This window comes from Dunckerocampus dactyliophorus, chromosome 5 (genome assembly GCF_027744805.1).
Source record: "Dunckerocampus dactyliophorus isolate RoL2022-P2 chromosome 5, RoL_Ddac_1.1, whole genome shotgun sequence".
Lineage (NCBI taxonomy): Eukaryota > Metazoa > Chordata > Actinopteri > Syngnathiformes > Syngnathidae > Dunckerocampus > Dunckerocampus dactyliophorus.
Genome location: NC_072823.1, coordinates 23,591,270 through 23,734,964, shown reverse-complemented (window position 1 = coordinate 23,734,964; position 143,695 = coordinate 23,591,270). Strand labels below are relative to the sequence as shown.

At 42.2% G+C, this 143,695-nt stretch overlaps 4 protein-coding genes and 1 long non-coding RNA gene across 15 annotated transcripts in view; 4 read left to right on the top strand and 1 right to left on the bottom strand.

Annotated features, from left to right (window-relative positions):
- lrrk2 (leucine-rich repeat kinase 2) overlaps window positions 1-35,160 on the top strand; it is a 38,986-nt gene extending 3,826 nt beyond the window's left edge. The window contains exons 4-51 of one of the 7 annotated variants that reach the window (XM_054776261.1): window positions 745-833; window positions 2,795-2,929; window positions 3,004-3,138; window positions 7,770-7,901; window positions 10,579-10,698; window positions 11,597-11,757; window positions 11,850-11,929; window positions 12,730-12,836; window positions 12,951-13,205; window positions 13,504-13,631; window positions 14,374-14,518; window positions 14,606-14,745; window positions 15,841-15,972; window positions 16,062-16,232; window positions 16,298-16,562; window positions 16,635-16,820; window positions 16,896-16,999; window positions 17,187-17,250; window positions 17,334-17,530; window positions 17,616-17,866; window positions 18,470-18,618; window positions 18,987-19,080; window positions 19,146-19,332; window positions 19,409-19,590; window positions 19,661-19,893; window positions 19,972-20,099; window positions 20,179-20,397; window positions 20,508-20,709; window positions 20,985-21,073; window positions 21,203-21,390; window positions 22,124-22,278; window positions 22,405-22,551; window positions 24,121-24,312; window positions 24,381-24,527; window positions 24,675-24,787; window positions 24,850-25,040; window positions 25,113-25,273; window positions 25,453-25,623; window positions 27,308-27,408; window positions 27,473-27,685; window positions 27,753-27,946; window positions 31,875-31,947; window positions 32,022-32,212; window positions 32,311-32,463; window positions 32,560-32,774; window positions 32,849-32,917; window positions 32,997-33,129; window positions 33,538-35,160. In XM_054776261.1, coding sequence (XP_054632236.1) covers window positions 745-833; window positions 2,795-2,929; window positions 3,004-3,138; window positions 7,770-7,901; window positions 10,579-10,698; window positions 11,597-11,757; window positions 11,850-11,929; window positions 12,730-12,836; window positions 12,951-13,205; window positions 13,504-13,631; window positions 14,374-14,518; window positions 14,606-14,745; window positions 15,841-15,972; window positions 16,062-16,232; window positions 16,298-16,562; window positions 16,635-16,820; window positions 16,896-16,999; window positions 17,187-17,250; window positions 17,334-17,530; window positions 17,616-17,866; window positions 18,470-18,618; window positions 18,987-19,080; window positions 19,146-19,332; window positions 19,409-19,590; window positions 19,661-19,893; window positions 19,972-20,099; window positions 20,179-20,397; window positions 20,508-20,709; window positions 20,985-21,073; window positions 21,203-21,390; window positions 22,124-22,278; window positions 22,405-22,551; window positions 24,121-24,312; window positions 24,381-24,527; window positions 24,675-24,787; window positions 24,850-25,040; window positions 25,113-25,273; window positions 25,453-25,623; window positions 27,308-27,408; window positions 27,473-27,685; window positions 27,753-27,946; window positions 31,875-31,947; window positions 32,022-32,212; window positions 32,311-32,463; window positions 32,560-32,774; window positions 32,849-32,917; window positions 32,997-33,121 — 7,279 coding nt within the window. In that variant the 3' untranslated portion in view covers window positions 33,122-33,129; window positions 33,538-35,160. Of the gene's footprint in view, window positions 1-744; window positions 834-2,794; window positions 2,930-3,003; window positions 3,139-7,769; window positions 7,902-10,578; window positions 10,699-11,596; window positions 11,758-11,849; window positions 11,930-12,579; window positions 12,624-12,729; window positions 12,837-12,950; window positions 13,206-13,503; window positions 13,632-14,373; window positions 14,519-14,605; window positions 14,746-15,840; window positions 15,973-16,061; window positions 16,233-16,297; window positions 16,563-16,634; window positions 16,821-16,895; window positions 17,000-17,186; window positions 17,251-17,333; window positions 17,531-17,615; window positions 17,867-18,469; window positions 18,619-18,986; window positions 19,081-19,145; window positions 19,333-19,408; window positions 19,591-19,660; window positions 19,894-19,971; window positions 20,100-20,178; window positions 20,398-20,507; window positions 20,710-20,984; window positions 21,074-21,202; window positions 21,391-22,123; window positions 22,279-22,404; window positions 22,552-24,120; window positions 24,313-24,380; window positions 24,528-24,674; window positions 24,788-24,849; window positions 25,041-25,112; window positions 25,274-25,452; window positions 25,624-27,307; window positions 27,409-27,472; window positions 27,686-27,752; window positions 27,947-31,874; window positions 31,948-32,021; window positions 32,213-32,310; window positions 32,464-32,556; window positions 32,775-32,848; window positions 32,918-32,996; window positions 33,130-33,537 lie in introns of those variants that run through there. The other 6 variants (XM_054776259.1, XM_054776265.1, XM_054776264.1 and 3 more) reach the window with 6 other exon arrangements.
- Window positions 35,161-35,782: 622 nt separating this feature from the next.
- Window positions 35,783-68,240, bottom strand: slc6a15 (solute carrier family 6 member 15). 3 transcript variants are annotated; one of them, XM_054776025.1, is made up of 12 exons: window positions 67,968-68,240; window positions 66,542-66,663; window positions 65,983-66,450; window positions 56,052-56,209; window positions 53,811-54,188; window positions 41,541-41,651; window positions 40,596-40,837; window positions 40,291-40,489; window positions 39,841-40,033; window positions 39,601-39,760; window positions 38,587-38,749; window positions 35,783-38,510 (listed from the first exon to the last, which is right to left on the bottom strand). In XM_054776025.1, exons 3-12 carry the CDS (start codon window positions 66,281-66,283, stop codon window positions 38,118-38,120), a joined length of 2,298 nt encoding a protein of 765 aa, XP_054632000.1. In that variant the 5' UTR covers window positions 66,284-66,450; window positions 66,542-66,663; window positions 67,968-68,240; the 3' UTR covers window positions 35,783-38,117. The 3 variants fall into 3 exon arrangements, with proteins under 3 accessions (XP_054632000.1, XP_054632001.1, XP_054631999.1); XM_054776026.1 differs by lacking the exon at window positions 66,542-66,663 and having other exon boundaries at window positions 53,811-53,992; window positions 54,062-54,188; window positions 67,968-68,228; XM_054776024.1 differs by lacking the exon at window positions 66,542-66,663.
- Window positions 68,241-73,548: 5,308 nt separating this feature from the next.
- lrriq1 (leucine-rich repeats and IQ motif containing 1) lies at window positions 73,549-120,457 on the top strand. Of its 3 annotated transcripts, XM_054776022.1 has the most exons (26): window positions 83,186-83,438; window positions 83,824-83,920; window positions 84,230-84,309; window positions 84,469-84,562; window positions 84,760-84,932; window positions 85,983-86,057; window positions 86,192-88,054; window positions 88,117-88,269; window positions 89,852-90,002; window positions 90,535-90,728; window positions 91,554-91,681; window positions 91,950-92,023; window positions 92,691-92,784; window positions 95,881-96,063; window positions 100,029-100,367; window positions 100,458-100,611; window positions 101,904-102,029; window positions 102,168-102,257; window positions 103,133-103,257; window positions 103,727-103,795; window positions 103,864-103,940; window positions 104,677-104,787; window positions 114,265-114,355; window positions 114,479-114,539; window positions 115,692-115,815; window positions 117,590-120,457. In XM_054776022.1, exons 1-26 carry the CDS (start codon window positions 83,373-83,375, stop codon window positions 117,730-117,732), a joined length of 4,935 nt encoding a protein of 1,644 aa, XP_054631997.1. In that variant the 5' UTR covers window positions 83,186-83,372; the 3' UTR covers window positions 117,733-120,457. The 3 variants fall into 3 exon arrangements, 2 of the variants coding, with proteins under 2 accessions (XP_054631998.1, XP_054631997.1); XM_054776023.1 differs by lacking the exons at window positions 83,186-83,438; window positions 84,230-84,309 and adding an exon at window positions 73,549-73,673; XR_008570394.1 differs by lacking the exons at window positions 114,265-114,355; window positions 114,479-114,539; window positions 115,692-115,815; window positions 117,590-120,457 and having other exon boundaries at window positions 101,904-101,996; window positions 102,076-102,257; window positions 104,677-104,747.
- A 2,184-nt stretch (window positions 120,458-122,641) lies between these two features.
- Window positions 122,642-127,502, top strand: alx1 (ALX homeobox 1). Its single transcript, XM_054776784.1, has 4 exons — window positions 122,642-122,912; window positions 123,017-123,261; window positions 124,895-125,023; window positions 126,758-127,502. The coding sequence occupies exons 1-4, from the start codon at window positions 122,702-122,704 to the stop codon at window positions 127,085-127,087; spliced, it is 915 nt and encodes a 304-aa protein (XP_054632759.1). The 5' UTR covers window positions 122,642-122,701; the 3' UTR covers window positions 127,088-127,502.
- Window positions 127,503-133,852: 6,350 nt separating this feature from the next.
- LOC129181937 (uncharacterized) lies at window positions 133,853-143,347 on the top strand. The gene is made up of 3 exons (XR_008570527.1): window positions 133,853-133,891; window positions 138,555-138,667; window positions 143,165-143,347. It is a non-coding gene; the product is annotated as an uncharacterized LOC129181937 (long non-coding RNA).
- Window positions 143,348-143,695: the final 348 nt, after the last annotated feature.

Sequence of the window (143,695 nt, the reverse complement as noted above, 5' to 3'; positions counted from 1 at the left end):
AAATAATCATCAAACTTACTTATTTGTTCATGTGATGCACACAGAGTAATGAGCAACTTCATGCTCTGTCTCCCTTTTGCTCCGTTCTCCTTGTACTGTGAGGCGTTCAGGCACACTCTTAATTGTGTGTGTTAGGTACTAATTGTTTTTCGTCTTTATTCACGTACCCCCTATTACGCGTACCCCACTTTGGGAACCCAAGGCTTATATATATAGACCAACATTAGATTGGTTTTAGTGACTTTAATGCTGAAAACGTATCAATGTACCAACTCAGACGTGTGAAAACCATAGCTCTTGTGTTGACAAACAATCAATCAAACTACACGAGTTTGCTTTATACTGTAGGTTGAGGTTATCCATTGAAAGAGTGTGACTTTGTTCCTTGTAATGTATGATAATAGCATGCACTGAAAGGTCACTGCCACTTTAAGAAGTATCCCTGCACATTACTCACCTAAACGCCATGAAACTACCACTTTTATCACATACTTTCTCATGATGCATTCACTTTAGCAGCTGTCTTTCCCCTTTAAGTCACAGCTTCTCACTTCCCTAATGTTGCTGTCAAACATTTATTTGCAGTACTCAGAAGGTATGCTCCTACAAGTGCACCAGCAGTTTGTACATGTACAGTATCCAACTGAAAAAATGCACGAGTCAGTGAGTTTAATTTAAATCACATGTCACGTGCAAGGACAGGAGGTTGTGGGAGTCGGTATTGACTGTTTTATTGTTGTCCAGGCAGATTCTGAGGGTTCTCTCTCAGTACCGCTCAGACAGCAGGGTGACCATGATTGGACTGCGAGCTGTGGCCCTCCTCCTGCAGTCAGGTACTTTCCAAAAGGGCAGGAACTGGCTTCTTAAATAGTTTACTAATTGCACTTTGGATTGAAATGGTTTTACTTTCACAAAGATTTGACTTACCACCAGTCTTAACAAAGCAGAACTTGTGATAATTCTTAATAATTACTTTTTCTTCTTAATAATACTTATGATAATTACATTGGATCCCTGCACATTCACAAATTTTTGGTCTTTTTTTTTCCCTCAGAAAACACGTCATTCACACTCAGTCGATTAGAAATGTATCAATATGTGCTCATAAAGCAAAAAATAGCCTACATAGTACACATACAGTGGCGTGAAAAGGTGTTTGCCCCCTTTCTGATTTCTTATTTTTTTGTCACCCTTAAATGTTTCAGATCATCAAACAAATTTAAATATTAGTCAATGATAACACAACTGAACACAAAATGCAGATTTTAAATGAAACTTTTTATTTTTAAAGGGGAGCAAAAATCCAAACCTACATGGCCCTGTGTGAAAAAGTGATTGCCCCCTAAACCTAATAACTTGTTGGGCCACTCTTAGCAGCAACAACTCTAATCAAGCGTTTGCGATAACTTGCAATGAGTGTCTTACAGTGCTGTGGGGGAATTTTGGCCCACTCGTCTTTGCAGAATTGTTGTAATTCAGCCACATTGGATTGTTTTCAAGTATGAACTGCCTTTTTAAGGTCATGCCACAGCATCTCAATAGGATTCAGGTCAGGACTTTGACGAGGCCACTCCAAAGTCTTCATTTTGTTTTTCTTCAGCCATTCAGAGGTGGACTTGCTGGTGTGTTTTGGATCATTTTGCTGCTGCAGAACCCACGTTCATTTCAGCTTGAGGTCACCAACAGATGCCCGGGAATTCTGCTTCAGGTAGACAGAGGAAATTCATGGTTCCTTTTATCGCAGCCTTCCAGTCTTCCAGGTCTTGAAGCAGCAAAACAGCCCCAGACCACCATACTACCACCACCATATTTTACTGTTGGTATGATGTTCTTTTTCTGAAATGCGGCTTTACTTTTACGCCAAATGTAATGGGACCCACACCTTCCAAAAATTTCAGCTTTTGTCTCGTCAGAAAACAGAGTATTTTCTTAAAGGTCTTGAGGATCATCAAGATGTTTTCTGGCAAAATTGAGACAAGCCTTAGTGTTCTTTTTGTTCAGCAGTCTTTGTCTTGGAACTCTGCCATGTGGGCCGTTTTTGCCCAGTTTCTTTCTTATGGTGGAATCATGAACACTGACCTTAACTAAGGCGTGTCGTGGGGTCTTTTGTGACCTCTTGGATGAGTTGTCGCTGCGCTCTTGGGGTAATTTTGGTTGGCCGGCCACTCTTGGTTCACTCTTGGTTCACCACTGTTCTGTGTTTTCGCTGGCGTCCCAAAGCTTTAGAAATGCCAAACCTTTTCCATACTGATACAACTCAATTAATCTCAGTTGTTTTAACAGGGTGCAATTACTTTTTCACACAGGGCCATGTAGGTTTGGATTTTTTTCTCCCTTAATAATATCAAGTTTCATGTAAAAAATGCATTTTGTGTCCATTTGTGTTGTCACTGACTAATATTTAAATTTGATGATCTGAAACATTTAAGTGTGACAAACATAAAAAAACAAACCAAAAAAAAAATCAGGAAGCGGGCAAACACTTTTTCACACCACTGTATTTAGTGCATATTTAGGGATTTGTGACCTGGATTGTGCATTTAGTATTTGGCTTGATAGCTTCCGAATGAACAATAGCAGAGGGTTCTGAAGCTGAATCGAAGATCAGCACTATGTGTACATCATGCTTTAGAGACTAAATGAAAGAAAAAATGTTTGTTTTTTAAATCACTGATCCCCACTGCTGGTGATCTTGATTGGAAGGAAAGAAGAAATGATTAAGAGAAAAATGATTTCCTGCATTTGTTAATTCTAGACTTCTTCAAGAGGCATTGTAACATTCTTTGTAACGTAGATGCGATTGCTCTGCTGATGCTGGAGGAGGAGGACGACGTGTTCAGCCTGGTGGTGCATGCCATGAAAGCGTTCCCCTCTAGTGAGGAGGTGCAGCTCCAAGCCTGCCGAGCTCTGCGGGCGCTGCTGCAGCGAGGTGAGCTGTGATGCTTCTTCAGCTGAGCAGGAGATGAAGGGTCGTGCTCAATTTTTTTTGCTGTGTTTTTCCAGTGACTGACGACCACCTGGTGGAATTTGTGGACAATCAGGACCATGCTGTGGTCCTCGCGGCCTTGCAGAGGTTCCCCGACAACCCTGAGCTGCAGCTGCAGGCAATGAAAGTGCTTCTCCCTTTGGCTGGACCCAGTAAGACGCAACACCCTTATAATTACTGTATAACTACGATATTATGCTGACAGACTGAAGTTGCCATGTTTAATCTTTGCTGAAATTTTATGAAAGATCTCATGTGCAGTGAAAGTCTAGATACAGTACATAATATACACACACAATATGCTACTGCGTCTCGTGCGGGAAAAGCATTGAGCCCGCAAGGGTCCCCAGGCGTCTCCAGCTCGCTGTGAGCGGGGGGCCTCCTTCAGCGATAGGTCGGTCTTGGTCAACGACATTGGGAAAGCGGGTGCAATGTCGGCCGCGAGGATGTCTCCACTCGGGTGTGGATGGGACGGGGCAGTGGAGGACATATCCGAGCCAGTGAATATGGCTCTGGCCAAGGATATGGAGAATGTTGGGTTGGCTGTTTGGTTCTCTGATGGAGCTTGACATTGGGGATGTGGTCGTACCCCTGCACACCCTCAAAGGGCATTGGTCTCAAGGCAATCTCCAGCTTATTCTCATGACGGCAGCCAGTCTGTTCAAATCAGTCAGAATATCCCCAGCGTTGGTGACCTCAGAGGCCAGGTAAACAAACGAAAGATGAACTCAACGGACTCTGAGCCAAGAACTCAAGTAACGTAACGTGCATGAGATTGCATAAACTGGTCAAGTGTCGTCTCCTCATTGAACACTTGAAGTGCTCCCTCCAGTTAAGCGTACCAGCAGCAGAACAAAGTCTTGTCATTAGGGTAGTCCATGTCTGTTAGGTCATAGTCACCGATCTTGACTCCATGGAAGCAGGTGCACACTGGCATCAGATGGTGGATGATACAGTTAGACAAGTCTTGTGCAGCCATGCAACACTGGCAATGTAGAACCATTCAGTCTCGCTGTTGTTGACACACACTGTGTCTGTGGCGTCAAGAGCATCCTGGAGAGAATGATAAGCTTTAGCGGGAGGTTGAGGTTGCGGAGGATGTTCCACAACGTAGCTCGGTCAACTAACTCGAAGGCAGCCTTGACCAGAGGCAGTCCTTGTGGAACTGCCTTGATGAGGAGCCCGATTCAAGAGGATCTTGGTGAAGAGCTTGCGAGCCATGGAGAGGACAGTGATTCCTCGGTAGTTGTTTCACACGAGATGATCCCCCTTTCTCTTCTAGAACGGCAGAATGATGCCGTGTCACCAGTTATCCAAGAACTCTTCCATGTGGTGGTCAGCCAATTGATCATGCAGTCCCGGCCCTCCTTCAGGAACTTGGTAGTGATGCTGCAGATGCCAGGGGCCGTATTGTTCTTGAGCTTACGTAGAGCTGTGACGAGCTCATGTCAGATAAAGGGTTCGGTGCGGCATCGGCTGTTATGGTCCGTGGTAGTGTTGGCTGTGTGGACGAGGTCAGGTTTGGATGGTGGAGGAGGTCTTTGGAAGTAGTTGCCGAAATGTTGCGCTCATGTTGCAGACAGGCGCCCTAAGTTCTCAGGACGTAGCCTTCCCTTGACTTCACATGTGAGGGCCACTGCAGGTATCACGGAGCAGACGGTAGACTTCAACCTGATCATTGTGGGGGCGGGTTAACATGGTATTCTGTACATTGTAATTATATTATTGATATGCGTTTTCTGCGAGAGAAAATAGGCATGTTTTTTTGTTTTTTTTTTTACCAATTAATTCTGAATTGCGAATGTGCGAGGATCCACTCTATATGCATTTTTGCATGTGCCCAGACTTTAAAGACACCCTGTAACATACCTTCACATGCTTGTAAACATCTGAGGTTTAGTCACATGTTCAAAGCCAAATTTGACCCAACAAAACAAAGCAATGGTGCTAAAAAGTACATATGAATAAGTGCTATGCAAGACAAGACATTTTGGACAATTGTATGCTTCCAACCTTGTGGGAACACTTTGGGGAAGGCTCTTTCCTGTACCCAGTGCACAAAGTAAGCTCCATAAAACTTTTTGGTCTAACATCAGTGACCTCTGCATCACAAACAGACACAAAATACTGGAGAAGTTGTTCAATCGGCACATTTTCTTCCCTTTTCACTTTTATCCTTATGCCTCAGAGGTTCTTTATAACTTTGTTGTCTGTGTTAGTTTGGTATGCAAATGAGCCAGTGTGAAAATGTGATTGAATCCAACATGCACATTTTAGGACAATGTGCCCCCTCCCTCCTGACATAATAGTATCATTGCACAATGTGATCCAGCAGCAAGGCATTAAACCCTCAAATGGAAGCAAATTGTGTGTAACACTTAGTTGCTGTGCTGTTTGTTGGGTCAAGCTCAAGTGGAAAGCCCCTAATCTTCTGGTTTTCCTGGTGTCTTTCTGCGAAATTATAAAATATCGTAAACAACTATATGAAACTCATTTTTTGCAAAATTAAATTATTATTGCCGTTTCAAGGTTGACTATGCCCTATTAGTCAAAAAATATTGAAAGACAAGTTACATGTAGTATCCTGGTCACTCGGTGTCAGTAATGTTACATTGAGACATGACATTATATTACATTACTTTCACACTGCATGTAGTCAGCCGTGGTATGTCTGACATACAAGTGAAAAAAAGTTCTCCTCCCATTTCCTGTGGAAGTGGTAAATTTTGGCTTTTTACTTTGGCCTTCATGAGCACGTTGGCCAATACAGGAACAGCCTGGAGATCGGGAAGACCTGGGTTCGATTCTCCCCTGGGCATTTCTGTGTGGAGTTTGCATGTTCTCCCCGTGTGCGTGTGGGTTTTCTCTGGGTACTCCGGCTTCCTCCCACATTCCCAAAAACATGCATGTTAGGTTAATTGGCGACTCTAAATTGTCCATAGGTATGAATGTGAGTGTGAATGGTTGTTTGTCTATATGAGCCCTGCAATTGGCTGGCGACCAGTCCAGGGTGTACCCCGCCTGTCGCCCGAAGTCAGCTGGGATAGGCTCCAGCATGCCCCCGCGACCCTAATCAGGATGAAGCGGTATAGAAAATGGATGGATGGATGGACTTTGGCCTTCAAAATCACAACTACTAACGTTTGTTCATCTGGTAAAACTTCAGACAGCTAAAATTATGCATAAAGCAAAATATAACGAGCTACCCTGTAACTTAATACGATTCTTCTCATCAAGAGAAGAGGAATATGATGTTAGGAAAAAATTTGACTTGAAACACTTATACACCTGCACAACGCTAAAAACCTTCAGCACATCTGTATGTGGAAGCAAAGTATGGAACAGATTAAGTGAAGAACTCAAACAATGCACAAATATGACCGAATTAAAAAAAGACAGTACAAGCAGTTGATGTTTAGAAAATGTAAAAGAATCATCATCATGAACCACAGAGAAATACCATGCTAAGCCATATGACAACTGCACTTTGTGAAATTTGCAGCAGTTTGTCCATGCAGATTTACAAACCTCAACTTCATTGTAACACATTGTTATATTGCTTTACCATTTTCTCATGTTATTCAGAACTAGTAAAGGGACCACACTGAATGGGAAATGAACAAATTTATCAGCACTTGACGTGAACTGTATTAGTAATTGTGACATGTATTAGCTATTGGATGTAAAAGAAAGAGGGGTGGGATTGAATAAGCTCTGCTTCTTCCTGCTCCTTTTGGACATTTGGAATTATGATATGTGATATACTGTTATATACTGGGTGATTTACTGGTATACTGATGTCAAAGAATGTCAGGGAAAAAAAAAATAATGTTCATCCATCCATCGATCCATTTTCTATACCGCTTCTTCCTCTCCAGGGTCGCGGGGGCATGCTGGAGCCTATCCCAGCTGACTTCGGGCGACAGGCGTGATACACCCTGGACTGGTTGAAAGAATGTTCAAATAAATTAAATCATCTTCTCCACTCCATTTGAAACACTTTAAGTTTAGAATAAGTAAATTGGAGAGGCTAACTACTTGTAGTTAGCTTGGTGGCTTGCTATAGTGGCGGCAGTCTCTTGTATCCCTGCAGTGATCTCGCAACCTCCGCAATGTGGCGTAAACAAAGAATAATAGGCGTGTGAAGGTGATTATAAGGGTGTTATTTCACATCTACGGGGCTCTAATGTTAAAAAAACTTATTTAGGAAGTCATAAACGGGTTTTCTATGCTCCAACTACAAAAATATTCAGTTTATTAGCATTGAATCCTACGTCGCGGAAATTCACATATCGTGGTCTGATCTGAAACGATTCACCATGAGGGACAATAGTACATCAGAACTAAGTGATTCTGCATGGAGGCTCATATGAGCGTGAAGGTTAAAAAGGATGCACAAGAACAGTGTGTTGTGTTCACAGAACAGAGCTTGGGGTTTCCACACATGTTCAATTCTGCGCAGTCATGAATGGTTGGTTTCAAAGGGAGTTTTTTCGTTTGTGGGAAAACTTATCACTTCCTTCCCCTGTTCTGTTTTCTCATAATCCCTGCAGATAGATACTTTTAAATTAAAACAAAAATGTCCTTGTCAAGAAATGCACATTGCTTTCTTTCAGCTCCATGATAGCTGCCGTTTGAGTGTTTCTCAAAAACTCAAACGGCAACTTCCTACTTTTGTCGATATAGCACTACGTACTAAAATGTGTCAACCTACACTATGTTAAATAACATTAAGCCAGTTAGTATGTTTAAAGTCCTGAGCTAATGAGGGCTCTTTCTGCAGGCAGCAACGTGGAGATATTGATGTCCGGCGGCACTCGCTGCTACAGCACGCTCATCTCAGCCATGGACGCCTTCCCGGCGGAGGAGGAACTTCAAGAGACAGCATGCTGCCTGTTCAGGAGGTTCACGTCAGGTCAGAGCTAATAAAGACAATGATATTCAGTCATCAGCCTCATATGTTGGTCAGGCTACGTCATATTGTAACATTCAAAAAAATTGAAACATTAACTAAAACTAAGCACAGAAGTACAAAAGGGAAAACAAAAACTCACTTGTAGATGGTCATAGCGAACACACTACACAAAGCAAAAATGTAGCACCAACGCTAGGGAACTCAACACAAGCCACGATAGGCACAAAACACGATAAAGGATGAGCATAAACAAGATGCCTTGAGCTCATGGCAAGCAACACACCAAATGCTACTGTACTCTGGATCATCGAGAGAGAAGGTGGAGCTTGCCTTCTGCGTCTTTATCCCTGGCTCCACCTGACTGCTGATGAGCCACACCTGTGATGCAGTCTCTAGGTGTGCCACTACTCTGGAAACAAACAAAAAAAAATAAAACAATCAAGCACACTCAGAACAGTACGTAACATCAGCGTTTCAGTATGTCTTGTACAACTTACTAACAAGGAGCTTAGCGAGAAAATTCACAAAGATGTGTGATTCATGAATAGCAATAAGTGTCCTATTTTAGAATTTAGAATTGGTATTTAAACAGTCCCCCTCATCGTGTTGTTCACGTATTGCATCATGAGACCTGAAGCCTGTGCTATGAATCATGCATAACTTAATCAAGATGTCTTATTTGTTTTCCGGCTTAAACAGTGGGCGGGGCTTTTATAGGCTGTGGTCTCTCAGTGGGCTGTACTGTTTTTGGCTCTTATCTTGTATCTCAAAACCTAACCTGCCCATGAGCAGGCCAGCTCCGGCGTATGAGTTATCGTGGTGATGCGTCCCGCTACAAAGTGAACCAACTTTGTAGTGTGGCATATCCAGACTATCAAACTCATCCAGGATAAGGGGAAATCTTTAAGAGGGCAGCCAGAAGTCTATCTGTGAACTATGACATTGTTATTGTGAATGATAATAAACGTAATATGGAAGTGGCTGTGCGCGAGGCAGGACTGGAACCTCACATTAAGTGTTTAACATAAACCTTGCAATCCTACCTCCACTCGGCGTTCCCAGCGGCACTTGCTCACGACGTGGGACTGTTTTTGTTTTTTTTTTCTGTCTGAGTTTAACAGCTGCCACGGTGTTAATGGTCAAGCAGAAGCTGTAGTAATTTTACGTTTGATCAAAATTACTTAAGATTTGTCTGCTCAAAACACGGTTTCTGCATATTGCTTCTATCAAAACGTGATAAAGTCTAATTCGGAACTACTTCCTGGTACAGTACTCTAAGCATCATTGGAACTATAGTTCATGTAGCGTAAACGTAAAGCTAATCTACAGTAATCTGCAATGTATTGTACATGTGTCTTTACATAGCTACACATCAACAAATCATTAGTAGTAGCAGCTACGACTGCCGCCATTATTTTAACTTTTATAAGTTTTAGTTTTTGTTTCACATTGTGGAAAAAAGTTTAACAGTTTAAAGCATCATGCTTAGGTCATGCATACAAAGTTATTGTCATGTTCTGCAAGACAGGAGTGAGCGCCTCCTGTCCTTCGCTCTTATTTTGGCGGACTGTACTTCCTGCTGGGAGGAAGCGGCAGCCGCTTTATTCCTGGTTGCCGCACAACTGGCAACAATTGTCATTAGTGGCGGTTGAAAGGCCAACGTCGTCATACGTACGGCCCTGGTTCATTGTACTTCATCACCTCACATGGGCTGTAACCTGAAGAGAACACTTACCTGTCTCTACCAAACGTCCTGTTCCACAGAGCCTTTTTCCTCTGTCGCTTTTTGTTTTATTCTTGTTTCATTGTGAGTACCTGCACCTGTTCGTGCTTCATTAAAGTTATTCATCTTTCCGCAAGCCGCCGCCACGTCTCTGCACACCGGGGGTAAAGCACTTGACAGCCTCAACCCTAAACCTGACTGTTATACAACATTTCAAGATGTACCTGCATTGTTTTGTGACTCAGTTAAATAAAAAAAAGTCTGCTTGTCCAGCCCTATATTTTTTCACAGTTTTCTTAAAAGTAAGGTTAAAATAGTCTCATGCTCGTGACCCTAACATTGTACAGTGTATCGTCTTGTCTTGCAAGCTGGGTGTATCGTGACACCCCTACAGAAAGGCATTCTAATTTTTACAAATTATTTGCCGCCGAGTTCCTTGCTAGAGAACAGCAAATTGTCCAATAAGTACTGAAATATTACAGTTTTGACATGTGCATTCTAAAGTTTAGAGAAGGTCAAGTTAAGTTCACCTGTGTAGGTTATACTGCATAATAATAACTGGAATGGTTTTACAAACTTTAAGGAACTTGATGAGTTCAAGTGCAGCACAAAGCTGTATAGGATGCATGTTGGGATATTTAAAGCGTTTGCTTCTTATGGGTTTTACATATTTTTAATACTTTTTATTGGTCAAATTTTGTCGACTCATTGATCTTACAAAGTTCATAAAAAAAAAGATTAGCAGATTGCGTGTCTGTAAATTAATAACTTAGTCAGTGTAATGATAACGGTGTTTACCAAAGAGATCAGCTGTCTCTATTGGGACTTCTGTGTTTGGATGGCGTTCACTGTGATAATCTTCTGTGTTGACACACAGTTGGCGGGTGAAGATTAGCGAGGTCACTGTGAATGAGTCAGGCTTTTTTTATTTTCTATTTGTTTGTCGTCACACAGAGAGCTACTACAACATCCTGGTTCTCAATGGCGTAGCGAGGGTTGCGGTGAGAGCCTGTCGGACTTTCCCCCGCAATGCCGAGTTGCAAGCCGCCGCCCTCTCCTGCCTGTCAGACCTCAGTGAGGACACACACACACACACACACACACACATACACACACATAATTCATTTGAGCCAATAGCCATAAAAGTACAGTTAACACAAAACATGTTTTTATAGTTTTACAAATACTGTATAGTTTTACATGCAGAAAACACTTCACAATGTAAAATGATGAATGAAAGGGATAAATGAACATTTAACGTCACTTTTACCTTGATTGAAAACATGATTGTTGACAAAGACAGCAATGCGACAGCAAGATCCACACGGACACCACCATCATGTTTTGCTATGAGTTATTTCTTGAATTCAGTAGTGTTTCTCACCTACTTTATCAAAATGTTGGCCCTTGCAACTTTCTTTGCCAACATTGTGGGTTATTTTGCAGCTGTGATCAAAAGAAAAGCATAGACTTGTGGCTTAACTCTGTTAGTTAGCAAAGAACTACTCTGTCAACTGCTGATGACATCATAGGTGGGCGATGGAGCTGACTTCCTGTTCCTGTTTACGTGTATTAGCAAGCTAATGGGCTGTTAACAAGGACATTTTGTGATTAAAAATACATAAGGAACACAGTCAGACTCACGCAGTATGTAAAATAATATTTAACAACTTGCACATTTTCAACATTAACTGGAAAAACACGCTAACTGGGATGTACGCTAACCAAGGTTCAACTATATATGCTCTTTTTTTAGAGCACAGACAGTTGTCATGGGTCATATTAGTACATACATGAGCAAAATACGTCCTTAAACCCTTAAACGGCCTGTTTGTCTTTTTAATCCTGAAAAAAAGATACTCAAGCACATGCGGCAGCGTGTATGACAATTTTACAGCTATGTACATACAACGTATATCTATTATATAATAATCACACTGATGATAACAGCGTGCTTTGTGTCATGTGCTAGCGGCCACCATGGTCCATAGCAGGACCGTGGCTGAGCAGGGCCTGGAGGAAGGCGAGGAGGAGGAGAACAGGGGTTCAGAGCAAGTGGAGGACATGAACCTTGACTGGATGGAGGCCTGCTGCACAGCGCTGGATCTCCATGCTGCAGAACCAGCTGTTCAGGTCAGCCCAGATGGGAAGCCTAGACCACAATGTACAGCCAAGAGTTGACCTCATGAACATTCAAACACATCAAACTGTTTTAACATCTTCAGGAAGCTGCATGCTGGGCCATTCACAGTCTGATGGTGCATGGAGCTGGAAGCGCTCATCCAGGAGAGGAGCAAGATGACAGGTACAGTGAGTCTTTATTAAATAATATGCTATATGGACAAACATTCCACTTAAAAGGAGTGAAAAGTGAAGAAAATAACATCTTCTACTCTTTTGCTCATGTACTGTAGTGCAGGGGTATCCTAACTTTTTCCAGCGAGGGCCAGTGAAAAAAAGACAGGAAGCAAGGGACACTTTGATATTTTGCAAACCCACTTAAATGTGTCAGATCATCAAACAAATTTAAATATTTAGTCAATGACAAAACAACTGAACACAAAAAGTACTTTTTAAATGAAAATTTATTTACTAAGGGAGAAAAAAAAATCCAAACTTACATGGCCCTGTGTGAACAAGTGGGTAGGGCCATGTAGGTTTGGATTTGACAAACAAAAGATAAAAATAATAAAAATAAGAAATCAGGAAGGGTACAAACACTTCTTCACACCACTGTATATATATTTCAAGAAAAAAAAATTGCTTTTATGATATAGCTGAAAAAGCGTATTATTTCTTCTGAAATTTTCTTTTTGTAATATTATGACTTTATTCCCATAATATTATATTATAAGATTTTTCCCAACCTAATTTTCCCCAAATTACAACTTTGTTGTAATTCTTTCTCAAACATACTTATTTTTCCTTATGATACAGACAGAGCAAACAACTTCACGCTCCTTTCTGCTCCATTCAGGCGTTCAGGCGCACTTGTAATTGTGAGTGTCAGACACTAATTGTTTGGGAACCGAGGCTGTAGTGTCTCGCCACATTGGATTTGGGACAGAAGTGTCTCTTGATGGTCCAGATTGTGTGTCTTCTCAGGACTCCAGTTCATAGACAGATGATGGCGGCCATGCTGCTCCATTCCTCCTCCCCTGGTGTGTTTGAGGCCGCCACCAGCGCCATCGCCACACTGGTCACACGAAACGGTAAATAGGGTGATACTTCCTGGCAGCACTCGCACGATTATTTGCAAACATACTGCTAGCTTGTATGTCTGCACATAGATGCGCTCATCATATGTTGCTGTATTCCTCTCCTAGCTAAGATGCGCTCCATGCTGCTGGCCAGCGGCCTCCATGTCAACCTGGTGGAGATGATGAAGAAACACTCGGCCTCTGTGGAAGTCTCCATCAGCGCCTGCAGACTGCTCAGCCTCCTCTTCCAGGGGAGGACGGCCAGCCTGGATGAGCTCAACATGGCCATGAGTCAGATCATCAGCATCATGAAGATCCACAACTTCCAATCTGAGGTGCAGCTGGAGGCTCTGCAGGCCAGCCTGGTCTTCCTCTGTCCCGGTACTGTCTAGTCTAAAACTCTTTTTTTGTAGTTCTTAAAAGTATGTACAGTACGTTCACTATCACCTATTCGTTTCGTGTAATTACATTGAATCCAAGTGGTTGACATTGATGCACTTCTTGTGTTAGAAACATGCCAGTGCAGCATGTTAAACTTGTTAGTTCAGCCGAGTAGCCAAAAAAAAGGCTTGACTTGAATGTGCATCAAAATGTAATTAGCGTTTCCTGCTCCTCGGCTAATCACATTAATGTTTTATAACAGAGTATCTGGCTGTGTCTCTGTCTTTATGATTGCCAGACCGGAGCTTACGGGAGCACGGCCTCTCTGTGGCTGACCCCGACATGGCCGATGTGTCACTGAAGGTCCTGAAGAACCAGTGTGTGGTGGAAGGAGCGCACACCGTCTACCTGGAGGTTCTCAACAGGGTACAAACACCATACAGAGAGTCCCACTTTTTCATCACGAATGTCAACGCTGGGATTGCTGTAGAGGCAGTCCTCGTGTTCTGACTTTTTGTAGTTACGCACTATACGCACTCCCTTATATTAGTAATACTGTACAAAAAGGAAAAGAGAACTAGTTATGTGTGGAAGAATACATAGTTGCATGGTGCTCCACTGAGGAAGGACCATGTCCTTGTTCTTTTTTGTTAACTTTTTTCTCAGAAGCGTGAGGCCACATAGATCGCCGACGTAGGAATGTGAATCATGCATCCTGTAATTAAAAAAAAAAGTAGAGCATAAAAGCACTCTGCCGTTACTTGGAAGCCCCCAGTCACATTCAGCAGGCATGTAAAGTTATAAAGCGTTACATCATGAAAAAAAAAGACTTCATTCATTCTTTGCGTAAACAACTCAGTGGCATATTCAGTAAGGCCAACATCAGGATGATAAAATGGTCTTTCTTTGTCAGCTGATCTACTCTCACTAATGAAATGTGATTGCTTCTTCCACCCGCCCTCACAGATCAACATCGTCATGCTGTCCATTTTTAGAACAGTACTTCACACTTAGATTATTTATTCTTTTTTCCTTGTCATACACACACTATATTTAGTAGTGTTACTAATCAGTTTTTACATTCTTGCTGTGGTACCGATGCAGGAAATATGAATGGCCACACATGGAGGAGCGTTACATCGACAATATTTTGTGTATCTCCATATAGTTCATCAGTTGTCCAACCATCCAAGTGTGTGGCTTGAAAGTTCTCTTCGTCCTGGCTGACTGCTCTGGTGCAGTGGACCTGCTTTGCCAGCAGGGGGCGATCGACACAGTGCTACATACCTTGCAGATGTTCCCACAGGAGCGAGGTGTGACCTTCATGACCACATAATCACACCTTTATTGCTCTAATGCTGAGCAAATTGCTGATTAGTTTTATTCTAAACATCCTGAAGAGATACACTACTGGGGCCTGAGTTTACTCACCTACCTCGTATCCAAGAAGAAGCTGTCCAGGATGATTGTTCCAGTCCTGGCCTCGGTCCTGGTCACGTCACTGAGCCAGTACAAGGAGGATTATGACTTGCTGTTGAAGGTGACTAGCGTTAGAAAACCTCAAATATCAGTTGATTACTTGATGAAGTATGAACCCCAATGTTGCTTGTGAATTTACGGGCAGACTCACACGAAGCCATTTCTCTGACTTTGTCTTATTTCACGTCATTTTGATTTGTTCTTTTGCGTGCGGTGGCTGCTGTCATTAATTACTGGCAAGGAGAGACCGGATTTACTAAATGGCATGTTGTATTCTGCTGTAGTACTGCAATTTACATGATTTTGTGGAATATTTCCAGTCTTTTTTCAAGTCATTCTGATTAGAGATGGGCGATCGCGTTATTACATGACATGTTCTATTTTGCTGTATGACTGGGATTTCTCTGAATTTCTGGATTATTTACAATATTATTTCAAGTCACTCTAATTATTTGGTGCAAAGTGGCTGCTGTCATTAATGACTTGCAAGGGGGAGATTACATTAATTAAATGGCATGTTGTATTTTGTTGTTTCACTGAATTATATGACTTATTTCCAGTCTCTTTTTCAAGTTGTTCTGATTATTTATTTTGCGCAAAGTAGCGCTGAGCACGCAAATTAAAAGACATGTTTTCCTTTGCTTTATTACTGCAATTTTTATGACTTTGTGGAATTTGTCTGACTTGGGGCCGTTCTGATTTATTTGGTGCAAGGTTTCCATGATCATTCATTTTTGTGAGAGCAATGATTGCATGAATGACATAAAACATCTTTATTACACACACGAATGGAATTGCGTGTGAGCATCCATGCTAATGGTTTGACTTTTGGATAATTTTGAGTGTTTGTTTGTATTTTATTTCCATTATAAATTGTGTTGTTTATCATTTAGATTCTGCAACACAGTCATTCTATGACTCCGCTATGGTGTGTGTGTGTGTGTGTGTGTGCATGGAATCGTGCCGAGCCCTAGACCACGCCTGGGTGCGTTTCAGTGATTTAGTTAAGTGAAGTGGCCTAGTGCGAGTATGCCCTAACGTACATTTTGTACTGTGAGGGTAAATGCCCGGAGAGAACCAACAATGTAAAAATCCAACCTACAGTAGCACCTTCTTGCAGTGAGGCAGCATTGCTAACCACTCTTCGTCTGTGTAGTGTTTCCAGGTGGCGTTGAGGATGCTAGACGTCTGCTCAGAAGCGGCCATTGAGCTTCAGAGAGAAGACTTTGACAGGCAAATTTTCCTGCATCTCCGAGAGTCTGAGATTTCTGACCATGGCAGGAACCCAGTATGGGAGACCTCCTACACCACACTCCCCGAATCAGAGTGGCAGTTTTGACACTTAAATCCACTGCCTATGTCTGTGTGTGCCCTCAGCTGCGTAGATCTGTGTGCTTGGCTCTGTCCAAAATGTGCTCCAACCCCGAGCTGCACTACAGCATGCTGGAGAAGGCATGCGAGGATGGAGACACTGTGATGGCCGAGTGTCTTATCGAGCTTGGGGCCGACATCAACAAGAAGATCAAGACTGAGTCTCTCATTTACCAGGTTTGTAGACCAGGGAGGAATGTGCTTTTAAAGGTGTTTATTGGTAATGTTGACGTGTTTCTTAGGTGTGTGAAAAAGGAGGACCTCTGGAGCTGGTGGAGCTGCTGCTTAGTCAAGGCGCCCACGAGCAGCACCTTCGCCGGGCTCTGGTGGTGAGCGTGAAGCGGGGAGACGGGCCCACAGTCATCCAGCTGCTGGGTCGTCTGGGCCTGGACCTCAACAACAACGCCCTGTGCCTTGGGGGCTTCCGCTTGGGCCGCCTGGACGCTTCCTGGCTCTCCCCGCTACTGGTCGTGCGAGGCAGATCGCACAGTCTGCGTTACAGCAATAGTGAGGAGGATCGAACGTCTTCTCTTCAACAAACTACAGAGTGTTTCTTGATGTCATTTGTTTGTCTCCAAGGTAAAGGAACGAGCTTGGCCCGTTACATTCACTCTTTACAGAGCTCCAAGACCTCAGGTGGTCCTCTCAGGTCTTTGGGTGATCCCTTTGTGACGTCTGGCTACATTTCTGACGAGAGCGATGATTCAAGTTTCAGCTTCGTCTCCCTGGATGAAGGCCTCTTCCTTGACGAAATGGAGAGTGATGGTGGGGGTCATCTTCGGACACACGGCGCGATGTAAACTGGTAATGACTACCTCTTCTAAGTCTTTTCTTTTCTAGGGAGTGATTCACTGACGGGGGTACCCCGCAATTACTCCACAGAGGAACTGAGTGGGGGCTCCTTCAAAAGGAAGCAGGGACGTCACAGACATGCCAGTGCAGAGGTACCACCACTCCCTCTCCCTTTTCTAACTTTTTTATGAATTAGAGTAGATCCCACTATTCATGGGAGTTCCACTTCAAGACCACCTGTCAAATTTTTTGTTTGCGGAGACGTGAATGGCCAGTAGCGACTATGTGGGGAGGGGGTCACTGCGCATTACTGATGTGTTTTTAACATTTTATTTTCAGAGTGGTCCAACAGAGAGTGAGCACGCGGAGTCTGCACACAGGAGATGTAGAAGAAACCAAAGAAGTAAAGTTATCCCACTCATAAGCTACTCATGAGCTAACAAGTAAGAAAAGCTAACCTTTGGAGTGTCCCTCCTCCCTCTTCAGCTTTGGGGTCTCTGGAGAGCGCGTCTGTGCTGCCCACAGAGAAGGAGAGGATCCGCCTCCTGGACCTGTCGGGAAACGAGCTGGATTCTCTGTCTTGCCTGATGGACCATGGCTTGGTTCAGCAGCAGATAGCTCACCTGCAAAGACTGGATCTGAGCCACAATATCCTGCTGGAGTTTCCGTCTGTGCTGTGTCAGGTGTCAGACCTTCCTGAATATGTACCATCTCCCAAATATTCGCAGTTAGCATTGAATCTAATGTTTCAGCTCTTATTTGGTGCAGAGTTTGATCAGCTTGACCCGGCTGGACCTGCAAGGGAACCAGCTTCGGTCGGTGCCGGTGGAGCTGCTGGCTTTGCCCGAGCTCTCCACACTCAACATCTCACGCAACTGTGTCGGCCCACATCTCACTTTCGACCCCGCCGTAGCCTGCCCCTCGCTGCAGCAGTTCAACTTGTCCTTCAACAAGCTGACCACCTTCCCCCACGAGCTGGGCTGGGCCACTGAGAACCTGGAGGAGCTGCTCATGGAAGGGTAGGGCAGTGTATTAATAGTGTATATACCCAGTGCGTCAAGGAAAATGAAAGTGAAGTGGAGACAACTAATTACGTGCGCATGGCAGAAGAATACACAGGTGGAGAAAACGTGGTCGGAAAAATACGTTGTTGTCCATCGCTACACTGTTTTTCCGTATCTCTCCCATGCGTGAGACAGACTCTTCTGATAGCAGTACGTCAAAGAAAAGGAAAGTAAAAGCGAAAAGTAAAGAAAAGTGGAGAAATGCTGATGAACATTGGCTGCTTGCACGGTCTAAGCAGCTCATACACCGCAACCATCATGAAGGATAATTTGAAAGGATCGGTTCTTATCAAATGAATGAAAGGCACCCATCAAACTACTACTAACGAGCTGGGGTAGTTTGCTCATGACCAAAATACCTGTCGACATGTTCTCTTGAACCACAATTCAAAGCAATGTCTGATTTGCATTTGTTCATTTTTATCACTTTAGTCATTTTCTTACTTGTCTGATTCGTGTGGGTTTATCCTTCTTTGGCATAAATGTACCTGTTGCTGTCTTTATTAATTAGGGTGGACGGTATCTCTGATCTCTGCTGACTCTCATTGTGATCTTCAGAAACAGCATCACCGAGCTCTGCACGTCGCCGTATCTCCCTGAGATCAAACTGCTTGACGTGAGCAAGAATGCTGTGGTGAGCGTTTCTCCTGACTTCCTGACAGGCTGCCCCAAGCTGGAAGTCCTCAATGCCTCCTCCAACAAAATCTGTGAGTAATGCATTTTTTAAAAATGACTTAGTAGGGAAGGGGCCCTGTTCTGCTTGTAGAATTATATTGGATCCCAGTGGGAAACTATAGTTCTAACCGTAACCCCCTAACTCTAACCCTAACCCCACAATACTATATAAATTTACTTTTAGTAGTTCATTTTACTAAAATACTCCATAAATATCTCCATAAATATTCTTCTCCTCTTGTTTGAATTGCTTGGATTCTGCAGCCTCCTCCCCGAACCACGCCTAAACTGTTGCGATTGGTCAGGGGCTGAGGGTCGGATCCAAATGTATGATAGGGCCCCTTTTAAATGCAGCACACTTTGAGTGACCCAATCAGTTCTTACTTACTCGTTCCCCCAGGTTCTCTGTCAGAGCTACCGCCAAAGATCACCACGCTGAAACTGGCCAACAACAATTTCACTTGTGTTTCTGAGGCCATACTTGAGCTCCCAAAGTGAGTGTCCACTTTAAAAGTGTTCCGTTCTGCAATTGTGTGATAAAACCCTTCATTTTTAACAGCCTGAGATCTGTGGACATGAGGACCAACAGCATCGCAGTCCTGCCCGGCCCAGGCTTGTGGGCTTCCAGCAACCTAAGAGAGCTGATGTTCAGTCAGAACAACATCAGCGTTCTGGACTTAAGCGGACCGGTCCACAAATGGGCCAGACTTGAGAAACTTCACTTGAGCAACAACAAGCTGACTGAGGTGGGCTGAATGTTGAGCAGCACCGCAGCAAATGAAGCCGATCCAAATTCCGATGTTTGTTTGCATCGCTGGTCAGATCCCTGCACTGGTGGGTCTGTTGGAGGGTCTCACTTCCTTGGATGTGAGCCGGAACGCTGGCCTGCGCTCCTTGCCTGATGAGATGGGCAGGCTGGGCCGACTGTGGGACCTCCCGCTGGACGGCCTGCGACTCCAGCTGGACCTCAAACTGATCGGAACCAAGACCAAAGACATAGTCAGGTCAGGAGCGAAGAACCTGCTGCTTGTTTAAAGGAGTAGCTGAACGTAAGTAACTTCCTCCTCCTGGCAGGTTCCTGCAGCAGCGTCTGAAGAAGGCGGTGCCGTACTACCGCATGAAGCTCATCGTGGTGGGACACGCTGGCAGTGGGAAGACCAGCCTGATACAGCAGCTGATGAAGATGAAGCGTACGCAGACTGACTCCAAACGGGCTCTGGGGGGCATGGAAGTCCATGACTGGACCATCAGGGAACGGGACAAGAAGAAGATGGTGCTGAACGTGTGGGACTTCTCAAGTTGGTCAAGTACAAACTACAAAGGCGTGGTGATGTGACTTGTTCAACCAGTGGTCAACAGGTTTTTTTATTACTCCGCCCCCTCAGATGGCGAGGAGTTGTGTGGTTCGCAGCCTCACTTTCTGTCCTCCAGAGCGCTCTACCTGGTGGTGCATGACCTCAGCAAAGGAGCTGAGCAGGTGGACCAGCTCAAACCGTGGCTCTTCAACATCAAGGTGGATTTTTTTTTTAAAGCTTTATAGCAGATGTCTTTCTTGTGAATCTCGAATGTTTGAAATGTTTCTTTGTCTTCAGGCCGTTGCGCCGCTCTCGCCGGTCATCTTGGTGGGAACACACTTGGACATGAGTGAGGATTCGGCCTTCCAGGCTTGCCTCTGCAAGATCCGAGAGGAGCTGCTCAACCACCAGGGCTTCCCGACCATCCAGGACTACCACACCGTCTCGGCCTGCGAGGACTCAGACGCCATCAGCAGGCTGCGCAAGGCCATCGCCAAGGAGGTCACCAGCTTTAAGGTGGCTCAGCTGCAACATTCCTCCGCCCTTCCCACTTTCTAAAAGCTGCAACATTCCTCCGCCCTTCCCACTTTCTAAACCCAACTTCTCAACCTGTCTCCCTCCCGCAGATCCAGGGCCAGCCTGTGATGGGCCAGCTGATTCCAGACAGCTACGTGGAGCTGGAGCGCAGGCTTCTTCAGCAAAGGACCAGGGTTCCTCCAGAGTTCCCCGTCCTCAAACGGCAGCAGCTGCTGACACTGATCCAGGAGAGTCAGCTGCCACTAGAGGAGGCAGAACTTCCACACGCCATCCACTTCCTCAGTGAAGCAGGTCAGTTTACTTTTTTAGGCTGCTAATAAAACTGAACTTTGGCGTCCTCCAGCGGTAGGTTCTGACTCAACCAAATAAAATGGGTAAAAAAAAATAGAAAGTAACAGTCAAAATAACATTGAAAAAACAGTCAACGAAATTATAAAGGACACAACCTTTGACACCTTAGTGATCATTAATCAACGTAGCAAAACATTAAATATGTGACAAGTTTTTTTGGTTTCACGTGATAAAATATTTTTTTCCATTGTTGTTTCATTTGGTTGTGTCTACAGGGGTCCTACTGCACTTTGATGATCCCGCTCTCCACCTTCAGGAGCTCTACTTCATTGACCCACAGTGGCTGTGCAACGTTCTCTCGCAGGTTTTTGGCTAAAAACATAATTTTAACATATTCCTAATATAGACACGGTCTTAAGTTTTGCACAGGTAAATTAACTTTGTTTTATTTCAGTAATCTTTAGTCTTTAGTCAGTAAAGGTCTTCTTTGCAGAAAGTCATCCCGAAGGCTCCTGGCTCCTGGGAGCATCCTCAAGGCGTCGCTCAGCGCTGCATGGTGGAAAAGTGTCTTCTGGAGACCAAATGTTTCCCCGCAAGTCACATGAAACAATACTTCAAACTGCTGGAGAAGTTTCAGATAGCTCTGCCCCTTGGCAACGACCAGCTGCTCATCCCCGGCAGGTAGTCACTAAACACGGCACTAGACGATACATTAGGTACGGGGTCTGATGAGAAAAGTCCTGTTATTACAAAGATAATAATGCAAGAATTTAACCTTATGTTTGTTATTGTGGTTGTAGACGGCAGTGGTATACAACTGCTTTGTATTACATGAAATGTGTTTGGAATGGGACACATTGTGCTACACTATTATAGTAACTGTTGGACTACATTTAACTATTGGTTGATAAATATGTACATGTTACTTTTTCCTTTTTCCTTTATCTTATACTTTTTATAATTTTTTTTACCATTTTTACAGAAGTTATAAGAAGGGTTCATTACACATTAGACATTTTTACACAAAAAATCAATACATTTTTGATGACTTTTGATGATTTTAGGCCTAATGTGTTAATTCATGATGTCAAAATGAAAAAACATGTCAGGTTGGACTGGAAAAAAAATAAACCAATTGAAGCAATTTTTTTTAAGTAAAAAAAAATACCCAGGGTTAAAAAAATAGATAAAATAAAGTTGAAAAACGCTTCTTCCTACTCCTTTTTAGACATGTTAAACTATGTAGGGTAAGTGTAAAATTGTGATGTGATTGGATTTTATTCCAAATTTAGACAAGCATTGTGTTTTGCAAACATTTTAACATGTTCAAAATAAACCTCCAAAATCCAATCAAATCTAAATCCGAAGAGCTTGTTTTCATATTATGTGAAAAGGCTCATTTCCTTTTGTACAGTTTGCCGAAGCACAAGCCACACATTGTGCTGCCTCACTGTGAAAACTCTGAGTTGATTGTGCGTCTGTATGAGATGCCTTACTTCCCTATGGATTACTGGTCACGCCAGATCAGCCGCTTGCTGGAAGTTTCTGCTTACTTGCTCTACGGAAGAGGTGACACACACACACTCATCCATCATACTTCCATCATAATGCCACCTTCAACGGGTCTAGTAACCTTCTGTGTGTGTGTGTGTGTGTGTGTGTGTGTGTGTGTGTGTGTGTGTGTGTGTTTTCCAGAGAAAGCGTCTCAGCCTGAAAGAATGTGCTGGAGTCAAGGTGTGTACCTGAGCTGGTCGACGGAGGCTTACTGCCTGGTGGAGGCTTCCTCACAGCAGGAAGACACCTCCAGCGTGGTTAGGATCACTGTACCCTCTTCGAGTAAAGGTGAAAAATCACTTCTTCTATTTTTTTTTTTTTTTTTTAGGGATGTCTGATATTGGCTTTTTTGCCAATAACCGATATGCGGATATTGTCCAACTCTCAATTTCCAAGTCCAATATCAACCGATACCAATGTGTAACACATATCTTTTTCTTGAGTACAATTGTTCCAAAGTAACAATACTCTTAAATGAGTACAGTTGTTTTGTTGGCTACCCCACTCATCTCTGAGTAGATATTTAATGAATTACATATTCTATATACAAGAATGCATTTGTGTTTCTTGTGCCTTGAATTGTGTTATTTTTGGAAAGATTACATTTATTTTTAGTGAAAGGGGTATTGTTTAAAATACATGAATTTGCTGATTATTATTTTCATTGATGACTTTCATGTTCTTATTTTATATTCTTATTTCATTGCATTAAAACTACTCAATGGGATCAATAAAGTTCTTATCTTAGCCATCTGAGAAGATCAAATACATTGTTTTTGGTGCTTAACTGTATGTTAGTGTAAGTAAGTATATAAGTATATTAGTGCCCGTGTGAATGTATAAACGAAAGGCATTAGCTTAAATTTCTTTGTAAAAAGGTGTTTTATGAAAGTAAGTACATGTATTCGGATGGATGGATGGATGGATGGATGTCAATATCGGGCCGAAAATGATCGGTGGGCGATATTATCGAACAACCGTACTTTTTTTCATACTGTATACATTTTTCAGCATATTATTTACTTTTTCGATATGTTTTTTACATTGTTTTTTAGACCATATTTAAATTTTGTCATCATTATTCACATTTTTTATGCATTTTTAAGAATTGTTCAATACAGTATATCAATTTTTAATATTTCATCATTACTATTCACGTTTTCCATACATTGTTTGCATTAATGTTCCTAAATTTATTGACATTATTGACATTTTCTACACATTTTTGTCATTTTTTTCATATCGTGTATACATTTTTATCATTCCCATATTTTTTTTCCCATATTGTTTTTCATATTGAATATACTTTTTTTTCACCATAATTCACATTTTCTATATTTTTTTACATTATTTTTCATTTGGTGTATGCGTTCTTTAATCATTGCTATTTATTATTTTTCAATACATTTTTTCTTACTGTATATACTGTACATTTTTCATTTTTGCTCACATTATTTTTTATATTGTGAATATATATTTTTCATCATATGCGTTTTCTAGATTTTTTTTAAAAAGTTTTTCATATTGTATATAGTTCTACATTTCTACATCAGTTCTACATCATTGCTAGTCACATTTTCTATACATTTCTAAAGATTTTTCATACTGTTTATCCATTTTTAATAATTTTCCACATATCCTATACATCTTCACCTTATTTTTTTATATTGAATATAATTTTTTTTTAAATCATATGTAGATTTATTTTTTGAATTTTTGATATTGTATATAGGTTTTTATATTATTCACATTTTCTATGCATTTTTCATACCGTATTAATACAATGATGCAACGGGAACAAGATGGTTTGGATCTGGACAGCTCAGCTGCCGTCAATCTCTTTCCTCCCCTCCCTAGGGCGGGTTATGCTGGGTCAGGTGGTGGACCAGGTGGATTCCCTGCTGGAGGAGTGGTTTCCAGGCCTCCTGAACACAGATGTGCATGGCAGTGGGGAGGCTCTTCTGAAGAAGTGGGCTCTCTACAGCTTTGAGGATGGCCAGGAGTGGAGCAAGATGTTGCTGGAGGATCTTTTTACCTATTTTGACCAAGGTACAGTGCACATTAAAAACAACACAAACATGTCATAACATGAGCTAGTGAAACTCTTATCCCGTCAGATTTCCTGTTGGTCAACCCGGAGGACCCTCACTGCACGATTCCCATCTCTCAGATCGCTCCAGACCTGGTGCTCAGTGACCAGCCTTCTGGAACAATCCTGGACAGTGAGGAGCTGCATGTGGACCTCTCCAAAGCAAACCTACTGGGTGAGATGAAGTCCGTGCGTGACCCAATACCCAGTATCCATATTTATTCTGTTGCTCAAAATATTAGAAAGCTCCAGCTCTCATCCATTTGTACGGCCAGCGAGTGTATTTAATGTGCTATACTGTATGTATGACTTCTAATAACAGGTGATGGTGGCTTTGGGACAGTGTATCGAGGCATCTACAAAAATGAAGACGTTGCTGTGAAGTTATTCAACAAGCATGCGTCTGAACTTTACATCTACAGGCTCCTCAGACAGGTAAACCCAATGGAAACATGGAGTAGACAATGTAACAGCTCACACACCACATGCTCCTCCAGGAGCTGGTGGTTCTGGGTCGCCTCCGCCACCCTAGCCTGGTGGGCCTGCTAGCCGCCGGCTCAGCTCCGCATGTTCTGGTGATGGAACTGGCCATGCGAGGCTCCCTGGACTCACTTTTCCAACAGAAGAAGGGCAGCCTGAACAGGAAGCTCCAGCACAGGATCGCTCTGCATGTCGCTGATGGTCTTAGGTATACATTGGTCCAGTTCTGGTCTCACTTAGTTGTGACAAGGTTCTGAGAAGATATGCTCTCTTCAATCAGGTACCTTCACTCGGCCATGATCATCTACCGCGATCTGAAGCCTCACAATGTTCTACTGTTCAACCTGAAGACCGACTCTGAGATCATCGCCAAGATCACCGACTATGGTATCGCTCAGTACTGTTGCAGCATGGGGGTCCGCAGTTCTGAAGGCACGCCAGGTTAGATACCACCTGAACTTCACACCTCCCTCCATGACACTATGCTTTCACAATACAGTGGAACCCACTTAAGTTGGCCTTTATCATCATCCACTCGCCTCATGTCTCTGGGCAAAGTCTCAAGTCGACGTAAACTGCCTCCGCCGTATGAACAAAGCTGCTTCCTGCTGGTTGTGCAGGTTTCCGGGCACCAGAGGTCGCTAGAGGTAACGTCACCTACAACCAGCAAGCTGATGTCTTCTCCTTTGGACTTCTTCTCTATGACCTCCTGACCTGCGGTGAGCGCATCTCAGAGGGCATGAAGTTCCCCAGCGAGTTTGACGAGGTGGCCGTGCAGGGCAAGCTACCAGGTGAGCATCCACGTATGGTTCTTGTCCTTAAACTCGTCATTTGTCGTATTTTGTTTGATTGGTCCTAGTCTACCATGCCTCTCATGTCTCAACCTCTCAACAGATGGCCCAAGGTGCGGCCGAGGGGCCATTTGCGGTCCATGGAGGTTTTTTTATTGGTCCGTGGCACATTCTCAATATAAAATTTAACAAGAAAACTTAAAAAAAAAAAAAAAAAACAGCAAAAATTGAAAAATCTGAATAAATTCAAAATATTATGAAGAGAAATAATGTCATTTTACTAGCATAAAGTTGAAATATTAAAGAAATAGGACATTATTTCCTTTTTTAAAAGTTGTAATGTTATGGAAAAACAAACAAAGCATTGAGTAAAGTTGTAATTATTGGAAAATTAGGTTGCGTAAAAAGTTAGAACATTATGAGAATAAAGTCAAAATATTATGGAAATAAAGTCATAATTACGAAGAAAGAAAATTTAAATGAAAAAGTTGAAACAGTTGGAAAATGAAAAAAAAAAACAGATTTTACAAGAATAAACTAGAAAATATGAGGAAAAATAATGTCATTTTAGTAGCGTAGAGTTCAAATATTGAAGAAAAATGTTTTTTGTCATAATATTTTGAGACGCAAACAAAGCAAATTAAAGTTGTAATTTTTTGGACAACTATGTTGGGGGGGGGGGGGGGGGGGAAGAATCAAAATATGGAAAAAACCCAGCAAAAATGTAAAAAAAAAAAAAAAAGCGCAAAGACCGAAGTTCATAGTAATCATATATTTTTTCCACATATAGCACAAGACTGAAATGCATTTTTTTAAAATACAATATACAAGTATAACTTTTTAGCATATCCACATGGGTTGCTTTAAAAAAACATCAAAGTGGCCCCAAAGTGGCATCCTTTCATTTTTCAGTACGTGGCCCTCGCTGGAAAAAGTTTGGACACCCCTGCTCTAGAAGGTTCATGTTCCTCTGCCTTGTATCCTGGAACACATTGGATTCTTATGTTTTTTATTCACATTTGTGAGGAATTGAAATGTCAAAATATGCCAAATATCTTATTACACCAGGGGTGTCCAACGTGCAGCCTGGGGGCCATTTTTATACCCCAGCTCGATTTTTCATTAGCCCTCGGCATATTTGGGAAATAAAAAACATTCATTATTGATAAGATATATACTGTAACATACTTCTTAATTGTAAGCCGTTTCAGTGCAGGAAGTGCTGCTTTCAAAGTGAAACTAAACATGCAATGAAACGTGACACCACCTCCCTATTGGTAGAAAAAAAAAAAAGACAATCAATCAAAGCATGAACAGCCATTTGGTTGCAGAGGGAGACAGGGAACTGTGAGCCAACAGTGCCATCAAGTGGCCAAATGATGCAAAGACGTACATCATGGCTTTGAAAGACCAACTCACACATGACTTTTCCTCTCTGGATGGTTTGGATGGCATAAGTTTGTTCAATGTTCATTATTCTGGTTGGATGCAATACCGTCTAAAAAACAAAAAACATTTCTGTTAATTTCGTTTAATTGTCAATAAAATGAATATATATATATATATATATAATGATTGTTTATTATTTATTTAGTAAAATGAAACAATGTAAATGTATGATAAAATGACAAGTGTAAGAACATGCAATAAAGTGCATCTACTGAATGATGAATTTCATGAGCAGATCCGGTGAAACACCACGGCTGTTCTCCTTGGCCCGGCTTCCAGGCTCTGATGAAGGACTGCTTGAGACAAAACCCTCAGGATCGACCCACGTCTGCCCAGGTTTGGACCCCTAAAGAGCAGATTTAGGACCACGAAGGTTTGATGTTTGTGTGTTTGCTGGCAGGTGTTTGACAGGCTGAATTCAGGTGAGATGTTGTGTCTGATGAGGGAGCTGCTGCTTCCCAGAGCCATCAACGCCGAGTGCTTGACTCTTACTTCTCCTGGCTGTGACGGGCCGGTGAGCACCCGCACCGCCTGGCTGGGAGGAGGCAGCAGCACCCAGAGGACGGGCACCGTCACGGCCGTGGACCTGGACTCCAACATGGTCACCACGCAGGTACCTCACATACCTCATACACGCACCGTTACAACACTATAAGCACTACTTAACCTTTTCATGACAGGACGTCGACACCAGTCCCGTCCTGTGTCTCGTCACTGTCCAAATCCCCAGCGAGGCTTGTGATTGGCTGGTGGCCGGCACACAGTCCGGCTCGCTGGTGGTGATGAGTGCCCGAGATGCGTCCATGTGGTACTGCCTGCAGAGTGTCAGCGATGCCGTCACCTCGCTTTACTTCCACGTGTACCCCCCATGCCAGTAAGTCCATTTCAAAGCAGCCTTTTTCAAACTGTCACTCATTATCGTTCCATGTCGGTGCAAGAACCCTCTTGATTTTTAAAATCACCTCTCTTAACAGTTAGAGCCAGCATCTTGAAACTTTAAGAGGGATCATTGTTCACCAAAGATGAGGGTGTTTCTTCTCACTTTAAAGCAGCCTTCATCAAGCTGTCACTCACTATTGTTCTCTGTCGGTGCAACATTCCTATTGATTTTGAGGCCTAACTGACCAATGTCCTGAAGCTATCTGGGATCCAAGTTCTTCTTCTTAAAAGCTAAAGCCATCGTTTTCCGACTTTTAGGGAGATAATTATTTAGCTTTAAAGCGTCACTGACATGATTTATCAACTTTGCCAAAATATGTTCTGTATTGTTTGTAATTTTGTTGTATGTTGTTCGTTTTGTGAAAGTGAACGGTAAATTTGCAAACATTATATTTATTGTTCATGGCGGGAGCCGTGACGAACTCCAGTCGCGAAAAAGGGGCATTTCGCAAGTGAAGGTCAGCGAAAGCAGAGACCTCGTCAAGGATCACATAGAAGCTCCCCGTGAGGCTGATAGAGTTTTTAGAGCTTGCGGTGTCTCCTGATGTAGCACTTCCAGTTTGTCTTTCATTACAGCGTTCAAGGCGCCATATAATATAATATCCGTCTCATTCAACGGCATAGTTGGCCTGGTTTTTGATTGTGGACCCGGATTTCCAGGGCCGGTATCATTTAGCTAGTTCGCGTGGCACTGTTGCTAGGCAACCGTTTTGAATTTTAGCAGTTAGCCGGTTAGCTTGACTTGCTAGCGGCTCCCTGCACTTGTAACTTGTTTATTTCAAGGAATCCGTACCTCTCACCGGTCCGAGCTCAAGTCGAAGTCGTCAGCAAGCACTTCTGATCTTGTGATCCCGACATGTGGTCTGGAAAGCGTTGAAATGGATCCAAACTCTAGTAGCGACAGCAGAGCTCTTGCCATGAACCTTCTTTCCGGTCAACAACAGAAAGAAAAACAAAAACATTGCATTCAAACATTTAGGGAGATAATTGTTTAGCCTTATTGCAAGCAAGAAAGCTATTAATTTAGAACCATATCTGACACACGATTGCGGGTGTTGGCCAAGATGAGGACATGTTTCTCCTCACTTTAAAACAGTCTTCTTCAAGCTGTCACTAGCACTCAAAACCCACCTATTTAAAACTGTATTTAATGTTTAGCTTTTTATTTTTGCTTTGTTTTGTTTCTAGTTCTGTTTGTTGTATTTTAATATGCCTTTCTGTTCTGTTTGTTTTGTAGCTTTATAGTGCGTCTTTGAGTACCTTAAAAAGCGCTGTACAAATAAGATGTATTATTATTATTATTATTATTATTATTGCTCTGTTATTGCAAGAGCCCTATTGCGTTTGAGCACTAACTGAACAATGTCCTAAAAGAATCTGGTATCAAAGTTGCTGTCGCTATTTGTTTTTTTAATCACCTTTCTTCACAGTTCAAATCGTCGTCTTCAAACACTTAGGGGAATAATTGTTCAGCCTCAAAGCAAGAAACCTACAAATTTTTGACTAAATGTGGCCAAAGTGGTTTGTGTTAAAGGGATAGTTTGGATTTTTCGACATGAGGTTATAAGTCCAGTTCTGGTCAGATTTCCATGATGAAGAACGTAGTTCCGCTTAATTGCTGGGGACAATTAAGTCAAGACTTTGGCTTCTCAAAACAATTTGTTCAAACGATTAATACATTTGCATCCGAAAAATGCCTTCTCAAAAAAATCAGACCTCAAAAAACGCTTGGCGTCCTATATTTCTCTCCCTCCGGGTATTCCTGCGCACCATCGCCGGTGCGTTCATGTGTACAGACCCTTTCCAAAAAATTTTAATGTCATGGAAAAGTTGTTTAATTTCCATAATTCCATTCAAAAAGTTAAACTTTCATAGATTATAGATTCAGGGCCCACAATTTAAACGATTTCAAGTGTTTGTTTATTTTTACATAATTTGGGCTTCCAGCTCATAAAACCCACGAAAACAGGAATTCAAAAAATTAGAATACTGTGAAGAAATCAGCCCAAATTTTGCAGGGCATGAATGTTTTAAACTGAGTGTCACACACTAATCATCGACTAAAGTCAAATCACCTGCACAGGCTTCCCCAGGTGTCATTAAATTGCTTCAGTTTGGTTCAGTTGTCTCAGTTGGGTTCAATGTGGGGAAGACTGCAGACATGACAACTGGCCAGAAGACCATCATTGATACCCTCCATAGGATGGGTAAGCCACAAAAGTTCATAGCTAAGGAGGCTGGTTGTTCACAGAGTGCTGTGTCCAAGCATATCAATGGAAAGTCTAGAGGAAGGGCAAAATGTGGCAGGAGAAGATGCACCAGCAAAAGAGATGACCGTGGGCTTCAGCGGATTATCAAACAGGGAAGATTCAAGAATCTGGCAGAGATCCAGAAAGAGTGGAATGAGGCGGGAGTCACAGCTTCAAAAACCACCACATTCAGACGCATCCGGGAGATGGGCTACAACTGTCGGGTTCCTCGGGTCAAGCCACTTCTGAACCTGAGCCAACGTAGGAAGCGTCTCCTCTGGGCCAAGGAGAAGAAGGAGTGGACTGTTGGCCAGTGGTCCAAGGTCCTCTTTTCCCATGAAAGTAAAGTGTGCCTTTCATTTGGGAATCAAGGTCCAAGGGTTTGGAGGAAGACGGGTGAGGAACAGAACCCAAGCTACCTGAGGTCCAGTGTGAAATATCCACAGTCTGTCATGATTTGGGGTGCAATGTCCGGTGCAGGTGTTGGTAAACTCTGCTTTCTTAAATCCAAGGTCAGCGCAACAGTCTACCAGAATGTTTTAGAGGACTTCATGATTCCTTCTGCTGAGGATCTGTATGGAGATGCAGATTTCATCTTCCAGCAGGACCTGGCCCCTGCCCATACCGCCAGAAGCACCAAAACCTGGTTTGATGCCCATGCCATCACAGTGCTTGACTGGCCAGCCAACTCACCGGACATAAACCCCATTGAGAATCTATGGGGTATTCTCAAGAGGAAAATGAGGGGCACCAGACCCAACAACAAAGAAGAGCTGACAGCAAGCATCAAGGAAATCTGGGCTTCCATAACTCCCAGGCAATGCCACAGGCTGATTGCTTCAATGCCACGTCGCATCGAGGCAGTGATTAAGGCAAAGGGATTCCCAACCAAGTATTGAAGATTGACATATCGTTTTGAAAGTACTATATTTTGATTGATTTGATGCGATCCTAATTTCTTTCTTTTTTTTCCTGCAAAAACTGAGAAGTAAATGGTGATTTCTTCACAGTATTCAAATTTTTTGAATTCCTGTTTTCGTGGGTTTTATGAGCTGGAAGCCCAAATTACATAAAAATAAACAAATAAACACTTGAAATCGTTTAAATTGTGGGCCCTGAATCTATAATCTATGAAAGTTTAACTTTTTGAATGGAATTATGGAAATTAAACAACTTTTCCATGACATTCTAATTTTTTGGAATGGGTCTGTATATGACGAAGACGCTCGCATATACTTCCGCGACGGAGCGCCGCGGCCATCTTGTTTACGTATGTGTTCGTCACATTCACATGAGCGCACAGGCGACAGTGCGCTGGGATACGGCGGGAGACCGATATAACGCCAAGCGTTTTGTGAGGTTTGACTTTTGAGGATGTTCAAAGTCAAATGAGTACGCATTTCGTGTCGCCTCTCGACCAGCCAGAATGACAAGTTGGTTTCACCTGCAGTATTTTTAAGAATCCAATTGACGTTGAGCTGCCTGAGTTATGCCAAGTTTTCAGGATGGACCAGGATTTTGATGGCTTGTTGACATAAACAGCAGTCAGTTTCCACTGTAGTTTTGACATGAAATGAAAGGATGACTGTCTTGGTGTCCATGCTGTGTCCTCAGACAAAGACAGAATTATCTTCTGGTCGGGACAGCAGACGGCGTCCTGACGATTTACGACCAGTCTGCACTCAAGGTGAAGACCTCAACAAACCGGAGGTACAGTCCACGTCCTTCATCCATATGTCCTACAGTGTCTCTGTCCTCCAGCAGGAGCGAGGACAGCCGGTGAAAGTGTTGACATTGGGGAGCGTCAACACACCCGTCATGTGTCTGGGACAGTCGAGCTACCCTCTGGACAGCAGGTCGGTGTGGGCCGCCTGCGGGACCAAGATCCTTTCCTTCACGGCCAGCTATGACGTCTGCAAGACCCTGGACACCAGACCCGGCTTCCTCTTCCAGTGAGTCTACGTCCTCACTGTTCATCCTGAATGTCCGTCTGCGTCCTGGCCCACCGCACCAGCAGGGGACACCTGTGCTCACTGTGTGTGCTGTGCAGGCATCAGCGGTCGCTGGTCAGCGAGGCATGTGTATCACGCATGGCGGTGGACAAATACGTCTACCTGAGCAAGGCTGGCATGTCCACTGTGGAGGTCTGGGACAAGAGGAGTGAGAGGATGGTGGACTGCATTGACTGCGCCCAAATCATTAGGTACACACGCACGCCCTAGAAAGTACTCATTTGTGTATCTGATATTCATATTTCCACTCTACGTCACAACTCTCCTTGCAAACATGAATCCAGCAGCGGGGGGAGGAGGCGCGGCAGCGAAGCGGTTGTCCCCGACGAGGGGTCCCCGTCCTGGGCGAGGGTGAAGTCCTTGCTGGTGCAGGGCACGGCAACACTCTGGGTGGGCACTAGAGGGGGCTACCTGCTGGTCCTGGAGCTGTCCAAGCACGAGACGCTGCAGGTCATCACGCCGTGCTGCGATTCCATCCGCTGCATGGCCTCCGCCCTCATAGGTGAGTCCTCCCTCCCACCCCCGCCCCCACCCCCGGTGCGTGGTTTGGTCTTATCGTTGACATGTCTTCACCAGAAACTCTCGACTGGAATAACGTGGTGCTGGTTGTGGGCAGAAGACTCCCACAGGACAAGAATGAGTGGGGTGAGACCGCTGGGCTAAGTGTTGCTGTCGGCTCGCTGTTTGCTCCCGCCTCAAGGGTGCACTTGTTTTGCTCACTTAGGCGTCCAGTCGGTGCTGATGGTCTGGAGCAGCACGCTGTCCTCGGAGGTCAAAGACCTGAACAAACACTGCGAGAAGAGAGAACACATTGCTGCCAGAATGAGACAACAACTACACGACCACTGAGCGCACAGGTTGACTCCTCTGTCAACCTAACCGGTCTGCTGCCTAAACGGGCTGCTGGAGATATTTTATTGATAAGATTGTGGGAATATTTCATCCTTGACTATAATAAAAATAACACTTTTTTTTTTTATTTGCTTGTAAACATGAATTATTAGTCAAATTAATTCAAACTTAATCATGTTCAGTATTAATGCTTAATTAATAAAAATGAATTAAGCTTGTAAAATGAATATAAAAATAATGTAATTGATGCCATCTTTACGGATTAACATGTGAAGCTGTTTTGTATCAAAATCAAATATTGTAGAAAACAAACAAACTCCAAAGAAAACATAAATTACTCATTTAAAAAAAAAAAAGAATGACCAGCATAAACATACCATCATTCATATTTTACCCTGTTTTACTCTTTCCAGCTTGTTCATGGAGAGATCAACTCCTCTTCCCAGATGAGTGCGTCAGGAGAGCGGACGGAAGTGGAATGTTTACCTCAGCTGTCAACGAAGACTGTTTTTATTCTACTTCAGTGTTTTGTTTGTTTTTTTTTCTCTCACCTTTGCTGACAAATGTACTGTTATGAAATAATAAGCTACCTTCGAGTGTCAAGAAGACCGCGCTTGAATTGAGAGAGTGAGATGGTTTCAATTAAAGGGACACACGCTGACAAACAAAACGATTTGACGCACATTAGCTTAGCGTTAGCCGTGAAAGAAAAGCTAAAGGAGCCTTTTGGAGTTTTTATTCTCTTGACTGCCATTTGGGATTCTGGAGTCACGTTGCACAAAACGACCGAACAGCAACAACACTAAAGTAAAAAAATGTTTTTTAAACTGGAAACACACAGTTATCTGATCATTTGCTCTTTTGAATCTTCACTTTTTTGTATTTTGTTTTTCATCACGAGTCATGTGACCGCCGCTCTTGTCTGATTGGCTCAATAAACACCACCATGTTTTATTCACTGTTCTCCTCTTCAGCATTTCTTCACACTGGAGTCATGAGCGAGCGTCGAGTATTAAAAGGATATTTTGCACAATTTGAATTGTGGACCCTCCAAAATTGTTATTCTGTAATGGTGGTTGACTTTCAAATTGTTGTAATTCCAGAACACATTTTCTACAAATAACGAAAAGTGAATGGGATGTACAGGATTGGATCCACAAGAACAAAATGAGGCGAGATTTTAACATTAATTTGAGGATTAGCTGCACAGAAGATGGATGGATATAATAATAATGCAATAGTTCCTTTTAATATGTCATCTTTCACTCACTTTCTCAGAGGGTAAGTCGGAATGTCTGTCAAACTTTTGCAGCATTTCTTGAAATGCTGGCTTTTCAATAGGGGTGTCAGCATTAATAGTTCCAGCTTGTAGTTGAACAATGCCAGCTCTGTTTTTGTCTTACCTGCTTGTCTTTGTCTATTAATGTCAGGCATATCCAGCTGTTCTTTTGATATTTATAATTTTAAAAAACTATAATTAAAAAAAACCAAACATTATACATATATTTGAAGACAAATCCTTTGTGCTATTGTGTGTGATTAGTATCAACATTTTGGCTTTTTGTAGTTAGGTTTTGCTCCTTTTTTCCACTTGCTAGGTTTTTGTTTATTTTTATTTATATATTTTTATATTTACACTTTGGACACCTATGCGTGACACTGCACTTTTTATGGGTGCGTCCATTTTTTTGTCTTTTCACCATTTGTGGGGGTGTTAAGAGCGCTATCTTGCGGCCCACGCGAGTCCTGCAGCATAAGAGCGGCAATGTGTGTGGAAACGATGAATAATGGGAGCGTAAAGGTGACTACTGTACAGGTGTGTTATTTCATGTCTACAGGGCTCTAATAATGTTAAAAATCGTATTTAGGAAGTCATAAACTGTTTTTCTATGCTCTAACTATGAAAATATTCCATTTATTTAACACTGAATCTTGTATCGCGGAAATGAGTTATTGCGGTTGGGTCTGGAACCAATTAACCGCTATGAACGAGGGATGACATTCCGTTTTCTTTTCTATGGTTATCATTCTTCCTTTCAATTTGTTTGAAATTGACTTTGGAAGTTGCGCTACTGGTAATATCTTGACAGATCTGCACAAGTAGAAATAAAATAAAAGCTTGAATCCTGTTTTGGACCATTTTTTATGTTTAATTGGACAGAGGGAAGAAAAGACACTGCTGCATTTTGAAGCCATTTGATGGGGAAAAACAAGAACAAAGTATTTACAAGGAGAACACAAACACTTTAGTTAAAAAAAACAAGAAGACAAACTTATTAATAATAACGATAATGATGACTGGTAGTGCTCTTGAACCTTTAAAAAACATGGTGTTCTATTAAGATAAATATATATTATATTTACAGAATACCTTAACTATACAACAGAATGTATTCTATAAACATATTTCATGACGTAGGCACACGTTTGTCTCAGACCATCACTTCCTTCTTCAACCCCAAACAACTTTGACGACCTCCTTGCCGACTTATTGCTTACACTTTCTTTGTCTGCATTCTGCATTTGACCACCAGGCGGCAGCAAGGAGGCGCTGAGTTGGCCACGACATTAGGCACACCTGCACCGCCTCATAACATCCAATACAAGCGTATGAAAGCACAAGTAATAGGCGAGTAACTCCACCGATCATCAGAGATGTTCTCGAGTCTTTTTTTTTTTTTTTGCAAATCCAAACCAAGTCCCAAGTATTTGGTCATGAGTCCAAGTCAAGTCTCAAGTATTTGGTCACGAGTCCTAGGCAAGTCTCAAAAAAATAAATCTCTCATGTCTCTTCTTGCTTTAATGAGTTTTCTATCATTTGCTGCTATTTGGTTTCCCAGGATGAAAGCACAGCTACATCAAAGAAATTCAAAGCAACTACAGTATTATTATCCATCCTTTATCTATTAGCGTCAAGTATCAGTACTGATTAGTGATGTTATGTGATCACTTTAAACAGGGTGCTGCAATGCAATATGAAGAAAACAAACAACGACATCTTTTAAGTCTACGATACATTAAAACACGCCTCCATCCTCTCATTCAAACCCAGTGACATGGCAACCCGGTAAACATTAACGTTATGTGGCCAACAGTTACACCGATTTTTCTGTTTAACATTGGCCAGTTGATGGTGGCAGCGGAACGTAGATAAATAACGTTAGCCTATAAACGTCATGTTAACGGCGCTCCATGCTAATAAGTGTGACAAGCAAACTGTATTCAAATATTCGGTTACAAAGCTGACGACTTTTATCGCGGTCCGGCCGATGGAGTTTTGGCGCTTATCGCTCTATATTATTTTATTTCTATAGCCATATATAATATACTATATTATATTTGTAGCTAACCAGTCCAGGGTGACCCCGCCTGTCGCCCAAAGTCAGCTGGGATCGGCTCCAATGAGGAGAGGCGGCATAGAAAATGGATGGATGGATGGATATTTGTAGCTATATTTTTTATATTTATACTTCATTTTTCTGAATTTCTAGATAGTTGCACACCTAAGTCATACCAAATTCAAGCATCTAGTGGCTTATATCACACAGAATAAACATCTAGAACGCTTTGTAGCCACGAATAGAAAAAGATCTACATTAAGTACATTAAAATACACACAAACACAAAGATATAAACATTTGTCACTAACAAAATAGTTTTACGCAATATGTCTGTTTATTAGGACTACACAGTGTTCCCTCGTTTATTCGGGGGTGCAGGTTCCCAAAGTGAACTCCGCAAAGCAGCCAACTTCATTTTTTTTTTACTATTATATGTTTTAAGGCTGTAAAACCCCTCACCATACACTTTATACACTTTTCTCAGACAGGCAAAAACACTTTGTCACAATTCTCTCTTGTTTAAACACTTTTTTAAAAAAAAGTTCAAAACACTGTTTGAATTTTACAATCTACAGGTCGGACACAAAAAATTAAGTCACTCACGGGTGTTTCACTCACATGGCCGTGCCTTTTAATCCTGGTGCCATTCCGCTGTACTGTAGCGTTTTATATCCTCGTTAAAACACATTGCTGCAGTACTCATCCTTTGAACCGAAGATTCATTTACGCGCTAGCAAGCAAGCAAGCTAACGAGGACACAGGAGACATGGCAGGGCGGCACTTGGACATTGATTGACGATGGTCAGAAAACAATTGACGGTGCAGGAACAGCGTTCATACACCGTGATAGAGCGAGGGAACACTGTATACTGCATTTTCTTCATTGTGTTCAGCGGAGCTAAACATGTATGCTAACCGTCCATATGCGCTAATGTGACTGAGTTTTCAGGTGCCTGATAAAATTTGATATGGTTGATAATCTTGGTACGTTCTTTTGTTCGTTCTTTTGTTGGTGCCGTCTTGTTTGAAGTTTTTATAATCAATCGTAACTAGCGAAAGGTTACATCAGCAGCTGCGGGTGCGTTGGTTGCCATAGTTTCCCATCGCCATAGTGGGGCCCAGAGCCGCGCACCCCTTGGTTACCATGCCAAAAAGGAGGGAATGACAAGAAGCTTGTCAGACGTTTCAGAGTTTCCCTAATGTTAATACTGTACACTAAAAAAAGAAAACATAATGATTGTTTAAGAGTCCCAAAACAAGTCCGAGTCGAGTCTGAAGTCTTTTGAGCACGAGTCCACGTCAAGTCTGAAATCTCTCTGTGTGCGACTTAAGTGCCACTCCAGTCCGAGTCATAAACACGAGCCCCCATCTCTGTCGATGATGACACCAGGTATGGGTGGTCAACCTGTGGCTAGTGGGCCGTCTGAGGCCCGCCATGGAAAACCTCACGGGAACAGCTATTAAAAACCTGCAAAAAAATAAAATAAACATGTTTAGCGTGAAGGGATTCCTAATGAAGTGTCCTGCGACTTAAAGACGGCGAAGTTCCGAGACAAAGAAGAAGCGATAAGAGGAAATGAAATGACGCCAGGCTATCTACAAGGACCGTGCAGTAACATCGACACTTGACGACTAGCAACGAGCGCGTCGGTCTACAAGTCCGACTCGGGCATGTCCGGCACATCGGCGATCAGGTACCCGATACCGTAACGACCATTAGGCGCCGTGTCCGCCTGGGGACCTTCGCCTCCTGCCCCGGCGGCGCCGTGCTTGCGGTAGATGCTGTTAGCGGGCAGTGGCGAGGGCGCCTCGCTGGACATCTTGCCTCGAAGCAGGCTGGAGTCGTCGTCCTCGCCCGGGCTCGACTCCTCCTTGATGATGCGCCCCTTCTTGTAGGATACGGCCGAGATGCCACCGGCGCTGTCGTCGAGGACTTTGAAGTAGCGCAGGAAGAAGACGACCGGCACGGGCAGGATGGCCACCACCACCAGGGAGATGCACACCACGACGCCCCACGCCGGGAAGCCCAACTTCTGCTCTTTGGCCTGGGGGGAGGTAACGCTGTAGTTAGTAGTTCAGAGACGACAAACATCACCGAGCTTCCACAGGATGCTGTCTGACCTCTTCCTGTATCCAGGCGCTGTAGACGGGCGGTGCCATGGTGAGCTGGATGAAGCTGGAGCAGAGCAGCACCAGCAGCAGGATGGGCGTGATGAACTTCCACATGTAGTAGTAGAAGCGGTACGGCGTGAAGCCCAACATGTCCTTCAGGTCCTCAAAGAACCTTTGCGCGGCAGACACGCACAAGGTGAGCACAGGTTTGTTTGTTGGCTACAACGCATGACTTGATGCCCTTCATGGTTTATTTGTTTGGAAAATGTTTACACAAGTCAACATGTCCTTCCCCTAAAAATAACAATTCAAATGGATAAGTGAGTAATAAAATAAGAACAAATAGAAATGAATAGATCCGTAGAAAAGACGATAAATCTAACAGGTTAAATAAAAAAATGAGTTAAAAAATCAGGCTCTAGCTTGTGCAGTAATGAAAGCAAAATAGACAACATTTTTAAAAATGTGTTAAAAAAAATTGATTAAAAAATAAAAATAGATAAATGAACAATAAAATGAAAATGTAATGGATGTATAGGAAATAAGATATGTGGAACAGATTCAAGATAAATAAATATGAGTAAAAAACGGAGGATATCACTTGTGTAGGGATGATGGGAAAAATAAGAGTGCTTAAAATAAATGCAATAAAAATAGAAATAAAAATAGAAAAAAGATCAAGAACTAAAAGATAAATCAATAAGTTAATGAAATAAGTCAATGACAGGATACAGATTGCGCTCAAATGAATGAAAAAGAGAAGGAAAAAATTAATGATTGAATAATAAAATAAGAATAAATAAAAATGAACAGATAAATAGAAAATAAGGTCATTTAAAGAGCATAAAGATTAAATAAGTAAAAAAAAAACAGGAGGTATAGTTGGTGCAGTGATGAAGGAAAAAGACAGGAAAAAATGGTAGAAATAAAAACAAAAACGTACAAACGTAACAATAAATAAAAATGACTCCTCCAAGTGTTATTTGTCAGTGAGGTGCAAAGTATGCAAATGTTAGGACGTACTTGTCAATGCCATAGAACCAGGCGATGGCCATGTTCTCCAGGATGACCACGATGAGCAGCGGCAGCGTGGCCGAGTAGTCGTCGAACATGGTGACGAAGTAGTTCCCCGAGCGCTGGACGAACAGCAGGCCGATGGAGAAGGCCAGCACGCAGCATCCCACTGCACGCATCAAACCCTCATATGCAACAACCACACTAACTTAATAAGCTCTAATGCGTGCATGTTTGGATTCGTCTGACCTGTCAGGAGCTCCTTGCGCACTTTGAAGGTGTCAATGAGGGGGGTGAGGATGCCCTCGATGGTGCCAAACATGCTGCCCAGGCCCAGGTTCACCAGCATGAGGAAGAACATGACTGACCAGAAGGGCGAGGCGGGGAAGTGGGTCATGGCCTCTGTGAAGGCGATGAAGGCCAATCCTGTACCCTGGACCGCCTGGAGGGAGGGAGGGAGGGAGGGAGTGGGGAAGACCACACCAGGGAGATGTTGGCTTTTTTTTTACAAACAAAAATTAGTCATATTAGTCCCCCAAGTCAAAATAAAAATGTGTCATTTCATTATTGCTATTGCTTCTCCATAACTACTTTACTCCACACTTTTTTCATGTTGTCAGTTTGTGGAGCGTTTCCAATTTAGAGGAATTTTTTTATGTGAAAGTAAGTATAAGTAGCAAGTACGTGTAATTGATGTACCTTGTTGAGCTCGTCCTCGATGCTGCAGGAATCCAGGCCCAGTTGAGTGAACTGGTCCTCCTTCGCGTCCTTGATGATGTTTATCATCAGGTGGTAGTTGGCAGTGCTGATACTGTTGCTGTGACTGAGGTTGATGTGCTTGGGGATCACACTCTCTTCGATGCCGTTTCCCAGCAAGTCCACAATCTTTTTGCTGTTCCTTAAAAAAAAATAAAGAAGTCAACATGTAGCCCAGAGCGTCTGTGTGCCTTTACAAGGTGGGAATCAGCAGGTGCATTCAGGCTTCAAGATGGAAACACACTCACAGTGCCACACATTTACTAATCATGATGTTGGCCTTGAAGCCCAACACGGCAAAGACCACCAGGGTGGCCAGCACGGACGTGAAGAAGTTGATGAAGGACACCAGCACGGCGTCAAAGTGGCAGTTGTTGTCTCGCTTGTTGTAGCTGGAGAAGGCGATGACGCCGCCAAAGCCCAGGCCCAGCGCAAAGAACACCTGCGTGGCCGCCTCACGCCACACTTTGGCCTCCAACATGATCTCCAGCTAGAAGGACACACAGAGGACATGGCGACGTGAGGAACAGCGGCCTCTGCTGGCAAATGTTGTACGTAAAGCATACAAAAGCTTGGACACACGTTCTCTTGCTATTAAAGGAGAAAGTCTGTCCAAACTTTAGAATTTTTGACATTTCAACCACACACCTTTTAGCTAATTTAATTTTATTGATGCATTATTTTATTGCTTCTTTTGAGGACATAATGATCGAGGTGGGTGGATCAATCAAATGTCAATATTATCGATCTCTTCAGTTTATTTTTTTTACAAACATGTTGTATTGTTGTATTTTTCAATTATAGTGTATGTACATAAAATACATGAACCAGACTCCTCAGTCAAATATCTGCTTTGTTACATAAAATCTACATCCTGTTGCCGTGGCGACAGAAGCTGCTTCAGACATGGATACACACTGCAGAGACATTGGTGTGTTACTGTAACATGTCAGCCTATCACAGTCGAGACTTGTTTTGGAGTGCAGACGTTTTTTTTTTTTTTTATTTTCTCCCTCACAGACAAGATTTGATCATTCCACAGATGAATTATGCGTCAGACCTGTCTTCTTCTAAAATTCCAGAAAAAGCTGTGGCCTCCACTGTAACGCATGTGATGTTTTGAAGCATTTCCCCCACTTCAACTGTGAAAGAAACAGACATAGAAGCGCGATCAAAAGATGGCGGGGCAGTACCTTCGGCGTGAACATGTGGCGGATCCCATCCATGGAGCCCTCCAGGAGCAGAGAGCGAATCAGGAAGCAAATCAACACCACGTACGGGAACAAGGAGCTGAAGTACATCACCTGAACGCAAACACAACAACAACATGACGTGTGCAGACACTCTAAAGAGAATTAGGTAACCAATAATAACATTATCCCATAGAAAGTAATTCATTCATTCCAAGCTACAAAGGCAAGTATAAAGAGAAGTTAACCACATCATAATAAAACTAGTGCTTCAATACATTATGTACATCTGTATTACGCTGTTTAAGAAACTGACAAATTGGTTAGAAAAATTAGTGAACGTTCCATATTTATTGTCACACTTTTTCCTCTTCCTGTGATGACGTTACAAAACTGGGGCTGTCAATTGAGTAACATTTTTAGTCAAATTAATCACGCTTTTGAAATTAATTCATGATGATTAATCACCATTTGCAACTCTGTCTGAAATAGAAAGATAAATATCAGGACAGGATTATATACAGTGATGTGAAAAAGTGTTTGCTCCCTTCCTGATTTCTTATTTTTTTTGCATGTTTGTCACACTTAAATGTTTCAGATCATCAAACCAATTTAAATATTACTCAATGGCAACACAACTGAACACAAAATGCAGTTTTTAAGTGAAACTTTTTATTAGGGAAAAAAAAATCCAAACCTACATGGCCCTGTGTGAAAAAGTGATTGCCCCCTAAACCTAATAACTGGTTGGGCCACCCTTAGCAGCAACAACCGCAATCAAGCGACTCTCTTACAGCGCTGTGGAGGTATTTTGGCCCAGTCATCTTTGCAGAATTGTTGTAATTCAGCCACATTGGAGGGTTTTCCAACATGAACCGCCTTTGTAGGTTTGGATTTTTTTTCTCCCTTAATAATAAAATGTTTCATTTAAAATGGTAATGTAATGGTTTCCTTTATTTGAACATGCATACAAGTTACATTGGAACTGGAATACATGCCATAATTCAATTCACAGTTCCACATGTCCAAAAGAAGTAGGAAGAAGCAAAGCTTATTTAATCCTGCCCTGTTAAGGATGGATGATGGGCACAATTACAAAAAAAAGTGGAGTTTTCCTTTAAATCAAGCTAAAAGATAGCACACATCTGAAACTCTATTTGCCTAACACTAGTTTATTTAATAGCAGCAGAACATTTGAATCACACTTCAGCCGTTGTCACGCCCTGCTTCTGCCTGCGTGACAGTTGTGTTCATGCTCTTATTTTGTTATATTTACGGTTTTGTTCCACCTCGCACTCGGTCGCCTTTTCGTTCCTGATTTCACGCACCTGCCGCTCATTTTTGTTTTTGATTATTTAGTTCAGCCGACAGTGTCAGTCCTTGTCGTAGCATTGCATGTTTTGCAATGCTACGTTGCTTGATCCCGCTCTGCTCTGCTACATCTGTCAATTAAATGACTTTTACCTGCATTTGGGTCTCATCTCTGCATCCTGAGGTCGTTGCCACAACACCACGCCACACCTTGACAACTGTGTTAGGATGAGGGTTGTGTTCAAAAACACAACACCATATAAGCTGAAGTCACATGGGATTTCCGAGCATACTTACTGTAAATGCAGCAAATGATACTTCTGCATTAAGAGTTACAAAGTGAGTGATAAGAATATCCACTTGTTTTTCTTTTTATATCTGTTTATTTACACCACCCATACATGCATAATAAAGATGTTGTTGTGATGTTCGGAGTGCACAGTCGTCCAGTGACTTTTGAGGCGTATTTATGTGCTTATTACATGACCTTATGCCAATGGCGTATGCAATTCACTATACAATGTTTCAGCTATCTACAAACTATCTAAGCTATCGACAAACTCTATTAATACTAGGTGTGTCACAAGATTAAAACATGACAAAATTTCTTGTTCAGAAAAATTATGTCTGTGGACACTAGGTCTGGGACAATATTAAATCAATTAATTAATCACACAATAAATGAAAATTAACTTGATAATTTTGCCAGCCTAAATATATTGCCTTGTGCATGCGTGTCTGTTTTCCTCATCTCTCGCCTTCAAACAGGCATGACGAGAGCTCACCCACTTTCAGCAACTTGGCGCATTTGTTCCATAGAACAACAGCATGAACAGCGTGAGCCCTTTTGTCAGTCATACAGTCTTTTTGTCCCGGTGGGTAAAGGCGGGGCTGGTAGCATACAAACAGAATGCAGAATAGTGTAACGTAGTAGAAATTAAATCAGTAGATCGCAATATATTGTCATATACTTTTTCATTGTACTTTTCTTAAAAGTAATGTGAAAATCCCGTCTCGTCTCAGGACCCAAGCTCGTGCATCGCTTCGTCTCATGAACTCAGTGTCTCGTGACACCCCTCACTAATACGCATCTTTACCCTTTTCCTTTATTATGAAACAATTGTTAAAGTGGTACATACTGAACACAGGAAGTGAGTTCAGACGGCAGTAGCCCGTTTTGTTTTTGCAATAAAGACATTGTTGATCGACCACCTCCCTGTCATCCTTACAACATCCGTGTAGATGTTACAATATGTTGTTGTAATTGTGTTACAAAAAATAGACCTAGAGTAAGATACTGTATATGGACCTATTTTACCCTCGCCCAGGACACGGGTCACCGGGGCTCCCCTCTGGAGGTAGGACACGCGTCTGGTAGGGCCCAGCACGAAGAAGCAAAATGGGTCCCCCTCCAATGAACTCACCACTCATGGGAGGGGCCAAAGGGGTGCAAAGTGAGTTGGGTGGCAGCTGAAAGCAGGGACCTTGGTCCGATCCTCAGGTGCATAAGCTAGCTCTCGGTATGTGGAATGTCATCTCTCTGGTGGAGAGGGAGCCTCAGCTGGTGCGCAAGGTTATGGTTATGGTTTAATTTATTTCAAACATGCATACAGTTACACTGAATGCTTCATGTTAGAATTCCCAATTGCACGTGTCCAAAAATGAGTAAGAATAAGCAGAGCTTATTTAACCCTACCTATATGTTCACTTCCTGGATTGAACATACACAAATGCACTGTTTACTTACAGTATTCTTCCATACAATCAAAAGCGGTTAATATAATAATAATAATTATTATTATTGTTATTCATTTATTTAGCAAAAAAACAAAACAAACAAAAAGTTCTTCCATTCTCCCCCGTTGATGTCCAGATGCACTTCCTGCCCTCTTTTGTGTTACACTGTGAGGTGGAGAAGCTCCAGCTAGATATAGTCGGACTCAACTCAACGCACGGCAAGGGCTCTGGAACCAGTCCGCTCGAGAGGGGCTGGACTTTATTCCACTCTGGCGTTGAGAGACGTGAGAGACGACAGGTAACCCGAGAGGGTAGTTTACCTTCCATTTTGGGTAGAGGGAGAGGTTGTCTGCACTTATCCAAACAGCACTGCCAACGACCACCTGTTAATAATACCCACACTCTTTGGAGGCCCTAGAGCAGTGGTTCCCTTTTTGAAGCCAAGATCCCTGGTCTCAGATACCCCCCCCCCCCCAAAAGAAGCGAGATATATACATGCCGAATATATATACATATATATGTATACACACACAATACTGTATATGCTTTGTGTTATTATTGGTTATTATTGGTTGTTGGTTTCAATATTTGGTTGGTTTCAATATTTCAGCTATTTCTCATTGTACCTTTGCTGTATTTGTATCATTTTTGCTGCTTTTTCTTTCTGCAGTGATACAATGACAAATGAGCCATGGGCAGATGACCCCAGAGCCGCACGTTGGGCACCCTTACACTCCAATTTTTGCGGCTCTTGGTCCGGGCTGGGGTTGCGGCGTCGGCTTCGTGAGCAAACCACAACTATTTGGCTTGTTGGCTCAGTGTAGTGGACGAGCGATTGCAGATTGAGGAGAGAGGGGCTGGTCAAAGCGCTTTAACAGTCAGCCCTTAACGAGCGGCGTCATCGCAGCTCAAAGATTTTTTTGGAGGTGCACGCCTGTGGAGTTATATTTGTGCCTCAACTTTGAGGTAGCAAAGGCAGACTTTGAGCCCTATTAACGTGGAATGAATACTGTTGTGTGCGCAAGCACATCGTTACAGCGCTCGCGTCCTCACGCCTTCCTCTCTCGCTAAACCTTTTTGCTAGCGTGGGGGTGTGGGTGGGGTCGTGCACGAGGCAAGTCGGTGTACTCGTGTACCTCTGGCCGGGTTTTGGGGACTGGGATCTTTGCTGAGGCTCGCAGGTTTCTGCCTGGACAGCGGCGATTTTTTTTAAAATGTTCTTGTGATGGACCGGCAAAGTCCCAAAGATCGACTAGGACGAGTAGCTCACAATCGAGGGGTTGGTGACCCCTGCCCTGGAGGGAGTACTGTAGAGTGTTCCCTCGGGGGATTCCTAAAGTTCTGCTGGGGGACTTTGACGCTCACATTGGCAATGACAGTGAAACCTGGAGAGGCTTGATTGGGAGGAATGGCCCCCCTGATCTGAACCTGAGCGGTGCTTTGTTATTGGATTTATGTGCTTGTCACATATTGTCCATAATGAATACCATGTTCAAGCATAAGGTTGACCACATTTGCACTTGGCACCAAGACCCCCTGGGCAGCAGTTCGATCATCGACTTCATGGTCGTGTTGTCGGACTTGCGGCCATGTGATTTGGAAACTTCGGCGAAGAGAAAGGTGGAGCTGTCAACCGATCACCACCTGGTGGAGAGTTGGAGGATGCCTGTCAGACCTGGCAGGCACAAACATTTTGTGAGGGTCTGCTAGGAACGTCTGGCAGATTCCCCCTTCAGAAGGAGTTTCAACTCCCATCTCCAGGAGAGCTTTGCCCGTGTTCCGAGGAAGGCAGCGGACATTCAATCCCAGTGCCTAATGTTCCTTGCCTCCATCGTTGAGGCGGATGAGCGTAGCTGTGGCTGTAAGGTGGTCGGTGCCTGCTATGGCTGCAACCCAGAACCCGTTAGTGAACATCAGTGACAATGGATGCCGTCAAGCTGAAAAAGGAGTCCCTTTTTGGGCCATGGGACTCTGGAGGCAGCTGACAGGTACTGGCTGGCCACGTGGTTTACGGCTCTGGCAGTCGTAGAGGCCAAAACTCGGACGTGGGAGCTCGGCGAAGCCATGGAGAACAACATCCGGACAGCTTCAAAGAGATTCTGGACCACTATCCGCCGTCTCAGGAGTGGGAAGCAGTACACTGTCAACACCGTGTATGGTGGGGATGGTGTGCTGACGACCTCGACTTGAGATGTTGGAAGGAATACTTAGAAGACCTCCTCAATCCCACAGACACGTCTTCCAATGAGGAAGCAGTGCCTGGGCACTGGCTCTCCTATCTCTGGGTCTGAGGTTGCCGAGGTGGTCAAAAAGCTCCTTGCTGTCAGGGCCCCGGGGGTGGATGAGATCCTCCCGGAGTTCCTTAAGGCACTATATGCTGTGGGGGAGTCTTGGTTGACACGACTCTGCAGCATCTCTTGGACACCGGGGGCGGTGCCTCTGGAATGGCAGACCGGGGTGGTGGTCCCCTTCTTAGGGTGTGTTCCAACTATCGTGGGACCACGCTCCAAAGGTCAATTCAGGGGGTCTATCTCTCAACTGACCAGGGAACGCCAGGGAGCTGGACAAAGTAGCCGGGGAGAGGTAAGTCTGGGCTTCCCTACTTATGCTGCTGTCCCAAGCCACCCAACCTCGGATAACTGTAAGAAGATGGATGGATGGGTCCTTAATGATGGTTGAGAGTAGTGTGGCGTTAACTGCACATAGTGTATTCTTCCACTGTAACTAGTTCTTGAGCAAGTCTGGTGTTTACGGACTAAAATTAAGTTTTCAATTATTATGGGAGCGTGTATGTAACCATGAAATGCCAAAACTTGTAAGGCTGTAACCTCTGGACTACCTGTAAGATCAGAGACACACCACCAACAACATCCACCCATCCATCTTCTTCCACTTATCCGAGGTTGGGTCGCAGGGTCAGCAGCCTAAGACGAGCAGCCCGACTTCCGTCTCCCTGGCTGTTATGTCCATCCCATCCCAGGATCCTGAGGCATTCCCAGGCCAGTTGAGAAACACAATCTCTCCAACGTGTTCTGGGTCTTCCGTGAGGCCTTTATATTTCCATTAAGCTTTGTTGACAAAGATGATATGGGGATTACTATTATGACTATTAAGTATTAGTCTGGCCCTTGTTGTCTAATATTATTATTAACTAATATTTGCTGTGCTCAGCATCTGTCTGCTAATCTTACAGGAAGTCTTGTGAAAGTAATGCATCATGGCTGACAGTCAGAGGTCATGCTCAGTGGTTTCTTACCACAAAGTCATACTTCTCAAAAACAAGCTCAAATTCTTCTTCATCAACAAAAAGTCTACCTCCCTCTTTTCCTCCCCCCTTTCTTTTTGGCCACACTCATGACAATAAAGCCAAGCCAAAAAAAAAAAAAAAAGCGTGCATTGCCATGGCAACCTGTTCCTTTCACACCCACCCACGTTCACACACAGATATTCCAGGGAAAAAAAGGCTTTGTGCACACAAGAGGAGGAGAGGTTCCATTAATATTCTTTTGTGGTGCACGATGCTGGTTGTACTTCAAACACGCCTGTGGGGGCCCCTCCTCCAAACTTTGGAACCATTTCTACTTGCAAAAAACGACAGGTAGCTGGAGGACACTACACTGTTTATGTTACTAAACCTAAAACAGAATAGTGTCAGGGAAAGATAGCGCTGGACAAAGACTGTGGCTATCAGTGGCATTTCGCGCCGTAAAGGCTAAATAGGGATGTCTGGCACATCTCTTCAAGAGGCCCAGATTTAAGCACCTCCACTGTGGAGGGTATCCATCTTGTTGTGTCTCGGCCCGCCATGTTGGACGCCCCCAAGTTGAGATAAAAGCTGTTCTAACGTGAAGACGTTGAACATGCTTTCAGCTGCAGCTGAGAATACGCTTAGAAGATGCTATCGAGACCACATTTGAACTTGCCTGTTAAGACAGCAACCTACATGTTTTATTTACTTAGCTGTGATTTAGCTTGTTAGGGTTGTAACAGTACATGTGATTATTATAGGATATTATAGGATATAAACAAATACAGTGCAGTCCAGTCTTTGGCTAGCAGCAGCCATGGCTGGTGTTTCTAGCGGCCAGTGTTTCTCATACATCCATTTATTTGTGGCGAACCGCTCATGAACACATCACAGTATAATGAGACCATCTGTGAATGTAGCTTCTAATTACAAGTCTGTACAGCTGGTGGCAGAATGCATCGTCACTCCGCTTGTTAACACACCTGATACGCACCTGGTCTGCTAAGAAATAATAAGACGTAGCATGAGGGATCAGTGTTGTTGTTTAGTATTCAGACCCCTTTATAGACTCTTTTTCAAAAATACAACGAACATTGTTCTTCTCAACGAGCAGTGGGTGCTTCTGGAGGCCCCGGCATCGTCTAAAAGTACTCGTAGGCGGCTCCGTCTTGTTTGTGACATTTAAAAAAAAAAAGACAAAACGAAGCAACAGCAGAAAGTTCATTTGTATTTCAAAACCCATTGTTCTGCTTTTCATGTTTTTTTGACTCTTTGTCTCTCCTACAATGTTATTCCTCTCATACGGCATCCATTACAATTACATGAACATGTATAATCGACAATAATGCTAATTAAACCATGGCGTCACCTGAATACTTAACTTTCATTGATTAACAATAATCATTCACACTGTTTAAACTGCTACTGTTGTCTGTATTGTTGCACTTCCCTAAAAAGAAACCTTGTAAACTACTAGATATAATTTCATATGCAGTTTTTAAAATTTATTATTTGAGAATTTGATTAGTAGAGTAGATACCTGCTAGCAGTTTGCAGGTTGTTCTTCATTTCTTTATTAGCTTCACTCTTCACCCCCACATCCCCATCCCAGCCATCCTCTACTCCCCTCTCCATAACTGATGATCAGGTGAGAAGTCAGCTGAGGAAGATCAAGGCAAGGAAGGCCCCGGGACCGGACGGCATCAGCCCTAGAATCCTCAAGGACTGTGCTGACCAGCTCTGTGGAGTTCTCAGGCACTTGTTCAACCTCAGCCTGAGCCTGGAGAAAGTCCCGGCCCTGTGGAAGACCTCCTGTGTGGTCCCGATCCCAAAGACACCGCGTCCCAAGGAGCCTAACCACTTCAGGCCTGTTGCCTTGACCTCTCACTTGATGAAGACCATGGAGAGGATTATCCTGCAGCACCTGCGACCCCTGGTGGGCACTCAGCTGGACCCCCTGCAGTTTGCTTACCGGCCTCGGATCGGAGTGGACGACGCAGTGATCTACCTGCTGCACAGATCACTGCTACACCTGGAGGACAGCGGGAGCGCTGTGAGGGTCATGTTTTTTGACTTCTCCAGTGCCTTCAACACCATCCAGCCGGCACTACTCAGAGTGAAGATGGAGAGTGTGGGAGTAGACCAACACCTGACTGCATGGGTTATAGACTACCTCACCAACAGACCACAGTATGTGAGGCTCCGTCACTGTGTGTCTGACATGGTACTCTGCAGCACAGGTGCTCCTCAGGGTATGGTGCTCTCCCCTTTCCTCTTCACCCTCTACACCTCGGACTTCACACACAACTCCCCACAGTGTCACATCCAGAAGTTCTCCGACGACACAGCCATCGTTGGTTGTGTTTCAGAGGGGAATGACCTGGAATACAGGACGGTCATCAGGGACTTTGTCAGCTGGAGTGAGCTTAACCAGCTGCAGCTCAACACCAGCAAGACAAAGGAGATGATCATTAACTTCCAGAGGAAAACACCTCACTTTACACCGGTGAACATCCAGGGAGCGGACATAGAGTTGGTAGACAGCTACAAATTCCTGGGTGTTCACCTTAACAACAAGCTGGACTGGTCTGTCAACACCCACGCCCTCTACAAGAAGGGCCAGAGTCGCCTCCACCTGCTGAGGAGACTGAGGTCCTTTGGTGTGTGCAGGACTCTTTTACGGACCTTTTATGACTCTGTGGTGGCCTCAGCCATCTTCTATGCTGTGGGCTGCCAGAGAGGGGGCAGCACGGACAGGGACAGGAGCAGGATCAATAGACTGATCAGGAGAGCGAGCTCTGTCCTGGACGGTCCTCTGGACTCCGTGGAGGAAGTGGGGGAGAGAAGGATGTTGGCTAAGCTGACATCCATCATGAACAACACCTCTCACCCGCTACATGACACTGTTGTTTCCCTGAGCAGCTCCTTCAGCAGCAGACTGTTACACCCACGGTGTAAGAAGGAGAGGTTCCGCAGGTCCTTCATACCGACCGCTGTCAGGCTCTACAACACGTGCACCACCTGAACCATGTTGTAGACACTATGCTTTCTTTACACTGTTCTCTTTACTTGTCTTGCTTGCTTGCTGCTGTAACAAGTAAATTTCCCCGCTGTGGGATAAATAAAGTACATAAATACATACATACATACATTTGAAAAATCCTTGAAGCTGTTTACACAAATGCTAAGTAGTTTTCTCTTTTGCATTTTGCTCCCTTACTGTATCTAAACTGAACTAAAATGTGACCTTAAACCCGAGTGTCACGATCTATGAGTTAGCCCGCGTGACAGTTTAGTGTGTTTACACTTTTATGCCTTAGTTCCTGTTCTATGCTCTTATTTTGGTAGTACTTCCTGTTTTGCCTGGTTTGTGTCCGCCTGCTTTGCTTTCTTTATCTCTTGCACCTGTTGCTAATTTGAGTTGTCCTTCTATTTAGTTCAGGTGCGTGCATCTTTCTTGGTTGTTGCATTGTCGGTGTTGGTGTCTGTGTTTGTGTTGTGTAAGCCTGACACGCTACTGCAAAGCGTTGTGTTTTTTGAGTTCCTGCCGCTGCGCTGCAGCCATCATTAAAACATACGTTTTTCCTGCAACTAGTGCCTGCTTTCTGCATACTGGGGTCATCACCTCTATGCCAAGAACAAGACGTGACAGAATGCAACAACCAGAAGAAGATGACCTCGCAGAGAGTGATTTCTGGACCTGGCAGATCCTAAAGGCTATGGAAGAGGAGTGCACAATGTTCTCTCCAGAGGAGCTGGAGGACATGGTGTGGGGACCGGACGGCACGCTTATTCCTATGGCGTGGGTGTACCCGGGACCCACCAAAGGCACATCTGACCATCCGCGACGCCAAGGCATGTTTGGACCGGCTCCAGCGAGAGGTTCACGGCATAAAAGGGTGAAGCCACTCAACTCCTCCTTGCCACGCCAAGCAGAGGTGCAACTCCCTCTTTGCAATGTTGCTGAGTGCCGGCTGATGGCTCAGCCCATTACGGTCCCCGCTCAGCGTCAGCACAACGAGCTCTGGCTGCCCCCCTCCTCCGTTTCTCCGCTTCCCGCGTCCCGAAGCTCCGAGCTCCAACTGCCCTCTGTTGTTTCCAAGTTGCTTCCCAGGCAACGTCAAGAGGTCAGTTCTCCTCCCGCCCCTGCACCTCGGCTCAAGAAGTGTCAGACTCACCCTGTGCCCACTCCACGCGGTGTGAAGTCACAGACGCCGCTGGAGCCTACACCACACAGCGTCAAGCTTCAGTCCCTCCCGGTGTCCATGTCCCCCAGAGGCCACACCTGGCTGCCTCGAACCTCATAACCCCCCTGTGCCCACCCCACGGCATTTCAAGCCCGTACCAAGACCACGCCTGAGGCCACCTGCAGTTCCGTTCGGGAGGTCAGAGCGGGTGGAACTCCTGACCCACCTCCAAGCCCGCCTCCTCCCTTCCCTGGTTCCGCCGATGGCAGTGAACGGCGTCTGGGATCCGCCTTCGGAACGGGGGGCTAGTACTACCAGCGGTGCGTTGGACGCACATTCCGTCCCGCTTGTGGAAGAGGGGGATGTTGCCATTAGTTCTGCGTCTGAGGAACTCCAGTACGCTCCCTCACCTGCTAGTCAAGACGCAGGGCTCTCTGTAGCTGATCTGGAAGCACAGTCCACTTCTGCTCTTACAAGCCAAGACACACAGCTAGCTCCTGCCGCTGCAAGCCAAGACACTTCTCGCCCCTGTTCCTGCAACACTGGACGCAGGGCCCACTTCTCCGCATTCAAGCTTGAACGCAAAGATCATTCTTCTTCCACCTTCAAGTCAAGATGCAGGGCTGTCTGCGTTAAGAAAAGACTCACAGCCCACTCCGTCTGCTAGCCAAGACGCACAACTCGCTCCTGCTGCTGCTAGCCAAGACACACTGCTCGCTCCTGCTCCTGCAAGACTAAACGCAGGGCCCTCTTCCCCGCATGCAAGCTTGAAAGCAAAGATCATTCTTCCACCTGTAAGTCAAGATGCGGAGCTCACTGCATCAGGAAAAGACTCACAGCTTGTTCCTCCTGATAGCCAAAACGCACAGCTCAGTCCTCTACCTGGAAGTCAAGTTGCAGGGCTCGTGGCAGCAAGCCAAGAACAGCAGCCCGCTTCGCCTATTCCTCCTCCTTCTCGTCCAGTGGACGAGACTCCTGCATATGTTCCTGAGTTCCTGAGCATGAGTTCCTGCCGCTGCGCTGCAGCAATCATTAAAACATACGTTTTTCCTGCAACTAGTGCCTGCTTTCTGCATACTGGGGTCATCACCTCTATGCCAAGAACAAGACGTGACACCGAGGTCATTGTGGCATACTTTTACACCTCTAGAGATTGTCATTTTATTATTACTATTGAGTAGTGACCAGAGGAGTGAGAAGTTGAAATAATGGCTACATTATGATGGCTGACTGTGGTCGTGACGTAAGACAAGGGGATAATAGCAAACTCAACTGCCAAAAGAATCAAAGATTATTGCTGCAAGATTAAATAGTGTGCCCATTTTTCCAATTATCACCGGCTTGACTTTGACCTTGGAAGTGGCTAATGCTCGTCATATGACACGAGAAATGGCCACCCAGGAAAGCGGTGTGTGCAAACGACAATGGGCTAATCCTGCCGGATGCTAGTCACGCTACTGTCAGCTTTGATAGTCCAGGGTAACACAGGTAAAATGGAGTAATACAAAAATCACATGAGCTGCAGGATCACGCAGAGGAGCACGTCGGTTGGGGCATTTTGGGACAAGGCATCCACACAAACAGCCAGCGCTCGGTAAGCTCCTGCCTTAAAAGTGAGCTAATGAGCTGTGAGAGCATTTCCAAAACAAGAAAAAGTCTTTTGTTTGGGTCACTGTTCCAAACATCCAGGGTGCAAGTGCTATATTTAAACCGCTATGCAGGCCAAGCTGCAGTGTAGTAAGTAAGACCTTTCCTCCACTTGTACAAAAGCAAGAAGGGGTTCCTCCTTACCTTCCCAGAGGACTGGATTCCCTTAATCATGGCCAGGCACACCATGGACCAGGCGGCCAGAAGGCACAAAGTCATCTTCCAGTTGAGTCCTCCGCTCTCTGAAATGCTGTTGGAGATGTCCAGAGCCTCGCGGTACCAATAGAAGGTTGTGGCCGAGCTCTTCTCGCACTCTGGCACCACGTCTGCTCGTAGACAGTGGTTAATGTAAGCATAATTTACCGTATTTTGAGTCTTGTATGATTTGCTCTTACATGTGCTGTTCTTGTTCTTGACAAGTGGACACTCGTGCCATGGCAGAGGCTGCTGGAAGGACTGCGAGAAGTAGAAGAGACTCCAGCTGATGATGACATTGTAGTAGAGAGCCACGAAAAAGCACACCTATATGACAGACACAGAACATCATCAGCATGGACCAATGACATCAAATTGATTAAACTGCCAAAATCTGGAGCGCTATTAAAGATTAATGGTCTTAAAGGGAAACTGCACTTTTTTAGGAATTTCGCCCATCATCCACAATCCTTATGAGAGAAAGAAACATGTCTTTATCTTTTCTGTGCATTCTAAGGTTATAAAAAAGGTAAAAAAGGTATATTCATGATAACATGTAATACTTACTATTACTTACGAAGTATTTTGCCGTACGTTGGTCATTTTAAGCTTTACATGGGTGCATTGATTTCACAGAGCAACATAGAAACGAACGCTACACCTAGCGTTAACTTTTCCAAACTCAAAAATAAAAACACAGCGGCAGGTCCAATATGTAGCGTTAGCTTTCGGTAGTGGCCTAATGCATTGTGAGTGTGGCGGTGCTGACGTGCTGTGAACAAATGTGTGGTTAAGCTAGTCATAGTGTGGCTTCTAAAAACAATATGCGTTCAAAAGAGCGTCTTTGTCACATACTGTACACATGAACGCACAGGTGACAGAGCGCAGGAATACGACGGGGGACAAATATATAACGCCAAGCGCTTTGTGAGGTCTGATTTTTTTGAGAGGGCATTTTTGTGATTCAAATGTATTAATCTTTTGAACGCATATTATTTTGAGAAGCCAAAGTCTTTACTTAATTAGCACACTGCCTTTTTACCACACACGTCAAACAGCGATGTAATAATCTCTCTGGAAAAACTCCAGGCTTGAACTGGCGGATGGTGGGTCTGCATTCATTTTGTGCTTTTAATTTGATGTTAATCATGTCTTAGTTTTACACAATACATAATACATAAGATAAATTAGATCGCTATAATGTACGATCTCCTTGTCATGCCAGTAACGTTGGAAGCCATCTGGACCATCAAGGTTACATTTTTTCTCATCAGAGAATAAAACTTTTTTCCACCTTTCAATGTCCCGTGTTTGATGCTCCCTGGCAAAGTCTAAGCGGGCAGTTTTGTGACATTGAAGGAGACAAGGTCTTTGAATTAGTTTTTTGTTTTTTAAACCCTTTTTCCACAGATGCCATCTGATGGTTATTGCGCTGCAGTCGGCACCAGTAAGGGCCTTAATGTGGGTGGAAGACCGCCCTGTGTCTTGATGGACAGCCAATTGGATCCTCCGGCTCAGCGCAGGTGTGATTTTTTTGGGGTCTACTGCTTGACTTTTTTGTTCCATAATGCTCAGGATCTTTAAAAAAATGAAGAATGACTGATTTACTGCACCCAACCTCAGCAGCAATGGCACGCTGCGAGAGGCCTTGCTTATGCAGCTCAACAATCCGACCACGTTCAAAAAGAGAAAGCTTCTTAGCTTTAGCCATCAGGAGGGCATGACAGTGTGAATGCCTGACAGAAAATGACAGTTTTGAGCAGATTTTGGCCTTTATAGCCTGTGGTCTTCAACTTTTGATCAGCTGATAAACAGCCTTTTTCAGTTTAATTGTTGTTTTCAATAAATTACTTTTTCAAAATGCTTTTTGTCTCACTCCCTCTTCTTGTTTTTGCATATTGTAGCTCTACTTATAACCTTATTAAGATCCAAATGTGCAAAATGCAAATTCTAGCAGTTTTTCAACTGGTCTTAAGATTTTGATCAGGAGTGTATTTGAGGTGTGGTTTTAGCATTTATAGGTAGCATTGTCCAAAGAAGCTAGCAAACATGGCTGCCAGCTACACAAATTGTGACTAGCTGGGTAGCATACTTATGTTGATATGAAATGCAAATGTGTCCATATTATGGTCAAAATGCCGTTTCTAACTAAACATGTTACTTTCTAGCACTTATAAGTGTGTGACTCACCACGCAGCTAGCAAAGCCGATGCCCCCTAGGCGAGGGCTAATGTAATTCCACACCCCGATGCTGCCCCGCCGGATGCGCTGTCCCACAGCAAGTTCCAGAAAGAAGAGTGGGATGCCAATCAACACCAGCAGGATTAAGTAGGGCACCAGGTACGCCCCTAGTGGCCACAATAAGACAACCACTGAAGTTAGAACAGGAAGAGGAAACATTTTATATCTCATTTTACACAACCACTTCTTTAGCCTTTCAGTTCCATCAATGTGCAAACAATAATACAGTATAAAACAAAACTCATCCAGTTTGACTTTTGTTTAGGTTTAATTCTTGTTTGGAGTTTTTTTATTTTCTTGAATGAATTAGCAAGTTTCGCAGCGGCCATTATGTAACAATGTCCTAAAATTTTGAAATGTGTAATATCATGCCCGTAATCTCTCCAGTCAGATAAAGCACCAAAAGACCTTTAATTTGATACCTACTTCAGTATTAAAGAAGTTACGGTAACTTTTGTGGCGAGGTATTATGCTGTCGCTCCCTACTGTTTTACCAGTGAAATAAACTGTGGTCGAGAATGCAAATTTCTGTATCCTTCTAAGATTCTTCTTTATCTAAAATCAATTACATTTTCGACACTTGTAGATTTCAGCTTATGGAAAGTATGAGAGGCTTATTACCTCAATTGACTTGAAATACTTAAGCCAAAATAAAACGCCACAAGAAGATGTAGCAAGATGAAGATTTAACTGGCTTAGAGTGGCCAACGTATAGATGTGTGTGTTCGAGTTCAACAACACTGCAGTTTGTCTTCACTTGTCATCCTTTGTTTATCACGGTTAATTGGTTCCAGATCCGACAGTGATAAGTGTTATTTCTGCCAAGTAGGATTCCTTATTCATAAATGTAGTATTTTCGTATTTAAGAGCATGGAAAACCTGTTTACGACCTTCTAAATACGTTTTTTAACATTATTAGAGCCATGAAACAGCCACATGAAGTAACACCTCTAGTCAGTCACCTTTACCCTTGCATTACCGAATATATAGTAGACATAATAATAGTAAATTATAGGGATGTCCCAATCTGCTATTGATATCAGCGGAATCTCTCATCTCCGATATTGGCACTCTGATGAAAGCATTCCATTTCAGACAGCGACTGGATAGAGCGCATGTGATCACAACAACCGTGTTTGCTCGTCTGCTAACAAAGTGGTGAAGAGCGTGACTATGGCAGTAAAAAAACGTTGCAGCTGAGTGCAAAACCTGTCGCAAGTTTCCCGTGGTGGCACAGAACTGAGGAAGTTTAATATGATGAACCTCATCATGCATGTGAAATGGCATCACACTGGAAAACTCAGGCAAAAAAGTCATGAGCTATAACAGAAAAGAGCTCACCCCTGTGAGTAAGGTCGGGTTTAAACGCTTAATTGAACAGCTCAAACCTCGCTAAATTACGCCTAGCTGCCACTACATTGTGGATAAAACTATAACCCACATCCATAAAGAGGTAAATGGGTGACTTTTTCCTCATACGAACTGTTGTGGACTATTGTTCTATGTTTGAGTAATATCACTTGATCAAGCCTTTTCTAACATTCCACACTACAAAATAAGTAATAAAAGTATGCATGAGCCATGCTTTTCCAACATTACACGTTACATAATGAATAATAAAAGTATGTATGATTCATGTTTACATCGGATCAATATCGATATCGGTCGATATTGAAGGCTGCAATGCCGGTATCGTATCGGAAGTGAAAAAGTTGTATCAGGACACACCTAGTAAATAAGCCATTTACGACATAAATAAGACTTGTTCTCGTGTGTGTTGCTATAAATGTGTTCCCTAGGGGAGCAGAGTGAGTGTGGACAGGAAGTGATGTCGGGGCTTCAAAGTTGAGTTTCAACTTGCCGTGAGTTCCGGCCTCAACAGGAGGCTGTGTTCTTAGGGATTATTGTGCCTGTTGTGAGATAATTCAAACCTACCATAAAAACCTCTCGTTCTGGTTCCTACTGGTTCCTACTGGTTCCTACTACAAATCGTGGGACGTCACCATGTCACAGACCAATCCTACTCATAGTGTCAAAAGAACTACACACAGCAACGCAATAGGTGGATAAAAAGAGCCAAGACAGTGAGCTAAAATGCAAAGTTGCTGATATCTCCCAGGCAATTCCTACTGTTGGCTTTTCAAGCGCATTGAAAGGTTGCATTTGTTTTGCAATGTAGCGAGCGACAATGTGAACGCGCACCATTTTGCGATGTTTGATTTAATATTTACGCCGTCGATCAGACGCCTCAGTAAGCGTTGACTGTCGGGAAGAAGGCTTTACTTGACATCCACACCGGAACTGTGGCATTCGGCTTAGAAACGATTACTCTTGTGCCTTCATTCATAATCGTGTCTGCTAGCTAACTGCTCGCACTCCGTGTACGTAGCCCCCGCCTCCACTACTGGGACAAAGAGGCTTAATAGGCTATCTGAGAAGATGCTCGCACTCTTCTGTGTTTATTTCATATGGAGCCAAAATAAGATACATTACATCACTATAATGTACGAACCCCCCGGTCCGTGGGAGATTTGTGGGAACACAAGCCGGTCCGTAGGTCGAAAAAGGTTGGGGACCACTGCTGTAGAACACTACATATTTTCAATGTGTTTAGATGCGTCTTTTGAATGCCTTTCTTTGTATTTTAGTTCAATTAGCCACTCTTACGATTGAAAATTCTTAAATTAGCAAAAAAATTTAATATTTGCTTAAATATACATATTTTTGACTACTAATAGACCGTATTCAACCACAAAACAGCATGATTTATTGAATATATCTATTTAATATCCATCCATCCAATCATTTTCTATGCCGCTTATGCTAATTAGGGTCGCGGGGGTATGCTGGAGCCTATCCCAGCTGACTTCGGTACACCCTGGACTGGTCGCCAGCCAATTACAGGGCACATATAGACAAACAACCATTCACACTAATATATTTTTGAAAAAACGTGATAAGAGTGAAACCGAAAAATTCGAACCGCCAAGTGGTGACTGTACTTGGTGGATTTATTATTAAGATGTGGCAACATCTGACAAAGTTATGTATAGGTTTCACTTTCTTCTCATCGCATTTAACATAAAAAACGGGGCGTTCAAGTACCGCAGAACAAAGTGCGAAATCTTAATGCTTGACAAAAACATTATCAATGAAACAAAGACATAAATGTGAAAATTGTGGGCGTTCTAAGTCTGACATGAAAGCACGTATTGCTCTTCTCAACAAGCAGCAGATGTTGCTGTGAGCCTCTTCTCAAAGCACTCACAGGTGGCTCCGTCTTGTTTGTGACATTACAAAAAAACGACAAATTGTATTTTTTTGTAGTTGTCGTGTTTGTCCTCGTTTTTTGTCTCCCACGTTTTGCCTCTCTCCAACAGCGTCCATTACAACAACGGCACATGCACCATGGCAAATTATGCAACCCCCCCCCACTGCCACATATAGATCGCAGTCGTAAGAATATGCTCAGAGGACCATGGTCCACTTTCTAGACCGAAAAAAAAAAAGATAAAAATAAAGTCACCGTTTATCCATAAATTGTATGCCCTTTCATTCGTCAACTACACCAGATTGGGTTTAACATATTTAATAAAGGGGTAAAAGGTGAAGTGGCCCCCCTCTTTTCAAATTTTTCTGTATGTGGCCCTCTGGGAAAAAAAGGCTTGGGCACCCCTGATGTAATGTGTGTAATCAAATAATTGTGGTAAGCACTAAAGGTAGAGTGGAGTGTACAATTACAGATGCTGCACATTACAGACATGGTGCTCTTCTCTAGAATTAAAGTCTCTGGGGAGATGACAAAAACTAAAACAGTCTGTAATAGTGATGTAATAAATATAAAAAAAAGCTGGCAGGGAGGGTACGTCTTTAAGGACTCCTCCAACGTTTAGGCCTGAGATGGGAGAAATGAGCGGCACAAGTGTTAAAAAAATACTGCAAATATAACTTGAATTTTCTAGCTACGTGTCACAGCATTGCACAATCTGCCATGCATGTACTGTATTGCATTATGTTAGTTTACTCCTAAACTGTTTGTTTATGGTATGGACAGACAGGACGTTCGTTCCTGAGTCATGCCGCCCCTCCCGGGTGTAGTTCATTCCAGGCAGGACGTTGCTGTGTTAACAATTACATCATCTTATTTTAGTTCATTCTGGGGAGAGGCTTAGACATCAGTAGGCATCAAACTTCCACCATCTGTGGTCTCCATTGTCTTTACAAACAGCAGCAAAAGCAAACACTCTTCTATTTGTGCCTTTTATCTTTAGCAGAAATAGCCTGAAAGCGCAAGATCTTTCTTTGCCAGAAAAAAAACCCTCACCAAGTGGCTGTCAATTTCAAATTCCCCGTCTTAAATGTATTTTACAGTGTGACTGAGTGAAGCAAAAAGATACAATTTCAAGCGGCTGTCTTGGAAAAGAGAGGCGTCCCATCTACTCACGGCTACTTTCAAAATGTCTGCCCCCTTCCTGCTACAAAGGATAGTTATACAGTAATCAGTGAAGAAGATATCCCCATTCGTCTTGGGGTTATCATGTCAACACATTCTGTGCTGATTCATCCAGGTTCCATCGGGGGATTTTACGCTTGAACCTTGGTTAGCGCCCTTAATCCGTTCCAGAGGGTCTGACTCTTAACAAAATGTACTCTAACCAAACCAATTTTTCCGATAAAAAATCATGTAAATTGAATTGATCTGTTCAAAAAAGCCAAAAATGTGAGCAGCAAGATGTTTGTATAGTTTTACATGCAGAAAACAATTTGAAACATATAGCTGATGAATGAAAGGGATAAATGAACATATAAGGTTACTTTTACCTTCATTGAAGACGTGATTGTTGCCAAAGACACGATGTGGCAGCGAGATCAACACGGACACCACCTCCGTGTTTTGTCATGAGTTATTGCTTTAATTCTGTAGTGTTTCTCACCTCAAGTAACCCAAAATTGAGAAAAGTAAAAACAAGTAAGTGTCACCATTTTGATAAAAAAGGTGGCTCCCCGACCACTTCGTCCAGCTCCCCCCCGGCGGATCCCGAGGCGTTCCCAGGCCAGTTGAGAGACATAGTCTCTCCAATTATAAAACTATAAAAATGGGTTTTGTGTTAACATTTTTGAGACTTGTGCTGTAAATGTGTAGAAAAGAACTATAGAGCCAACCTCTGATGACGTCATAGACGGGCGACAGAGCTGACTTCCCGTTCCACGTATGCTAATAGGCTGCTAATAAATAAATCAATTAACCGCACTATAAATAAAAACAAACTCAATAACTTTGTCGGCCTCGATATATTGACATGTGCATGCGTATTTGTTTTCCTCCTCTCTCTCTAACAAAGAGGCTGGATGATCTAAACACCTGGGTGCGTGCGTTGGTTCTACAAGTATAGCGGAATGAACCGAGTGAGTGAACCCTCCAGTCGGTCATTCAGTCTCTTTGTCCCAGTGAGGAGAGGCGCGCTACGCGCTTGCAAGTGCACTACTTGCTACAGTAGCTGCATGTGTCGTGTGCTATACGATCAAATACTTTTGCGTGCCTGATCTGATGTCAATTTGCGCATCGTCATTTTGTGATATGAAAAAGCTTGTGACAAGGACAATTAAATAAGTAACACAAAACTGTGGAACTTATGTTTCAGTCATTTCCCAAGTACAAACACGTCATTGTGCACCAAACGCATTTTGCTGCATCCATGACCAAACTCCGACCAAACTTTACACCCCATTAAACATAAACAGCGTATTCCACACACAATGTTGCTAAAAGTGAATCAAGGACTGTATATGCAAATGAGCTGACATCAGCATTAACACATGACGTGAACTTCATTTTTTTGGTCAATATTCAGACAATAACAAAAGTGAAACTGATTCAAAATTAGAAATATTGTGATTGTGATTTGTATTTAAGTGCAATTTTTGCTTACAGAGACTCAGAGCCCATTTTATTTTCATTGTTTTTTTTTGTCTTTTTGTTTATTTACTTTATTATGTTGTTTGTTTTTTAATTTATTTCATTTAAAAGCTCTTGACATTCCAATTACAATGTTAAATACTCTTGGGAAATTAAAGTTTACTGCTTTTGATATGGTGTACTCACATTACTATGCCATATATTATCATTACATCGATGAAAAATGGTCTTAAAATAATGTTGATAATAATATAATTTATCTGTAATAATTTGTAGAGCAATTGCCATCCAGCAAAATGTGTTATCGTGACAGCTTGTAATAAGCTAATAGGCTGCTAACAAGGTTGTGATAAAAAAATACATTAAGAACACAGATGTACTCGCGCAGTGTATTAATAACACAACAAGACGCGCGTCATATTGTACGCTATCCGGAAAATGTCCACAAACAGAGGCAAAATTGTTAACTGAAAAACACGCTAACAGAGGTTCCGCTGTACCTCTTAGCATCCTACTGTGACGCTGACTGTATGTATGATTGTGTGTGATACTGTAAACCTGACCATTTACAACTATATCCTATGCTATAATATAATAGTTATATAATAGTTAGCATACAGCAATATGGTGATAAAAATTATATATATTCCTTTTATCAAGCGTTTGTGCATGCTAGCAAGGACGTGTCTATTTAGCATGCAAAGGACACCATAAAAGGAAATATGCCTTGATAGATGAAAGGTAATGATGTAAATATTACACAGGTTTCTGGTGTGGTCTAATAATGCATTAACACACACACACACACACACACACACACACACACACACACACACACACACACACACACACACACACACACACACACACACAGAGGGCCTGCTCAGGTTCCAGACGTGTCATTTTAATTCAATTACACTTGAACGCAGCAGCAGGCCCAGACACATTTAAAACAGACTCCATCCTGGCTCATGCAAGCAACATGACTCACTACATGGGTGTGTAAAGTACTGGAAATCCTACTGTACACTTCTATGAACACTGCACACTTGTAGAATATGAAGAAAAAAACCTTGCAGCCTTGCATCATTTCTAGGCCATCTTTTACCCACCATAGGCATGTTAAACCGCAGATGTGTCCTCAAAAGAACCCTCACCCAACACTAAAAATAACACGCAGGCTTAACACACACAAAAAATCAGTTTGCCCATCAAAACAGTTGAACTGTTGCTTACTTTAATGAATGTTTAATTGTGTATCAAGATTTAAAGGTGCTGTTAAATACAACCTATTATTAGTTTAAAAAAATGCATATTCATGCAAATTGTATGCATTTTTTGCCTAAATTAAGCATTTTCAAGCATACAAATGTGTGTAAATGACCTAAAACACAAATATAAGGCATTCAGAAGACACATTCAAAGATGTTGTGATGATATTGTAGTATTCTACACTGGTCACTAGATGTCAGTGATGTTACATTGATGAGACAATGGCCACTGCAATAAGTACTGTACAGAACAGGAAGTAAAACCAAAGAACAACAAAAAGGAACTCTATGTTAAAGTTGGCATGTTGGCCACACAGTCAAGAGATCGGGAAGACCTGGGTCCGAATCTCCGCTTGGGCATCTCTGTGTGAAGTTTGCATGTTCTCCCTCCGCATGCGGTTTCCTCCAACATTCCAAAAACATGCATGTTAGGTTAATTGGCCCTGTGATCGGCTGGCAACCAGTCCGGGGTGTACCCCGCCTCTCGCCCAAAGTCAGCTGGGATATGCTCCAGCATACCCCTGTGACCCTAGTGAGGATAAGCGGCATAGAAAGTGGATGGATGTCTTATTTTCTTTTATTATGTCCAATATGTTTTATTTTCTCTTATTCTATTATCTACTATATTGGTAATACGAGTGTAAAGGTGACTATAGGGGTGTTATTTAATGTCTGCAGGGCTCTAATAATGCTAAAAACTGTATTTAGAAGGTCACAAACAGATTTTATATGCTATAACTATGCAAATATTCGATTTGTAAATAAGGAATCCTACTTTGGGGATAAAGGCTTACCCAAATCGGGTCTGGAACCAATCAACGGCGATAAACAAGGGATTATTGTGCCTTTATATTCGCCATCCACAGGTTAGCAAACACCAAATACACATGTAAATCTACTGCATACTGTAGTAGATAGTAGAACTCTACTACACTACAGCTAAAGTAAACTACACTAATTCTCAAGTTCGGCACGCAACTTGGTATTCAAGTTCCTCAAGGTACTTTTTGTGTGTTTGTTTTAAATAATGAATGCAGAAAATCTATTTTAAGCAACAGGCAATATTAACTGACATAATAATGTCAGTGTGGCGCAGAAAAATAATGTTCCCAACATAAAGGTTTCAGCAAAATGAATATATTACAACTTTTTATCTTAAAAAATGTATTGGCGATAAAAGATGCTCAGCCTTAGTTTTTAAAGTGAAGGCACTCTGGGAAATGCAACTCGTCACATGACTGTCACTATAGAACTGATAATTGATTGTTACCTGATTCTACCTAAGGACGTCACTTTTGTTTTTTAGTTAATTTTTTCCTTTATTACGTCTCCTCTAAATGTGAGGCAGACTCTTCTAATGTGTCAAAGAAAAGAAAAGCAAAAAGTGAAGTGAAATTACATATAAAACTCATATGGAAAAGAAATTCAAAAAACTAAACCAAAACTAAACTAAAAATATCGATATCTTTTCCATATGGGAATGCTCAGAAAGTAGAGAAATTCCGATCAACATTGGCTGCATGCCCTGTCCAAGTCGCTCATCATCGAAGATAAAGACAGGGTTTCCGCTACATGTAATTGTTCGTGGCGGTCTGCCACTATAAAATAAAAGCCACCACACTTTAAAAATTAGTTGTTTTTTTTTTAACTTGAAAACAATTTTAATATATTGTATGAATGGATATATATGCTATATAGATACATATATAGTGTATTATTTACACATATTGATCACAATTAGTTTGAAAACTATTGAAAATATCATAAAAATGTTTCACTGTGCTTTATTTTGATAAGCATGCACCGGAATCGCCTGTCTGCCTCGCTGGCGCTTGCGCATGTCTGATTAGATACGCAACATGTCTTGTGTTGCCTTTCAATTTATTTCTTATTATCGGACGAATGAACAATAGAACAATGTGTAGTCAATTGACAACAGCTTGTCACATGGTGAGCCTATGCCAGCGTGTGTGATGGTTCATGTTTCACTCTCCTTCCACTTTCTGGCATTTTTGTTTACATGCCTGGCCCGCTACGAGCTACAAGCTACAAGCTACAATCATCATCACAACTTACTTTTTTAGAGTGTCAGTTAAAAATCTTGCTCTCTTGTTATCATTATAACACTTATGGCTTGTCTTCAAAACACTAGTTGTGTGTCGAAGTTGTGCAAAAAGAAACACGTAGTGTGTACGGCTTTAGACAGTGACGCTATCACAGGGGTCTCCAACAGGTAGCTCACAAGCTGATGTTGAGTAGCTCACCAAAGAATATTTGCGTCACCTCTTAGTATTATATGTAATGACAAATGAGCACACTGAGTGGAGATGTGCTTTGTAAATAAAGTGCAGTTTAAATGTTGGCAGTGCTCTCAGCAACTTTGCCATTAACACTCCTAATTAACGGCTCCTATGAAATGGACAGTGATAACTAGGCAATGTAGTGGTGTCATTACTGAGACTTTAATGGGAATTTAATTTCATAAGCTCAGGTAGTAATGCTAAATTTTTACTGACAGAGCTATTCATTGATATTTGTGCTTATAGCTGAGCTGTTTCTAATGCTAAGACTGAGTTCATTGAACGCCTTTCTGACAATGTCAACCAAGCACAAAGTCCAGTGGTTTCACCAAAAATTTAACCAACTAAATTCAAATGATTAAAGAATATCCAAAAAGGTGTGCTCTACTCACCTCCTCCGTTCTTCTGGCACAGGTAGGGGAACCTCCAGACGTTGCCAAGGCCTACAGAGAAGCCAACTTGGGCCAGGATGTACTGGAGCTTGCTGTTCCAGGCTGGGCGCTCCTCCTCCTCGCCGTCTGAGCCGCCTTCCTCCACGTCGCAATCCTTGCCCTCGCCGTCATGGTCGCCAACGATCAGCGAGCTCTTCTTGAAGGAATCGTCACAGGCGTCCTCGTTGGAAAGAAGGTCTCTGGCCGACTCTGTGACATCGTCGTCAAGCTCTCTCTTGACGGCCTTGCTGTTTTTTGGCATTTGATAAAGTAAACGGAGGCAAAGGGTGGAATGTCTTTTTTGCGTGGTCAGGACAGGTGAAAAGTCCTCCTTTGAACTTCGCAGTCTTTTGACAAAGAGTTTATTTGAGTCCGTAGAATATGGGTGAGTCTGAAGACGGTTTTAGTTCGTCATTATCACCAGCAGATCTGTGGAGCACAAGTGGCAATTGAAGTAGACTTAAAAGAGAGTAGTACAGGCCCCACGTGAAATTCACGTGATTATAAAGCTAGAAAAAACCTGAATAGTGATCTTTTCATTGGGGGGTCATTGCTGGGAAAACGAACGGCGTGGGAACATCAGTTGTTAACAGCTGAGTGGGAGAGCCTCATGCGCTGGGATGGACAGTATCATGTTTCCTCCTGAATAAATGATGGGGGACAACATTTGCATACAAACCCAAACACTCCTTGTCCTCACAGCTGTGTACATCCACATCTGATGTTAGCGCAGCTTCTAATGGACAACTTATTAGGCACACACACAAATAAAATAATGCTCACTTTTGATTGACACTGTCAGATACGTACAATAACCAAAGGCGAACATTCCTAAGGTCATGCAATTCAGAATTTGACCGACATTTTCAAGAAAAAAATGCACCTCAAAAGGATTAACACTGCTTTTTCTTTGTCTTTTTAGCTGCACTTCTTCCAAAAGAAGGATAACCATCAACAAGGGGTGTTAAGAGAACATTAGATTATTGTGGTTGTCATTTTTAGTGGTGTTTTATTGTTTTTACTTTGTACTAACACTGCATCACACTTTTTTACCCGTTTCATGATACCTATAGATTGACCCAGGAACAGATCATTTATATTTCCATTACTTCCTATGGGATTGTTTTAATTCGCAACAAAACTTAGGTTTCATACATACCAAGAGATGTTGAATTATCGCCATAAGACAGTAAAAACATCCAAAACAGTCCTAAGTGCGATGCAGTACAGCAAGCACAAGTGTCAATCAAAAGTGAGCATTTCTGTATTGGATGCCATTAGACGGTGTACCTAATGAAGTGGCTGGTGGTGAGTGGCGGAAAAGACCCAAGGGTGGGGACCGCACCACGCGGTAGGTAGTGGATAAATATGCGCACCATCTCCATCTTAACGCTATATATTTATTACAATTAATGTGCCAACCGGATCTGTGGTGCAGAACAGAACCACTCCCGCGCCTTGCTTAACATGAGGATTATGTGATTAGTAGATTTACATATTTACAGGTCACAGATTAGCCTGGTTAGTGCTGGGCAAAAGCAAAGTGGGGGCCAACGAGGATGCTGAGTAACCTTCACTGCGGCGTGGAAAAGGCAGCGATGACACGGTGGACTGGTTTATTACACAATAGCTAAATTGGAAAAAAAAACTGTATAAAGCATACACCACACCACGCTGCCGGCCCATATGAGGGCCTGCGCGCGCTTGTGTAAACCTGGATAAATAATAATGAATCAATCACATAAATAAATAAAATTGATATTTAAATCGAATGGGTTGTTGTAAGAGCACACAATTTTCCCTTTGAGAAAGAAATGAGCATCCTCCCTGCCTCCCAGGCTTCATGACGTCCATGTGATATTTCATCATTCTCATCCTCATCATCACACGCTCTGATATCACACTCTGTCTCCACACACACGGTTATGGGGATGCTGGGAACTCACCTGTGCGTCGAAAGCGATGATTGTGCTTGAGGTGATGCGTCTCAGGGAATGAAATTATGGGCCGTCATGCATGGGGGGGACATGTTCATAGCTGACACGGTGGTAGCCGGTGTGACTCTCTCCAGGCTCAAAGCCCTCACTTCTCCTGCCAGCCGCCCCGAACATTGCACCTATACGGGGGTGCTCCCGCTATCAAGCGGCGCCCAGCTGCCGTCTCTCCCCTCATTACACACACTTTCATCTCGCATTCATTGATGTAATATTTTACAATACGATTCTTGCTATTTAAGTGTCGTTTTACGGATCATTCGGAATTTTCTTTGTGTCTTGCTTTTGGTGAGCCACCTTCTATTTGTCCACTTGGTACGGTCCACTACTAGCTTGTCTTTACGGAAAGGGGCTGGCTCTGAGGAAAGCAATGTGCCTCTGTTTGTAAACCTACCCTGCATTGCACGTCTCCGAAATGATAGCCAATATGCTTTTAAAACACCAAGTGTTGGTCAATATGTCGATATTTTCTTTTTTTTCCAAGAATGTAGGTTGTCCACCATGTATACATTTATTGTTATCGTCATGACACTAATGTCAAACTGCTTATTCATACCGCATTAAAGAAATACAGTGACCGACAGGGGCAAACGCGAAGTGAAGTCCAAATGCTCTGAACCACAGCAGAAAACAGGTGAAACGGAAAATGCTGTAAATTAACTTTGCGGCTTCACTGTATCGCGGGTTTTCAAAAATATATAAATTAATAGATCCGGCTGCATTGTGGCTAAATATGGACCATTATTAGTCAATATGCATATTTAAGCAAATGTTACATATTTTTGACTACATTCAGCATTTTCAAGCATAAAAACTGTTAAATTGACTAAAATACAAATGTAATAAGTAAGGTATTCGATGTTACTGTGTCAGTAATGTTACTGCAATGTTCGGTGAGACACACAATCACCAGACTTGCTCACCGGAACAACAGGCATTTACTGCAGGTTTGAATTATCTTGCAACAGGCACAACGGCAAGTTGAAACTCATCTCTGAACCCCCAACGTCACTTCCTGTCCACCACTCACTAGGAAACACATTTATAGGAACATACACAAGCACAAGTCTTATTTATGTCTTAAATGGCTTATTTACCCTTATTATGTCTATTATATTGGGTAATACAAGTGTAAACGTGAGACTATAGTGGTGTTCATCTCTAGCGGGCCCTAATAATGTTGAAAACCCTATTTGGAAAGTTGCAAATAGGTTTTCTATGCTCTAATTACGAAACTATTCCATTCATAAATAAGGAACCCAACTTCACTTCAAATTCACTTATCCTGTCAAACTTGACAGCTTTTACTCATAGTGTGGCAAAGATGTTAATTATGCTACTAGCATTATGTAATGTATCTAGTTAAGACATACAGTATGTATTTATTTTCCCTGAAGAGTTCATTTCAAACTGGAAAGTCACTCAGTAGACCTGCGCCAAGGCCCAACAACTAGGGATGAGCAAGCACACCACTATCTGTATCTGTATCTGTATCTGTATCTGTATGTGTTCACCCATCTACTCGGAGTGGGCGGGACATAAACCGGAAGTGGGCCTGGTTTAACCGGTGATGGGTGGAACCTTAATCAGTACATTATTTTAAGTCTGAAATTGACATGGATTGATCAGAAGTTGGTGTATTTATTGCTTATTGTTCAGCTATATGTGTACTGTGTATGTGTGTAAGTGGTCTGTAAGACTTTATTATTTAATTCCTTTTTTAATGATCTGTGTGAAGTTGGTGATTTCTGCAAACATCCATTGGTTATGGTTATGGTTTAATTCATTTCGAAAATGCATACAGTATACAGTGAATGCTTCATGTCACAAGTCATTGATGACAAAGATGGAAATAATCTGTCAGCTTTGTTCACTGTATTTATCTCAAAAGCACCGTGTTCAGTACTAAGAGCAAAGTTTTACAACTTTATATCACCAGTCAAATTATAAGCAAGCAGACGAAAAAAAAAACCCGTCAGTGACTGACGCACGAGCCGTACAGTTGTCTTGTGAAATGCACCGTGTACATTACGGAACATGATTGCAACGTACATACTGCAACGTATTGAGAGGGGTGTAATATTTTACCACGCTTATGTACATAATGTATTATGATAGCCATACAGGCAGAATGTTACCAAGCAGAATGTTGTGGTCAGTTAATGCAGGTTACTGTTATCACTGTCTGTGTGCTGCCAACTGAAAATTAACAAAATGATTATATTGTCGGTAACATACCTGTTTTATGATGACCTCATGGACAAAAGACAAAAGAGACAAGACAACAATTATTTTCCAGGAAAGAAGCGGTCATGGTACCCCAATTCAGTTGCATAAGTGACTGACGCAGCACAAGCCTGTACAGCGCTGTCTTGTCAAATGCACCGCGTACTTTACGAAACAAGTTTTCCAAGTAACTTTAGAGACAAACTGAAATAGAGGCGAGCTGAGGAAAACCTAATAAAGTGGAGGCAGTGGGCAACGGCACACGAGTTGTTTTCAACTTGCCAATTTCCACTGAGTACGTGAATGAGGCACCGATTAACTCCTCTGTGGCTCCAGCCTGCACAGTGTGTCTCAGGAGGGGCAGTCGCTGTGTGTGACTGGCCCATCCCAGAGCGTGAAGAGTGAATTCATAATGAGGATTTTCTTTCATCACCATTACTGTTAACAAGGAGATGTATTTGTTTCATGCTCGTATTTGGCAAAAATGCATTATCCGTAACAGATACTCTTTATAAACGAGTATCCGGCGCATCCCTACCAACAACCATAAGTATATACAATCTTACAACGGAAAAATCCTAATGTGCCGGGCGGTATTGTTTCACTCCTACTGTGTAGGTGGCACTAATGTGCTTTACAAAGTGGGCAACAACTTTAGGAGACAGAGGCTGTGTTTCGGTACTTAAACTTTAATATGCGTACGTATGTGCACTGCGTATATTTTGACTATTTCTTGTTGTCCCAATTACTCTTGTTGTGCACTTACCGAAAATGACGATCTCAATATTTATCTGCTTCTTCTTCTCCGTCTTCTCTCCTTTTTAATTAAGGCAGTGGCTGTGCTGTGACTTCGATCCCAGCCTGTGCAATTTCTTTTGTGTAACTTTGCACTAAAAATAATTTTTTGAACAATTTGTTTCCCATGTACTTGTTTTACTCCAAAACATGCATCAAAATAAATTCAAGTTCAAGTCAAATAGTATAAAAATAGTTTTGAATGGGTCAGTTAGGTCCTAGAGAGCCGAGCGGCCTGGTTGACCCTGTGGACTGTGACACACAGTGGCTGTGAGGTGCATCAAGGACACCCTCACCAAAATCCCACAGCGGATGTCAAGAGGGCTTTGCAATGTGATGCTCACACAAATCCCATTACTTCCAGTTGGTAGCCCAAACTGCTGCTGATGTGCACCCCAGCTGACGGCTCAAGTTATTGCATGGGAAACTCCTGTCATGACACTAGCATGGCCTGCCCTCCTAACAAACGCCCTTCGATCTTAAAACGAGGTCAGATGACTTATTGATTGTTGCTAATAAGATGTCACACACTCAGAGAAAGAAAAGCAATATACGGTATGCTAATTATTCCTCATGTTGTTTGACTGATGACACTTCTCTGCTTGTATGAATTATTTAGATGCCTGCAACCAACAATAAATACTGCAATCATCTCACCACTGCGAACCAGAGAGATTTCAAGGTTGGCAGTTCTCTTACTGTCTTTATTTATGCTTGAATAATGCTTGAATAATACAGTGGTTTATACATTCATACATTAATATTAGGGGTTGGGGATTTTCAACAGTATTTCACATGGGGGGGGGGTGAAAATTGTTTTGACGGGCATGACAGGAAATAATTGAGAAGCAAAGCTCTATTGGATATGAATGAGATCCAATCAAACGTCATATTGGCAGCGCTATAGAAACTGCTAATCAGTAAGTGTGTTTATGACTACTTTCACTGTGTCAGAAAACAAGAATGTGCTGTCAAAGCAAGTTGTTCACATTTCAGGAGACAATGAAATCAAAAATGGAAGTTTTGGTGCTTGGTGAGAGATGTGTGGCACTGCGAGTCATTCAGGTTTTACAGTATGTGTTCCGGATGAGTGGTTGTTTCATGATTCATTTTTAAAGTAAAGGAACCATCACTAAAGGTCAAGCCTTGCCATTCATTTACTCTTGCTGGCTGATACCTTCTTTGTTACATTTGTTACATTTATCTACTTGAAAATCACACTCCAGTGAGATAAAAATCTGTATGTGTGGATGTGCAAACCTTAGAAGAGGCCATAACATCAGTGGTTGCATGTGAAAATATCTCTTCTTTTTAGAATACTAATCATAAGACAAACTGTACTTACACTAAACATGTGAGAAGTCTGAAAAGATCACTTTGCCTGGAGAAAGACGGGACGGAAACATTCATTCATTCTCAAAAAATCATGAATGGTAAGAGCGTAACGGTATGCCATAATGATGGATTTGTTTGTACATCCGTTTTAAGGTCACGTTGGGGTTCATTTAGGATATAGTAAGGGAACAAAATGCAAAACATAAAACTGTTCAGATTTATTACATAAAAAATAGAAACTGCTCGCAGGTAATTATCCAATAAATGCAATTCTCAACAATATATCTAACTAATAATGAATTCATTGTCATGGCATGGCATGGTGTTTTGTAGGCGATGACCCCAAGATGCAGAGACGGGACCCAAATGCAGATACAAGTCTTTAGTTCTTTTCAGCAGCTAAGCGGAAAAAGTAAACTAGCCAAAGGCATGTGTTATAATTGTGCACAAAACAAACTCGGAAGGCAATGAGCAAAAATATGCAACTAAACTGAAACAAGCATAATGATCCGACAACAAAAGAAGCTCACAGCTGAACTAAATAGACAGCATGGAAATTAGCGCCAGGCGTGCAAAAGCAGGAAAGTAAATGTGGCAGAGAAAAGCACAAAACAAAACAGGCGATATAACAAAACAGGAGCATGAAAAAATGGAACTAAACACATATAAGGAAAAATAAACAAACTGTCACACAGACATTCATTATATTCTTACAATATGCCGTGAGCCAATACAAATCAAGCTGGGCCCCCGGGGCCAAACTTTGGAAAGCTTTGCTTTACAGTGTTTATTTGTAGTAAAATGCAATGGTACAGTATTTTTAGTAAAGTAAAGTTCCTTATTGCTGGAAGTGCAGCATAGCTCTGTTTCCCATTTCTACGGAACAATGGCGGCACACTTTTGTCTTATCCACATGTCCGTTTACGTATTTCACCCGCACGGCCAAGTGTTTCCAAACAGGTAACTTTAACGACAGGAGAGGTTTGGCACTATTGCTAGCCATGATTCCTGCTAGGCAAAGGCTGGACTGTGTTAGGTTTCTGTTTTCATTTTGGTGTTGTCACCTTTTGACCTCTGTGTGCTTCTTTGTAGATCCCTTCACTCCCTGAGTGGGCGGCGCCACGAGGCACACCTGTAGCCACTTTGTCATCAAGGGCTCTTAAGCCACATGGCTGCAGGAGGAGGACGTGGGATTCTACTACTGGTTTGTTTGCTACTGTGCGCTCGGCCTTAAGACTGCTGTGTCTGTTTAAAAGTCTGTTCCACGTGCTCCTTGCCTCCTGTGACGCCGTCTGCTCATCAGTGAGTTTTTGCCTTTTTCCACGGTGCCTTTTGTTTTACTACCTTAGTTGCACCGTTCTACCTCTGTTTGGATGCTGGACTTTCTTTGATTCCTGTGTTGCTTGGTTCCTGCTCGACTAAATTAAAGATACTATTTTTGACCTGGATTGTGTCTGGCTCTGCATATTGGGATCTCCACCTGACTGTCTGTAACAGACTGTTTTGTATTTGTTTACAGAGTAGACGAGTGATGTGATAAACACATCCTGTCCTTCACTTTTGATGTTTACCGTGTGGGAACTTGGTACGCCTCTCAATGTTCCGTACTGATTACGAATCCATGTACCGTTACATCCCTGTTGGAGGCAGGTGTAACCGGATGTAGGAAAGTTGGCAATTACACACTGTTATTAGTCCTCTAATGAACTTTTAAAGGACAAATGCACAAGAATAAATGAAAGCAAAATATTAACAAGCAGACATTGAGGTCAATGAACAAATAAGCGGCAAAGACAGGAGACAGATGAGTATGAACTAAACAGAGTAGGTGACTGGTGTGTGTACCAACACGTTGTGAAGAACCTGCTGTTCTTCGTCTTGTGCTGGTGTTTTGATTGGTCCGTGACAAACACACAGCAGGTCACAGGTGGACTCATGCTTTGCGTACCTGTTGAATTGTTCATGGTCTGGCTGTGACTTAGTAACGTTAGACCATCTGGTCGTCAACAGCTCATCCCTCCCATGGAAAGTTAAGGCATACTCTATTTCCACGCTGTCACAGAGACGCTCTTGGCCAATGGCGATGAGATTTAATGAATGAGTGCATCAGTCACGTGATGCTGAGGAAGGATTACTTGGACACAGAAGATAATTGACTGACGAGCATCAGCCTCTTTCACACAGAGATCCTGCTTAATAGTTGCATCAGTGCTGCAACAGACGATCCATCAATGATCCGCCTTTGCCTTTTACACAGAGCATAGTGAAAGCTGGTTATTGCCACAATTGTGTGCGCTTCTTTTTTTCCACAACGAGCCTACATTTATTTGTCCTCAGGGTATTGCAGTAGTCAGGAAGTAGCAACTGCCAATGTGTCAGTGCTGTCTCTTGTTGAGATGTAGAAAATTTCACCTGTTTAAGTGGAATGTACATTTAAATGTCTAATTACTTGTCATATTTGGAGGTGTTTGAAATCCCCATTAAAAACTGCTAATGCTAATTGCTAGCCCGTATATTGGATTTCCAATGTAAATTAGCATCAAGCTAGCGCTTTAATGCATTTTGTTTATGATTTTTATGTTAGCCCCACTAATTGAGAAGCACTGCCTTAAAGACTTAAATATTGTGGAGTGCATCCATCAAAATACTACTTTTATACCACTCTGTACAGTTGTTAATATGTACACAAATAATGCATATGGTGCAGGGCAACAAAATGTAACAAAGGCAAGCATTATGTCTATCTTTTTTGGTGGAAAACCAATTTGTTTGTTCAACAATATTGTGAATAACATCACATGTAAATTGCTTGTGGATGAAAACATGCATATTGTATTTAAGACAAAATCAACTGTAACCACAATATGTAGATGTAAACATGGTCAATGTTTACTTCCAGACAACTTTCTATTCATTGCCAAGTGTCAACATCTTGCAGCAGTCCAGTGCTTTGATGCTTTAGATTATTTACAGTGTCATTGTCGTACAATAAACTTTGGGACCCGCCAGCCGGGAGAGAGCGCGATTGTGTGGCGTTCACCTGCGGAGAACAAGGTCTATTTCATGTGTCTTCTGGGACCTTCAAAACAGAAGGCTGTGAGCTGAGCGCTGCTCTGATAAAGCAAAAGAAAACAGAAGCGACACGTTGACGTTCAGACGCTTGAGTCGAAGTGAACATGTGAGGCCATGAGAAGTGCTGACGGTTGGAAACAAATATAGCAAAATGTAGACGGTGATAAATGCTATTTGCGTGTTGTGTCTTTTTTGGCCTTTCAAGGCTATTTATTGGGGTTTTTCACAGCTTGACTTTTCTTTTAGTAAGATAGGCTTTTGTAACTGATAACAAGTTAAAAGGCAATGTTTGCATGACCAAATACAAATGGGAACATTATCAACTATCCCCATTCACACAGACCTGAAAAAACAAAAGTGTGATGTGTATGTGTAAATTCAGTAGTTTACAACTTAATGTAAGGATTCCCAACCCCTGTTCCGCTGCACATTAGTGTGCTGTGAGAGATCATCAGGTGTGCTGTGAGAAATGATCCAATTTCACTTAATATGACCAAAATACATTACAGTGGTACCTTGGTTTTCATTACTGATTTGTTCCAAAAGTTCAGATGAAAACCAAATAAATTTTTCACATAGTAAATAATACAAATCTCAATCTGTTCAAGACATCCAAAAATATTAACAAAAATTGATTTTTATAGAGCGTTTTAAATACAGAATAAAATGTGACATAATTATAAATGACGAATGAAATGGACAAATAAATATTTAACACCATTTTTACCTATACTGAAGGAGAAGGAGGAGAGTAAGGGTTCTTTCTTGAATTCAATTGTGTTTCTCACCTTTTTTTATCAAATTGCTGGCACTGGCAACTTTCTTTGGCCCCATTGGCAGGTTATTTAGTCATCGTACTCAATAAAAACTGCAGAGACAATGAGTCAGCAATGCATACGATGCTTTGTTTGGGCACTCGATTCCGCCGAATGATACAGTACAGGGTAAATGGACTTGTTATGCACAATAATGTATGAAAACCAGAGGAAATTTTGACGAGAATTCTCGTCAAAAATCAAATCATACCAAAACTGGGGTGTTTGAAAACCGAGGTTTGACTGTACTTATGTACTACAAATATTGCATCTTTGTTTATTCATCTTTGTCAGCAACAGTGGTGCATCGTAAGATTGTTCTAATGTAAAATATGTGCCTTGGCTGAATAAAGGTTGGAACCCACTGGCTTAATGGACAGATATTGACAGATATACGTCTTACACTCACTGGTCCTATATGCACAGTTTGTGTGGTGTATGATTGTACACAAACCGTTGTATTTGTGCTCATACTGTATCTGACGAGTGACTGGAACAATGACCTCTGCTACTTTACATAATTCCTTTAATCTTTTCTTGTCTTTGCCTGAAAAGACTTTCATTGTTGAGTGTTTTAATATTTTTATCAATGCGTTATTTGTTGACGTTACATGATTCTATGAGGAAAAAAACTGTTGAATAGTCTGCCCTTGAACCCATGACCATACGCACACACTGGAGAGGCTGTTTCAAATAAGGGATTAAGAGATGCAGACCCCCACTACTTCTATTACTAGATGTCTGTTGACACAAGGTCTGCAATGAGTCATGGGACCTGCACAGTACAGTACATCCCAGCAAAGATACTCCTTTTATTTCTTGTATTTCTGCATTGTCGTTCCATTCACATCAACCAATTATATTCTAAAATCACCAAACCAAGCACTCTAATTGATAATATATTCACTAACGATTGTGATAACACAATAAGTGGTCTGCTAAATAATGATATCAGTGACCATCTTCCAGTGTTTACAACTTACCATGAAAACTACAGGAAGACGGAAGAGGAAGACGCAGGATAAAAAGACAAGACAACGCACAGAGAAAAGTAGTCATTTTAAGTAAGAAGGATCTGGAAGAATAAAGTTGGGAGTGTGTGTATTGTGAAAATGATGCGGATGAAGCATATGAGCGTTTACTAAATATTTACATGGAGCTGTACGGCAAGCACTGTGCATTAAGGGAATTGTCCAATAAGCAAAACAAGAGAAATCAGCCATGGATGACTTCAGAATGCTTTTAAGAAGAAAAACACATTATATAGGAGATCTATAATACAAAAAACTGAAGAAGCAGAAAATAAGTACAAGACATATAAAAACATGTTAACAAGCATTTTAAGTGTGTATGAAACAATATTATAGTCAATTATTAGACAGGAATAAAAACAATGTTAGAGCAACATTGGGCATCCTAAACAGTATCATTAGAAATAGTTCTAAGAAAGCAGATTACACTCAATATTTTACCAATGGATATGCCAAAAGTGATAATATGAACGAGGTAGTTGAAAGGTACAATAACTACTTTGTAAGTACTGTATTGGTCCAAGTCTGGAAGAAAAGATCCCAAATTCCTTGTCAGTGGAGGAAGGGAATGCAAATATAGACAGGAAAGCCCAACTCCATGTTCCTCACTAGTGTGACAAAAGAGGAGATAATTGAAATAGCAAACGTAAAGCAAAAACATCAACTGATTGCAATGGAATTGAAATGGAAACGATAAAAAAGGTAATTCATGAGATTGCAGAACCACTGACACATCAGACATCAGGCAATCACACTTTTTACATCAGACAATTACACATCAGTCATTTATCATTTCAGACTGGTATATTTCCAAACAAAATGAAAATAGCTAAAGTCGTACCAATCTTCAAAACTGGAGACAAACACTACTTGTTTCTTTATCGCTACAAGTTTCCAAACTCATTGAAAAACTTTTCAACAACAAGTTAGATAAACTTATAAATAAGAATGAATTGCCCGTGGACAGATAATATGGACACAGAGCAAATACTGTATTTCAACTTCCGTGGCACTAATCGAAAAAACCGAGGAAATTGCCAATGCTATGGATCGCAGAGAGGGCTCAGCCACAGTATTTATGGACAAACAAAAGCCTTTGCTACAATTAATCACAATATCTTCATTAACAAACTACAATGGTATGGAATCAGAGGGTCAGCTTTGAACTGGGTATAAAGCTACTTAGCAAACAGGAAACAATATGTGAAGCTAGGACAATATCTTGCGGTGTACCCCAGGGGTCAATACTGGGACTAAAACTGTTCAATGACATCTGTAAAGCCACAAAAACCCTGAACTGGTCGCCAGCCAATCGTAGGGCACATATAGTGTGTCGTATGGATATTTTATTATGCGTATATGTTACTGTAAGCAAGAGCCCTATTTATTTTATCTGACATGTAGTTGAGTACACCAGTTGAGCAATTTGTCACCTTTCCGCTTACCCAAAATGGTGAAAAATGCATTTTGGTCAGGCCTGCGATTTGGTCAGACTGTGATTTGCATATGCTTAAAGCAGGGGTCTCAAACTCGGTCATATTTTGCGGCCTGCTATAAAAAATATTTCTTTTTGATATGATTCCACTTTATAGCATTGACCTACTTGAGAGACATGAGATGTTGTGTTTTCTGAATGAGTTTAAAATAGCTTTACTGTTTTTCAGACACCGAAACTAAAATCCTGTTTACACTTATGTTGCTAAAACATCCTCATTATTTTTGTACCATTGCTGCTTGTAGTCTGGTTAAAATATGCTGCAAGAATTCCACCCCTTTTGTATCGCTTGTCTTCATTAGGGTCACGAGTAAGCTGGAGCCTATCCCAGCTGAATGCAACAAAATACAAACTATGAAATTTATTTTTTTTTTGTTTTACCCTATGACTGTATCGAGATATTATCATTATCGGGAGCAGTGCATCATGTATCATACCGTATTGTGGGGTACGCTGAGATTCCCAGCCCTTTTCCCAATACTTCATGCGGCCCAGCCACAACCAGACCCTATCTCCAACGGCCACCAGGTAAATTGGGTTTGGGACCCCTGGGTCCCAAAGGAAAAAAAAAAAAAAAAATATATATATATATATATATATATATATATATATATATATATATATATATATGTATATACTCTTACAATAGAAATTGAATGGCAGGGAGGCTTGTTTGTTATAATTTGAAGTAACATTAATTGGGCATTGCTTTACATTTGGAATCAATGTGAACTTTTCCATTTTATGAGTTTTATGAGTTCCTCATTTTAATATACTGTAATTTCCGGACTATAGATCGCGCCAGTATACAAGCCGCAGCCACTAAATCTAAACAGAAAAAAAGATTTGTACATACTGTATATTGGCCACTACGTAACATGGGATATTTAGGCCATGTCCACACGAATACAGATATTTTCCAAAATGCACATCTGCCCCTCTTCAGTGTCAAAAATATCTCCATGTAATGTTCCATGTCTGTCGCTCTGCTGCTGCCTGTCTGCCTGTCTTGTTGCAGTGCTGTCACTGTGCAATACGTACCTGGAAGGCAATCGGTTCAACTGGGTTCTACGCATGTGCAGAACGCGTCTACGTCCTGTCAGCCTATTTTTCGTCATTTCCCTACTTCCTGAAACTGAAACTGTCTAAGCATCATGGGAACTGTAGTTTTAGCCATAAATTGGCTGCAACACTGCACAAGCTGCAGAGTTTAAATGTGATAAAAAAGTAGCTACTGAAGGTACATTTTTGAAGGTAAATTTTTTGGGCTCCCCCTGGAGGCCTTAGCCCCTATAGCAGCTGGCTATGTTGCTAGCTAATGTCAGAGTTGTTGGGTTAACTTCCATTGTTAGTGGAGTTTTACCTGATTTTGAATATTGGGAGCAAGAAGCGATGTATTCTAACCAGCAAGTGAGAACTGCAGTGTCAGACTGCAATGTAAGACTGGATGTACTACTGAATGGTGTACTATGTACTAACTTCTAGGTTTAGATTATCATTCCTCCAACAAAATTGCTCATGGATTTTTTTTCTTGGTGCTGATAACCCTGCAGGGAAACACTCTTTGCATGTGACTACAACAAGGATGTGTGCTCATGTTCAGAATTCAGTAGTTTTTGTGTAATAGCAGAAAAGAAATAAGGCTAATTCTGTGACTGGCTGGCGACCAGTCCAGGGTGTACCCCGCCTCTCGTCCGAAGTCAGTTGGGATTGGCTCCAGCATACCCGCGACCCTAGTGAGGATAAGCGGCATAGAAACCAGATGGATGAAAATAAGGCTAATTGGAAAGAAATTCTGGACTCTGTGAACCGGGAAGCTGTCTGTCACACTTAGGAGGAATTCTGATTCCCCTAATCCCCGCGGCCATTTGGATCAGATTTACTGTACTTAGGTCACGCTGGCAACGTCGTGATTGAAACTGATTCACGTTCCACTGAGAGAGTACAGGTTAAGGCGGGTGCTGACCTGGCTGAACTGAACCATGCTGAAGAATGCAACATAGCGACCAAGAGGCCAGCAATGGCGTTTGCTTGGGATTAGCTGGTTTATATAGTATTTCCCCTTCACGTGCAGCTAATATGTATAAAGTAGCATCGGGTCTGCGTGGATGGGACTTTAATCTGCCCCAGAGCATTGACAAGAATCAGCCTGAGTTCAAGCTTGGGACACGTTCATTACTTCTGAATGTAGTTTCTTTTCAGTGAGGCAGTGGGCAGTGGGCAGTGTCCCATCACATCCAGCAGATGGCGCTGGATGTGGCCAACGTACAACTTAACGTACAACCAGGGCCTTCAGAGTCAGGAGTGCTGGCCCAGGTCATTTAAACACTTAAGGGAGCTGTTTTTTTAACCACTCAAATTTCAGATTGGCCTTACAGAGCCCCCGAGTGGGCATACAATAATGTTAGCATTGACCTCTGATTGGTTGATCAGAGAAAAACAAAGCAAAGTTCAGCAAATAATGCACACCAAAAGTTGCTTGCCAACTGGAAATAAACAACAGAGGAAGAAATTGACATTGGTGGTATGGGACGTTCTTAAAAATCCATTTTCAAGGTGGACTTTTCCAGAACACTAGTCACCATAAGGAGAGGTAGACCAACTCCGAAGTTAGCCAGGTTGTCTCAGCCTGGGAAAGGGTTTGTTCGCCACTTCCAAATTAGTGCTTACAAACTTCTGATGTTTTTGTTACTGATTCTGAACTGCTTCAGATGATGTTGTAGTGTAGAGGTTTGGAGTTGTTTATAAACAATGTCTTCCAAGATACAGGGTTAACGGTTCATGGTATCCATTCCCAACTCTGTAATGCCACACATTGTTAGATTGCATTTTTGTCTATTATTGATGGTTGTCTAATTTGCGAGGCGATAGGGGCGGTATTAAAAGGTGGATTAGGTCGCTGCACTGCCCGCCACTGCTCGCAACAAACGGCCATGCAAGTGAAGACGCTCTAAGCTCACGGGCTGCCAGGTCAGTGGCTACAGACGAGCAACAGAAAACTCTTGACAGTAAAAACAGGCAGCTGCTGCTGCTTTTGGGTTGGAGCCGCCATTGACAGCTGTAATCTGCAGTGTAAATCTGCAGCTTGGTGCTGTCTGGCCACTGTCTGGAGCGCCTGCACTTGGACAAAAGAGACGAACACCTTGCCCTAATTGAAGCGGACAAGGCTTGCTGATGGAGGCTTTTTGAGCAATTGAACGCACTCAATGGATCTTAGCGGGCCTAATGAAACATAAGGGACGGGCAGTTTGACTCCAACAACGGGACAGTGCCGAGCTGTCCTGTGTGGGGACGTCACGCTGAGGACTGAAGTTGTGCTTTGACCTGAGGTGGCCTTTACAGACTCTCTGATGGAGCACAAACAGAGTCTTCCCCGTGGTTCTTTGTCACCGTTGTCCCTTGAAGAAAAAGTCGGTTTGATGTGGCGCCGTTCCGTTGTTTTGTTTACCTCCTGGAATTTCACTCTGCGCTGAGCGTGGGACGTGCTGTTCCCCTTTTTGAAACTCTGAGGAAGGCGACTGGATTCCTTGTGGAAGGCCCTGGGGAATGCGGATGGGAAAAGCTGTGTAGGCCGCTGGAATCTCCTCAAAGAATCAGAATGCAGCACGAGTGCGGAGCCTTCGCCATGGGAGAGGGGAACCGGACTTTGTGATCTAGTGTGCATTGTTCGGTCTCCAACTTATGTTTTGTTGTCGTGGCCTTGTGATTCACCTACAGGCTCCAAAGCTCACTGACCCCCCAGCCCACTGCAGTGACCACACAAGACCAGCATTCTGCAGTGTAGCACAAAACCACCATGTCTCACATTTTCAGCCAATTGATGGTAATGTTTTGTCTTTTAATATTTCTGGATAATATTTAACTTTTACAGAATCAACATTTGTAGGCCGTTATAGTGAAAGGATTATTGACAACATGGGAACTACTAAAAAGTAATAGACCAATTGTTTTTTACACAACCAATCTGTGGAAAAAGTCATAATTACATTGTATTGAATTTCCTGCAGACAGCAGTAAAAATATACTTATCTTTTTACCTTTTATAATAAATTCTCAAATAACTAAATAAAGTAAAGGTGATGAAAGAAGACATGATAGTAAAAAAACACGGTGTCATGACTCTATAATATAAACGTAGTAAGTACTACTGCCCTCTAAAAGCCTTCATATATGCTAGTTATGCAATTATAGTATACCCCACCATAAAAACCTTAATATTGTTATACCATTACCTACAGTCTAACAAATATTGACGTAATATGCATTTCTAATGCAATACCAATTATAAAGGAAGAAAGAAATTGGTCACGCAAAAAAAATAATTTCCAATTGCCTTTTAAATAAATTGTCCCTTCTAATTTTCCGTAGCTACTCGCGTTTCTATGGTAACAGCAACTTGTCTTGGACGACGAAGCATTTGTTTGTTCGCAAAACTGACAAAACGCTCCAACCAACGATGTATCCAATGCGACGGCAGCTATAACAGTTTGCTAACATTTAGCGCTTGCGGCACAAGTTTAAATGTATTTTTCCCCCATGTAAATGAGTGTTAGCTTTAAGTGAAACTTAACGCTGACGCTGCACCGCCATGACGGAAGCAAATGACGATAACGTGCAGGAAGCTCTGCTCTCCGACACCGACGATGAAGATGAGGTGGGCAGCTTTTAAGGGGAAAAAAACTGTCATTTGGAGGGACAGCGCCTTTAATAATACTTTTTGTTTTAATTTAACTTGAGTTCTTGAGAAGAAAGTTCTTATGCAATAGGAAACTTGTTAACAATGCGGATTATTTACTGTGTTGCACTGTATAATAAAGGACACCCGTGCAGTTTGGTCCTCTTGCATTTTTCTGCATAGAATCAGTTTTTACTCGCATGTTTAACAGGTCTTTGTAATGTTTAGTTTTCTTTAACTAAATGCAACGAAAAAGATTGACAGTATTTTCATTCCAATTCCTGTGTGAAACACATCTCTTTAGGATAAACATTTTTTTTTAAAGTCTGGCTGTGATTAATTGAATAACCTTTTCTGACATTAGGCCTCAGATGAGATCCCAGCGTCACTGCTCAGCTACTTTGAGGCATCCAGAAGGCGACTGGAGGCTTGTGAGAAGCTCATTCTGGAAGATCTTGAAGGTATGGCTCATGCTAATCTGCTTTGCCTTGTTAAACAAGCTCCCTAATTTAGATTCATTTCATGTCTGGTGAAGAACCTTCAGTGTCAGACAGGTGCAAAAACTCCGCATTCAAAACCAAAAACACCCAGACACCATAACACAGATGCACTGGGAAAATACTGCATTTTTCTTTTGCATTTGGTTTTGATGTCGTTTTGGACTCTGCTTAACTTTTGCCCCATCACCACCAGAGGCAACACGTACAGTGACAAACAACAAATGAAGCTATGAAAGCGCAGATGGTGACCATTTATTTGCGTCCTCTCAGGTTTGACTGCGTCAGCACACAATGGGCAAACGACAAACCGAGCAAAGTTGGCTGTGGCTGACGAGGACATGAAGACATCAGTAACTGTCTTTCATTGCACTTCTGTTTGACTGAAAAATGCTAGAATGTTTTGTGTTAGTTCAGAATTTAACATTTAAACTTGCATATATATACTGTATCACTGTCACTACATGCAGAACATCTCCATGTGTTACATTTGTGTGTTTGTCCTGATGCAGGCTGAATTGTGTGGTGCTCAAAATGAGGAAGACAGCGCCTCCACTGACCCTGGCCTCCCTGCAGATGAAGATGTGTTTTCTACTGACAGCCAAGGTACAGCACTGCGCTACTGTTGTGACGGTTGAAGGCCACAAGGGGGCGCCACAACACACCCTTGGTCTCCTCAATGCACTGTCATCCTTTTAGGTCACCATGGTCCTATTTTTTGTTCTTGTACACCCAGAGCGCTCAAGAATGAATCCATCTTTACTCAGTGCAGGTCTCTCATGTTGCACTGGTCTGTATCACAGATGAAGGTGAAGCAGAAGAGTGCATGACCTCACTGGCGGACGAGGAGAGACAGAAAAAGTCAGATTATCAGGTGGATGGAGGAGAGAGGACACTCCAGATGGAAATCGAGCGAAGGACACGAGGAGAACAAGAATTTGAGGAGAAGCTGAAGAGGATTATGGAGGTTGAGAAGGTGAGTCTGAATGTGATAATTCCAACAATCACTTTTATTGCAAATGTTGAGCCAAAATTGGAGGAGAATGTCAACATCAAGGTAGCAGGAGTGTTTTGGAGGGTGAACCATGTGTCAAAAATAGACATTTTTATGGGTGTATCAATTACTCATGTTTTTTTGCTATTCTCTGGGGAAAAGTGGAGATCTCCTGTACTACTAAAATATTATTGATTGAGTGAACCATCAAATGCCTTATGTACTGTAATTTCCAGACTTGAATATAAGCTGCACCCACTAAAGAGAATAAAAGATTAGTTCATAAATAGGCCGCATCGGTCTCTAAGCCGCAGGTGTCAGTGTCCTAACATGGCATATTCAGTACACAGAACGATGTTACACAGAAGGATATTTGTTACTCTTTAATTAAATAAATGCAATTTGTCCTCGCTGTCTTTGCCATCTTCATCCGCTTCCTTCCGCACGAAAACCACTACAGTTGTCTTCTTCAGTGTCAGAACTCAACAGCCCCACTATTCCCTTGCCATACACTCCACCAGTCTGTCGCCCTCTTTTGTTGGCGTTCCCAGCGCCAGCCCCGGCTTGTCCACTGTCCTCCCCAGCACACAGCAGTCCAGCCCCCCAAAACCCGCCTGCAACAGTGAAACTCCCAACACCGCCCCACACTGCCAAGATCCACCGGCAGACCCGAGCAAAAGCCACTTGATGGATTGCCGTCAACCTGAAAACCGCATCACATGCACCGCTCCATGCATTCTCCAGAGGCCGAACGCACAAAGTGCAAAATGACTGCTCCGAAGCACACAAGATGTTGCAAGACCAGAACGCGACCACAAATTAGACGTAAGGTTCAAAGCGTGAGAAAAAAGTAGCGCCTTATACACGGGAAATTATGGTAATTTTAGTTTTGACAATTTTTGTTGTTTGTGATTCACATTGCTTCCATATTTTTATTATGATAAAAAGTTTTTCTTAAATTTAGAAAATCTAAATTGCGTATATAACTGAAGGAGGAGTATCTTCTATATTTTTCTTATTTTCCATGTCCAGCTGCGCCAGAAGGAAGTGGATTGGATGGAGAAGACTGCTCAGGAAAAGCTTGAGCAGGAATTCCAGCTTCAACAGGTTGGTCTGGACTTAGCCTTAAAGCAGTGAAATCATACACATTTTATGTTTATTCAGTTTGTATTTCTATTTCTATTTTATTTTGTATTTTTTTTAAGTGTTTTACATTTTAATTGTTTTTGTTCATCGGACAGGAGCTGGTCAGCGAGCTAAAGAGACAAGTGGAGGAAGAGGTGAAGACAAGGGAGGAGGAGCAGAAGAAGTTGTTTGAAAGAAAGAAAGAGGAGGAAGAAGGAAAGAGGAGGGAAGAGGAAAAGAGGAAGGAAGAAGAGATGAGGAAAGAGGAAGACAGGAAGCGAAGAGAGCAGAAAGAAAAGAGGATGCAGAGGGAGGAGAAAGAGAAGAGGAAAGAGGCAGAGGGAAAACTAAAGGAAGAAGTGAGGAGAGAACAGGAAGAGAGGAAACAAATAGATGAAGAAAAGAAGCGGATGAAGGAGGAAGAGGAAGACAGAAGTTGGATAGAAGAAGAAATGAGGAGGCAGAGGGAGGAAGAAGAGAAGAGGAAAGGGGCAGAGGGGAAACTGAAGGAAGAAGTAAGGAGGATGAGAGAAGCAGAGGAAAATGAGAGGGAAAGGAATGAAGGCGAGAGGAGGAAAGAGGAGAGGAAACGAGTTGAGGAGGAAGAAAAGCTGATGGGGGAAGAGACAAAGTGGATAGAAGAAAAGAGGATTAAGAGCGAAGAAGAAAATGAGAGGAGGAAAGCAAAAGAGAGCAAACAAGTTGAGGAGAGGAGGAGGAGGAAAGAGGCAGAGATGATGCAAATGGAGGAAGAGGTGGGGAAGAAGGTAGAAGACAGGAGCAGGAAAGAGGCAGCAAAGAAACTGAAGGAAGATGAGTTGATGAGGAAGAAGGAAAAAGATGACAGAAGGAAAGAGGCAGAGAAGAAGCAAACTGAGGAAGAAGAAAAGAAGAGCAAGATTGAGGAGGAAGAAGAGAGGCAGCAAAATGCAGAGAAGAAACTGAAGGAGGAAGATGAGAGGACGAGGAAAGAGGCACAGAGGATTCAAATGGAAGATGAGGTGATGAAAATGGATGAGGGGGAAGGCGAAGAGGGCAAAGATCTGAAGGAAGAGGAAAAGTGGAGGAAGAGGGATGATGAGGACGAGAAGATAGAGCAAGGCACTACTCTGAAGAATGAGGAAGATGAGGTGAGGAAAAGGGACATAGAGGAGAAGATGATGAAGGAGGAACTGGAAGTGGAAAGAATGAAGCAGGAAGATGAGAAGAGGACATGGGGGGAGAAAGAGGAGTTGGAAAAGGAGAGGAGAAACAACGCAAGCAGGATATGTGAAGAGAAGAAAGAGGAAGAAGACAAAGGAGAGACAGTGATCGAGGAAGAGGAACCACAGGAGAAGGCAGAGCAACCCAGGAAGGATGCATGGATGATTATGAGTGATGAAAAGATGAAAGAGCAAACAAGTCATGAGGAGAAAACCAGAAAGGAAGAGAACAATGAATGTAGACGGAGGGAAGAAGAGGATGGAGACACAGATGGACAGAAAAACAACAACGAGGGTGAAGAAGTGAGGAAGAGCAATGAAGTCGAGGATTTCTTCAAGATGAAAACACAACAAAACCCAGATGAAGAGGAAGGTGATGAAGCAGTGAGAAGAAAAGAAAGAGATGACAGAAGACATACCGAAGAGAGGACAAAGGTTGTGACCTCTGAACGTGAGGAGAAGCAAACTAAGAATGAGAGCGCTCCAACACATTTACATCCTCCAGCTTCACAGTCTCAACATGACCGCAACATCCAACAGAACTCCTCATGTCAAACTGCTACCACTTCCTCGATTTCCCAGGTCATGGAGCAAAGGAGGCTGTCCTGGATGAAGAGCTGTGTCTTCTGGTCACAACTCTCCCGGCAGAACAGAAGCAGGCCGAGAGGTTCTGTCGGAACCAGGAGAGAGTTCAGGAGATCCGCAGAGACCAGTGGGCTTCCTCCACTTTGTCCAAACATCCTGAAGCAGGTCTCAGGCAGGAGGTCCCTGCAGGAGGTAACCCTAAAGTCAGCAAATGATACAAATTGTAGTAAAACCCTTGCATCATCTCCCAATAGGTGACCACATTGGTTCTGGAGGACTTGCCAGGCTGCAGTTTGTCCACTCTGACCCAGTGTGCACGGCTCCAGTCTCTCACCCTCAGACGATGCGGCCTGAAGGTTCTTGACAGTATTAATGAGTTACCAGAACTCTGCTACGTCGACGTTCAGGTGAGTACTCACTTAACCTCCTGACGACCAGTAGTTCAAATTTGTCCTCTGTAGAGGACATTTGTAAACCTAAATATCTCCCACCCAGTGCATCCAATCGCATTAACTCCTTTCGTGCTCTATAGAGGACATTCAGAGCTTTCCAATGATACCAAATTTGTAGGGGTGGGGCTTTGTTACCTTGACTTACCCGTAGAAGAAAATGGCTTCCCTCAGTGCAAGCACTTTTTATGGGAAGAGGAAAAGTAAGTGTTGAATACTTTTTATCAAACACATTTTGTCTTGAAATGCTGTTGGCATTTTATTTATAAGACTCTTATGAACACGTTAAAGTGTTGTTTGAGTTATTTTAAGTGTATTTGAGCCTAGTATTAAAGTGTTTAAAAAATGTCCTCTGTAGTGGACATTTGAAGTTATTTCGTCCATTTTGCTCTTTTTTTCCCAAATGACAAGAAAGGGAGTCATTCTCAGAAGCACAGGGAATTTTACTGCGGATTGTTGATGGAAACTCAGACATTGAGTTATCTGATGAAGATGATCAAGATCCACTGTTTGAGGCAGAAGTAGAGGAAGATGATGTACACAAATCAGCGTGAAGTACTTGTGTCTGGAGCAACGTTAAATACCACACCTGAAGAACTGAAGACATTCTTTGGGAATTCTATTTACATGGGCTGTCTAGGATATCCAAACATTCAAATGTATTGGGCCTCAAGTACTAGAGTAAAAATTGTGGCGGAATCCATGACCAGAAATCGGTTTTACAAATTGAGAAACTCCATTAAGCTCGTCAACGACCTTGATGTTTCAGATGAAGAAAAAACAAGTGATCTCTTGTGGAGAATCAGGCCCCTCTTGAGCAAAGTAAGGCAAGGATGTCTGAGTCTGCCAAGAACAGGAAAATTGTGCATTGACGAGCAATTGGTTCCTTTTACTGGTCGATGCCCAGTGTGCCAGTATGTACCGGGCAAACCAAACCCAACTGGACTGAAGGTATTTGTCTCGGCTGCACCAACTGGTCTAGTTTTGGATTTTGTGGTCTACCAAGGGAAGACAACTTTCACAGCTACAGGAGGAAAGGGCATCGGGGATGGGATGGTGGATGAAACACATGCATCAAGGTGTCGCCAATCTGGCTGCAACAGTAAAACATATGTTATGTGCTCCAAGTGCAAGATTTTCCTTTGTGTTTCCAAGAAAGGGAATTGCTTTTTGAAGTATCATACCAAATAAGCATAATAGAAGCAAAAGTGAAACAAAAGAAAAGAGATGATGGACAGTTATGTTTATGTTGAACACTTTATCAAGTTGACTTTTTGATATTTTTGTTGGACTAACTGTTTCACAATGAAGTTCCGTTTCCCCTGTATTGGGTTCCGATGTCCACTGTAGAAGACACATCATAGCTTAAAAACAAAAATAAAAATTTCAAAAATTTCTTTTGCAGTATTCCAATTACTTCACATAGATTGGGGAATTTCAAAATAAATGTGATTGGACAACATTTTTTTTCCTGGTAGTCAGGAGGTTAATCCTTTTCATACTTTGCCCAAACAAATGCCTTCTTTTTGGTTTTCCACAGCAAAACCACATCTCCCGGTTGGACTGTGAGAATATGAGCAGTCTGAGAGTTCTTAAGCTAGGCTACAACAAGTTGGTGTCCATTCACGGTTTAAGTGGAGCAGAGAACCTGGACCTTCTAGAACTCTCACACAACTCCATTACACGTGTTGGTAATATATATTTTTGTTCTTTACGCCATAATGCATTATTTCACATCAAGGAAATGGTGATCCACCTTCATACATATGCTTCAAATTTGTCAGTTTCATGCATCATTCACTGTTGAAAGGAGCAAAATGTTACGCACTATTAACAAAGGGGAAATAAATATTGGATTAGCAATACCTTGGTCTGGATCAGCACCAAAATATAATCTTTCTTTGGCCATTCCCCAGCACACTATAACATTTATTAATAACTGCTTGCCTAGTTTTCTCCCCAAACCTTGTTGCCAAAAAAGATACAGTAAAGCAAACCTAACCTGTCTGGCATATACAGTATAATACCTTTCTGAACGTGTAAATCAAAGCTGAGCATTGTTTTTTATAAAGGCACACTTCTTATGAATCCCCACGAGAGGGCAGCATCACACCTATGTTTTGGCTCGCCACTAAGCTACCATTCTGTCACTTGAGGCCCTGAAGATGAACCTCAAGAATTTTATAATAATAACTATGTTGTGTTCCCCTCCCGTCTCCACAGCTGGTCTGGGTTCTTTAAGAAGACTCCAAAGGTTGTCTTTGGATCACAACCAGCTCATTAGCACCAAAGGGCTGAAGGACTTTTGCACCCTCCTTTACCTGGACTGCTCTCACAACCACTTGGCCAGCGTGGAGGGTCTGGAGGAGAACGTTCTGCTCAACACGCTGGACCTGACCTCCAACAACCTCACTGAGGTACAAAATACAGCAGCAGACCATTCCTGAAAGTTCACTGTCACTTTAAGACTTAGAACTTACTTTGGGGCAAATGTAATAAAAGAAGAGTATATTACACTGTTGAATTATGTTGAATGAAATGACACCATTCATACTATGTATACCCGCGGGCACCTGGTAGCCCCCCACGACCACATAAGGCGCTCGCAAGCCTGCTTTTTATTCAAGTTTTCATTTTAATAATGTGAGAACACTGGAAAGAAATGCATTCTGAAGTACAAAATGTGAGTTGTGTATATTTTGTTAATGTTCTGGTAAAACAAAAATATTCGGTTCGTTTGGGTTGAAATAAGCTATGAAAATAAATGTTACAAAAATGAGTAGCTCTTGGCCATTTTAATTTAGTAAAAGTGGCTTTCACAAGAACAAACGGTGGTGACCCCTGATCTATACCACATGTAACATAAGACTCATGAATGTTCAAAACTTACTGTACCTTGTGTGTGTGTATGTGTATATATATATGTGTGTGTGTATATATATATATATATATATATATATATATATATATATATATATATATATATATATATATATATGTATATGTATATGTATGTATGTATATAAAGGATTAAACAGGGAACAGTGATATCCCAAGCAAGCAATCAATGAAACAAACAAGAACAGATTAGTGGGATAATTACTTAAAAGGTGCTCCTCATCCAAGTTGGGTTGGCTGACATTGATAGATGAGCCCACTTAGCAGCTGAGGCCTAACGTTATTGTAACCCCTGAGTGGGACTGTCGTTAACTAACAATTCCACTGTTTGTCCTGTCCATCAGCCGCCTGCTCTGCACAACCATGTCCTCCTCACGGACCTTCATCTGGACGACAACAGCATCTCATCCCTGCAGGGCCTTGCCGCCTGCTGGCTGCCCCTCTTGCAAACGCTCACCGTGGCCCAAAACCGGTACTCGATGCATCTCCAAAAGCCTCTCCTTGGCCTTAAAAACACTGGAATCATTTAACGAGAACAGAAACACACACACTTATAGGCCTTTTCAATTAGGTACACAATCTAGTGAGATCCAGTAGAAAACATTTACTTTTACTAAGATAATATAGCTTATTTTTGATTAACATTGTCAAAGAGAGTACTGAACATTGCGGCTCGTGACGTTAAGTGTATGTGCGGTCTTTTTATTATAGTTTGAACATGCTTTACTTGTTTGTGCAAGGCTCACACACCTGCCTCCCATGTCTGCTGCTGTGTCCCTCTCTAAACTTGACCTGCGCTTCAACTGCCTTTCAGGTAATTGATCTCCATTACAAAGCAATGACAAGATAGGTGGATCCATACTTTATTGATCCCGAGAGAAATTTCAACACCCAGTAGCTGACATAGCTCTTTAACTCAAGCTAAAGGTAACTAAATTAAGAAATTTAAAATAAGATAAAGTAAATAAAAACCTGTACGCAGACTATACAGTCCTATGTAATAACCTCTAAATCTACATACAGTAATCCCTCGTTTATCATCAGATAAGTGAATTTCTGCAAAGTAGGGTTCCTTATTTATAAATCAAATATTTTGGTAGTTATAGCATAGAAAGCCTGTTTACGATCAAAATACAATTTTTAGAGCCCTCTAGACATGAGGTAACAAGCCTTTTTTTAAACTGTATTCAACCATGAAACAGCATGATTTATTAATTAATGTATGTTGGAAAAACCATGATAGATATATAGAAGTAGCGAAATTTAAACAGCGATGTGGCGAGGGTCGACTGGACTGTATGCAATAAGTGACACAGACTATGCGGGGTGATATAGTATTCAACAATGTACAGCTTTGACCTCAGCTACCTCCACTATGTTGAATGGGAAACCATTCAAAATGAATAGGATTGTTGCTTAGACACAGTACAATGTGTGTGAACTCTCATGACGGTCGCTAACAAGATTAAATTATTTCTAAGATGTGAAGAACGCGTGTGTCAGCCTGGAGGGATGTCATTCGCTGAAGGAGGTGCACCTCACAGGGAATCCTCTTCAGCAGGAGAGCAGTTGGAGGTGAGATGATGATTTCATGCCACCAACACTGACTTACAATGCAGCCCCAAAGACCAAAATGTCAGAGCAGCACATTCCCGGAATCTCCAGTATTTCCCTTTTGGGATCAATAGAGTATCTGGCATCATTCTCACAGGAAGTCCTCTGCTCACCGCTACTGCAGTGACTCTCTTTATCCCCAGATCATTCCACAAGCTCAAATAACTTCAACATTCCAGCAGAACACCTTCCTTGCTGTGCACTTCCTTGGTACTGTGATCCTCAGCCCTCGTTTAATTGCAGTGATGTACCAGTGATGTGTGTGTGTATGTAGAACATATGTTAGCGCTCACAAAGTAAACAATAATAACTCATTCTACAAAAATCTATTATTTTTCTCATGCTCAAAAAGCACACGAGTCATGAGTCATACAGGAAATATGCATGACATGACAGCGGGTGTGTCTTGATGACCAAAAAAAAAAAACAACAACTCATGACCATTTTTTAATAGCAGCAGATCCAAAACGAGTAAAACTACACTTGAACATCCTGCCAAAAAAGCCATTAATGGTTCACTTATGGATAATTGCATTACGGACTATCTCTATGCTCTAAGAGCAGACACGAGGGCGAAACATTTTGTTTGAGAGGAAGCAAACACAACCATAGATGTTTGGCTCAGTGATTCCGACTGTTTAGTATGATGTATTCACGTGCCAATAAACTCTGCGTAACCTGCAGTGTCTCAACTTTGTATTTCTAGCATGGTGCTTTCATCCCAAGCCAGCGATAACAGTGGCAAGTGTGGGGAATCTCTCTGCTACCCATCACCCCAGATATGAAAACACTGAACCCGGTAAATTTAGGACCACCTTAAGAGCCTGCTTTGGAGAGGAAGTCCTCACTCTGTGAAATATGGACTGGCTTATGAGCGAGGATGCAGATGATGATGTACAGTACTGCGCACAAGTCTTAGATTTGCTGTTTTAATAATGATATACTGACCATCTATAGTTACAATATAACGACACCTCCACCAAGGCCTGTTAAAAAAAAAATAGTGGTATTTGTGTTTGTCTACTGCTTCTTGCTTCATGGAGGATGATAAACAGACGGGCAGTAAGCGCTGACTGTCGAGCCAATTTTCACCAGTTGGGAAAACTGGACAGAATGGTTGTGTTTGAGGTGCACATGTAAACTGGTCGCATTCCCCTTCTTCGTCGCCGCTACTTTCCAACAAATGCGACATATCGGCTCGTCTGTGTTCATGGGCTCACCTTGTTGATTCTGTTTAAAACCCACACTCGGGCTGTGGCATTCGGCTAAGAAACCAAAGCTTTCATGCCGTTTATATTTGTTAAAATTATCGAGTTTTTTTTTATTTACCATGAGATTAATTGATTTATTGATTATCGTGACAGGGCTACCTACATCTCATCTCATTATTGTAGTCATATAATAATTTATCTGGTAACATTCAACATTTCAACTTTTTCATTGTACAACCTTTTATATACTGTATATTTTTTTCTTCTTTGTGTTAATTCTCCTTCATAATGTTTAATCTTATTTTTAGATTATGCTGCTGGCCAATATAAAAAGTGATGTGGCGGCTGCAAATGGCCCGCTGGGTGGATGATGAACACACGTACTCTACAAAGTTTTGGGGAAATTATTTTTGGTGTAATCCTGCTCAATACTGTTTACTCTCTTACTAGATCAACATGACTGCTTTAAAAAAGCAACTCAGGGCTGCGAATGACGTTTTTGGAGCTTCACTTAAACTGACTCTGACACAAGAGGTCCTATTTATTTAGCTTTGTACCTAATTTATAAAGGCCGCCAGGCAAAATGCCCGCAGGCGTGTAATATAATCCCAATCTGTGTCTAAGAGAACAGACATAAACACAGTCAAACTGTGTCAGACAACAGTGACATCGCTCATCTGCTAAAAACCATCACCATTGTATTTAATACTGTATAGCATGATTTGTTGTAGAAAGTTTTCTCGAAGGATGGTGTATTCAGTGTATCTACCAATTCCACCAGTGACTCACCTTGTGTTGATATTCATTGTTAATGAAAGTTTGAAGAGGATATTGACCAAAGCCAATATATCACTCTTTTGCACCGTATGTATGACACAAATAGGTCAATTTTAGCAAATATATACCGGTACATTAACAAAATTTTCACATTTTGAAGCCACCTCATGTTTTATCTTTATCATGCGACATACTGCGGGCAGCGCTTGAGATCATATGTTGCTCTGGGAATCCATTTTGAAGAAGTCTGTTGTTTATAAAGCTTTAAAAAAAGTTCCACTTTGTAGCCTGAGGGTGTGTTGTTTTTGCTGATTTTATTATTGATGTTCCCCAGTGTCCTGTCGTGTTTCCAGCTCCACATTTTCCCACTGAATGGATCACGTTTGGTCCAAGCTGGGCTGGTGGACGCTCTAGAGTCTGTTTCTCTGGCAGATACTTGGGATTCCTCCACTCGAACATCCTTAGCCTCAGGCTGAAGATTGAGCCCCCCCTCTCTAGACTCTGCCACTCATTGAGCTCTCCTCCCCTCAATAGGCCTGATACCCTGTCTTACATTTCCAACTTTTTAGACTTATGTATATGTTTAAAAACCCGAGGCAAAACCTCATTTCCAACCCATAGCATGAAATTTTGACCGTGACTTCAGATTTGTTGGTGCTGAGTTTCATCCCCGAAGCTTCCCACTCATCTGCGAACCGCCCCAATAAATGCCAAAGGCAAGATCCTCAACTAGACACCCAAACGAGGCCCACATACTAGACACCCATACTAGACACCCTTAACACCACCACCGGTGACAAACGCAGCCTTGGGGGAGGCCAATATTCATTGTTCCTACTCTAGTTGTACAAGGACTGACTGGCGTGTAGTAGTGTGATCACCCTATACGCGTAGCTGGAACACACTTAATAGGTAATCTTTCCAATTTCCACCCAATGTGACAGAGACGTGACAACCAAGACAGCCCCATAACATCCAATTATTATAATATTGCAAAAATATATACATAAACTTGACAAATAAATATAATTATAGCTATTCATGTCATCTTTTACCCACTTTTCATCAGATCAACACTACAGAGAGCTGTCTCTAGTCTGAGGACCATCGATAAGACGGATACTGACTTCCCCGTGATGGACTCTGCTGTTGCTCAGCAGATAAGCCCCGCCTCCGACATCTTCCTCAACTTCATCCAGGCACAGCTTCAGCAAACTCATGATTTAAGGCAGAAACACAGTGAACAACTCAGGTAAAGTAAACAAAATTATGTCGATGTTATGTTGGTGTGCGTGATCGCAGGGTGATGTAGTGCTAGTTTTACCGCCTTCACCAACACAGGGATTACACGGGGGCCATATCTGCCATTGTGGTCAAACAATGACCCAAGCATTACATACAAACTATTTGGTAAAATGGTGCCCTCTGTTGATTTGGAGGTCCAATTTGTCCAAAAGGTAGTGCTTCAAAGGTGGTTTCAGTGAATTTTAGTGCTCATGAATTAAATAACAGTATGAAAACAGAGTAGAACAGGGGTGTCCACCTATTCCCACCAAGGGCTGCATACTAAAAAATCAAGGGATTTGAGGGGCCATTTAATATTTTTAATTTTCTGAAAAGACTAATCCAATGTAGATATGCTGATAAATTATATATTAAACAGGCTACTGTATATGTCAGCTTCATGTTATAAGTGACAAAGCGTACTGGTATTATCATGACCTAACGACTGCATTACTGTATTCATATTTCTTTCCACTCCTTTGTAGAAAAGTGCGAGGTTAAATTTTAAGCTTCCATCACTTGTGTGGTTATCTGGTATGTGTTCAGTATGAAGTGGGCACGGCAGTTTTGCTTTTTGCTGCAAATCAAGTCGGTTCACTTTTTGCTGCGACAGTCCAATGGCATTGGTGCAAAGATCTAGGATGAGGGGACCATTTTAATATTTGTAATTTTTTACAAAGACTAAAACCAATCAGACGCTAAAAAGTAGGGATGCTCTGATCTGGGTTTTATGCTGCCGATAACGATCACCCATGAGTGAAATTGGTCGATACCGATACCGATCACATGTGAGCCTCGAAAACTCACCATACTCTGTCAAGTGTTTGTTCTTCCAATGCCGTATTAAATTAAAGCTTTTTAACGTGCTACCCCGGCAAGATATTTTTCGTGTGTGTTTTGCAGGAAAAAATGAAAAATGTATATCACTCTCACAAATGTCCGGTACGTTCCACACAGTACGTTCCACACTCTTATGAGCTATTTTTGTTGTCATTGTTATATTTGTCCAAACAAAGGTACGTTTTGTTGTATCAGGCATTAAAATTAACAAGAAACTGAAGAAACAAAGGTGGTCTCATCATTTTTTCCATGACTGTGTGTGTGTGTGTGTGTGTGGGTGGGCGTGTGCGTTTGCGTGTATGTGTGTGTGTGTGTGTGTATATATATATATATATACGTATGTATATATATATATATATATATATATATATATATATATATATATATGTGTGTGTGTGTGTGTATATGTGTGTGTGTGTATATATATATATATATATATATATATATATATATATATATATATATATATATATATATATATATATATTATCTTTTTGTCCTTTTTTATTTTTGCTGTTATTTTTTTGTAGTTTTAATTGTATTTTTAGAATGTGTCGCAGTTGGCCCCCAGGCTGCACTTTGGACACCCCCTGGTGTAGAAGTACCAGAGGCAAAAGTCAGAAATGGTCATGTTGCAGCTTTTATTATAAGTTGAAACAGTATAAATATAGTATGCCACTCTCTTCGTCGTGATTTTATTTGAGTTTGTCTTCTTTGTTTGTCTCGAGAGACATGTGGCAGCCAGGAATGTCAGCTATCTTCTTGTTATGTCTGATGCACAGGGTGTAGTGAGCCTTAAGACAACGTCCATCTATTTGCACAAGTCCTTCCCTGTCTTTGGCCCACAGTGCTTCTCCTACATGGGATGGACCACCAACATTTAAAACTGTGGTCAACTTTCTGCTTATCTCAGTGACCCTTCCAAATTACACCGCACAAAAGATGAAACGTGGCGTCGGCTACACGTACGGGTCACACCGAGGACTCCTATGGCTTGAGGGGGGAGTAGCGGCATAGGGCTCCCCTCACCTCCCCCCTCACCGTGTGCCCTCTACCCCCCTGGCCTCTGGACAATGAGCCAGTCTGTGGACTTTGTGAGGACCAGTGCCGCCATTTAACCCCTGGCCTGACCCAGTGTCAGACCGAGGCTTAGAGAAGGTGAGCAGTGTGCCACACGTCGGTCCAGTAAGGTGTGGAACCATGGGGTTTACCAGGGGTACGGTTTCACAACGTTTCTCTACAGGACACAGGATGAAAGGGCCACACTCTTGTAGACGATATCACTTTTACTAGGCAAAAAGTCAGAATCGGTGCACGCAAGACTGTCTCAAAGTGATCCAATATGTTGAGCAAATGAATGAAAAATACACTGAAGAAAGTGCACATAATAGAGGACCTGACCTGGAGCCTGAACACATCCCACATCATCAGAAGAGCTCAGCCAGAGGCTGTTCTTTCTGAGGGCACTGAAAAGGAACATGCTTCCCTAGAAACTTTTCGCCAGCTTCTATTGCTGCACATTTGAGAGCATCTTTACACACTGCTGTACTGGGTGATAAAGCTGCTGGGAAAAAAAGACCTACAGCTGTTGGTTAAGACTCACCACCCCCCTGCCAAACCTGGGCGACATCCACTCAAAGTGTCTCAACACACGGGCCAAATAAGACAGGATCATTCACACTCTGTGCACCCCCTCTTGACCACTCTATCCAATCCAATCTAATTGTGAAAAACCAGCATAAATGTGTCTAATTGACACATTTTATCGTTGTTAGAGTGTCACTGGCATCTTCAGTTGACCACTGTTTTACATTCTCATGGTGACCCTGGAGTGAACCAGCAGGTATAGCAGAAAAAGGAGCGGTGGGTTACCGGGGTCACAGTGCCTTCGGACCTCCAGACTCCTCTCCCTGTTGTCCCACTGTGAAGGAAGAGCCAGGTCTTTGTCAAGAAGGATCTGGACTACAGGTTACTGGCCGGCTACTCTTGTATCTCTTGACCCCCGAGGCTGAGGACGGGGAATCAGGGACATGCTGCTAATAGATGAATTAAGTGGCTTTGTAGTCTGTTTATCCCCTCAATGAAAGAGACATTATACTGTATGTTGTTAGGAGGCACACACACATCCTCACTGGAGATCACCTCAGAGGTTAAATATTTAAAATGGTAAAATACAGTCATGGAAGAAATGATTAGACCACCCTTGTTTGTTCAGTTTCTTGTTCATTTTAATGCCTGATACAACTAAAAGTAACTTTGGTTGGACAAATATAACAATGACAACAAAAATAGCTCATAACAGTTAATTTTTTTGGCAGTACAATGCTATAGCTATTCATGTAAGAACTTAAGTGATTTTGGTTATGATAAAAAAAAAACGTCAGCTCTTAAATTAAACTCTTATAAGCTATATTTGTTATCATTATATTTGTCCAAACAAATGTACCTTTAGTTGTACCAGGCATTAAAATGGATCAATAAACTGAAGAAACAAGGGTGGTCTAATCCTTTTTTCCATGACTGTATATATAGATAACTCAGCATTAATGAATGATAATGAAAGCTGATCGATAGAACAGATGGAATCACAGTCTAGCCTTTAGCCTCATCGTTCAGCCTGATCGATATTTAAAAGCTGCGACGGTCAAGATAGAAGTGCCCTACCAAAGCTTAAAATACTTAAATAATTTCTTGACTATAAATCCAGGCTTGTACAAGACGGCATCTGGGGCCAGACTTGGACTGCGCCCGCCAGTTAGTGGCCTGTGCACTATAGTCTTTCTACACTATGTCAAAGTGGTGTTTAAATGTTTTAAAAATGTAAGGTCAGTGTTGTCTGCATAGTTATTGACGTTAGATTTGCATAAGAAGGTGATATTCATGAATAAAACCAATCACAGTTATGGCAATATGTCTGTAAACTAGAATTTTTTCACTGAGGTGGTGTAGAATTAGAGAAAATCATACATCACAGTTCATTTTTATTAGCTTGGAAAACTTTGCTATACTAATGAATACATTAAAAATGCATGGTGACTAACTTCAGCTGATTTGTCTAATGCTTGCATTAACATGGCTTGTGTTTCTTCACAGCAAAGCCTTGCACCCACTGGACGCTGTGAAACTGACCTGCCAACACTTGACTGAAACCTTGCGGCTGGCTGAGGACCATCGTCATGCCCATGAGTGCACTGACATCAGCGACAAGCAAAAAGCCACTAGCCAATCAGTCGACATTATCAATGAGGCAGAGTTCAGTGACAAGGTTTCCCTAGTCACTTGCAACAAGCAGATTTGTTGTGACACTTTGCAGCTTTCACCAGAGCAAGAGGTGTCGCCGGTTTGTGACTTTCCAACCTCTGCAGCAAAAGGAAAAAGAACGGGTCTGCAAATGGCGGCAGTGTCACAACATCAAGACTTCTGCCACAATATGTAATTTTAAGGCGCAATGGCACCACGTACCATACCACGTGTCCTTCACTTTGTGTCTTTGTGTGCTTGTATGTCCCCTTTTGGGAGCAGCACTGACGCTGTGCTGGTTCAGCAGCTTGAAAGGAAACACAAACAGAAGTGGAACATCAGCACCTCTTTTACATCTGAGGATGGAGGAGGAAAAACAGAGTGTGGAGCTGCTGCTTCTATTGTTGCCCAACATCATGCAGCAACTGTTATTCAGGTAAAATGACAACCACTCTAATAAACACATTGTTAAATGACAACCCATATGAAGACAGAATTTCCATATACTGTACAAGAGGTCCTCGGTCTATGTACACGACACCAACATGTGAAGTTTTAGTGTAAGTCGGAACTTATACCTAAACGATACCTAAAAAAAAACACCTAAGTCACTCATACTGTACACAGAACACATGAACATATAAAGTATGAGTGGCTTGGATCCGGCATGCGGCCAGTATTGATCGTTTCTCCACTTTCAATTTTCTTTGCTTTGACACACTACCAACCTTGCGCTTGGTAGACATAATGAAGGAATTAAATATAACTAAGAAGAAATAAAAGTCCTTCCTCAGTGTAGCAATGCATGACTACATGCCTACATATTCTTCCGCCATGCGGACTTAACCAGTTCTCTTTTTATTTTTATACAGTATTAATAAATTATGGGAGCGTGTCATAACCACAAAACCTAACACGAAATGTAACAGGAGTATCACCTGTACAACTTTTGTATTGGCTCTTATTAGAGGTTTTCTATGGGTATTAACATGCATGTTAGGTTCATTGGAGACTAAATTGTCCATAGGTTTGAATGTGAGTGTGAATGGTTGTTTTTCCATATATGCCCTGCAATTGGCTAGTGATCAGTCCAGGGTGTACCCCGCCTCTCACCCATGGTCAGCTAGGCATACCCCCATAACCCTAGTAGGACAAGCGGTATAGAAGATGGATGGATGGATGGATGGATGGATGAATGGATGGATTGATGTACCTCATGGTGTGGTCAGTATATAAAGGTAAATAGAATAAACATGTTCCTCTGGTCATCCATCTTCACGCCTCATATGTGCCGTGTAGCCTTGTTGTGCTAATCCTCCACAAGGCTGCTGCTATTAAAAAAAAAATCATTCTGTTCAACACTTCCCAGATCCATCATTCAATGGGAGCTGTGTGCGTGTGTATTGGGGAGGTATAAAGTGATTTATCAGATTCCAAAGAAGTCTGCTAGTACGAGTTCTAAAATTCCTGTTTGCCTCAACTTAAAGTGAATGTGCCCCCCGCCCTTTTTCAACTCCCATGGGGAATTGTAGGATTTAGAGGCACAGTGGAGCTCCATTTGTCTTGGAGCAGCCTGAAGTCATGGAGAGTTCAACAACAATCGGCCATTAAAAAAAAAAGAAAAAATTGAGGTTAACATGTTTTATCTCAAATGGAACAGGACACAATATTTGAGGTTTGCACTGTGATTCATGGAGTGTTTTATATCTTTTGTGTGCTTCACATCAGGCACATTGGAGGGGCTTCACTTGGAGGAGGAGGCTGGCGTCCGCTCTTGCTGCCGTCACGTCGCTCGACACAGGCGAGGATGACATCTTTGAGGTGGTGGACCTGGACGATTTTGTCTTTGATGAGGTGTGCCTCGTGTTCATGTGATCTGCTTTCCTTTTTTGACTTTCAGAGTTCTGTAAAGCAAACCAAAACAACATTATTTACACAACAGCTCATTTCCTATCAAGGAATATTTGAGTTTAAACATTTTATTTTGAAAAGGCTACACTCGAGCAAGGCTGGACTGTGCCGCTATGTGACGAGCTTCCTGCCAGATGCTCGTCAGTGTCAAAGAAGCCATTGTTGCAGCAGGTAAGGCAGCAAACCACACTGTAGACCAGGGATGTCCAAACTTACAGAATATAGAAAAAGTGAAGAATGCGGAGGCCACATTGATACATTTTGTACATTGAAGATGCTAAAAGCAATCCAATGTAGGTCAATATACAGTACGCTAAGCTATCTGAACAAAACATCTCAGCTTTGCATTATAGTTGACAAAGCAAATTAGTTTTAATTATATTAACAGCATGCCGAGGGCCAATAAAAAAACGAGCTGCAGGTCGAAGTGGCCCCCAGGCTGCACTTCGGGCACCCCTGCTGTAAATGTTCCCCTAGGAAGCTGCATTTGAGACCCCAACTCACATCCAACATCAGTGACCTCTGGCGTCACAAATGGACACAATCCAAAAATATTTCTTCATTTCGAATTATATAGTGTGCAGTATAGTATATAGGCTTGTGTATCAGATGACAGTGTGTGAATTTTGGTCCTCGTCAGTAGAGTAATTTGCTATCCCTTTCTCATCATGCTTATCACTCCCCCAGGGACTCTTCTCCCTGTGCCTGATTGATCTTTGAATATATTTTCTGGAAAAACACAATTACTTTGGAGAGGCCTGAAGGTTGCTCAGCGCCGGCAGATGTCGTTTTTCATGGTGGTGGACTGTGTTTTTTCTGCCTTCATTTACCTCCTGTTGGATCTTTTCTTTGGCTCATTTGTAGCACTCTACATCATGGTAGCCAGTTTGGGGTGCAGCTGACGGCGTGCAGCTGCTGTCACGGCCAGCCTCGCTGTGAACAATTTAGCACCTTCGCCACGACGAGATGGAACCTTGACAGCACTTTATTATTTACACATGAGCGTGTCTCGTTGTATGAAGCAGTATGCTGTGTTTGTATTCTAGCTTCCTGGCTCCTACCATGAACATTCCCAGCATGTTCTGCCACCTCTGCCTGTATGGAGACCTACGCAGGCCTGGGGGGTCAAGGGCCAGGATTACTCTACCGGCAAGACCGCATCACCACATAGGTAGGACCTCCAACCGTCACTTGTATGCTCGGTCTGTGGAACATCATTAATTTCTTAAACATACGTGAAATAAGTATTTGATCCCCTGCTGATTTTGCAGGTTTACTCCCTTACAAACCTATGAACAGTACATCATTTTTTAGGAAGGTTTTTGGTTGCCATCACGGGCAAGACCCAAGAGCTGTCAAGGGACCTCAAGGACAAGATTGTAGACCTGCACAAGACGGGCCATGTTATTTCACTTAATCTAATACAAATACTTTTATAAATATATAAATTTCTTACATCCTGTCTTTCTCTGTTACAATAAACCTCCCTTAACAATTCTGGACTGTTCCAATCTTTGTAAAAGGGGAAACTCAAATACTTATTTTCAACATAATAAATTGCCTATGACAATTAAAAGGAATAAAATGGTATGCTGTAAGATAATATGTCATAGTGTAAAATTCTGTTCTTTTTATTATAGAAACAAATCTGCTTCAGTCTCGGTGGCGAGTGGCCTCTCTGAAAGATCAGAACAAATTCTGAAGGAATGGTAAATCATCTCATTGAGGTTGTCAGTGTGATGAGTCATAATGTCACTGTGCATACTTATTCCTTCAGGGGTTTCACTAATCCTCACACAGCTGAGCTGATGCTGAAAAGAGCCCAGAAGATGAAGTCGAAGAAAAAAACCTCAGGTGTGTGTATACCATTGGAAATGATGAACATGCAACATAAGCTTTATACTAAGTGTGCTTGTGCTTATTTTTCCAGGTGTTAGGCCTGTGAGTGGAATATACAAGTATTAGTAGTGATTAGTACACATTATTAGAAACTCTCATGCCAGAAACTCTGCAACTATATTTTATCCACAACGCTTCATTTTTCATTTCTAAATATATAGGACTGTACTTCCTAAAAGGGGAAAAAAAAAGGTTGCTTCGGCAGCATTGCTTTGACAGCAGTGCACCTTTCCAAGTGGTGTGAGGTAATGAGCCGTAACAGACAGCAGAAGCCAGACTCTGTCGCTTCTCATTGAGCTTTATTTGAGAACTGGAAACCAAAAAAAAAAGGAAAAATCCTGCCAAGAAACTTCCTGACAAGTCCCCTAGTCCTGACTTTCATTTCGTTGTTGTGGTTTCCAAGGTGACGTCAGCTCGGTGCTGCTCAGACAGTCGTCCAGTCCTGGTTAGCACACCGCTGCCATGTAGAGGCACACTGTTTTTTGATCACAACTGCAAAAGCATGCTTCCACTACTCGCAGTCTTGTCATTTTGCTCCAATGACCGCCAGGTCTTTGTCGAATCTAACTTGTCATGGCAGCGGCCTCACTAGAACCAGAGCAGCTCTGCCAGTTCCCAGAAGTCAGGCTGTGTTTCCCTGCGTCTGGTTTCAGGCCCGCCTTGTCCCTCTAACTTTCTGCTGCCCTCCTAGGTCCATCTGTGCATCTGGTGGCTTGTAGAAACTTTCCACTCACCACTTACCAGCTGGGTGCAGTAGAGGCTCCACGCAGGCTGAGACTACGTGGTAATGATGATACCAAAGGTAAGAAAGACTACTTCTTAGGCCAGAGGTGGACGTACTCAAAAAGCCCTTTACCATAAGAATTTGTGCCTACATGATGATCAGTGAAACACTTGAGCCAATGAAAACTGACCTGGGACCTGTTTTGGACCCATAACCTCATATTGGGAAAGGCTGGTCAAGTATGAACACACTGTTGCGTTCCCCCAGTGCAGCCTCACGTGTATGACTGTGCCATTATTTATTTTAAATTAATTTTTCTAAAATCACAAAAAATCTAAAACCAGAATCAGGAAAATTTGGATTTTGGGTCTGTGTGGAGCTTGCATGTTCTTCCTGTGCATGCGTGGGTTTTCTCTGTGTACTCCGGCTTCCTCCCACATCCCAAAAATTTAGTTTAACTGGAGACTGTAAATTGTCCATACGTATAAATGGGACTGTGAAAGGTTGTTTGTCTATATGTGCCCTGCGATTGGCTGGCGACCAGCCCAGGGTATACCCCACCTCTCGCCTGAAGTCAGCTGGGATAGGCTCCAACATACCCCTTCAACCCTAGTGAGGACAAGCGGCATAGAAAATGAATGAATGAAATGTCAAAGATTCTGTTTGTGCTGCAAAAATGCTAGTCAAATATTGTCCATATGACAAAAACACCATTCAAAGATCCTCTATATGAGAGAAACATCCTGCTGTCTTTAAGGACGTTTTGCAAGACTGTGTTGTGCGGAAGTTTGAGGTAAATTTCTCCCTCTAACTTTTCCTGCTGTGGCCTCCTGCCCTGCCCTGAGGTCGAGAGATGATTTGACATTGTGACATCCGCAGCCACACTTCAAAGAAGGGGAAGAGCTAGAGGGAGGATAATAGAGGTGGGGAGTATGGGCTTTTATCATGCGGGCCTGTCTCCATCTTTCCTCTGCCCCCTCCCTCGCCACCACCAGGGTCAAGGCCTCTGGTCTCTCTCAAGGTCATCCATGCAGAAAAGTGTTTGGTCCAAGTATAATGCTGATATTTGAACTGATAGTCTGCTGAAAACTGACTTTTAGGATGGATGGATTGAACTTTCGCCATCATAAGACCATCATTAACTGTACAGGCAATTTTTCAAGTGCTCATGATCCCAAAAAATGTTTGAAAAAAGCAATAAAAAGGCAGTAAAAAAATATTCACTTAGTAAAACGCTTTTGTCATACTGCTGTCATCTGCCATTAAACCTATAAAATATGAGTGAAATGAAGTTGTGATTATCAAACGCCCGCCGGCGAGTTTTGTGAACTGCCGCCATCTTGGCTGTGACATCATGCTGAGAACGCTTTCCGGCAAGAATACACTCTGTATCAAAACACAGCCACCGACGCAGAGAAAAGCGAAGAAAGAACATAACCATTACTGATATTGTGTTGCGATAGGTAGTTATTAGTACATTGTTACTACATACAAGTATACATAAGTTTTTGTCAAACTTTGAACCCCGTGGATTATACATCGGTGTGGCTAATTTATGGCTAAAAACTACATTTCCCATGATGCTTGGTGTGGTAATGTTCTAACCTTGTGACATCTCCTATACTTCAGAACTACTACTATTCCATTCTATTCCATTCCATTTTCCTCCGCTTATCCGGGTCCGGGTCGCGGGGGCAGCAGTCTAAGTAGGGAAGCCCAGACTTCCCGGTCCCCGACCACCTCCTCCAGCTCCACGGGAGGACACCAAGGCGTTCCCAGGCCAGCTGTGAGACATAATCCCTCCAGTGTGTCCTAGGTCTTCCCCGGGGCCTTCTCCCGGCTGGGCATGCCCGAAACACCTCACCAGGGAGGCGTCCGGGAGGCATCCGGACTAGATGCCCGAGCCACCTCAGCTGGCTCCTCTCGATGTGAAGGAGCAGCGGCTCTACTCTGAGCTCCTCCCGGATAACCGAGCTCCTCACCCTGTCTCTTAGGGTGGGTCCCGCTACCCTACGAAGAAAACTCAATTCAGCCGCTTGTATCCGCGATCTCGTTCTTTCGGTCATGACCCAAAGCTCACGACCATAGGTGAGGGTGGGAACATAGATCGAACGGCAAATTGAGAGCTTTGCCTTCCGGCTCAGCTCTCTCTTCACCACGACGGTCCGGTACAGCGACCGCATTACTGCAGACGCTGCGCCGATCCGCCTATCGACCTCACGTTCCAACCTTCCCTCACTCGTGAACAAGACCCCGAGATACTTGAACTCCTCCACCTGGGGCAGGACCTCATTCCCAACCCGGAGGGAGCAATCCACCCTTTTCCGACTGAGAACCATGGCCTCAAATTTGGAGGTGCTGAGTTTCATCCCAGAAGCTTCACACTCAGATGCAAACCGTCCCAGTAAACGCTGCAGGTCACAGCCCGATGAGGCCATCAGGACCACATCGTCTGCAAATAGCAGAGATGAGATCCTAGTGCCCCTGAACTGGACTCGCTCGACACCTTGGCTGCGCCTAGATATTCTGTCCATGAAAATTATAAACAGAATCGGTGACAAAGGGCAGCCTTGGCGGAGGCCAACGTTCACCGGAAACAGGCTTGACTTACTACTGGCAATGCGAACCAGGCTCCTGCTCCGGTTGTACAAGGACTGAATGGCACGTAGTAGCGTGCCACCAATCCCATACTCCCGGAGCACCCCCCACAGGACACCGCGAGGGACACGGTCGAATGCCTTTTCCAGGTCCACAAAGCACATGTAGACCGGTTGGGCAAACTCCCAAGTACCCTCCAGTACTCTTGCAAGGGGTAGAGCTGGTCCAGTGTTCTGCGACCAGGACGAAAACCACATTGCACCTCCTGTAGCCGAGGTTCGATTAACGGTCGTACCCTTCTCTCCAGCACCCTGGAATAGACTTTCCCAGGGAGGCTGAGGAGTGTGATCCCCCTATAGTTGGAACACACCCTCCGCTCCCCCTTCTTGAAAAGGGGGACCACCACCCCAGTCTGCCTATCCAGAGGTACTGTTCCCGACTTCCACGCAATGTTGAAGAGACATGTCAGCCAAGACAGTCCCGCAACATCCAGAACCTTGAAGAATTCAGGGCGAAACTCGTCCACCCCCGGAGTTTGCCACTGGGGAGCATTTTGACTACCCCAGATACCTCAGCCACGGTGATGGAACTGTCCGCGTTCGTGTCCTCAGTCTCTGCTTCCTCTATGGAAGGTATGTCAGTGGGATTGAGAAGGGCCTCAAAGTATTCCTTCCACCGCCCAACTATATCCTCAGTCGAGGTCAGCAGGCCCCCGTCCCCACTTTAAACAGTGTGGACCGGGCACTGCTTCCCCTTTCTGAGGCGCCGGACGGTTTGCCAGAACCTCTTCGAGGCCGACCGAAAGTCGTGTTCCATGGCCTCACCGAACTCCTCCCACACCCGAGTTTTTGCCTTGACCACCGCCGAAGCCGCGTGCCGCGTGCCGCTTGGCCTGCCGGTACCTGTCAACTGCTTCAGGAGTCCCACAAGCCATCCATGCTCGATAGGACTCCTTCTTCAGCTTGACGGCAGCCCTTACCTCTGGTGTCCACCATCGGGTTCGGGGCTTGCCGCCACCACTGGCACCGACCACCTTGCGGCCGCAGCTCCGATTGGCTGCCTCAGCAATGGAGGCACAGATTAGAGCCCATTCGGACTCGATATCCTCGTCCTCCCCCGGGATGCAGGAGAAGCTCTGCCGGAGGTGAGAGCTGAAGACTCGACGAACAGGAGACTCTGCCAAACGTTCCCAGCACACCCTCACTACACGTTTGGGTCTCCCGGGTCTGTCCGGCATCCTTCCCCGCCATCTAATCCAACTCATCACCAGGTGGTGATCAGTTGACAGCTCAGCCCCTCTCTTTACCCGTGTGTCCAAAACATGCGGACGGAGGTCTGATGATACGACTACAAAGTCGATCATAGACCTGCGGCCTAGGGTGTTCTGTTGCCATGTACACTTATGGACATCCTTATGTTGGAACATGGTGTTTGTGATGGACAAACTGTGGTTCGCACAGAAGTCCAACAACATCACACCACACGGGTTCAGATCGGGGAGGCCGTTCCTCCCAATCACGCCCCTCCAGGTCACACTGTCATTGCCCACATGGGCGTTGAAGTCTCCCAGTAAAACGACAGAGTCACCAGTTGGGGTGCTCTCCAGCACCCCTCTGATGGACTCCAGGAAGGCTGGGTACTCTGAACTGCCGTTTGACGTGTACGCACAAACAACAGTCAGGACCCTTTCCCCAACCTGAAGGCGTAGGGAAATGACCCTCTCGTTCACCGGGATGACTCCAACACAGAGGCACCGAGCCGGGGGGCTATTAATAAGCCCACACCAGCTCGCCGCCTCTCCCCTGCAGCAACTCCAGAGTAGAACAAGGTCCAGCCCCTCTCGAGGAGTTTGTATCCAGAACCCAAACTCTGGGTCTAGGTGAGTCCGACTAAATCTAGTCGGAATGTCTCAACCTCTCTCACAAGTTCGGGCTCCTTCCCCGCCAGAGAAGTGACGGTCCATGTCCCAAGAACCAGATTTGGCCACCGAAGACCAGGTCGCCTAGGTGCCCGCCCTCGACCGCCACCCAAAACGCAATGCACCGGACCCTTATGCTTGCCCCCACAGGTGGTGGGTCTACGGGGGGGAGATCCCGTGTGGCTTCTTCTGGCTGAGCCCGGCCGGGTCCCACGGGTGAAAGCCCGACCACCAGACGCTCGCCTGCGAGCCCCTCCCCCAGGCCTGGCTCCAGGGTGAGGCCCCGGTATCCCACTTCCGGGCGAGGTGCGGTCTCTCCTCGTGTGTTTGTTCATACGGGTCTTCTGAATCACTCTTGGTCTGGCCCGTCACCCAGGACCTGTTTGCCTTGGGAGACCCTACCAGGGACATATAGCCCCAGACAACATAGCTCCTAGGATCACTCGGGCACACAAACCCCTCCACCACGGTAAGGTGGTGATTCACGGAGGGGAGAACTACTACTAATCGTTTAAATATGTATAATGGGGGGGAGGAGTTCAGGAAACTAACAAAACATGCCAAGAAGCCACCATTCTCGGCATTTGCTAACCCTGTCGCTCTCATTGCACACATTTTAGTGCGCAACATTAAGCACAGTTTATACTAAAACCAAATGTATAACATTGTTGGATTTGGAATTATTCAATAAACACCATAAATATACCACCAAGATTGCAAAGCTTCTTATCCATACATCCATTTCCTATGCCGCTTATCCTCACTATGGTCGCGGGTGTGCCAGCTGACTTCGCGTATCGCAAGACTAGCAACCGGTTGACAGGCCGTCTCTTAAGCAACGCAAGAGCCTGGGCTGCGTGCAAAAGAGCTGTCGCGCATTCACCGTAGCTTACTGTGACTGAAGACGAGAATGGATGGATGAAAACAAAAAGAGGGGATGAGAATGGATGTCATTAGTGGCAATGCGTACATTCAAGCCATCTAATTATCATATATTATGTAGTGTGTAAAACTAAGACAGGAACAACATCTTAATTAAAAGCACTCATTGCATATAGAGCCACCATCCACCAGTGGAGTTGATTTTGCAGAGAGAGAATTATCACTGTTAGTATGAATTAACTTGAGGTTGTGCACAAATCCAGCAAACAAATATTCACGTTAGTCCTCAATAAGATCATCAAATCTTACATTTTTGCATTCCCACATAGTATCAGCATTTGGGACCAAATATGAGGTGAAAGAAAAAAGGGAAAAATACAGTATAGTCGTCTATCTGTGCACTGTGGAAGAAAGTTAGATGGCGCGTTCAAGGAGCATCAAACAAAATGGTAAATGGTCTTTCACTTGTATAGAGCTTTTCCACCTCCAAGGCACTCAAAGCACTTTGACACTGCTAGCACATTTACCTACTGATGACGCAGCATCAGGAGCAACTGGGGGTTCAGTATCTCGCCCAAGGATACTTCGACATGATCACAGGACGACGGAGGGTCGAGCCCGCAACCTTCATTTTTCTGCATTTTATTTTTGCCAGTGCCTTACAGCATGTTTGGGGATATGATGTACTCTTTTACACTTTAGAAAATACTGTAAGAATGCCAGTTTCTTTATTTTATAATGTAAGATTAATATCTACATCAACAAACAATTGAATTGTATTGAATCGCTCTGTTTTTAAAAAAATATCGTTTTTGAATTGTATCGTTCCCTCTGTATCTAGATTACAATCAAATTGCCTTTCACAAATACATTTACTAACTTTTCTCCCCTTTACGGCGTCCCTTGCCCACAGGTTGCACTCAACGGTCAAAATGGTGAGTGCGCAGTGCTGGACACGTACCGCCCTCAATAGTCGCCGTCTTGGTTACGTAGCAGAAGGGGAGGGACTACTAAACAAAAAGCTACGTCATAATTTCTGCCTCATTTGAAGCAGGGGTACACGCAAGCAAGATTGGTTGTACTGGTTGCTTGTACAATAGAGAAGTGTTGGGGGTGATCCAAATGTTGGTGATAATGCTTTGTCTAGTGGTTACAATTTACAATTAAAAATAGGAGAGAGGAATAAGATGCCGTCATTTATGGTGATGGATTTCAGATAGCACTGCACTGTCAAACGTTGCATACTCAGGACAGCGTTCAGTATACTGAACACATACTGGAGTGACTGAAGTGTACTGCCACAAGTATTCCATCTGAGACACAGCAGTTGTTTTAGATTGTGTCTGCATTGTGTGTCTCTGGACCGGTCACATTCCAATGATGATTACGTTACTGCAATGTCTTCTCAATATTCTTATCAGTCCTCCTCCACCCTGTGTACAATCAGTCAAACAGATTGATGCAGTCAAACGGATTCTGATGCAGAAGTAATGAAGATTCATCAGCTGATAAAGTGATGGCGACCATCATTGGGGTCTCCCTCCCTCCTTGTGGTTCCTGTAAAATACGTAACTCGAACCACCTCGCTTCTGGAGATGAAGCCTCCTGCTGCCTTTTTACTGGATGACTCTGGAGAGGCGTGCTGCTGGCGTGTCGGGAACTGGCTCCCATCGCTGTGATCCTAAATGGACCCATGGACCCGTGCCGAGCTTCCCCGGTGCACCCCTGGCCGTGACCTTTGGAAGGCCCCCCCTCAACACACACACGCACACACGGATCTCTCCCCTGTGCCCGGGGCCTACAGGCAGGCAGCTTGGGCCCGACAAGTTCTCCCCAACAGGGGTTAACGTTTCAGGGTTTTGAGTCAAGGCCCTTCTGGAGGTGATTAGCCCCGAAACCCATGACAGATTCTTTCCAAGATATCTGACGCGGTATGTTTATTTTATCCGGGCTCTTTGTGTGGATGTGCTGGACATGAGTAACCCACTTGAAATGGGTATCAACTTACATAGAGAGAGGGAGAGGATGGAGGGGAGCCGCAAGATGTTTTGTTGTGAAGGCAAAAAACATAGCAACACTCCTCACATGATTCCTATTGTCAAGTCTGTGAGAGTGAGCTGGTTCCACAACAACCACCTGAGCTCTAACACCTCTGCCCCAGGAGGGATGCACACGCTGTTTCCAGCATCTTCATTCAAACTGACATCTAACCTCCACAAATATCCGGCCTGATGGCAGAGGGAACGCACGGGTGTATGTGTTTGTTTTAGCTTGGAAGCACTGCCTCCCGACCACTTAACTAGATTTCACACTTCAGGTCTTCTACAAAGCCCAAGTGAAACGCAATCGTCTTGTTTAGCATCTCGGATCCAAAATAACTCGGTGTCAGTCTTTTTTACCGCCATTCATGTGCGTTCAATTTCTCGTCTGTGGTCTGGATCGCTCGACCTCGAGCTGAGGGAGGATGCGGGCATCGCTATGGCGCACGAGTCTGAGTCACGCTCACTAGGGCACACAAACAACTATAAACACTCGTTGCTGATGATTACATTCAAAGCTTCTTTTTCTTTGGCTTTGCACACAACTGACGGGGTTTCAATCTGCAACTATTGCCACCAATCCAACACTACAGCTGTATCAAAGATAACAATGCTCACTTTTCAGAGGTATTCATTTAACAATATGTTTATTATTGGGTTTGTAGCTTGGCCTGGTGTAGCTGTTTCTAATATTTTGGTTCCATAAAGGCGGTGAACATGAAACAGCCGTCTGCGATACAGTACAGTTGTACAAGCACAATAATAAACATATTGTATAATGAATACCTCTCTGACAGTGTCAATCAAAAGTGGGCATTATTATCTTTGTAAAGGCAGAAGACTGGGCACAGGAGCAAGGGAGTGGGGGGCAGGGGATGTGTTCCTGTGTATGTGTGTGTGGGGGGGGTGGGGGGGGTAGCAGCATGTCATTCCTTCAGCTTGTTTGCTTCAGGCCACCCTCTGTTTCTCCTCTCAACCTTCTGATATTCACTCCGTTCTCCCCTCCTCAGCAGAGACGAGCTGTACTTAATGTGCTTAAGAGCCCCTCTTAACAGGCGTGACTCCTACAGCACCCCCCCACTTCCCACCCCCGATATCCTGCAGGAGTACTGGAGGGGGTCTTGGGTGGCTTGGACGTGGCGGAGTAGGTTTAGAGCGGTAATAGTAGAGTGGACCGTGTCATGCTCTTGGGTTGGATGTTTTTCCCTGGTGCTCAAATGGTTAATTCAGAAACCAAGATTGTCCAAAATAATGATTTTCGAGGTCAATAATTGTTCCTCATTGGTCATAAAAATGTTTTTGTCAGCATTCCCACTGCATCAGCTTAATTGGTATTTTGAAAAGAGGTTTGAAAAAAAAGAAAAAAAGTTTGATGAAGTTGCTGCATTGGTAGTACTACAAAGTAATTCCCGACAGCCTCATCTTTCCCAGTATGGAAAAGAGAAGTGCGAGAAGCCACTTCCTGCCCCCCCTCCACTGAGGGGGAGCATTTATCACTTGACGTTTTTACTGGTCCTCGGCAATTAACCCATGAAAAGTGGAGCACTTGCCTTTCCTCGTTACAGCAAGCAAAGGGCTCCAATAAATGCATGATTAGTTCCAGCAATGACCTGTCAGAATCCATTATTAGCCCACACCCGCCTGTGGCAATGTTACTGTCAGCGCAACGCAAATGTTTACTCTAAGTTACGGCCTTATTATGGGATTTCAACACGCGGCATAAATCAGCGGCTGTTCAGATTTCTCTCCTCCCCGCAAAAAACTTTTGGAAGGCGGCTCGGACTGTACAACCACAAGCTGCCACAATAGTCAGGAGAGCTTCTTTCCGCAGCCTTAAATCTATTACAGCAAACACACAAAGCTCTTTAAACGTAATGTAAACACGGCAGCACACTGACCGCACACTCCTCTCACTTCAGTCTGCCTGTAGTGACTTAATTTTTACAATCAAATTTGGCAGTTGATGACACAGGTTAAGACTGTTAGCACTTTATTTGTTGAGCCTCACCACAGCTCCCTCACCACACGTTTTACAAATCTAATGACATTGTTTGACACTCATCTCAAAACAAATAGTCGCCTGTGACATTTATAGCTTGATTTCTTGTGGGGTTGCAGTTCTCCAAGCTGAGGAGTGCTTGGGGCGAGCCAAGCAGGACCGGACTCGGGAATGGCTCCGTAACCAGAACACTCTGAGGTGCTCGGAAAGGTGAGCAAATTCATGTTGTCACTAGATTTCACTAGATTACCTTTGACTGAGTATTACTGCATGTGGTAGGATCTCATAATAGACATAAAGCAAACGAAAGACATAATTTTCTCTTATCCACAGTGAGCATTTCTTACCAGACATCAGCGCTGATGCGTTGAGTGCCGGCCGTTCACAGCGTGTAGTGAGTACACCCTCTTTCACTTCCAGCTCACACAGTTACAAATACTAATTATCTGATCTCCTGCTGGTTTTGTAGTAAATACACCCTCACAAAGATATGAAGAGTCCAGAATTTATACGGTAGGTTTATGGTAACAGAGAGAGACCAAACAAAATAAATTACAAAAGGTTATTAATCCCTTTGTATTTGAGAGAATTTAGTATAATACAAAGTATTTAACCAACCAGCAAGTGTTCTGACCTCCACAAACCAATTATGTGTTCATGAAATACCCATTTATAAATTGTTACAGACTTAGGGTTAATAAGTTGTCTTTTGTGCAGGAAAAAAATGCCCTATTTTCAGAGGAAAAACAATTTAAAATCTAAAAACTAGATGTTTGACCAAAAATCTACACATTTTTGGGCTTGCGAATGCCAAATCTCAACTCATTATTTGGATAAAAGACACCTGTTACAGAAACAATCTCTTCCATTCAAACCCCTCCACAACCATGGGCAAGACCAAAGAGTTGTCAAAGCACCATTTGCATTGGGATCAAATATTTATTTCACTCAATCAAATACAAGTTACCGGTAATTTAAAACCTTTACTTGATTGTATTATTTCTGGGTTTTTTTTACATTCTGTCTTTCTGTTACAATAAACCAGTTGCTCTGTATTATTTTCTGTCATGCCCCCCTAGGGGACAGAAATTTTTTCTTCCCGATTTGAAATACTATTGAGAAATTGTTCATATTTATTTATCTGTAATCTACAGACTGAACTTGAAACTGAAAGCAGGAAAATACAAGCAGTGAAGCATACAAGCGTATTCAAGAGTCAAACTCCATGTTGAGTAAGATAGATGTGTACATGTTGGCAGGTCTGCACTAACATTGAAAGTACTCCCTGCCTTTCACACCCCGCCCCCCGACAGTTCTCACCCCTTCCCGCCACACAATTTAAGAAACATTGCGATAAACCTACCATGAAAGTTTTGCACGGTTCAAATCTTTGACAAAATCAGCAGGGGATCAAATACTTCTTATCCGCACTGTACTTCCTGCTTGAAAAGGTATTGCTAATTATGTTGATTGTTTTGCAGCATGCAAGACAGCTTGCGTGAGATGCATAATGTTGTCTGTTATGTATGTGTACATGTATGTTCAGGCAGAAACAGTGCAAACAGAACATCTGCATCACACGAGTGGAGTATGGGCCTACAACAGTTTATTACTCCAACCATGCAGAGAAAGCAAATGTGCACGCAACAACTCTCTAGGACCTGTGACAAGTAAGGCATTTATGTTATTGTTCAGATGCGCGCACGCAGACACACACACGTCACACACACACGTCAGTTGAGGTGTTCACATCCGAATGTATTGCATGCACTGCAAACACCATATTTTGCTAACATTTTCTGGATAGATTATTAATATTATCAATTAAATTATAAGAATTACTAAACAAAAAGAATGTCACACTTTTTATTTACTTGATAAAGTCAGCAGTGTTACGTTAAAGCAAGTCACACATCAACATTGACTTCTTTTTAGTGTTGTTGTTTTGTGATCAAACTTTAGAATTGTCATAGACCTTTTAAGGCGACTGCTAGGCGAGTGCATAGCAGGCTCAAGTTGGGGGAAGGGCCAGAAGGTCGGGCCGGGGACACGGTGTCGTGAATTTCTCTTCTGGCAGGAAACGAACAGCGAGAGAAGAGGGGGGAAAAAAAGGTAGAGAATGACTGGGCCTTCTGTGCGAGGACCAGGGACTCAGCAGCCGGCCTGACAAAGATGCCACTGACAGCAGATGAGCACATGAAACAAGCTCGGGAGGCGGCCTGAAGGAGAGCCCTGTCCCCGCTAACGAGGCCTAATTGGATTCTGATGATGATTTCAAAATGATATCCACGAGGTGCGCTGGCCCAGAGCAGAAAAGCGTGTTGTGCTGCCGAGACGCTCGCACACAAGCACATCTCAGCCAAAGCTGATGAAATGTCGTTTTTTATCAGCTTTCATCGTTAAGAGCTTGTCACAACTCACAAAACAGAACTTGAGGAGTTAAGTCAGGAACAACAAAGGAAAAATCAAAAGATGCGGGAGGCCACTTTGTTTTTATATATACAGTACTTTAATTATATTAGAGATGAACAATATATTTTTTTTTCAAACCGATACCTATGACTTTCTGCTTCCCAAGACCGATATGGTACTGATAACTACTACTTTTTTTATTTAGAACAGTAGTTTGTGCACACCAAGAGGTGGTGAAAGACTCGAGCAAATTTTGATTTGACCAACTGTACTTGTTGATTGGTCCGAATCAAATATCATGACATTACCACTACCGCATCATTGCTATCAGGAGAACCAGAGTATAGAGTGGAGGGAGCCACCTGCTGTAACCCAGCAAGGTGCACTGTACTTTTGCACTTTTCAAACGCCGCGACGCTGGCGTTTCAGGTGGCTGATAAGGTTTTTTGTGTGCTCAATGTTTTTTTTTTCCCCTCATCTCAGAGCATTTAGTACAGGAAATGTCTTTGTTGGAAAGTGAATGTTTGTCTACAAGTGAGCTCAGGGGAAGTTACGACAGGGCGTTAACATCAAAGGCAGGAGAAAAAAGGAGCGTTTGATTTGCTCACCCGCACAGTGCAGGTATTCTTGCCTCATTGGAGCATTTTTTAAAATTATCGGTTATCTGAGCTATTTTTAATGTTATCGGATTTATCAGTATGACATCAGAATTCCCTCATATCGACCTGATAATTATCATGCACCCCTAAATTATATATATATTTTTTGTTTTGTAAAAGCTAAAAAATAAAAAAACATTTGAAATAAATAAATCCAATATTATAATTAATATTTTATTTCACCATAATTGCTGCCGGCCAATAAAAAACAAACAAACCATGGGCTGCAAATGGCCCCCAATCCGCACTTTCAACACTGCTGCTCTAATCCAACCTCTGACTCATTCATTTATTTAACCTGTGTGTCCCAATACTTGTGTCTGTCTATCTATGTGGATTGATGTGTTGTGACACCATTGCGCTTTTCCTCTAGAACAAGATGTTCCACCTCCTAGTCAGGTTCCGTCTGCTGCACGCAGAAAGGAACGCATCTCCTTTCGGGACGAGACAGTCAGGTGGAGCGGCGGCTGGGGTGGAGGGAAGAAAAGAGACAAAGTAAAACACGCACATAACTGAAAAAAATAAACACTTCAATACACATCTCCTCTGCACCCAAACTCTCCAGAACCTTGGCTGATAGCGCTGTTATAATGCGATACCTTCATATTTTACGACATCTTATCTTGTCCTGTCCCCCTCACCTCCAACTGTTCTGGTGCAAACACCTTCAGGCGCTCACATCAAGTATGTAGTAACACATGACACACTTCAGATGATGACAGGAAATGGGAAACAGAACCTTCCACTGACAGTACCTGTGGCCTCATCTTTCTTGTGCTTGGAGCTTGTTCAAAGCCACGTTTTCACATAGTGGTTCACTCCAGTTCACTTCACCTCAGTACAATTTAGAAGTAAACAAAAGACAACAATGGAGGACATGTGGAAGACAAGTTCTGTGTCTCATATGAAATACTTCGGTCAGTACACTTACAGTACACAATAAGTATACTGTGTAAACTGTGACTAGCTGGAGTCGTTGCAATTCACGAGTAATAAGAGAAAAAGAAGAACTTCATTTCTGGCGCGCATGGATTTACGACTGCAGGTATTCACACTGTTATGATCTGTTGAAAGCAAAGGCCAAAAAGCTTTCAACAATTAATCCATCCATCCATCTTCTATGCCGCTCCCCTCCTGATTTGCTCTTGGTCCCCCGCGACATTTCAAGCCCCACACGGTAGTTATGTAGAAATGTATTGTTTAATGGCTTTGCTTCGCGTCATGAACTCCACTACAGAAATCAGTGTTTCCCACACGTCCACTTCTTCAACTATTCTGATCGAAAATGGAATATGTGTCCTTTGCTGAAACCTTTTTAATATGTTTCCTTGACTTTGCCTGCATTGTCTTTTGCATAATCATTTTCACTTCTTGCATATGGGTAATGTGTGATAGCAAATGCTAACTGGATGTAATACATGAACTGTGTGTACTAATGAATGTTATGTAGACATATTAGCGATACTCAGGTTGTGTACACAACTATTGAGGTGTAATTATATTTACTGGCATATTCTAATTATGATATCAACTACTTTGATTACCTGTAAACTTTGAAAATGTGAATGTGAAATACTAATCATTAATATTTACAGCATCATACATCTTTGGGACTTGGTCATTTTAAAAGTAGCTTGCAGGCTGAAAAAGTGTGAGCACCCCTGGTGTAGGTGGTATGGCACTAATCATTATTACAGTGCCTTTTCCTCCTGAATCTAAGTGTACTGCTTGGTGTAACATGGTCTTTAGAGTCTTCAGTGTGTACCGATGGATCTGGATCTCGGCACCAAGCACAAACATGTCAGCTGATGGGCTAATAGTCCGCTGCTCCGCCTGGAAACGATAACTTAATGAAAGTCAAAACAAATAGTTGGCCCTGGCGAGCGACTCCCTTTCAGGAAATGCGCCCCGTCTATTTATTTTGCCTCTTTGTGCTGCGTGTGTGCCTAGAGGTGGTGGCGGGTGTTTAGGTGGAAGCCAGTTAGTTGACTGTACGCTGATGGTGGAGTTTGGGCCAAAGATGTGGTGGTTCTACCGCCACAGGGACCGCAGAGAAACCAGAGATTAGCTGCCTCGTTCGGCAGGGGGGAGCTTCTTATCATTAAGGCCATGTGGGGAGCACATGGGGCATTGGTGCAGGAGACAGGGGACATGTCCAATATTTACTACTGTCCTTTATGACTCCACGCACTTAGTCCACATGCATTCATCTGCCAGTCAACTGATCTTCTTCACGTTCACAGATTATTTTTACAATGTCAGAACAATCACCCTCTTGATTTTGTATAATATCCAACATCCATCATCAGACTTTTACATATTATTGTTCTAGGTGATAGCAAGGACCCTATTGATTTTGAAACAAGACCAAAGATGCTTGAGGTTTCTGGGGCCATGCTACACATTTGAGTTAGCAGTGAGTATGCTAATAGCAGCAGGAAGATTATTTTTGGACAACAGCAATCCATGTACAGGTGTTCCACATTTTACATTGTTACGTTCCGTGGTGATGATGCACTCCCATAAATTAGTAATGCTGTACAAAAAGAAAAAGAGAATACGTATTTGCGCGTCGCTGCACTGAGAAAGGACAACGTTGCTTTTGTTCTTTTTAGTTAACGTCTTGAATTGAACCTCTATTATGTCTCCCAAGTGTGAGGCAAAAAGTAAGAAAGAAAAGGAAAGTGAAGTGAAATCAGACATTGTAAAATGCTCAAACAGAAATGCCGACCAACATTGGCTGTATGCCTGGTCCAAGCTGCTCAAACTTTGCGACCACCGTGAAAGATAACGATGGTATCCTTGAACATCTGAAAGCATTTGCTCCTATGAAATGGACAGTAATAACTGAGCAGAGCGGCGTAGTGGTTTCATTATTGGGACTTTCTCCTCCCAATAAGCCTGTCTCTCCCTCCCTTGCAACGCCCCTTTCAGTGTGCAAGAAGATAAATGTATGGAGGAGTTCTCTCTTTTTTTTTTTTTAATTAGTTCCATTTCATTCTTGTGTTTAATTTTTTTATTACTGTATTTTATGTCCTTCATGTGATCAGTGTACAGTGTGAGTGACTTTAGGTGTTTATGTAGATATAAGTTCCGACTTCCAATGAAACTCAACTTACATCGCCATCGCAGGAACAGAAGTTGTACGTATCTCAAGGACCCACTGTATTATAATGCAAAATAAAGACATTATATACAATATTACACACTATATTTACATCAATATAAATTTTCAGCACAAATGTAACTCAACCATTTGTCCTTTTCCATTGATAAATATCAATTTGAAAAATAATTTTCTCCTCTAATTAAATACATTGTATGTTAATACAACAAAACATTGTGTATAATATTCAGAGTCATTGATGATTCTGTCATCTGTATCATTATTATTGAAGTGCAAAGTACGAAAAGACTCTACTAAAACTGGCAGTGATTTTTCCAAAACAACTTTACTTAGGAAGAAAAATGGAAGCAAAGCAACGGGTCAGCTCCCGTTGGTCTGCGTCTTTCAGCCAACGTAAAGAAAAGTGGACCCAAACTCGAGGAATGTGCCAGTGGCCCTAGAAACCCGAACTGCACTGAGGGAATAACGTGGTCGCAAGCAGAAAGCATGGGCTAAATGTCAAAGCCATTTGGCGGAGCTAATACTGTAGTTTCATGTGAGCACGCCCTGGCTTGGTAGCAGGATGTTTTGCTACAAATTGAATTAAAAAAAGAATGTTAGCCCGGTTTCAGCTTGACGAGGAGGACTTGACTTTGCGAGACGTTAAAGAGCTCATGTTAGGTCTATTTTGGACAAAAGCCAATATTTGACCTTTACTTGTTTTTACATGTCTGCTAATAAAAAAACAACAAAAACAAAGTATAAATATTAAATATCATACAATTTATTTTGCAAAAGACGTCAAGACGGTTCCACAGGTCCTTCATACCGACCGCTGTCAGGCTCTACAACACCTGCACCACCTGAACCATGTTGTAGTCACTATGCTTTCTTTACACTGTTCTCTTTACTTGCGTATCTTGGCTGCTGCTGTACAACAAGTGAATTTCCCCGCTGTGGGATAAATAAAGTACAAATACAAATACAATACAAAAAAAAGGTTCTGTTGGCTTGGACTGCAGCAGTTAACGTATTATTAGAAATAGCACATCAATAAATACCCCAAATTAGGAAGTGCCAAAATTTTGTGTAAAATGCTGATAAAACTCTTGCGGCATTTGAGAATGTTAAAACTTGACTTAAAACTAAAAAGCTAAAATTGCCTTTACAGCTTCCTCGTTCAACTTCTTAACTGGCTGAATTAGGCTGGACCTTAGAGCTTCCACTGCATGCCAACGGTACACATGTGACCTTTTGGCCTGCCACTTCCTTGTGGTTCTGAGAGGAATAATACTGCAGGTCCACTCACCGACGCCGTAGTGTCTCAGGCATCATAGACATCTACTAAAAGCACGCTCAACTATTCACATTTTTTCCCTCAGTGTGTATCCACCTTAGAAGTCCAATAAGACACCCGCACCCCCCCACCGGTCCCCGGCACTGCTGTTTATTTAGACTTTTCCTTGCGTGGCACCGCACAGACCTGGTACCGCCGCACACTGAACTCAAAGCCCACCAGGATCACGCACGCCTCCCCATGTTGCTGCCATTTGACGGAAACATCAATGATCCACCTTGTTGAGTGTAAGTGTACAAAAATAAGTGTTTAAAAATGTAATAAGCGTAGTAAGTGTTTAAAAATGTATAAAACAAAAACTATATAGGCTACATATGTAATTTGTTTTAGATGATACAAATAAATAGAAATGTCATTTTTGCATAAACCACATTTTTAGTGTCACTGTCACTGCTAGCGAGAAATGTTATTTCTTTAAAAATATAATTCAATTTTAAATGAAGAATGTTCAGAATATTAAAAAAAAGAGGTCAAAATAGATTTTGCTTTACAATTTACAGCAATTGTGTGACATATTTACATTAATGTATCAAAATTGACTTTTTGTACAACAAAGCCCTGTTGAGACACAATTTTCTTCATAAACACATGCTGCTGGGATTTGCCATGGATATTACTAAATGCTATTTACATCATATGCTTTAATATATCCTATACAGATATATTAAATGTACTGTATTCATGTTAGAGTTTATACAGTACTAATTATATCAAATGTAATAATACACTCTCAAAAGGGAAAACATGTTTGCTCATAAATTGACAGTGAAATGAAATAAAATGTGTAAAAGAGTTGTTAGAGCTCCAGTGCAGAACAAAGTTTGATGATGTTGTTGCAAACCTGCAGAAGAAATCAGCTTTAGTTACATGTGTCAGCAGTACGGTTCTGCTGGGACTGGACCTGCAGTGGGAGGAGTTGTGGTTCTTCATGTTTCGGACAGCAGGGCCGGGTTGGGTTGGGGGGTGTCTTGGAGGACTTTTGAGGTCTATAAAGACTTGCTGCTGTGGTGACTGCCGCACTGATGCGGACGACGACGATGATGATGATGGACTTCATGGAGGACAAGTTCGGGCTGAAGAGTCAGGCCATGAAGGCCGTAGACTACTTCATGGAGCCGGTCATAGAGAGTTTGGACAGCGGGGTCTACTTCGCCAAGTCTCCCCCAAAATGTGCACAGGCCTTCGGACTGACGAGTGGCGAGCACCGCGCCTCGCCGCGCGGAGACTTGCACGGTAAGAAGTGCATAAAACCTGACTTTTATATTCACGAGTTTATTGTTATTATATTCACCTTGAAGAAATAGGCGCAAGTGACGTATTTCGACCGTACCTTGCAGGCACCTACGGCGCGGCCAAAACGGAGGACGAGGGCGGCGCGGCGCCGTCCTGCTGCGCAGTGGAGGACACGGCGGACAGGAGCGACAACAAGGTGACGAGCAGCAAGAAGCGTCGTCACAGGACCACCTTCTCCACCTCGCAGCTGGACGAGCTCGAGAAGGTGTTCCAGAAGACTCACTACCCGGATGTCTACGTGCGAGAGCAGCTGGCCACCAGGACGGAGCTGACCGAGGCCAGGGTGCAGGTAAAGAACACTGTTGATTTTTAGCATCCGATCACACAACTGATGGACTCTTCGCTGAACTCGGTGATTTCCTTCAAACACTGAAAGCATGTAACTTTACCTACGATTTTTTCTGTGTCTCATGGGGCCAGGTGGTTTCTAAAGTTATGATTATTGAAATAGTGCTGGAAGTAGCCTACTGGAGCCAAATGTTTGGCCTGCATGGTGTCCGCCGAACATTGTGAGAAAATCGTAATATAGGCAATTGCAATTACTTACACACGGACACGTGCATATTTATTATTAACATATTTGACCTGCAGTTAAAAACAAATGTCTTGAAATCTACACATTTTTTAAACATGTCAAAGACACTTTTTAGGATGACGTATTATTATTTGTATTATTATCATTGTCATTATTATATGCACACAAGGATTGTCCTCAATGTTACGTTCAAATTCAAATTTTAGCTCCGTGAATCTCAAAATGACAGCAATCGTTGTGTATATAAATTGTATTTGGATTTTTAATACTGGTTGAGTTATCAAGCCCATGCAAAGACAGTTTTTCTTAGTATTTCAGCCTGCCTCAAAGCGTTGATGAAATAGCTCGTTTATTATATAGATTTATGCATTATTCATGATTATATGTGATTACTTTTTTTATGATTATTGTCATTCTATGCTGTAGTTCAAAAGCAATGAATAGTGTTCCCATCATACAAGTAAAAAGTAGCTATTTATTTCCGAGTGACTTAAGCAAAGTAAATCCATTTTAGTCATTGCAGTGTACTAAGGAGTGTCAACGTACTTTGATATTTTCAAGACAAAGTCTGAGGTCATTTACTCTGATTTTCCATTCATCTATCATTACCATACTTATCAAGTTATTGGTTAAGTTATGCCTTGCATTTATGTCCACATTATACAATGTTGCTGTCACACTTTTACTTATTTCTTTCAATTTATCTTCTATTTGTTAATTGATCTATTATTTAACATGTCCAAATTATATTATGGGATAAGGAGAGGGGATATATGGAATTGTGTAAACTGATGTACTGTGATGTGACTTTGTTAAGTATGTTCCAATATTACCATTACCATTACATTACCAAGGTCATTTCTTATTGTTCATATTTCTTACAGAACAGGGTTATCAAACATTTGTGAATAGTCAAAGAAATCCTAAGAGTGTGTGGTGCAAGGTGTCGGTTTGTGTCTATGAAATAATGATCTTCTATTTAGTTTGTGTTTGACCTGATATTCAATTCAACTGATGCTGGTCATCAGTCATCTCTAAACTTGTAGATCAGGGGTGTCCGAAGTGCAGACTGGGGGCACTTTTCGGCCCACAGCTCATTTTTTAATTATCCCTCGACATACTGTAAAAATAAAGTAAGTTATTAATGAGATTTATTCTTAGATATTACACTAATTTGCTTGCATGACACAAAGTGATGATGTTTTATTCTATATTGACCTACACTGAATTGCTTCTAGCATGTTTAATGTACAAAATGTGTCATAGTGGACCCCTTATTCCCTTATTATTATTCAAAGCCTATTAGTGACAGGGGTGTGTGTGTGTGTGTGTGTGTGTGTGTGTGTGTGTGTGTGTGTGTGTGTGTGTGTGGTTGGTTGTGTGTCAGGTGTGGTTCCAGAACAGAAGAGCCAAGTGGAGGAAAAGAGAACGTTACGGACAAATCCAACAAGCCAAAAGTCACTTTGCAGCCACCTATGATCTGTCAGTGTTGCCTCGCACCGACAGCTACTCACAGGTACCACTGGCTATACACCTTGACATGTTCAACATTACAATAAGTATCAATCAGCTTTGATTAATCACCTTATATTACTTTACACGATCGCAGAAAAATTCATCTTTCACTACTCAGAGGAGACACAAAATATATGCAGTTGGGTGTATCTGTGTAACGGGGCGCCATCATCACGGTTCGTTACGTACCGCGATTTTTGAGGTCCCGGTACACTACAGTACGGTAAGAGAACAAAATGCAAAATGTAAAACTTGTTAGCTTTTGGATGAACAGGTTTAATGTCCTTAATACTGAGGTACGTACCAAACCGTGATGATGGCATACCGTTACACCCCGATATGCACAAAGTGTCAAGTAAAAGTATGTAAAAGAACAGGAGGACGGCATTTTATTGATTAGTGCTGCACCTAATCTATTGGATTTACTTTATGGGCTTTAATGACGTTTAAATGTTCACGTTTCAAGTTTCAGGAAGAGAATACTCTTCTTGGCCGTATCTGATTTATTCCAGTTTGAATTCTAGAAAATGTGCACTCATGCAGCCCCCTCCCTTTCTGTACCAAACAACAAAATGTCGTCATGTGATGAAAAAATTTGTTTTTTTTTCATTATTTCAAAAAACAAAAAAACAAAATCATTAAGTTGAAGACAGTGAGTCTAAAATTGAATAAATGTAATATATAATGTACATGTTCTTTTATTAAATTGAAATTTTAAACCCCCCCAAAAAACAGTTTAAATTGAGTTGTGTCTTTATATGAAAGAATTTCTCACCTGATGGCAAAATGATGATAATGCCAAGATGATTTTATTGATGATTTTATTATTTGCTGAACCACTTCTACTGACAGTGTTTTACAAACTCAAGTCAACATGAATATATATTTTATTTTACTTTTGTATATTTTTCATACATATTTTTCATATTTTTAAAATGCAAAAAACAACACACATTCCAATTTAAATGAATGTTTCTTATTTCCACTTTTGAAAGAACGAACGCTGTTGATTTTGAATGCTGTGAAGGTGGGTGCAGGTCGGAGAGGTAAAAATAAGGGACAATACAATACATAATAAAATTATTATGTATATGTTATTGTTTTATTACATTTAATTAATTTGTTCACTTACAGTGGGGGTGTCCATTTTCAGCTTGTTGTGTTTTTTATTGGCCCTTGCCATCCGTCCATCCATTTTCTCTGCCGCTTGTCTTTACTAGGGGGTATGCTGGAGCCTATCCCAGCTAACTTTAGGCGAGAGGCGGGGTACCCTAGACTGCTGGCCAGCCAATCGCAGGGCACCTATAGACAAACAACCAATCACACTCACATTCATACCTATGGACAATTTAGAGTCTCCAATTCAGCTAACATGCATGTTTTTGGAATGTGGGAGGAAACCGGAGTACACGCAGAAAAACCCACGCACGCACGGGGAGAACATGCAAACATGATATTCAAATGCGTATCACCCAGATCACCTGACTGTGGCCAACATGCTAACCACTCAGCCCAGCTCTTGCCACGTTGTAAAAATAAGAGCATTCATTATTATTGATTATATAGTAGTATTATAGATGTTACACTAATTTGCTCTATAACATAAAACAGATGTCTAATACTTTTGTATTGGTAATTGATGCATTTGTTATTAAAATGTAGTCTATTTATGATTCCGTTAAAGTACATTCATTAGTCCTGCCTGTGTGACTTAACTCGTTTCTTCTCCCTGCAGATCCCAAACAACCTGTGGTCCAGTCCACCTCCCACCGGTTCCGTGGTCTCGCCCTGCATGCTACCCCGAGGCTCCCCCCCCTGCGTGGCCTCCTACTCGCCCCGCTCAGCCTCCGGCGCCGCCGACCACAGTTACTTCCCCAACCAGCAGAGCCAATTCGGCCATGTCTCCCTCAACAACTTCTTCGGCGCAGACCCGCTTCTCACGCCGCCCTCAAACGGCCACCACGCCTTCGAGACCAAGCCCGAGTTGGAGAGGCGCTCGTCCAGCATCGCCGTGCTGCGCATGAAGGCCAAGGAGCACGCCGCCAACATCTCCTGGGCCATGTAAGCCTGGCTTCTAGAACTTTGGTGTGACTCCACTTAATAACGCTGCTCGTCTTTGGAGGGGGAACCGCCCACTGCTCCTGTCAATCAAAATAAGACCATCTGTGGCATCAGGAGCAAAATGTTCTGATCCAGGACGATGTTGGAGCGGAGATGAAGCTGTGGACTCTGTAGGCTCCAGTTAGTGGACAAGCCTGGAAGAAGTTCCACTGTCCTTCCATGTGGATCCACGATGATGGATCAGAACCACTGCAGTGTTTCTAAACACCGTGACTCGTCTTCCTCTTGGACACCAGTGACTTACTCACGTCTTTCTGTGCTTTGCAACCAAGTTCTGTCCTGGCAGGTCCACCAGTTCTGTGTCAGCACGAAGGACGATGTGTGATGTTCATGTTTCTGCCAAAGCCAAATAAATCACTTCATCCTCACATGTGTGCCATTGTTACCTCAGCCAAGGACTGTTTTCATCACAAACTACTACTACTACTACTACTATTACGACTACTAAAATGGGCCAAGAAAGGAATCCATTACATTTTGGTAAATGGCACATAATATGTGACTTTATTTACATTTTTACTGCAGCCCGTTTAGGCAGCAAATTTGTGAATAACTTGTGCCCTCTGCTGGTTGTGCCAAGTAGTGAAATCCTGTTGCTAATTAACTAAGCCATTAGGTTTTAGCAGACTTTTAAAATACAGTTCATTTCTCCATAGCAGGAATTCTCCTGATTGTGAATATCTGACACAAGAGGAATGCTACCACTTAAAACTGCCAACCTGTTTTTTTTCGTATTTCACACTTTTTACCGTTTTTACGTTTTGTGTTTACCTTTTAAATTTCAACTTAAAGCATGTTTCCTTGGTTGGATTTTTTGCCATGGTCTATTAACGCATTGCGCCGAAAATCAACTAAAAATACAGATTTTTAAAAAAATGTATTATGAAAATATCTAGCATGCGTAATGAACCGTCATCATAACTTAGAATTCAAATATAAAATGTGTAGTTCGGAACCTCATACAAAATTAGCAAACAATAATAAATGTAGTGAAATATTCGAATTATTTATCTTCACAGGCAGATACAACTATGTACACAACAAATAATGCATCCCATTCCAAAAAAATGTGTTTTTATCCACCTGAAGAAAGCTGAATCATGATCATCTACAGGGTGTATCAAAAACAAGTAGACTCTCAAAAAAGTAACCACTAAAGCTACAATTAAATATTTTCATGAAATGTCTTTATTTGCATATGTTTGGTATGGACATCATCCTTCCGTCCATACCAACATTTATTGCATAATTGCATGCATGACTGAACACAGGCCCTTTCCTCCAAAAAATGAAGGTTAAAATTTAAGGAAAAGTCTTCAACTGTGATGCAAAATGAGAATTTTGGTTCATCTACGCTGCAATACCCAACCCTTTCACGTTATTTACACTGGGGTCATGGATGTAAGTATTTGCCAACTCAGTCCTCAACATGGCCTCCATTTCTTCGGATGCACAGTTGCGCTCTCCTCCGCATGTCCCGCACTGCTCGCCTGATCACTCCCCGGTCCCTCCGGACGATGTTAACTTCAGGTCTGATTTGCTCTTCAATGTCGTGGAGGTCATGTGGTGGTGTCACATACACTTTTGATTTGACATGGCCCCACAGAAGAAAAGTCCAGCGGTATCAAATCAGGTGACCTTGGGGGGCCATTCCACTGGGCGCTTCAAAGCAATAACATGGTAACAAAAACCTCTGTCAGCCGATCAGTTACAGTTCTCCTCCGGTGTGGTGGAGCACCATCTTGGGCCCACCGAGCACGTGCCAACCGACCATTACCTTGAAGAAGAAAAAAAGGCAATCCTCTGAGAGTACGAACGACGTGCTCATTCAACATTCGGAGATAATCGACACCGTTGATGTTGCTGAGGAAAAAGCACAGTCCAACAATGAAACCATTTCCGACAAGACCAATCTTGTCAGAATAATCTGGGTATTGCAGTGTAGAAGAACAAAAATTCTCATTTTGCATTTTCCTTAAATTTGAACCCTTTAAGTTTCTGGAGGAACTTTTTTTTTTTCCTCACCGCAAAACGGGCCTGTGTTCGGTCATGCATGCAAATATGCAATACATTTTGGTATGGACCGAAGGGTGACGTTCATACCAACGTACGCAAAGACTTTCAAAGCCATGATGTGCGTCTTTGCTTCATTTCGCCACTTCATGGCACTGTTGGCTCACCCGCCACCCCCGCCCATCGCCTGTTTACTTTTGCAATGAAAAAATGAGACATAATAAGAAACTCATGGTAAACATTGATCATAAATCTGGTTTACCTTGACCCATCTACACGGCTTCAAGTCTGGTAGTTTGAAGTCTGCACTTTTTCCGTGTTGTCTGTGTTGTGGCTGCGTCGTCATGCACGCTGTGCCAACTACTGTGCCGCAACTGCATCTTCCGCGTCCAGCAGGTCAAAGACTCTTAAGAGTTTACATTCAGGGTCAGCGGTTAAATCATGTCACCTCTCGGCCGCTCGACTGATTCAACGTCTTTCAACTGATCTGCTCCAGGTTTCTTCCTCAGAGGGAGTTTATCCCTTGCCTACTGGTTTTGAAGATAGTTGCTGAGATCAGAGGTACTTTTTCATGTGAGAATTATTCAAGCATTGACATGGGCAACCACACCGCAACGAGACGTGATGGGTGAAAACTGAGTACAGTGCTACTTCATGTTGTGGCCCTCCACGTCCAGCAGAGGGCGCTGCACCTACAGGAGTGACATAAAAGCCTCGAGTGTGCATGTTTAGGATTGTTGGGCCTTTTTAACATTTAGGTTAACTTTACGGCACATCATTTCAATTTGTTGCAGGATATAGTACAGGAAGATGTACTGACGTCATCAGTGATGTTACGTCCACTCGGTGTGACGCAACAGGTGCTGTCATGATCACGAGCAGAGGTGATTGGGTTAACGCTAATACACTTGTAGGCCGCTAGATGGCAGCATAGTAGTTAATACACATACACACGTGATATAGTGTGTGTACACTGTCACTTTTACAGTAATTATTATTTTATATGCTCTTTAAAAGACTTTGTATATATGAAATGCAGTTTTTATCCACTTTTACTTTTAGATAACAAAATTGTGCATCTCCTCAACTATCAGTACTATCTATGTCCAGTGTTTTAACCCCATTACATAAATGTCTGACTAGTTAATAGTTGTAACTCTAGGTTTCTTTTTGCTTGTCTTTGTGTGAAATAAAATCAAGAAAGACTGTGAAGAGAAAGTTGACTTTGTCGCCCTCTGCTGGCTGAAAGACGCTTAGCATCGAGTAACCTGAGAAGTTGTTTTTGAAATGAATTTTATTACTCTGTTCATTATTGTATCTACTTTCATCCAACACATACTGCTGGAAATGATCCGCGTCGAAGTTTATGTAATCAAGCTGTAACTAACGCAAATAAGTTGACGGTAATTGGAAATACATGAGCACATGAGCACAATTATATTAAATGGGTTGTGGGTTGGTGATTAGAATAACAAAGACAGTATCTTATCAAACATAGATGAAAGTAGATTTCACCAATGAGCTACGATGTGTGAAATAATACTACTCTACACAATGTACAGTACCTCCTTTCTCATTTCTGCATATGCGTTTACATCTTTTCATGGGACAACACTTTGAAGGAATAAAAAGTATTCAGTGCACAGCTTTGATAATAGTGTAAATATACTGCCCCCTCAAAATAACACACAGCCATTAGTGTCTAAACCACTGGAAACAAACGCAAGTACATCATAGTGAGAATTGCCTGTGGCTCGTTCACATTCATATACATTGGCGTGAACTCAGCTGACATACATTACCAGCGTATTTATCGTCATCTGAGCGATGAATAATAATAATACCACCCAAGGTGCGCTCAACCAACATAAAGTGGCGTCTTGAGATGATGTGCGTCATTCCGCGTGTGTCTCTTCCGAGGAACGTTTTCCTGGAGTGGCTTTCAAAGGCACTTGAGCGGCGATGAGGGTGGACAGGGCACATCCGTCATCAGCGACGACGGACGGCGCCATCACCGCGGGCCACTTGGCCAGCGACACCGAAGCATCGAATCTGTTGGGTCGACGCACAAAAACACTGAAGAAAAATAGACTCTACACAGGAGCATCATCACGTAACGGAGACATTTACAGTAAATTCATATTATTCAGAGTGGGCATATACATAAATGATGTACATATCTTATACAAAAAGGTTAATTAAAAAGGTTAATTATTTCTATGTAGTAAATACAGTAAATGGTACATTAAATAACATTTTAAAGTATACAAATATATACTAGTATAATAAAATAACAAATATTTATTAAAATGATTAAATCAAATTAAAAATACACTTTTTATTTATATTTATCAGGTAAGTTAATTAAATTCAATTCAAAGTGTTAAATATAGATTTTTTATATTAGGCATTTTTTGTGTCCAGACTTTTGCACCCTACTAAACATTACTTCAAAAAATATTTTTTTGTTAGCTTCCATTTTTTTGCGTCTGAAAAGCACATGAATAAATCAGGATAATACAATTCATTTTGAAAATTACCTTTCATATTTAAAATCTTCATTTAGTCCAGTGTGGAGTGCCTCACAGTCCTGTCTTGGAAGCCGTCTCAAACATAAAAACGTGGTCATTCATCGGGAAGACTGGGAAGACCTGGGTTTGAATCTCCGCTTGGGCATCTCTGTGTGGAGTTTGCATGTTCTCCGCGTGTGTGGGTGGGTTTTCTCCGGGTACTCCGGTTTCCTCCCACATTCCAAAAACATGCATGTTATGTTAATTGGAGACTCTAAATTGTCCATAGGTATGAATGTGAGTGTGAATGATTGTTTGTCTATATGTGCCCTGCGATTGGCTGTCCCCGCCTCTCGCCTGAAGTCAGCTGGGATAGGCTCCAGCATACCCCCGCGACCTTAATGGGGATAAGCGGCACAGAAGATGGATGGATGGATGTCAGGCTTAGTTTTTTACACCGGATGCCCTCCCACGTTTATTCGGACATTTTTTATGTAGCAATCACCCCCCCAATACATCTTTATTCAGTTACATTTTTTTTGGTCATAAAATTACATCTTTTCAATAAAAAAAAGCTTTCTACTCAAAAGACCGATTTTTTTGTGTACTATTACGACTTATTTATGATAATCATAACATTTTTCTTGTAGTTTTACAACTTTATTCTCTTGAGATTGCAACTTTGTTCTTGAAAAACTATAATATATTTTCTCTTGCAACATTGTCACTTTCCCAAGGTTACAAGTTTTTATGGCCATAAAATTACAACTTTTTGTAAAAAAAAATTATTTGATTTTTACAGTAGCAAAGGAGTTGTCATGTATGTTTAAGTTAGGGATGTGAAGACTGGGGCCCTTTTTTTGGCCCACCGCTCTTTTTTTTTTATTAGCCCTTTGCATATTGTAAAACTAAAAATAATTAATTATTAAGATAACATTTTTATGTATTACCGGGCCCTCACTAGAAAAGTTCTGGACACCCCTGAAGTATGTAGAGTAGCGCAAGGTGAAGGTAAGCTGGTGTAAGTAAGACATCATCAGAGCAAGATGATATGGGTGAAAATGATTACATAAGACACAAAAGCTCCAAGAAGGTGACAAACATCATGGCGTAGAGGAGATTATTTACGCTGTCAATTGGTATTATTCGTTTCTGTGTGGCTGCTTTGGTGTTTTTGATGAGTCATCCTTTTAGAGTTTGTGCGTGAGCACAACATGGATGAGGCAGGAGAACAACATGCACCACAAAAACAACAAAGCTGAGTGAAATAGAGAAAGAAGTGGCTCAAAAGTTGAATAAATCAACTTTATGAGGACAGAAGTTCATAGAAAGGCAATAAAGCCAACATGAAAGTCCTGAGACAAGCGACGACATGCGTGTTTACAAGCTGTTGGAGGGTCTCAGCTGCACTGGTGGTCTCCAGAGGAGTGTCCTCACCATGTCTCCATGTTGTGTTTGGGGGCATCACGTAAACGAGCACATTAACATTCATCAGGACACTCACAGCCTCCTTCTCCATTGGCGTTATTGATCATTACCCATGCACTTGTAAGACACGTGTGGGGGCACACGTGAGCGCAAGACGCCCAAGACATTTTTTTTCTCTTTTTTCTCTTTATTATGTTTACTGAAACTGAACTGGGAATTGAACTCAAGATAAAAGATAGCACAGATGTATGACAATCTATTTGCCTAACACTAGTCTCTTTACTAGTAGCATAATATATGAATCACACTTTAACCACGTTATTATGAGTCACTAAGAGTTGCATTCAAAGACACCAAGTAATTTAAGTGGAATTCACGTTTTGAGTGTGGATGTATTTTCGGGGATTTCCGAACATACTTAAATGCATCAAATTGTACTTCTGCAGTAAGAGTTACGTTAGTGAATGATAAGAATATCCACTTATTGTTTTTCTTTGTCTTTCTGTTTATTTAGACACAGTGGCGATGCTCCGTGGTGGCCATCATTGGTCACTCGATTCGGCTACCCCACTGGCCATCTAGACATTTCAGGTATCAACCTACTGCCACCACTATGTAAGTAATGGCCTCACCTAGCCTACCCCAATGAAAAATTTCTGGCTCCGCCACTGTTTAGACCACACACATGCGCATAATTAACATATTAGTGTGATTTTCGGAGTGTCCATGAATGCATCTCGCGGCCGTCTGGTGCCAATGGCGAAGTGTCGTTCCGAGGAGGACCAGAGACGTGTTTTGTGAGTTGGATGTTGTTGGAACTACACTGCTGTTGATGTCTTCAGGTCAGAATAAACTTATAAAAAAGCGACAGACTTTGTGTAGCTGCTATGCTTCCCTCTGCTGTCATAACAGAGGTATGGCTTGACATGATGCACATGCGTTAATTACGCTAAATGAAATAAACGAGTTACAGCCGCTAACGCTTTATTTTTGACAGTCCCAGTTTATAACTGTCAGATGTTGAATCATAATTCAATAAATATACAGGTCAAATTACATAAAAAGATACATGTCCAATATACAATTTCTTTTTAACTACATATACTGCACTTTTTTTCTCTCAAAATTTCAGGACCAATTTCTATATTTCATAACCTAAATTATTCATCCACGTAATCTTCCATGCTGTTTTATGAAATAAGTGCTTAGTGTCCCTAAAGTTTGGACATGTGATACACATATATAACAATACATCCATTATACAAAAAACATTACATAATTTAATAATAATTTATAGGTAATACAATAAAAAATACATGAAATAACTAAAAATTAGAATGTTAAAAATATATATATATATGGAAATGAATACATGAAATTCAAAATAAGACAATACTTCTATTCTATTTTATTCTGTTACACATTTTAAACATTTTTAAAAATTGTACAATATATGCATCTATATTTTTACCCATGTGTCCAGATAAACAGATTCAAAATATTTATTTTAAAATCTGTTTTCATATAATGAACTGGACAATTGTATAAATTATTTCACATTTTACCTAATTAATTCACATTTAAATGGTCAATTTCTATTGATTTAATCTAAAAAAAAGTGTAATACTTATAATTCTTTTTCTGTGGTGACACATAACATTTTCTCACTTGCCCTTTCACCCTAATCTACCTTCATTATATCATTCCAAATCAATAGGATCCTTGTTTTCCAGCATAACGCAATAACGTCACAAAGTATTTCTCCTAGTAGAACGTCTGACCTTTGACCCCCAATTTCCCATGCTAGTTAGACTAGCTTGCGTTGTCCATTGTGTTATATAATTCCCGCATAGGATGATGACAATACTAACCTGAGCTTTGACCTGGCAGACTATCTTGTAATGATGTTATTTGCCAATACTGCACTTAGCAGGCAAGTGTTGCATTCAATGACTGCAGCTTGCGTGGGAGCTCTTAGCTTAAAGAGAGAATTCCCGCTAGCAAAACAGCAGCTGGCACAAAATGACACTTTTTTTGCCATAATATTCTTGGTAAAAATAAGTTTTGCTTGTTGTTTTACTTTATGGTATTTTTTTTAGTTTGTTTAAGTGAGTTTTAGTGGTCAGTCACCATGCTAGCTAGCTATCTAGCGCTGGAGGATGGTGGCACATGACAAAGCGGCGTTGTAGTCTGTGGGGACGTGAGGATGTGATGGATGTGAGAGCAGCCGTCAAAACACAATTAGGCCGCGCTCACAGAAGGTTAATGGCGACGCACGGCAAGGAGGTAGCCCCCCAAAGAGCGTGCCTCACTAAAGGTCAAACGCATTCATTGCTGCTTCTGAAAATGTCCTCACTTGAGAGACAAACCTGATGACTTTCTGACTCAAAGCGACAAAAAGCAGTGTGTGGATAGGGTTCTTCTTCTGACACGATTTGAGAATTTAGTTTTTTACCTTTGTTTCTTTGGCAGCTTGTGTCTGAAAGCATGTAAAACCACTGATACTGGATACAGTCCCTCGCGGTTCGAACAGCGCTCCCTCCGTTTTTCAAAGTTAATTAATTAATTAATGATCGCTGTTTCCGTTTAGTGGTTGAATACGGCCTATTATTCATTTTAGCAAATTGTACATATTCCTGACATAAATTAAGCAATTTCAAGCATAGTAAAGTGCAAAGTGGCTAATATTCTACCGGTAACTAAATGAACTAAAATACGAATACAAGTCAGAAGAAGCAAATTAGAATGCTTCTTGTGCCTTGTGTTTGTATTTTAGTGTCAGCAATTGTTGGGTGTGTCACTACGCAACCCGTATCGGAAACACGATCGGGTTCTGCGCATGCACGAGCCCTACGTCACTTCCTCCTTTCGCAAATGTTTACGACAGCACTTCTGCGACGTCATACGCTGTGGCATTGATGATTATTTTTTAAATGTATGAACATAAATGGTCAATAACCATACTTTATATATGTAATATATCGTGGGGTTGTTTTATTAGTGACTCTTATTAAAAGTCTTCGTTAGCATGCAGATGATTCTATCGTCTTTATTCACCAAGAATGAGCAATGGAAAAACTTACGCAATGCACGTAGCGCATGCGCCAATGCGCCGCAGACGTAAACGTCATATCCGGTCACGTATAATGTACATGAATAAATACAAACACAACAAACCATATAAAACAAAAGATAAAGTACAGTGATAATTGAATGTAAACAACCATAATCAGAGTGCAGTGTTGGATGAATGTAGAGGATTCAGCTATTTTTGTTTTCTAAACAGAACATATCCGGCTATTAAATGCGTTTGTCTGTACTGGCGAAAAATACATGAAAATAATTTATGGAACCAACCTTATAATTTATCCACCTGGACCATGGATATGATAAAAGAAAAAAAAAACATCAATTATGTTATTATATTATTATATTATTTTTTTCAATCTTAATAACTTTTTTTGGGACTTACAGTATATTGCGCATGTGTAGTAGAAATCCGGTTGCCTGACGTTTACGCTCTGTAAGTGCTGTAAAATAGATCGACGGATTACGTAGATTACACATGCAGAGTACAAATCGGCTTGCCTAAAATGTGTCGGCCGAAAACTCGGCCGACCGGATTTAGACGCGTTCTGCACGTGTGGAACCGATTGCGTTATCGGTACGGATTGCGTCGTGACAGGGTGAGACAGGCACTAGGCTCATTACTAAGGTTCCCCAGGGAAAACATTTACCGTGACGCTGCTCGAGCAGGAGTTTTATTTACGTCTTAAATGGCTTATTTACTCTTATTTTGTCTTCTATGTTGGGTAATACTATTCCATTCATTAACATTCAATCCTACTTTGCGGAAATTCACTTATTGCAGGTAATTTGTGACTAAAATGACCGTGACTAAAATACATTTTTTTTAAACGTAGTTATCGCTGCCTCAGTGTCAAAAGCAATGGACTTCTTGCATAGATATAAAATAAAACTCCCTTTATGGTCGTCGCTCGCCGCTTAATGCTTTGACATTTTTATGGCTTCACTCGATCATGGTTTTTCAAAATATATGGATTGAAAAAAATCCTTGCTTTTTTGTGGTTGAATTGGGCCTATTATTAGTCCAAAATATTCATATTTAAGCAAATTGTATGTGTTTTTATGTTGGAAAATGTATTTTTATGTGCTGTAATGATATGTAGTATTCTACACTGGCCACTAGATGTGAGTAATGTTGCATAGATGATATAATAGCCACTGCAGGACGTACTTGGTGATCATGTGACTCTCCCAATGCTAGCATGTGTGAGGCTATATTATGTGTAATATCTGTCGTATTTTCACTTTACATTATGTCTATGTAAAATGAGTATAAAGGTTACAATAGGGGTGTTATTTCATGTCAACACCACATTTAGAAAATTCTAAACAGGTTTTCTATGGTCTAACTATGAAAATATTCCATTTATAAATAAGGAATCCTACTTTGTAGACACTTAATACGATCGGATCTGGGACCAATTAACCGCGATAAACGAGGGATTACTGTGTGATGTTTTTTGAAACATGTTTTCTGTGTGTTGTCAGTAAATTGTAGGAATGTTTCATGAGGCCACGTGAACATAAACAGGTGAGGAGCTTGCTAGCCGAGAGCATTTGTTGCTGAGCTCTTGTCAAGGAGCAGGCAGCGCCTTCAACTTAATTGCTCTACACACACACACACACACACACACACACACACACGCACACACACACACACACATGCGCACGCCTCCATAAATGAAGTGTTAAGTTGTATAGTGTGCCGGCGTTGATCCTGCAGCATGTGATGCTTTTCTCCAAACAAAAGGATGGCTTAGTAGCTTGTATGTTCCGTAAAACATTTCAATACTGAACAAATCCACCAAGCGCTTTAACGGCAACATGCACTTCCTTTTAATTCATGCAGAGCATCGTCCTTCTTGCATACTTCACATTTTCCTCACTAATTATTATCTCTTCTCATTATCTTTGTGCTTGATGACAAAGATTATTTGTGACAGATTGATGATTTACACCCAATATGACTTCAGAAGCTGCGGTGAAAAGTCAACACAAAGACATTTATTCGTAGTAATCTTACAGGTTTGTCTTAGTTCAAACATCTCCACAAAACAGGGTCAGAGTGATGGTTCTGTCTGTTGAGACAAACGTAGGAGACATGATGCTGTCCTCCTACAGATACAGAATATGTTTGCATGTTAAACAGCACATTCAGGACGACGACGCCCACCGATCTTCTCATGTAAATTTACTTTCAAAAACTGGCAGTTTCTCACTTGCATTGTAAGAAACTGCTGCAAATTCATTTGCATGATTTCATTCAAAAGCACACAAACAAGCAGTATAAACATAACAACAGCTATGTGACGTATACACACGAAAAAGTCAACATTATTATCCGTTTGCTTTTGTATTGGGATCTCATTACAGGTGTACCTAATGTTGTGGCCGCAGAGGTGCTCGAGGACAGACCCCTGGGGGACGCCGCCTCTTCCGCCGCACTGGATGGAAGATGTCCGCTCTAATAGGAGCAGCGAGAGGAGGTGAGTTGTGTGTTGGCACACGTCAGCCTCATTGCGCGGCACAGATGTGTGCGTTATGCAAAGGGCCGGCGCTAATTGGTGCTAATTGCTCACTAATTGTGGGCTGAATGACGGAAACACTCGCAGTCATTATGGAATCATTTTCAGTGTGTGTAATGACTCAAGGGCTGGTGATTGACTGGACATATATATGTGTACATATATATACCACATTAATTCAAATCATGCATATTTCATCTGCAATGGAAATACAAATAGTTTGTTCCAGGGTCAAACTGGGGCCAACATAAAAGCGTTGTTAAGCGTACAATAATCCTTCATTTATCACCGTTAATTGGTTCCAGACCGACCTTATTTATAAATTGAATTTTTTTGTAGATAGAACATACAGAACCGGTTTACGACCTTCTGAATATGTTTGTTTTTTTTTTAATTATTAGAGCCCTCTAGACATGAAATAACACCCCCATTGTAACCTTCATACTCATTTTACTCAATATAGTAGACATAATAAGAGAAAATACGACAGAAATTATGAAGTAACACCTTTATAGTTACCTTTACACTCCTACTACTCAATATAGTACACATACTAAGAGAAAACAAGCCATTTAAGAGGCCAGCAAGTGATTTTGGGTGTTCTTTGGGGGTTTTTAGCTTGGTTTATGACCGGAGCAGTAGCTCATGTTTTTGTTTATTTCAGTTTATTGTGCTGGTTGTGGGCCGCACGGTGCCCGGGTGGTTAGCATGTTGACCACACAGTCAGGAGATCGGGAAGACCTGGGTTTGAATCTCCGCTTGGGCATCTCTGTGTGGAGTTTGCATGTTCTCCCCGTGTGTGCGTGGGTTTTCTCCGGGTACTCCGGTTTCCTCCCACATTCCAAAAACATGCGTGTTAGGTTAATTGGTGACTCTAAATTGTCCATAGGTATGAATGTGAGCGTGAATGGTTGTTTGTCTATATGTGCCCTGCGATTGGCTGGCGACCAGTCCAGGGTGTACCCCGCCTCTCGACTGAAGTCAGCTGGGATAGGCTCCAGCATACCCACGTGACTCTAATGAGGATAAGCGGCATAGAAAATGGATGGATGGGTGCCTGTTGGTGTCTCACCGAACATTACAGCATCATTACTGACTCCTACTGACCAGTGTTGAATACTACGTACCATACCATACATGTTTGAATGCATTTCTGAATGCCTTATACTGTATTTGCATTTTAGTTCTTTTAAGCCATTTTTGATGCTTGAAAATGCTTAATTTAGCAAAAAATATATATAAATGTGCTTCAATATGCATATTTTTTTACTAATAATACGCCATATCAATGACAAAACCGTGATAGAGTGAAGCCGCAAAAATTCAAAGTTCAAAGCGGCAAGGGACGACTGTACAAACAATCTTTTAAGTCACGTGTAAAAAGCCGCATTAGTATGTTCTTCCTTTCTTGTAACGGCCCTCGAGGCTTTTCCTTCTTATGGAAGAACACTTACAAAAAGCTAAAGAAAGAGCAAAACACATTCGATTTTGGACCAATCCTACTAAACTGTGGGGATATTGTGTAATATCTAATAATATATGTCATTCATAATTATTTATTTTATCCTTACAGTATGCTGCGGGACAATACAAAATAAGATGCGGGCCGGAAATGGCCCCCCGCACGGACTTTGGACACCCCTGCATTGAAGTGACTAGTTTGTGGTAAAGAAGAAACATTCTTCATTCTTAAGAAATAAAAAGTATTCAATTTCACGTCTTTTCACTGCTCAAATGAAAGCCAATCAAGACCTGAGTCTGTGCCACATTGGATCCACAATCATAATTCCATGTACATTTTATTTTATTATTATATATGACGTGTTCTTCTCGCTTTGCAAGACACAAAAGTTGTCTTTCCACACGTCAGAGAAGTAGAGTAAGAATTTCCCTTGCGGCGTACACTCGTAAAACGGTGCAAAAGAAGTATGCAGCCTGGCGACAACATAAAAACATTTTTAAAAAAACCAACCTGCTTTCACTGCCGGCGAGCAATCTATGTGTGTCCCAAGTGTTGCGACACATACAGGAAGTGAAAAGTGAAAAAGCTTCCACTCTTCTGGGAAGATTTTCAACAAGATTTTGAAATGTGTGCATTTGTTGAGGTCACCTGGGCTTGTTCTTCCACACCAAACTCACCCAACATGCCTTGCAGTGCGCAGTAGGAACACAAACGTTTCGTTTATTTTAAACTTGCTTGACAAGTTACATAGATGACACAGTATTAGTAATAACTTGTTGGGGTGGCCGTCCAGCTGGCGGGGGGCTTGGGCATTTGTCGCCGCTGGTCTTTGTGCTCTGCTGGACCGTTTTGGACCCTCTGTTTTCTTTTTTCTTCTTCTCTATCCCCTCCTGCTCCCGTCCGGCCGCTCCAAATTTGCATAATAACAAGCATCAAGTCAAATAAATTCATAAATAAATTCAATAAAGACAAATAAAAAGTAGTAGTAGTAGTAAAAGAAGTAATAACTTGTTGACTTTCTTCATTTTTTTGGGGTAGGCAATACTGACAAATTTTGCTATCAATGGTATCTCGTATGGACACTTGTGATCTAGACCAGGGGTGTCCAAACTTTTTCCACTGTGGGCCACATGCTGAGAAATGAAAGGATGCAAGGGCCATTTAGGTTATATAGCTGAAGCTACTAATAATAAAGCTTATTATTAGTATGAACTTCGGTCTTTGCCCTTTTCCCCCCATTTTTTCTGTTGTTTTTCTCAAATATTTTAACTCTCTTCTTAAATTATCTTTTCGAAATGTTCTTTTTGTAATATTGTGACTTTATTTTCCCATAATATTATAACTTTTTCGCCAATACATTTTTTTCTTTTTTTTAACGTTAAGTTTAAAAAAACACCTTTTTCAACTTTATCATACTAAAATGATGTTCTTTTTTTCTGCTCTTTCATTATACGTGGAAAAAAAAATTCTTGTTAGATTACAAAATTTTTCTGTTAATATTTTTACTTTATTCCTGTAAAATTACTGTTGATTTTTGCTGTTTTTGTTTTTTATTTTTAGTTATCTTGTTAAATTATATTTTTAGAATGCAGCGCGGGCCATTTAAAAAAAATAGCCCCCGGGCTGCACCCCTAATCTAGACTAAGCAATAACTTCAATAAATCAAATTAAATAATGATAAATGTCCAAAAGAATTAAGACTTGGTGACGTGGCTCTCTCTCTTGTCTCATGTGTCACATTGGACAATCTGCGTTACTGGCAGCATTTAGGATGGGTTAACGTGCACAAGGAGCAGGCTAATCGGGCGCGAGAAAGGAGCTCCTCTCTGCGTCAGTCGTGCGTTATGAAAACTTTGTTGCACACGAGGACTAAGCTGCTCTGCCAGCGTTAATAAAGGCAGAAGAAGACGTTCTTTAGCTCGCTTTCGTGTGCAAAAATGTTCTTTTTGACTGTAGCACGTGACCGCCTCTGCAGTCTAGTGAGAGCCAATCCCGTCTTTACAGAGAAAATAATGTTGTCGGTTGCACTGCATTGCATCTAAGCTGTTTTAGTAGATACCTGCTATTTGCAGGGGTTACATTCAGAGAAAAAAACTGCGAATAATGGACGCACCCATAAAAACACCGACTTATGACACTCTCAGCCCTATAAATATGCCTCACACACTTATTAAACACATTTTTAATTATAAAATGTATAGGTACTCACATCTAATGAATGATAATGAAAGGTGATTGATAGCACAGATGCAATCTGATCCACGGTCTCGCCTTTAGCCTGGTTGTCAGGCTACTGCGACAATCAGTCTCCATCATCCACGCTACTTTGTCTGTTGTCATTCCAGTAACCACTTACGATTTTGTGTTGACCTCGCTGCAAGTTTTGAGACTTGTAAGAAAGCCAACCCTCGAAAGTGCCGCCATCTTACACCGACGTCACTCTACATGAATGCTCAATTATTAGGCTGTACATTTTATGCTTTAGTATAACACATTTATGAATTATTACCTATTCAGGGTGACGAAGATGGGGTTTCTGTGGAAAACGTGGCGTGTTTTCAGAAAGAAAAGCTCATTTCCCCACAAAAAAATAACAAACATTTATAATAAATGAAATAAAATAAGAAATAACCTTTTCTGTTTATGCGGAGGCGAGAATCCTGACTTGCGACTAGGTGGGGATCCACTGTACACATGATTAGGATTTTAATGCAGATTAATGCAGATTTTAATGCAGTTTCCACACCCCCCTTGAATTGAAATGCTGTTGAGAGCCTGAGAATATTTTTTATTTTTCTGTACAAACCTCTGAATGAGTTGCTGGCATGAGCACGTTCAAGCATGACGAAAGACACTAACAGACCTTGAAGACATTTTACGAGTAGTCCCCCTGTTTCTCACACTGCTGCTATTTGAGAAGCTGGCTTTAATGCATCATCCTCACATAAGAACAAACACTTCATGATCCTCCATCCTGTTTTTGTCTTTATTTTTAGCTAACCCACAGTCGTCATCATCACATGTGAGGCTGCAGTGACAGGATGCGCCCAGGAGACGGCGGTGGGAGACAATCCAGTAATATTAAGGTCAGAGGTTTGACCCCTGAGACTGATGACGTTAGCACCTTCTCTCAGTGAAATGCTACCATGACAACCCTGCTCATGTCTTCTCTGCTTTATGTTGGACAGTATTATTACATCAATTAAAGAATGAGTAAAAGGGTTTTTTTTCTTCAAAAAGGTATATTTGAAGGTATATCGTAAGTGTTGCAAAAAAAGCCAAAGAAAAGGCAAACTTTATGTTCAAATATTCACAGAATGCGATGTCATGCACGCACAGCAGCATTTCGGACTTTGTAACTAACAAAACACACAGCTTGAAAAATGAAGCTGCTCTATAACTAGGGCTGTCAACTGATTAAAATTCAATCTAATTATTTTTAATTGAATCGCGATTAATTGCATTTTGTCCACAGTTAACTTGTAATCAATCCCAAATAGAAAGTTGTTTTTATATCTATAATGGTA

What these genes read in the sequence shown, in the direction of transcription:
- alx1 (XM_054776784.1), top strand. Translation starts at nt 122,702, where the DNA reads ATGCGGACGACGACGATGATGATGATGGACTTCATGGAGGACAAGTTC. An exon ending in TGACCGAGGCCAGGGTGCAG is followed by an intron (nt 123,262 to 124,894) that starts GTAAAGAACACT and finishes GTTGTGTGTCAG; the next exon opens with GTGTGGTTCCAGAACAGAAG. An exon ending in GCACCGACAGCTACTCACAG is followed by an intron (nt 125,024 to 126,757) that starts GTACCACTGGCT and finishes TTCTCCCTGCAG; the next exon opens with ATCCCAAACAACCTGTGGTC.
- slc6a15 (XM_054776025.1), bottom strand. Translation starts at nt 66,283, where the DNA reads ATGCCAAAAAACAGCAAGGCCGTCAAGAGAGAGCTTGACGACGATGTC. An exon ending in ATTAGTAAATGTGTGGCACT is followed by an intron (nt 40,490 to 40,595) that starts GTGAGTGTGTTT and finishes TTTTTTTTTAAG; the next exon opens with GAACAGCAAAAAGATTGTGG. An exon ending in GCGCCTGGATACAGGAAGAG is followed by an intron (nt 38,511 to 38,586) that starts GTCAGACAGCAT and finishes ACCTCCCCCCAG; the next exon opens with GCCAAAGAGCAGAAGTTGGG.
- lrriq1 (XM_054776022.1), top strand. Translation starts at nt 83,373, where the DNA reads ATGACGGAAGCAAATGACGATAACGTGCAGGAAGCTCTGCTCTCCGAC. An exon ending in CATTCTGGAAGATCTTGAAG is followed by an intron (nt 83,921 to 84,229) that starts GTATGGCTCATG and finishes GCGTCCTCTCAG; the next exon opens with GTTTGACTGCGTCAGCACAC. An exon ending in ACGAGGACATGAAGACATCA is followed by an intron (nt 84,310 to 84,468) that starts GTAACTGTCTTT and finishes GTCCTGATGCAG; the next exon opens with GCTGAATTGTGTGGTGCTCA.